The 115,324-nt window shown below is 35.5% G+C and overlaps 2 long non-coding RNA genes across 2 annotated transcripts; one reads left to right on the forward strand and one right to left on the reverse strand.

Annotated features, from left to right (window-relative positions):
• Positions 1–23,746: 23,746 nt before the first annotated feature.
• On the reverse strand, positions 23,747–36,082 carry LOC143684903 (uncharacterized). Its single transcript, XR_013176261.1, has 3 exons — positions 36,006–36,082; positions 35,805–35,915; positions 23,747–24,502 (listed from the first exon to the last, which is right to left on the reverse strand). It is a non-coding gene; the product is annotated as an uncharacterized LOC143684903 (long non-coding RNA).
• Positions 36,083–36,171: 89 nt separating this feature from the next.
• Positions 36,172–90,508, forward strand: LOC143684909 (uncharacterized). The gene is made up of 3 exons (XR_013176268.1): positions 36,172–36,276; positions 66,611–66,783; positions 90,261–90,508. It is a non-coding gene; the product is annotated as an uncharacterized LOC143684909 (long non-coding RNA).
• Positions 90,509–115,324: the final 24,816 nt, after the last annotated feature.

Consider the following 115,324-nt stretch of genomic DNA (forward strand, 5'->3'; position numbering starts at 1 on the left):
TTCTCTAGAGAATCCTAACTAATATATCAACTCTCAAAAGTTTCTAAAATATCTCTTGAGTGTCACCTTTCAGAAGATGTACAATATCCTTTGTTTGAGAATTTTGCTACTAATGTCTATCATGGTCTCTTTATCTTAAGCTCTGGAGAAGGTACCTCAACTCATGTCCCTGGACTCATTGTGTAGTATGTGGACTTGGAGCAGGTAGATCTGAGTGAGCATGGTGTCTTCTAGGTGTGCTTAAATAGCTTATTTGCCAAAAATTTTCTTTCTATTTCGTTCCTATAGATATTCTACCAGTTAGCTTGGGTCTTCAGGTTAGATATTGTGATCCTATATTATTGAGAGGACATAATGATCCAGAAAGTCGATCCAGAAAGAGAAAACCATCATAATCCAGATGGCCTGTTAAACACATGCATACTTTAATCCTGGTGCCCATGAATACTGCCTTATACAGCAAGAGGGACTTTGCAGATGTGATTAATTTAAGGGTTGTGAGATGGGGAGTTTATCCTGGATTGTTGGGTGACTCCTAATTCAATCATGTGTCCTCACAAGAGAGAGCCAGGGAGAAATTTGAACAACAAAGTAGGAGATATTGGGGAGAAATCGAGAGATTGGTGTAATACTAAATAGGCTCAAGGCCAGAGAAAGGCAGATGACTCCCAGAAACTAGAAATGACAAGGAAACAATCTTCTTTCTTCTTATCTTCTTCCTCTTCACTTTGTCCTTCATTTTCCTCTCCTTTTCTTCCTCTTTCTGTCTGGAGTTCAGAAAGTGTGTGAATGTAAATATGTTCAACACCTTTCTCTTATATGAATTATTAGAAGAAACCAATAAAGCTGGAGTGATGGTCAACAATAATTCTGGATTCAAAATGCCATTATATTTTCTTCTGTACTTCAATAATAACAATAAAACAAAATTTCAAAAAGGCATATTAAGCAACTTTACTCCACCCAAAAGTTCAGAGACCTTATACAATCTTCAGCCAGGGGTTCCAAAAAAGTGGTTTCCTGACGAGCAGTAGGTTCACCTGGTAACTTAGTAGCAATACAAATGATTACATTCTATTTGTACCTCCTAGGTCAGTAACTCTGTATTTGGAATCTAGCAAGACATGTTAACCCTCTGGGTTATTCTGACGCATGCTGAAGCTTGAGAACCACTGTTTTAAAATATATTGCTGGACTCTAGAGGGTAGTCAGGCAATTTCTCATAAAACTGTCCTTATCACACTGAGATGTCACAATTTATTACCTCAAGGAAAAGAATGAAATTGAATCACATTTATACAGACAAATCTCAGTGGGAAGAATAGAAATATACTTCCAAATGAACCTTCTCTTTGTTTGTTTAATCTCTTTTCGTCATTAGAATGAGAAGGGGGTCACACAGCTGATTTTCATTGTATACTCTTCTTTTCCTCTAACCTAGGAAAATGACTCTTCAAAGTCACATCGCAAAAGGAGATCTATATTTTGTAGTGAATAAAAAATCAGATATTAATAAGACACATGCTCCTTATCTGTTATCAGGAGATATCCTACTGGTCACCCTGCTTCCAGGCTCACCTCTTATTATCTACTTTATATCAAGCCTGAATATGATAATATCCTTTGACAAACCTTTCAAATTTTTCCACTGCCCCTAAGACCCTTCATGATCCTGTTCTTTGAGTTTCAGCACCAAACACTCTTCTATTAGATAGGGAACTCCAGCCTCCAGCCTCTGTGGGGAGGATATGATTAAAGCATTTGCAAACTTGCTCTGTCTTTTCATGTCCTCAAGCAGTAGAAAACCATGCTTGTTTCTCGTTTGTGTGTTTGAAGTTTAAGATGTTTGCATGCTTTGTTGTATCATTTGCATATGTGTCTGCATTGCTCATCTGTGGCATTTGCTTATCTGAAATTTATACTCCTACTCATGAGGAAATTCCTGCTTTGTTTTTAAAATTAAACATACCTCCTCCAGGCAATTGGGAACCTCCCCTGGTGTTCAATGGATAGCTTAACTCCAAATGGTCCCTTTACCTGATAAATAGCTAGCAGAAAACAAAGTTGAGGCTCTGGCTCTCTCTTGGGACAGAGATTTCCTTGCTTTCTGACTTTGTGTCAAAGTCTTTTTTTTTTTTTTCCTCACGCCGATTCTTTGACAGACAAAAAACAACTGCCATAGGTGGTGTCGCCCACAAGCCTCCTTTCTTTTTATTGGATAAACCCAAGCTGTTTCCCATCTTGGAAGCTTTGCATTAATGTATTCTCTGCCATGGTGTTTTTGGAGCTTTATAATTAAGGGTGCCATTCCGAGGATATACTGTAAGAAATATTTCCGCCATTTATATGAATTGCCAGTGGTAAAAGCAGTACCTGTCACGTGGGATGCATCAGATGAATACCTGTTAAAATGTATGAAACAGTGAATGGTTAGATGAATCAAATTTGTGAATTTGGGATAATGACAAGAGTTTATTATAGAATTTGAGGACACTACACACTAGCCAAATAGTATACTCATCACTGGCTTATACATCACCTCAAGAACATGCGGGACAATGAATTAGTTGTGGAAGATCTCTTAAATGCATCTGCATGCTTATGCAAAGTTGAATACATCCAATCTATGATGAGGTTCTAGTTCTAAAACATGAATTGATCAGCACATCAGGAATCTACATGCAAGAGTACCCATAATTTTAGTGTCATCCTTAATAAATAAATGTCTCACTCCTTTCTTTATTTTATTTTATTATTTAAAAATATTTTAATTTATAAATCTTCACACATATATGGTCTTACATGGAGTACAATCAATGGTTCACAATATCGTCACATAGTTGTGTATTCATCATTTGTATGAGCATTTTTAGAACATTTGCAACACTACAGAAAAAGAATAAAACTCATACATCCCATAACCCTTACCCTTCCCTCTCATCGACCACTAGCATTTCAGTCTACCTCTTATCCCCCATTATTTATCTATTTTTATCTGCATTTTTTTACTCTTCTAGTCAATACCCTGGATAAAAGGAGCATCAGACACAAGGTTTTCACAATCACGTAATCACATTGTAAAAGTTATATTATTATATAATTGTCTTCAATAGCAAGGCTATTGGAACACAGCTCAAGAGTCTCAGGTTCTTCCCTCCTGCCACTCTAATATATCATAAACTAAAAAGGGATAGCTATATAATGCATAAGAATAACCTCCAGGATAAACTCTTGACTCTGTTTAAAATCTCTTAGCCACTAGAACTTTATTTTTTTCTCATTTCTCTCTTCCCCTCTTTTTTAAAGAAGATTTTCTCAATCCCTTGATGCCAGATCCTGGCTCATCCCAGGAGTTCTGTCCCATCTTGCCAAGAAGATTTACACCCTTGGGAGTCTTGTCCCACACAGGAGGGAGGGCAGTGAGTTTACCTGCTGAATTGGCTTTGACAGAGAGACCACATCTGAGCAAAAAAAGAGATTCTCTGGGGTGACTCTTAGGCCTAATTTTAAGTAGGCTTAGCCTATCTTTGCAGGGATAAATTATTCCTGACTTTAGGGGGCAAGCATTCAGTCTTTCTCCATAGAGGATTATGTTAACTGTGGGTTTTTTTCATATATTCCCTTTATCATGTTGAGGAGGGTCTCTTCTATTCTTATCCTTTGAAGTGTTTTCATCAAGAAAGGATGTTGAATTTTGTCAAATGCCTTTTCTTCATCAATCGAGATGATCATGTGGATTTTCTGCTTCGATATGTTGATATGGTGTATTACATTTAATTGATTTTCTTATATTGAATCAGCCTTGCATACCTGGAATAAAGATCACTTGGTCATGGTGTATAATTATTTTAATGTACTGTTGAATTCGATTTGCAATTATTTTGTAGAGGATTTTTGCATCCATATCCATTAAAGAGATTGGTCTTTATTTTTCTTTTCTTGTAGTATCTTTGCTTTGGTATTAGGGTGATGCTGGCTTCATAGAATGCATTAGGTAGCCTTCCCTCTTAAATTTTTTTGAAGTTTGAGCAGGATCAGTACTAATTTTTTCTTGAATGCTTGGTGGAATTTTTTGGGAGCTTCTTCATAACTGATTCAATATCTTTACTTGTGATTGGTTTGTTGAGGTCATTTATTTCTTCTTGAGTTGATGTTGGTTGTTCATTAGGAAGCTGTCCATTTAATCTATGTTCTTCAGTTTATTAGGATATAGTTGTTCATTGTACCCTCTCATTGTCACCTTTATTTCTGCAGAAATCAGTGGTTATGTCTCCTCCTCCATTTCTGATTTTATTTATTTGCATCTTCTCTTTTTTTGTCAACCTAGCTGAGAATTCATTGGTTTTATTGATTTTTTCAAAGAATCAACTTGTCTGCATTTGTTGTTTTTCTTGATTGGTTTTAGGTTCTAAATTTCATTTATTTCTGTTATTATCTTCATTATTTATTTCTCTTTGTTTGCTTTGGGGTTAGTTTGCTGTTCATTCTCTGATTCTTCCAAATGAACAGTTATTTCCTTGATTTTTGCTCTTTTTTTTTTAAATATAGGCACTTAAGCAATAAATTTCCCCCTTAACACTGCCTTTGCTGCTTCCCATACATTTGGATATGTTGTGTTTTCATTTTTTACTCATAAATTCTCTCACTAATTGCTCGTCTGAAAATATTTTGATCTATTCTTCATTTTTGAAGGATAATTTTTCTGGGTATAAAACTGGTTGGCAGTTTTTCTCTTTTAGAATATTAACTATATCATACCACTACTTTTTGCCTTCATGTTTTCCACTGAGAATTCCACACGGTCTTATTGAGCATCCCTTGTATGTGATGGATTGCTTTTCTCTTGCTGCTTTCAAAAATTATCTCTTTGTCTTTGACATTTGACAATCTGATTAGTAACTGTCTTGGAGTATATGTATTTGAATCTATTCTGTTTGGGGTATGCTGCACTTCTTGGATCTTTAATTTTCTATCTTTCATAAGAAATGGGAAATTTTCAATGGATATTTCCTCCACCAGTCTTTCTCCTCCTTTTCCTTTTTCTCTTTCTGGGACACCCAAGCATGTATATTCATGTGCTTCATGTTGTCATTCAATTCATTGAGACCCTGCTCATATTTTTTCATTCTTTTCCCTCTATTTTCTTTTTTTTTGTCAGTCCTCTAGTTCACTAATCCTTTCTTTTGCCTCTTCCAATATATTGCAGGTTTCCATTGCTTTTTCATCTCTTTTATTGTATCTTTCATTCCCATAAGTTCTGTGATTTGTTTTCTCAAATTTTTAAGTACTTCTTTTTGTTTTCTTTATATCCTCCCTCAACTTGTTAATTTGATTTTAATGATATTTTCCATGTCTGTTTGGACATCTTGAATTAGTTGTTTCAACTCCTATATCTTATTTGCAGTATTGGTTTATTCCTTTGACTGGGCCATATCTTCAATTTTCCTAGTATGACTCATTATTTTTTGCTGGTGTCTAGGCATTTGATTTTCTTAATTAGTTTAGTCTGGAGGTTGTTTTCACTCTTTTACCTAGGGTTTTCTTACTGGGTTGCTTTATTCTCTATCTGTTCTTTGACATTCAGTTCAATTTATTCTAGACCTCTAGCTTAGGTTATGTTTAACTGATCAGAATTTTTCAGTTCTTGTTTTTCTATGTCTTGTACTGCCTATATGGAGCTTTTTTTTTTAATCTGTTTTTTTTTTTTTTTTTCTGAGGAGTGTCTCCCCAACTATTATAGACCTCAGTCAGTTTTTCCCAGAACAGACAAGCCTACATCTCAGGAGGAAAGAGTAGCCAACATCAGTTTTCCTTTAGGGTGAGACCCAATAGGTTGTCAGACATTCCTATGTATCTTATAGACCCTGTGCATCTCCTATCCTGCCCATTAAATATGTTTGTCTGCCCATGGCTTCCCACCAGCTTAAAGTTTTGGGGTGCCTTTAATTTCAGTAGATTCTCTCTGACAGAGCTGTCATTGAGACAGAGGTGAAGTAGTAAAATGGCTTTAATTGCTTCTGTTTTCCAGTCCCTGAGGCTGAATTCCTTGAAGAAAGGATTCCACTTGTACTGGACCCCACCTCCTTTTTCATTGGGAAGACACACCCTTTAAGGAATTATCTCTTTTCACCTGACTGGTTACTTTGTCTCTCAGACAAGCTTAATTCCACCCTTGTCGAGGGCAGTGTTGGAGCCTAAGAGTGCTTCCAGTTCTGTCTAATGAGCTGTTTAAGGAGAAAAAAGGCAAAACAGCCTTTTCAGAGCTGGACCCCTGCCCCTTGGGTTTGTCAATTCAGAGCCTGAATTGGTACATGGCTCTATGTATCTCCAGGCACTAAGTGCTCCTTTCTCTTGGAGTCCAGCCCTTTCACATATTTTGTGCTAAGTCAGAAAGCCTGTTTCTTTTTGTTTCTTTAATTGTTTTTTCCATCAGCCCTGCCCCCTGTCTGCTGGGGCAAAAACTCCTAGTTCCTTTAGTACTTATTCAAGGTTTATCTGTACTGGGGGCCTGTTTTCAGTAGTCAGAATTTGTTAATTAATTCTACAATTAGACCTTGGTTGAGCTAGGCACTTGCTGCTAATAAAGTCTGTTTCCTTTCCCCTTGGGGAACCAGCTTACTATGCTCATGGGGGAGGGGCGCCAATCTCTGCTGTTGGGGGACTTAAAGCTCTGTGTATGATCTCAGTCCTTCTGCCTGGTCCAGATTGGTGTACGCTGTGTGTACAGTCACTGATGCTCCTCCAGCAGTTGTTCTGTACCATTTCTGCTGCTCTCAAGGGTGGACTAAATTCCACACCTTACTGTGCTGCCATTTTGCCCTCATTCTTTTCTTGAGAGAACATGAAAGTTAAAAGCCTAATCTTAATCTATGAACTACCCCAAATAGCATTATATTTACTTAGTAACATATCTACCTTGTTTTTCTTATTGTTTTCCTATTTGGTTGTTGTATGTGGCTTATTGAGGACATTTTAAATCATCAGGCTTTCTCTTAAACTTAAAATTTTATTCTCAAAACATATTTTAAAGAGCCATAATATTTTTTCAGAAATTTCTATGTCTAGTGAACAAACAGAATCCATGAGAAAATTTACCTAAGAAGTCCAGAGACTATCAGCCTAAGCAGTTGTTTGAACTAGATCTGCCTTGTATCAAAAGCTGTATCTCATTATAAACTTCATTCTTATAAGTAAAAGACCTGAACCATCCAATGATTATTTTGAAAAAAACATAACTATTTTCCTGGAGAGATTAGAAGGCTAAGCTGATTGATTAAGGAGCCTTGTACACAAGGAACATAGTTGAGCATAGGATTGAATGAAATGGCTAAGTCTGGGAGTAGAGAGGGAAGAAACGAAGGGGTAGACTGGAATGATGGCAAAACCCACTTTTAAGGGACAGACTAACTTCACTTCTGAAAACAACCTACAGAGATTTAAAGCAAAAGTTTATGCAGAAGGTTGGAAGTGAATTTGTGTCCCCCACCCCAAAATTTTAATGTTAAGTTTGTAGACAAGACAAATGAGGGCCACATTCAGAAATATAACAACAGGACTTTATTCCTTGCTTCAGGTGTTTACAAACAGAGAGCTTAGCATACAGCTATAAATTCCCATATACCAAAGATATGCAGATAAGTGGGGAAGAGATTTGAAAATACACCCCACATTGTAGGACTGATTTGGAGGATAATTTAACCTCAAAATGCCATGAAATACCTTTCTTGTCCACTTATCAGTAAGCTTGCCCAGTAAGTTGCTTGAATAAGAATTCTCACAGCTTTGGCTTTTTTCTTTAAATTTAAGGGTACCGAGCATCAACAAAAAGACTGTACATTTCCACATGCCCCTTCATTTTTCTTGCTAGGCCAACAGAATTAAAAAGGAGAAAGAACAACCAGAATTTTGAATAAGTGAAAAATCTTTAGTTTTGGAATGGTTCATCCTTGTGTAGGCTTTGGACAAAATTCCATGCCACAAAGAAAAATCAACATGGCTTAACTAGTGTTTTAAATTTCAAATCAAAGGCAGCCTTCCAAAACACAATCTACTTCTTCAAGTGCTGTTAAGCTTTTAGGTAATAAGTGTGCTGTTAAAGGGCTGTTGGATGTGGTGACTGGAAGATATTAATAGAAACAGCTATGGGAGTATGGGAAGTGTGAAAAACAGATGCAGAGGTAATTGAATGGGTAGTGAGTCTGGGAAAATAATGAATATAAGCTACCACTTCCAAATGAAGAGGATTGCATGGAGTCATAAAGAGAAATTTTGGCATGATATTTCAAGAAAGCACCTATTTACAGAGTAAGGGAAGTAGGAAGGAATAAAAATTGGAAATGGATTGTCAGCTTATGAAGCTGACTCCCCAAGAATGTGAAAGTGTGAGAGATTGGGATTGAAATTGTGCATTGGAGGTCCCTTGTCTAGCTAGATTATTTACAGAGAAGAGGAGAACTGAAAACATCTGGAAGGGACAGAATTAAACATCGATCCACTTAATTTGTTCTCCATGATTGTCTCTCATTGTGGCATATTGAGTTATATAAATACATACTTCCCATAGACCATGGTTTTATCAGAATGTATTAACTAGAAGCGGTGGCATAATACCCAGAAAGGTTACCTAATCACACATTGGCTGGACGGCAATATAAGACAACTGTACTAATCATTATAGACCAGGCTCTGTTCATGGAACATGTAAAGCACTGAAACCTCAAGTATTTATAATAAGGGCCTATTTCTTGGCTTCTTTCTGTGTCATATAAAACTTGGATATCCCTCCTCTGTCTCATAGCTCACAGTTAAGAATAGGGGCCCTCTAAGAGTGCTACATTAGGGAAGAAGGAGGAGGGAGGAGACACAGTCTCTCAACAGCCTTGACCTAACAATAGTAATATCTGCTCACAGTCTTGCAAGGGACACTGAGAAGCATAGAAAGGCAAATGGGTACTTGGGGAGCACTAAAAGTTCCTGCAGCAGCACCATGCAAAAAAAAGTCCAAGAAACTGCACACACACTCACACACAAACAGATACCCATATATAAAATGAAAATATAAAATATATATTTAATACTTATATATGCATTATATTTATAAAAATATTCATGTATGTATATGTATATATGTGCATATGTACTAATTGGACTTAGCAGATATTAAGAGTGTTAGTGATTTGGAGAAGGAAAATTCTACTGAAATTTTTCTTCCTTGCCTAATATAACATCTACTGGAGCAAAATTAGTTGAGTCTCTTCTATGCGACAGGAACCCGGTAATACAGCAGTTAATAAAATGAAAGAAAAAATTCCATTCTTTAATGGAGCTTACTTTCCAGTAAATGAGCTGTTGTTTATTACAGAAGGCCTTTAAGAGAGGGTGAGATTTGCATAACAATAGGCATTTCTATCTAAAATTGACCAACAATGAATGTGGTTTCAGAATAACGATGATTGAAATTTTTGGTAAAGTGTGAATAGGTTGATGATTATTATCTATTCTCCCTTCTATTTTTCCACTACTTCTATTTGTTTGGGGCCCTATAAGAACAATTTATGAATTATTTTATTTTTCTCATTTATTTCTTTTGTTAAATGTGGCTTTCAATTATTTTTCTAGTAAAGTATAATGAAATTTTAATTGAGCTATTAAAATCAATGCATGGGAAATAGATTCTATTTTATACATTTTGTTGAGAAGATAAAATGTTTATTCTCTCACTCTGGTCATAATACTATTAAACAAAAAAAAGATCCTTTTGCATTCAACATACCTCTAAATGTCTATCTACCATATTGTACAACCCTTAATAATACAGTCCTGTAACTGATTCAGCATTGTATCCTTATTGTATATTTTTCTCAAAATTGCTAGCCATGGGCAGATACAAAATCTTAAATTCTGAGTACCTTGCACAGCTCAAAATTAGATGTTGCTAAAGAAAGGAAATGTTTCACGGCCAAATAATCAGTCAAGATAAACATACAGTGAGAATGTTGAGGAAAGAATAAACACGTGTGGAATCTTTATAACTGGAAGGCATCCTAAGAATGCAATTTTGCTAAGCAACCTGATTTCTTAATAGTATACATGATGTTTTTCTTCATCACTTCCACTTCTTCATTCTTCTTTGTTTTTATGCAGTCATTTTTTCTAGGATTTTATTTTCTGATTTTATAAACTAATTATTGCTTGATAGCTATTATAAAAATAAACCTGCTTGAATACCAAGGAAATATTCTCACTAGTAATGTAATTAAATCAATGAACTCCTTAGGGGAAAATACCAGAGAAACTTCGACATTTCTTTCGAGTGAACCTCAAAAACGTCTAGTAAGATGTACCAAACTATCATTTTCACAGTGTAGTGAAGTGAGAAAACAAAAACTGCTGCAACTACAAATGTCTGAGAATGAATACTACATTTCACGGAGAAATGTGTCGTTCTTTAGTAGAAATAATCTACCGTGATATTTGAAGGACACTTACTTCCTTTGTATGAACCAAGCATTCAATCACTTATTGCATTCAAATTATGCTCTATTTTCAAAATGCAGTATGAAAATTTGTTAATTTGTATTGGATATACCCAGAAGGGAAAGGTTTGCAGACCCACATTATATGTTTATAAATAATGAAGGTGATTTCAGTAAGTATATGTGTGTGTTTGTGTTTGTGTGCATATGTGTGTGAGAGAGAATTCCCTACCATTTCCTCCAAAATGTTTAAATGGTATTTTTTATGTATTTAAATGTGTTTCCCCAGAACACGTCTTCAAGATCTAACCTGCAGCCCCTTGAATGTGGCTTTATTTGGAAATACGATCATGTCAATTGGAATTATTTAAGTGAAAATGTAGTCCTACTAGAGCAAGGTGGACCTCTAACTCAATATGACTGGTGCCCTTACAAAGAAGAGAAGAGTACACTGACAGACACAGAACAGAAAAACAACATATGACATATGACCAGATGTGAGAGAGGATTGCTATGTGAGAATGGGTCTGGCATTTTCAGCCGCAAGACAAAGAATGTCTGGAGCCACCAGAATCCAGGAGATAGATTTCAGGGGAGCACGGTCTTGCCAACACCTTGATTTCTAGCTTCCAGAAGTGTTAGAAAATAGATTTTTCTTTTATAATCCACCCAGCTTTGGGTACATGGTTACAATGGTCCTGGGAATCTAATACAGTATTACAAAGGAAAAGAGACAGATTTAAGTTCCGAGCAGTCCATATATGAACAGTCTAAACTAAAATAAGAATGTGAAGGACTAGTTCTCTATATATGCCATCCATCAACTACTAAGTTTTGTTCTTGGTCCTAGGACAATCATTCCGTTCTAGTGGTTCTCAACTCTGGTGACACATGAGAAGGAAGGGCATAAAGATTTGCTGCAAATAGGTCAAATCTGCCCTTGAACTACTTTCTATATTGTTTACGAGCTTAGAAATTTTTTTTGCATTTTAAAAAGGTTTATAAATTAAAAAAAGAATATGCAATAGTTAATTTTGTGGCTTGAAAAGGCTAAAATATTTATGATCTGATTGTTTACATAAAAAACTTTTTGACACTTGCTTCAAATGAAGACAATGCTTTCCTATTACCCAGATAAAAAGTTTATTTTAAGACATTCAGGGAAATTATTAATGAGTACAAAATGTAATTCAATACATTTAATTCAAGAGCTTATCAATTACCTACTATTCGCAGGGCACCTAGATACCTACTATAGTAAATAGGATGAGTAGGCTCTGAATTTGTAGAGCTAACCATTTAGATGGAAGAAATAAGGAAAATTGACAAATACTACTACTAATAATAATAGAGACACAGTATGTGTTAAAAATAGGTATTTCTAAATAACCACTGATAAAACATGATTAAAGAAAAGATCCATTTTTATCTAGAGATATTATGAAAGGCATTGGGGATTGTGATATTACTTGATGGACCTTGTAAAATATATAATTTTAAGTATATAACAGAGGAGGAAGAAAGAGGACATATCTTCAAAGGAAATTGTGGGTGAAAAGTCAAAATATGGGGAAGCACAAATCAAGGCATTTATGTATAATGGAGTTCTGAAATAATGGATTAGGACTGTAGTGTAAACTAGAGATCTGAAAACATTTTTCTCTAAAGGGACAGATGGTAGACATTTTTGGTTTTGCAGACCATTTGGACTCCATTTCAATTACTCAACTCTGCCATTGTGGTATAAAATTTCCCATGGACAACACATGCATAATTGGGTGTGGTTTGGTACCAATAATACTTTATTTTCAAAAATAAGCAGTAAACTGGATTTGGCCCGTGGATTATAGTTTGCTGAAAGCAGTATATGGAACAAAAAAAGGCATTTGACTTTTATTCGGTAATAGGGAGTTTGAAGGTTTCTGACCTGGGGCAAAATATATGTTAGGGATTCATGCAGAGATTGATACTTATAATTAGGGAGTACAAATACATATGGTCTGTGCTATCTCATCTTGGGTTCCTGCAGGAATTCATTCATAAAGTAGTTTAATTATACAAGAGATAATGTATTATGTTCAATAATAATTCAATGAGGTATTGAAAACAAGAAAAATCATCGTGAGTTGAAACGGAATTGGAGTTGGAATGGAACTTAGGTAAGGAGCGGAGTTCAAAGTGAAATGTCAATGGATTCCATTTTTAGATTCTTTCAAAGGTGTTCTTGCATCAAAATAGCCAAGGGGAGTGTCTTATTTTCTAGTTTGTACAGATTAATCTAGTTATGCTTGCACAATTCCTACTTTACCCAAAGGAAATCAAGGTTTACCTGGCTTTTTCAAACTTGGTGGAAATCTACACTATTTGTTCTTGCTTTTGGTGTTAAGCAATGCAGACAACCAGATGAAACAAATGAAAACAAAGGTCTTTTCACAAGAATAAACACTGTAAATTTATATAAAACAGTGAACATTTTGCACTAACACAAACATCTAAACTAAGGAAATAGTGGATAAAATTATGGCATATTTTATGATAGTAAATATAAAGATGTTTAATTTTTTAAAATTATATTTAAAGGTAAAATTAGTTAACATAATAATATTAACTAAAATATTATTCACCTAAAATTTAATACATTTATTTGTATGTATACATTAAAACAAAATGGAAATATATACACAAATATTCACTGTGGTCACATTATTATTGTAGGATAATCTATTTTCATTTTTTCTTCAGACATGTCTATAATTTCCAATTTTCCATAATGCAAAAGCATCCATATTTGTTAAAAAAAAGTGGGGGAGGGGAACAATTATCAAATGTTGCTTAATTAAGGTTTGGGGAAAAATTGTCGTTGGGTTGGTATTTTTCTTCTCATTATTGTTGAAAATTAATATTAGCAATGGCAATGCAACAAATAAGGCTTTGAAATAAAAAGTTCTGTGTATGAATTCCTGATTTTGAAATTACTAGCTATGTGGGCTTGATAATTTTTGTCATAGGCACAACAGCCTCTCCAAAGAACCTACACCCCAATTCCCAGAAACTGAATGTGTTACCTTACATAGCAAATGAGATTTACAGATAGATTCAAGTAAAGTCATGGATTTGAAAATAGAGAGATTACCAGCTATGTTTGATCTAATTCATCAGTCTTGAAATAGACTTTCTCTCCTGGAGCTGGAAGACCTGTGGCAGAACTGGAAGTAAGAGATTCAAAATACAAGAAGGATTTGTTGCAGCATTTATGGCTTGAGGATAGAAGGGGACAAGGACCTCTAACTCAGAATGAGAAGAAACGGAATTCTGCCAACAGCCTGAATGAGCTTAGAAAAGGGTTTCCTCAGAGCATCCAAAAGGGGTACAGCCCTGTAAGCACCTTGATTTTGGCCTTGGAAGACCTGCAGCAGAGAAGTCACCTGAGCACACTCAGAATTCAGACTATAAGAACTACAACAAAATAAATGTTTGCCATTTTAAGGTACTAACTTTGTGGAATTTGTCACACCAGAATAAGAAACTAATAAAATATGAGCTGACCTCAGTCTTTTCTTAAGTTGATATCGTAACCCCTCCCATGCAATTGAGGGCATATGCATATTACATCTCATCATTTAAAAAGAATCTAAGTGTACATTATTGATATAGTTCCATTGTTAAAATGCTTATTATTATTAACCATTATTATTTGAGAATAATATTGATAAAAAATCTCAGAACTCTGGAATATGTAATTAAAAGTCAAAAACTAAAAACTACAAATTCTATGTAATAAAATGTAATATTTTGAAATGGTATCGAAAATCATGCAAAAGTATATACATGGACAAATGATAGCCTTAATGAAATAATGAAAATAACAGATTTCTATAGGATTTTTAAAAAACCTACAAAACCCGACTCAAAATGAAAGAAAAGCCTTTGATTAAGGGCAGGTGTCCATGGTAGAGAGAGGCTTGCAAGTCCTCCACCCATAAAGAAATATAAAACTGTTCCAATTTGATGGAAGCAGTCCATTTAACACTCTGGAAATCAAAAAATTGTGGCTAATGAATGTACGAAGCCTGTGACTCCACTACTCTGAGGTTTCTTTCAGAGAGCAAAGAAGGCCTAAGCTAATCGTACACACTCACACTCAGGAAACCCTGAGAATGCACATATATGAAAGGGTATGTGAAGGGACACTACAAGGCTTGAAAGACCAGAACTTGCCACTTGCCACTCTCTCACAGATCCACTGGCAGAAGATAGAGGCCTCACTGGCTCTGAGGTATTTGAGGAAACCTTTGTCCAATCACTGGATGACCACTAAGCCAGGCTGACACTCCCGTAACCCCTAGGACACCAGAAGCAAGAAAAAATATATTACTGAGAAGATATATCAATGACTTCACATCAGGAGGGGCATAATCCTATGAACTTTAACTTATTAAGCTAAAACAAACACAAAATCACAAAACTTCTCATGTAAATGGCCTAAAATACCCAGTTTTCAGCAACAAAAATTATTAGATATGTAGAGAGAATTTGACCCTTATTTAGCAAAACAATTAGTAGCAGTCAATAGAAACTATTTCTAAGTGTCCCTAGATGTTGGATTTAATAATCAAAGACTTCAACGTTGCCTTTATAAATTAATTCAAGTAACTAATGGGAACTGTGTTTACAGAATTAAACTTTGATAAAACGAATCAACAAATAGAGATTCTCTGAAACAATATGGAAAATGTACTTGTCATGAAAATAACCAAAAGTAAATTCTAGAGTTACAGAGTGTAGTACCTGAAATGAAAAACTCACTATGGGGTCTAAGGAGCAGATTTAAGTTGGCAGAATGGAGAATCAGCAAAATTTAAGACATATTAAGAAAATCATCTCATCTACAGAACAGAGAGAAGAAAGATTGAAAAATAAATAAATAACAGAGCCTCAGACACCTGCAGAGAGATATCAAAGTAACCAAAATATATGTAGTGGGAGTCAGAGAAGGAAATGAGAGTAAAGGCCAGAAAATATTTGAAGAGTTAAATTCCCAAACCTTTTCAAATTTTATGAAAAACATTAATCTACAGATCAAAAACCTCACCGATCGCCAAGTAGTATATATAAAAAAAAATATGCACACCTAGAAACTTCATAGTCAAACTGTTGATACCCAAGAATCCTGAAAGCACTAAGAGATGACAAAACATTTCCTCTTATGGAAAGTGAGAAAACTAAAGGGTGACTTCTCATAGGAAACATTGAGGCAAGAGAAGAATGAATTGCATATTCAAGGTGCCGAAAGAAAAAAACATCCTGTCATTTTATACTAGGAAAAAAATTTCCTTCAAAACAAAGGCAAGAGTGATGTAAAAAAACATGGCAATGTAAGACATCCCCTGCAAAGCCTCCACTCAGAAATAACTAATAAAGGGGAAAATCTCACTTGCTTGGCATTATGAAGGATGATAGAGACTAGAGAAGAATTCACAAAGAATCAAAGCAAAGGAGCAAGAAACATCCCAAAAGGGTGAATCTTTGACTTGGACCTGCCAAACTGGGACCAACTCCTCGCAGGGTCCCCCACAATTTAAGAGTCACACAGTAGCAGCACAGCCCCAGGACATGCTGCCATAGATGCAGAGCCACTCACCAGAGCAAGTTAGAACTTCTCACATATCCAGACACAGAGAACCAAGGTCACAGAGACCTGGGGCAGAACCCAAGAAGTGGTTGAGCATTTGCATACAAGAGAGTCTCTAGGAAACAAAAGAGACCTGTAACAGAACAACTGTTTGCAGAAGATGCAGACCCCCAAGTGTGAGGCAAAGAGGCAGAGAAACTATAGTAAGAGGTATCTAGTAACCCCTCACCCCTGTGTCCTAGCAACATTGTCCCACTCTGGGGGTAGAAGGCATTGGGCTATGGGGTCTCTGGTGGGCAGGCAGCAGCAGAGTGAAAGGGCAACAGAGCTACATTCTCCCAAGAACAAGGTGGGACATTGTCTAGCACTGTTTCAGCTTTTGGTCAGTGAATTTGGACTGCTGGGACCTGCATTTTGAATTTAGCCTAGAGCTGCTAGGCCAAGCCTCCCTGTTGACAGCAGAAGGCTGCTGTCTGCTGGCAGGAGAAGAAAGTGCACCTCCGGGAAGGGGTCTAAAAGGCTTTTCAGAGATGAGAGCCATATGCAGGAAGACTAGGAAAGCACACCGTTGGGGGAATGGAATTACAGGCTTTTTTGTGTCTTTTTTTGAGCCCCTTCCTGGAGCCCTGTGGAACTAGTACGTGCTCTCTTCATGGGGATCTGGCCCATTCCTGATTGGGTAATACTGACCGTGTCAAGGGTCAAAGAAAAGTATTAACAATCAACAACAAAAGCTTTTCTCCTTTGACTGGGGCGTATCTTCCTTGTTTATATGGGCTTTTTATTTTTGCTGATATCTGGAAGTTTACTCTGAGGGTCGAGTCTCTTTCTTGTTGAAGGAGCAAATCAAAAAGTCAGATGAGATATAGAACTTGGAACAACTAATCAAAGTTATTAAAAATCATCTCTGAAACCAATTCAAGGAGATAGCTAAAGAGATAAAGGATATTAAGAAGATACTGGGTGAGCATAAAGAAGAATTTGGAAGCAAACAAAGAAAAATAACAGATCTTACGTGATTGAATGGCACAATAGAGTAAGTTAAAAATACCCTAGAGATAGACAAAAGCAAATCTGAAGAGACACAGGAAGTGATCAGCAAGCTAGAAGAAAGCATCTGAATTTGAACATACAAGAGCACAAAGAGAGAAACGAAAGATGAAAATTGATCAGTCTCAGAGAACTGTTTGACAACGTGGAGCACACAAACACTCATCACTGGTGTCCCAGTGGAGAAGAGAAGGGAAAATGGGAAAAAGAATATCTGAGGACATAATAGTTGATAATTTTGCAGCTCTTGTGGAAGGAATGGGATTATAAAAAAAATCACAAAGAAATCCATGTTCAAACAGTACAATGTACTCCAAACTGAATTAATCCAAATAGACCATCTCCAAGACACATATTAAACAAAATGTCAAATGACAAAGGTAAAGAGAGAATTCTGCAAGCAGCAAGAAAGAAGCAATTCAGTACATACAATGGGGACACTGGTTAGGTACATACGTATTTATGGTTGGTATTTTTTCTGGGTGGAATGCCTCGTTTGTTAATATATAATATCCTCATTTGACTCTTACAGGAGCTTTGCTCTATTTGTCTATTTTGTCTGATATTATTATAACTACTCCAGCTTTTTTGGGGGGGGGAGGCAGGTACAGTTTGCATATAATATTTTTTTCCAGACTTTCACTTTCAAACTATTTTTATCCTTGGGTTTGAGGAGAACTTCTTGCAGACATCATGTAGATGGCTCATTAAAAAAAAAAAAAAACTCAATCTATCAGTGTGTGTTTTTCAAATGGGAAATTTAATCCAGTAACATTCAGTGTTAGTACTGTAATGACAGTACCTACTTAAACATTTATCTTGGCTATAATATGTCATATCTCATTTTTGTCTCTCTTTTTACTCTTTTAGTTACCTCTGCTGATATTTTTCATTTCTATACTTTCCTCCAAGCATTTCTCCCCATCTTCTCCTTTCAGTCTGCAGAACTCCCTTTAGTATTTACCATAGGGTGGATGTCTTGTTAATGAAATCTCTCAGCTTCTGTTTATTTGTGAATACCTTCTTTCTTGATGATTTCTGATGAGAAATCAATGCTTAGTCTTATCCAGCATCCCTCGTATATAATATATATATATATATAAGGCAAACACTAGCAAAATTAATGAAAGGAGAAATAGGCATATATACATTAATAGTAAATGACTTCAATGCACTAGTAACATAAATAGATAGACCATCTAGACAGAGGATCAATAAGGAAAGAGAGAACTTGAATAATTTGATAAATGAACTAGACCTAACAGACGTGTGTGTGTGTGTATATATATATATATATATATATATATATACAGAACAGAACACCCCAAGGCAGCAAAATACGCATTCTTCTCAAGTGCTCATGGATCATTCTAGACCGCATGTTGGGTCACAAAACAGATCTTGATAAATTATAAAAGATTGAAATTATACAAAGCACTTTCTCTGATTATAACGGTATGAAGAGGGAAATCTAAATCAAGCAGAGGACTGGAAAATGCACAACTTTATGAAAGTTAAATAGCATATTATTGAACAATCAGTGATTCAGAAAAGAAATTATAAAAGAAATCAATAAATATCTCAAGACAAATTAAAATGAGAACACACCATATCAAAACTTATGAGATGCATTGAAAGTAGTGCTAGAAGAAAAATGTATAGCCCTAAACTCCTACACTGAAAAGAATGAAAGAGCTAAAATCAAATACCTAACTACCCACCTGGAAGAACCAGAAAAAGAATAGCAAACATCTCAAATCAAGCAGAAAGAAATAAATAACAAAGATAAGAGAAGAAATAAATGAAATTGAGAAAAAAACAAGCAATAGATTCAATAAAACCAAAAGCCAGCTTTTTGAGATCAATGAAACTGACAAACCCATAGTGAGACTGACAAGGAAAATAAGAAGATGCAAATGGATAAAATCAGTAATGAGAAGGTGAATATTACTACCGATACTACAGAAATAAAGAAGATCATAAGAGGTGTGTTTGTTTGCAGGCTGCCAGAATGCTTTATATCAGAACTGGAACAGCTTTAGAAAAGGGGAATTTAATAAGTTACAAGTTTACAGTTCTAAGGAAGTGAAAGTATCCAATTTAAGGTACCAACAAGAAGTTACCCTCACTCAAGAAAGGCGGATTTCTGAAACCTCTGTCATCTGGGAAGTCACGTGGCTGGTATCTGCTGGTCCTTTGCTCTTGGGTTCTATTGTTTTCAGCCTCTGTTCCTGTGGGGGTTCCCCACTTTGCTTTTCCAGGGCTGGCTTCCATCTCTTGGCTCCCCTTTGCTCTTTCCAGTTTTTGGCTTGCTTAATATCTCATGGTGACATCTGCTGGGCTCCAAGCATCTCCAAACATCCACGTCTCAGTTCTCCAAGTGCTGGCATCTGTGCCAGCTCTGCCCTGAAGTTTCTATCAGCTCTCTTTCTGTTGACTCTGTTGGTCCTGACTCTCTCCAAAATACTCCCTCTTTTAAATGATGCTGGTAAACTAATCAAGACCCACCTAAATGGGTGGAGTCATATCTCCATCTAATTAAAAGATCATGCCTACAATTGGGTGTGCCACATCTCCATAGAGTATAAAGTTTCCTACCTACAGTATTGAATCAGGGTTAAAAAAAATTGGTTCTCCCCAAAGGATTGGATCAGGATTAAAACATGGCTCTTCTGGGGTACATAAAACTCTCAAACCTGCACAAGCGGATACTATGAACAACTCTATTCCAAGATAATGGACAACTTAGATGAGATGGACAATTTTCTAGAAATATGCAAACAACCTACACTGACTCCATAAGAAACTGAAGACCTCAATTAAATAATTACAAGAGATTGAAATTGTCATAAAAACCCCTGAACAAGGAAAATCCCAGGACCAGATGTCTCCACAGGTGAATTATACTAATTATTCCAAGAAGAATTAATTGTCAATCCTGTTCAAACACTTCCAAAAAATTGAAGAGGAGGGAACACTCTACCTTACTCTCTGAAGTCAACACCACCCTAATACCAAAAACAGATAAAGATATTACAAAAAATAGGAAAACTGCAGACCAATTTCTCTAATGAACATAGATGAAAATATCCTCACAAATTACTTGCAAAATAATCCAATTAAACATTAAAATAAGTATACATTGTTTCAGTTTTCTAAAGCTGCTGGAATGCAATATACCAGTAATGAATTGGCTTTTGCAAAGGGGATTTATTAGGTTACAAACTTACAGTTCTATGATTATGAGAATGTCCAAATTAAGGCACCCAGAAAACAATACCTTGACTTTGAAGAAAGGCCACTGGCATCTTGAACATTTCTGTCAGCTAGGGAATCACATGACTGGTGTCTGCTGATCCTTGCTTCCAAGTTGTGCTGCTTCCAGCTTTTGATTCTAGTTGCTTTCTCTCTAAGCTTCTATGGGTCCTCACTTAGGTCCTCTGGAGAAAACTCTGGATTTCATCTCTTAGCTTAACATCTCCAAATGTCTGTGTCTGAGCTTTCTCTAAAAATGTTTCCCTCTTCAAGGATTCCAGTAGGCTGATTAAGACCCATCTTGAATGGATGGGCATATCTCCATGGAAACAACCTAATAAAAGTCCCCACCCAAAAATAGGTCTTCCCCCACAAGACTGGTTTAGAAGAACATGGCTTTTCTGGGGTTTCAAACCAGCACAAATACGATGATCAAGTGGGTTTAATCCCAGGTATGCAAGGGCTGGTCAACACAAGATAATCAATTAATGTAACATACCACATTAACAATTTGAAGGAGAAGAACCATGTGATCATCTTAATTTATGCAGAAAAGTCATTTTTTACAAAATCCAGCACTCTTTCTTGATAAAAGCACTTCAAAACATAGGAATAGAAGTAAACTTTATTAGCATGATAAAAAGCATATAAGAAAAACCCATAGCTAACATTGTATTCAATGGTGAAAGACTGAAAGCTTTCCCTTTAAGATTGGGAACAACATAGGGAGATGCACTGCCATGAACCATTATTCAATATTCTGCTAGAAATTCTAGCTAGAGCAATTAAGCAAGAAAAAGAAATAAACGTCATCCAAATCAGAAAGAAAGAATTGAAACTTCCACTGCTTTCAAATTATGTTTCTATACCTAGAAAGTCTCAAAGAATCTATTACAAAGCTACTAGACCTTATAAATGAGTACAGCAATGTGGCAGGATACAGGATTAGCATGCAAGAAATCAGTGCTATTTCTGCACACTAGTAATAAGCAAACGCAGGAGGAAATTGAGAAAAAGAAATCCATTTACAATAGCAACTAAAAAAATTAAATACCTAGAAATAAACTTAACCAAGGATAAAGGACCTGAATTCAGACAACTACAAAGCATTCAAAAGAAATCAAATAAAACCTAAATAGATGGAACAACATTCCATGTTCATGAATTGGAAGATTAAATATTGTTAAGCTGTCAATTCTACCCAAATTGATTTACAGAATTCACGCAATCCCAGTCAACATTTGAACAGCCTACTTTGCAGAATTGGAAAAGCTGATTGTCAAATTTATTTTGAAGCCCCAAATAGTCAAAAACATCTTGAAAAAGAAAAATGAAGTTGGCGGATTTTCACTTTCTGAATTTAGAGCATATTACAAATTTACAGAGGTTATAAATAGCAGGGCATTGGCGTAAAGTTAGAAATTTTGGCCAGTGGAATTGAATTGAGGGTTTACAAATAGGTCTTTACATCCACGGTCAACTGATATTTGACAAGACTGCCACGTCAACCCAATTGGGGCAGAGCAGTCTCTTCGACAAATGATGCTGGGAGAATTGGATATCTATACAAAAAATAATGAAAGAACACCTCTATCTCACACCTTATGCAAAAATGAATTCAAATTGGATCAAAGACTTAAATATAAAAGTCATGACCATAAAACTTTTAGAAGAAAATGTAGAGAAGCACCTTCAAGATCTGTAATAGGAGGTAGTTTCTTAGACCTTACACCCAAAACACAAGCACCTAAAGAAAAAATAAAGATGAATGGAACCTCCTCAAAATTAAATTGTTTGTTCTTCAAAGGACTTTGCCAAGAGGATGAAAGGCAGCCTACTCAATGAGAGAAAATATTTAGAAGACTCTTATCCAATATGAGTTTAATATCCTGTATATAGAGAGATATCTTACAACTCAATGATAAAAAGACAAACAACCCAATTTGTCAGTATATGAGATACATTGGGTTAATTTTCACTACTTAATCAAGAGCCTTAGATTCTGTTATAAGTTGACTTGCATCCCCAAAAAGATGTATTGAAGTCCTAATACCTGGTACCTATAAATGTGAAGTGGAAATAAGGTCTTTGCCGATGTAATTAGTTAAATTAGGATGGGGTTCCAACTGTGGTAGGAAAAGCCCTTAACCCAGCTGACTGGTGTCCTCAAAAGAACAGAGGGGACACAGAGAAAGAAACACACTGAGGAGAAGCCCATGTGAAATTGGAGTCAGAGAGTGGATTTATATAGCTACAATCATGGAACTCCAAAGATTGCCAGTCAACACTTGACTCCATGAATAGGAAAATAAGGATTCCACCTATAGAGCTTTGAGGGAGAGTGTAGCCCTCCCGACACCTTAATTGTGGTCTTCTAGCCTCCAGAATTAAGAAAGAATACTATTCTGTTGTCTTAAGTCATTAAGGTTTATGTTACTTTGTTATGGCAGCCTTAGGAAACTAACATAGATTCTTACACCCCATATGTCCTATAAAAATACCTAACTTTGCTCTAAAAGACAATGAGTTCCATATTGGCTCAAGACACTGATGTTGGGAAATAATGAACTGTTCTAACATTGTGTTGAGTGTTTTTCAATCAATTTTAATTGAACCACCTACACTTAGTATTAGTGCCCCTGAAAGGGCTATGACCTACAAGGTTACAGAAATCTTAATTAATAGTACTGCTCTATTGGTCTAATAAAATGATGCTCGTGGAGGTGTCATCTGCAATCAAACAGGAGTAATGAGCTCTCTAAATGTCTAGGTCATGCAAATTTGGAACTACCTGACACGGACATTTGTTCTCTGGCTCTCTAGGGTATATTAATCCAGGAAGAAGAGACCATAGAGTCAGATATTTAGTGAACCTATCAAAAATATAAATAGTAATTAGTGACAAATTTAAAATTTGAAAACAAAAACAGAAAACAAAAAACAACCAGTGAATGACAGCCTCTAAGATTTAAGCAGAAAACTACCCATTCCTAAAATCTTAGCCCTTTCAGAATCAATGTTGATTTCTTACTGCAGAATTTTGGTTGCTGACCCTGAAGGAAACATCTCCTGTCTTCATTTTATGTTTTATAATGGAAAGACAGAAGGAATTCTGTGTATTGCATCCGTGTTTTCCCAATTGGTGGGAAAAAAATTGAAGGGAGAAATTTTGCAACTGATAACAACTCTGCATACAAGATCATGTAAGAAAGTGAACATATAAACATAGTAAACTCAATGGTAATGCATAGCACATAGACATTAAATAAAATAATAATTAAATAGAATAATTTATTTAAATTTTGGCAAAGGGAGGAAATTAAAACTGAGATCTTGTCTGTTACTGTCTCATTATGTCTTGAGGAATTTTACATACTTGCCATGTTCTGCTATCTTCCTTGGGCCAGCCTCACCATGCACCAAGTAAGAAAGAAAAAGTTATTGAATATTATCCTGTTAAGGGGCCTTTCATTTATCCATTGCTACATAAAAAACAAAACTTAGTGGGGGTAAATCAACAATGATTGATCATTTCTTGCAACCCAGTGGGGTTAGTTGTGATTAGGCCAGATATTTTTCTGCTCCATGTGGAATTTCTGATGTCATACATAGAGCTGCAATTAGCTGAGAGCTCAGTGGAAGCTAGGGCTTCCAGGAAGACATTGCAAACTGCAAGATTTTTCTCTATGTGGTCTGTGGTTGTTCAGTAGTTTAACTCAAATTTCTTTACATGGCAGTCAGTTTACATGGCGACTGCCATTGAAGAGAGAACAATGAAAGAGGGCAAACTTCAACTCACAGACAGCTATCAGTATTCTGCTTGCATTATTCTTGCGAATGCTTAATTGGCCAAAGTAAGTTTCATGGCCAAGCCGAAGGTCAAGATGAGTATGAACCATCCAAGGGCATCAATATGGGGAAGTATGGTTCTTTGAAAGTCACCAGTATAATAGACTACCCCAAAGAGAGAAAAATGGCCTGATTGTATGTATCATTTGACAAGGACAAACTTCTTTTCCTCAATTCCTCTTCTTTTGGGAGAGGTGCCTCTGCTTGAATTTTGGAAATGGTTCAGAAAGACAGATCTCACCTGCAAGGAGAAAGAAAATAATGTGGGCATATCTAATTAGATAGTGTTGATATTTTAAACATAAAACAATTGGAGTATGTAAAAAATGCAAATTACTTTCTACTGATATGTGCCTTGTAGCATTTGATCTTTCCCTTACAGATTTATAGGAATAAATAAAAGGGAGTATTAATTATCTTGTGATTTTGCAAGGAAATAGGATTTCCCCTGATATTTGGCTAATAATCTCTGCAGTAGATAGAATAATGCCCCCCACTCCTTCCTGAGGAAGGTCCACATCCTAATCTCAGGAACCTGATATGTTATTTTACATTGCAGATGAGGTTAAATTAAGAATCTTGACTTGGAAATATTATCCTGGATTATCATGGTGAACCCAGTGTAATCATATGGGTCCTTTTAAGGGCAATGAGGAGACAGGAGAATCTGATAAAGGAGAAGGAGATGCAACAATGAAAACAGAGGTCAAAAAGGAAATTGCTGGCTTTGAAGATAGAGAAATGAACCAAAAAAAAAAAAAATGCTGGCAGTCTCTAGAGGCTAGAAGGGTAAGGATGCTGATCTTCCTCTATACCTAGAAGGAACTACCGTAGCCTAGTGAAACTAATTTTGGACTTCTGACCTTCATAATTATAAGTAAATAAATTCTGTAGTTTTAAGCTACTAAATTTGCTATAATTTGTTACAGCAGCAATAGAAACCTAATACAATCCCCTTGAAGCAGTAATTTTAATGATAATCTGGATCTAGGCATAGATAGTTACTGAGTTGGAAACAGTATTGAAGAAATTATCCAGTGTGTAGCTCAAAAAAAAATAAAAGAAATGATGGAAAATAGGAAACACAACGAAGGGATGTGGAGGAGAAGTCGACATCTTCATCACAAGTCTCATGAGAAATCCAGCAGTAGGGACTTGAGAGGATGGCAGAAAAGCAATATGTGAAATGATAATATGTGAGAAATTGAAAGTACCCAAGAATCAAAGATACCTGGTTATAACATCACAAAAGTATAGAAAAATAAGGATGAGAAAAGCATCTTACGAGACCAGGAAAAATAGCAACTATGAATGAGGTATAATTAGGCCAATGGTAGATTTCTAAACAGCAAAAAGAAGGGCTCCTGGAAAATTTTAAAAATATGTTCAAATTAATGAAAGAAGATTGCAATCAACCTAATACTTCATATTCAACCAAACTATGACTTAAATAAAACTTAAAAGGTAGTTACATATATATACATATAAAGTTATATAACTTTATATGTATATATATAAAGGTGTATATTATTGATAAAAAATTATTAAAGGAAATAATTTGGTAAGAAGTAAATTCAAAAGAAGCAATAGAATTTAAAATTAATGTAGATTTTGATAAAATATGTTAATAAAAGTAATTGTTGAATAAATGAAAAGAAAACTTAAAGTACCTGAATTCCTTATATTAAAATATATGTAAACTAACATTAACTCTATATAAAAGATGGTAGAGTTAGGAGAAGGACAAATCATGTTGACCTTGTTGTCTTATTTGAGAGATGTATGGTTTTATGCATATCTTTAGCCCTTACTAAAATATAAAATATGTATCTCATGCTAGCTTGATAAGTAGCATTTGAAACCATTTTAGGACATGATTATTAACCAGTGGTCTGTGGCAACAGTTTATCTCTCTATGAAAAAAAGGAAAAATCTAGACTCTTGCCATATGCTTTATACAAAGAAAAAAAAAGATCCAGATGGGTCAAACCTGTTCATCCAGTAAATATTTGCTGAATATCACCTGTATGCCAGACACTTTATTGTAATTGGAGATGCATGATTTGCTATCATGTGTTATAGAGTTTGAAAGTGAAATACATATACTAATATAATATAATACAATGCATTATAATAGGATGATATTATACTATAATTATACCATGATAATAGATCATGGCAATGCTGTGAAGAAAAATAAAGCAAGTTTAAATGCTAAGAAGTGTGGGAATATATTATTTTAGACAGGGTGTTTCAAGAATATACTTTCTGGGCGGTGACATTTGCCACCAGAATGAAGTAATGGAAAGAATCATGAAGTGACTGAGAGAAAGGTATTCCAGGAGGAAGTAGAATTTCAGAATTCCTGAAGTGGGAATAAACTTGAAATGTTCAGTAGAAGCCAGGGAGTCAATATGGCAGAGTGAGGTGGGTAAGGAGAACTGTGAAAGGGATGAGGTTGGACTCAGGAGAGTACTGGGCCACACGGGCTCCCATTGAAGAAGGTGGCATTATGCAAGTGTAACCAGATGCCTGTAGGGTTTTGAGCACGGGAGTGATGTGCTAGGGTGGGATTTTGCTTTGCTCACCCAGTGAGCATATCACTTTGCTTGTCTTGCCTCGATCCTGGCTTTATGCGGGAGTCTCTAATCAGACCCACTCCTTCTGCAAGACTTAGATTCTTCTTCAGCCACACTCCAGACCAGTTCAATTCCAAACTCCAGAATTTGGGTAAAGGGAAGAGAGCTTCTAATAAACAATGACTTTGTCAAAACTTCCCTCTAGGTATATACGCTCAGTATGTTTTTCTTATTTCCCCAAGTTTTCTTATTTTATTATCATCTAAGTCATATCTTTAAAAACATCGGTGCAGTTATTTTTCATCAATGGAATGCTGGACAGGCTGAGAAAAACCTCAAAATCAACTTTTAGATTTTTTTTCATTCAATGAGCAAATGAGTTCTGTCATAAGTATTGACTATTCTCTCATTATTACTTTCATTTCACTGTGGATTAGAACTTACCTTTAGAAAGATTTTCTCATATTTGCTTAATTCTTTCCGGTCTTGTTGTGAATTATTCAATTTTCTTTTGTAACATAAAACATCTACATCTTGGAAAATTTCTTGTTTTCAAAATTGATTAAGTAATAGGTTACCAGGGGACAGGGTATGGCTAGGGGATAGGAAGTGAAGGCTTAGACTGTACACAATTTCTATTTAGAATGGTGGAATAGGAGTGATGTTTTGGTCATGGATGGTGTTGATTGTAGCACAACATTGTAAAAGCAATTAGCAACACTGATGAGTGTGTACGTGTGTACGCACATATACATATATATGAATTTGAGTATGGTTAAAAAGGGAAATGTTAGGTCATATATACAGTAATAGAAAATATATTTTTAAAAAATCCATAGAACTTTACCACACAGTGAACCCCAATTTAAACCACAAACAATAGTTAATACTGCAATTATTAAAATGTACTTTCAACAAATGTAACGAATGTACCACACTAATGCAAGGTGATAAAGTATATAGTATATGGAGTCTGGTATTTTATGATTTTATTTATGATTTCTAATAAAGAAGTCTAACTATAAGTCATTGGATTAGAAAAGTGAGAACCAGTGGTAAATGGGATAGACTGCAGCCCTTTTCCTTACTGTCTAAGAGCCCAAATGTGCATTGACTGTTAAAGAGAGTAATTGTAGTGGATCTTGGCAAGGGGTTCGAGGAATCTGCCTTGAACTGGCGGTTGAAGAAGGGCTTACGTGAGGATGTGAGTGATGGGATGCCAAATTGTAAAGAAAAACTAAAGAACACCAAGTAAAATTAGGGCTGAATACCTGAATACCAGTGTGTTAGTTAGGGTTCTCTAGAGAAACAGAATCAACAGGGAACACTTGCAAATATAAAATTTATAAAAGTGTCTCACATGACCGCAGGAACGCAGAGTCCAAATCCACAGGGCAGGCTGTGAAGCCGACGACTCCGATGGAGGGTCTGGATGAACTCCGCAGGAGAGGCTCACTAGCCGAAGTAAGAATGGGGCCTGTCTCGTCTGAGTTCTCCTTAAAAGGCTTCCCGTGATTAGATTTAACATCACTTATTGTAGAAGACACTCCCCTTTGACTGTGGATGCAGCTGACATGATCATGACCTAATCCTATGAAATGTCCTCATTGCAAAGGACAGGCCAGTACTTGCCCAATCAGATAAACAGCTACCACAACTTGGCCAAGTTGACACATGTACCTAACCATGACAACCAGGGATATGTAAGGAACTGCAACACAGCTAGTTGACTGTATCAAAGAGAACTGTGGATGTGAGGTGCAGTGTTCAGGACTGGGCAGTTCTACCAATAATGCAAGAGATGTAAAAATAGGGTTGTGATGTTAATCACAAAAGTAATACAGTTTTGATAGCTGTGGAAATATTTGTATCTGAATATTGAAATAAATAAAATCTAAATTTCTAATCTGTTTTAAAACAAATGGAATAAATAATTCAAGTGTAAACTTGTGTTTTTTTATTTTTTAAATAACTTCAAAAACAATGTTTTTTTTCAAAAAACAATATTTTTTTTCAAAAACAATGATTGACACCACTGAAGATGGATATTTACTTCTAAATTTTAACATATTTCATAACAAGGTATGTTATAGAAAAATGAATGTCCTGATTTGGTCTTTTATTTAGTCTTTGTATCTTTGTTAGCTATCATTCCAGGTAAGATAGCCATTGGAGAAAAATTACCAAATTGAAATAATCAGCCTAGTTTATATCACTAAATGTTAAACTATTATTTTTCACCTTAAAAATGGGTCATGGTTGATCACATTATTGCCAATAAAATAATATTGAATAAAATTCCATTAAATAATATTTTAGTGTCACAAGAGTGTTTATACCATTATCAAATTGTAAAAAATAAATTGAAATATACTATTGTTGTTGTAGTTTGCATATTTTTATCATTTACATAATGCATTGTGGAAGTGGTGCATGTATAATATGTATGCATATCTTGTATGTATACACATACACACATTTCTATCTCTCCATATTTATGCATGTACATGATGCATGGAGAAATAAGTTTGATGGAGTTTAATTATAATGCATAAAAACATACTATAATAAACAGAACCCACTAAACTAGGGCAGTAATATTCTCTGTGGGAGTAACTGAAGATGAGTCTCCTTCGCCTTTCACAGTTCCAGGGACTTTGGGAAGCGTCCCTCTCCTCTGGATTGTAACTCTCATGGCCATGGCAGAGCTTTTAATGTGTTTCACTTCACCTGGCTCTCTGCAGGAGCAATGCCAAGGACTCAATTTTGCCCCCCAGCCATATGTTTCAGTATGTCTCTATTGCTGCTGAAGCCAAACTCTGATGTGCTTCATAAATTTTTGGATGAACTTGCAGAATGTGAATTCAAAAATTAATGAGCATGGATTAACACTCTCCCTGGGCAGTCTTTGTTTATATGCTTAATACATTAGACCTATGACCCATTCAAATCATTTTCATTGCATTATTGCAAACCTATGATCCAGACAGGTGCAGTGCAATTGGATAATGTACCATAATAAATAACACCATAGTCCTAACAGCTTCATTTCACTGGTTTAAAATATAGGAAACTCTTGGGCTATGTATAAATAGAAGCTGACCAAATTTTACTCAGGAAAATGATATGAGACAGTAGAAAACATTTCACTCTGATAAATAATATTAGAAATTATATTGAAAGTGATTAAGTCATGCAGGAATTATGTAAAGTAAGGCAAATTAAAATTTGACAGCTTTACTATTTTAAATTAATAATGAAACAAAATGTAAAGAAAGAGAGTAAGCAAACTTTGTAAATGGGGATTCCATATGACAAATCTTTTTCTTTGTTTCTGTGGCTTGTTTGTGTGTGTGTGTGTGTGTGTTTGTGTGTGTGTATAGGGCTGGGTGGAGGAGCAAAAAATATGCACACACTTGCTGTGGTAGTTAGATTCAGTTGTCAACTTAGCCAGGTGAAGGCACCTAATTCTGTTGCTGTGGACATGAACCAATGGTATGTGAACCTCATCTGTTGCTGATTACATCTGCAGTTGCAGCATTCATGCCTGCTGCAATGAATGACATTTGACTTAATTGGCTGGTGCTTAAATGAGAGAGCACAATGTAGCACAGCAAAAAAGCAACTCAGCATACCTCATCTCAGCACTCACAGCTCAGCCCAGGCCTTTGGAGATGCAGAAAGAAGTCACCCCAGGGAAAGTTGTTGGAACCTAGAGGCCTGGAGAGAAAGCCAGCAGAGACCATCCTGTGCCTTCCCACATAAGAAAGAACCTCAGATGAAAGTTAGCTGCCTTTCCTCTGAAGAACTAACAAAATAAATCCCCTTTTATTAAAAGTCAATCCATCTCTGGTGTGTTGCATTCCAGCAGCTAGCAAACTAGAACACTTGCAGAGTGAGAAAATTTGGAAAAGGCCTGCCTTAGTTTCTCAGCTACTAAAGCAAACACTGGTTTGGCTTAAATGCACTGGTTTGGCTTAAATAATAACAATGCATTGGCTCACAGATTTTGAGGCTAGGAAAAGTTCCCAATGGAGGCATTAACAAGGTAATGTTTTGTCTCCAAATACTGTATTCTTCAGGGTTCCACTGCAAGGGAAATAGAACTGAAAGAGCAGTTCCCTTCTTTCAGTTCTGGCTGCTGCCTATGGCTTCTCTCTTTCATGTACAATTTCCTTTATGTATAAGGACTTCAGCTATACTGGATTAAGGCCCACCTTCATTCAGTTTGGGCATACCTTAACTAACAATATCTTCAAAGCTCCTGTTTATGAATAGGTTCCTACTCACAGGACGAGGGTTTGGGAACTGAAGATGCGTTTTGTGTAGAACATGATCCTTTCCCCAGCAGGGAACATACCTGGACCCAACAATTAAAGTGAGTACTGAATAATTGTCTAATACATGCCAGGGGAATTGGTCTACTGTATAGGCCATATCTAAGTCTAGCAAAAAAACAATGAGCCCTCAACTGTCTATTTGGTTTCTTACATCTCTATTTACAGGAAATCTGCATAAGTCTTCAATTTCTTCCAGAATCTGTTGTAATTTATAGTTTATTTGAATTTAACAGGATCATTTTTCAAGGTCCCTAAGAATTTATTCATAAACAAAGAGTTGAGCAGTCAGAGTCAAAGAGTGATGAGTAATAAAATAACGCTCACTTGTATGAGATATAACGCTAACATCCTTGACCTTGTCCTGTACAATATTTTTACATGGGCAGGCACTGGGAATTGAACCCGGTTCCTCGGGCATGGCAGGCAAGCACTCTTACCTGCTGAGCCACCAAGGCCCGCCTGTACAATATTTTTGTCAACTCATAAATGGCATATGATGCTTTCTTATCCAACTTATAGGAGGATCAATTGGAATACAGAGGTAATGTGTCCAATCAAAATATCCAAAACAGTGTGGAATAATGGCCACAGTGAGTGAGTTTTGATTTTAAACTGAATACAACTCTGCCACCCCCAAAATAACCCACTACACAACTGTAAATACTGTCCAAATTGCATAAGCAGAAAATAGGGAAATAAGAGAAAAGAACTAAGAGTGCAACAGAAATCATTTAAGCTATTATTTTCTCAGAGAACTTCCTGATCTTACATTGCATTAATTTTCTCAAAAATTTAATAAAAAGTGATCATTATCCACTTACCACAAGGCTTCTAAGAAAAGGTTGAAAAAAGGCAATACAGATAAATAATATATTCAATACAGGATTTCAACCATTATTAGAAATGTCTAAATAGTTATTATAATTAGACCTGTATTATTTAAATTCCTCTTTATTTTTAGGAAATTTTGCTATCATATGTGCATTTGTCTGATGTTATTGATATCACTCATCCTCTAGTTTGGTGTCCAGGGAGCATGATCTTTAAATAACTCATTTATGTGTTTTTGATAACAACTGGTGGTTTTGTAAATAAGACATTTATAATTGGAAACATTAGAAACTTGAAAGAAAAGCTTCTATGTAAGACTGAGTATTCCTATTTATTTCTCACATGTATGACACTCTAAAATGAGGAAACAATTCTGAGTTATCTATTTTAAGATGCCACCATGCAGGGGCCAGTGGCCAAGAGGGCCAAGAGGAAGGAGGGACCCTGAAGGTCAAGGGCCTGTAGGGGCGATGCCTGCAACCCTCCATTACCAAGGGCAGCACCTGCAGAAATGAAGACTGCGTGGGCAGACACATCTGGTCCCACTGGGCTAGTCCTTCCAGGCCCATGTCCAATAGAACAGGTGACAGAGAACATTACCTTTCTTGTTTCTGACCATGAGTGGGTGAGAGGGGGCCATCCAGAGTTTGACCATGAAGTATGGAGTTGACTGTGCTCCCTTCACAGATGCTCTTTGCCAGGTTAAGGAATTTCCCTTATATTCCTATAACCTTGACCAATTTTATCCCAAAAGGGTGTAGGATTTTCTTAAGTATTATTTATTCACCTGTTGAGAATTTGGTTTACAACAACTTTTAAAGAAAGAAAACAAAATAAAAAACAAAAAAGGTCTCTTCTCTCCTCTGTCATTAGTGTCTACTTCAATGCTTTGTCTCTCTACTGCAAAGGTGTTCAACAATGTCTCTTAAAAGATGGAAGACCTAACTGGGACCATGGCCGTGAATATCCTTCCTCAACAGCCAGGTGGTTCCAGTCCCAGAAGGATAGATATGGTGAGATGTATTAGAGGTGGGTCTGGATTAATGTGGAATTCCACAGGGTTCAGGGATTTGGGTCCAAAGTTGTGCTTGTTTTTAGCATCTGCTCCTGCCTCCCCCTCTGTCAGATCAGCTTCCTCCATGGTCACCACCTCTTGGTGCTCAGTGGCTTGAGCTGCTGTAGGAATCAGGTGGAGGAAAGTACCCCCTTTCCAAAGAAGGGGGAAACTCTCTTTATTGTCTGCCAATACAATCACGACCACTTGAGCAGAGGTCACTTCGGCTCCTTGAGTAACTGTCTCGACTTCCACCATATCCACAAGGATAATATCGACAGGACGGTAGCCATCTCTATCACTCTAGCTTCTTGATGGATAGTCATCATGTGAACTGGAATGACCATAACCATACGGGGAAAATTAAGGGGAAAAAATAAGAGAGCAAGGGAAGAAGTCTAGCAAATGAAGAAAACTGAAGGAAGAAGTCTGGAGGAACACTGAAGAGGAATGTGGGATGGTGCTCTGTACCATGGCCTTTGAGAGGCAGTTAAAATGCTGAAAGAGGGGTGTACAAGGACCCCTGAGCCTTTCTCAAAAGCATCCTCTGCATCCACCTTAATTCTTAAATTACCTTGTGCAGGGGAGAAAGCCTGAGCCCTTTGACAAACTGGCTGAAAGAGGAGACTGCTGAGGACACCTACAAGATCTACCTGCCATCTCTCTCATTCCTTTGATTCCTGAAAGCCCCTTGGAGGAGCTAGAGGAGTGAAAGGAATTCTGGTCTCCTTGTGAAGTGTCCCACTCACGTTCTGTTGTTTTGCATCAAGGCCACTTTTGGTTCTGTCGCTCATCGCTCTCCTTCCTCTGCACTATCTTGCCCATGAATCTTGGACTTGAGCATCACCCTCAGTGACTTCACATATAGTTTTCATTACTTCACCAGAGAACCACCCTGACAGACAGTCGCTCATGGAACCCAGGCAGCTGGAACACACTGCCTCAGAGAAAAGGGGCAGCAAAGAAAAAGGCTCTCTTTCATCCCAGCTCAGGCACCAAAAAGAAATTCCTGAGTCAGGAAACCTGTGATATTTTCAAAGTTGCCTGGACACATTTTTAAAACATTTTTTATTGTGAAATATATATACAAAAAATCAATAAATTTCAAAGTACATTTTAATGAGTAGTTTTAGAACAAATTTCAAAGTTTGGTATGGGTTACAATTCCACCATTTCAGAAGTTTCCTTCTAGTTGCTCTAAGACACTGGAAACTAAAAAAAAAAGAAATATCAATATAATGATTCATGCTCATTTGTTAAATCCTATCTGTTCTGATACAACTCCTCCTTCTCCTTTGCCTGGATGTACTTTAAAAGCTCAACCTCTCCTTCCAGAAAGAAAATGACAATGGGTTTGCATCACAGGTACATTTACCCATTAGCAAAACAACACACAGAACCTATCTTAAAAAAAAAAAAGAGAACACGAATAAAAACAAGAAAGGCTTGCCTTTCGGAAGAGAGAACTACAAATTGGAGCTGGGGGAAAAAGGGTGGTGGGGCTGGGTTAGGTATGAAAGAACACAGATAAAATCAAAGCTTGCCTTTCTGAAGAGAGAACTCCAGACTGGAGCTGGAGGAAAAAAAGGTGGTGGGGTATTAAAAATATCTTAAGAGGGTGCATGTTGGAAGTCCCTCAAATTCCATTTTGTGAAATCAAGTGTCCATTTGTGGTATTGGAGAGGCCATGTTAAATGAGATGTAGTCTTTGATCCTTAGTCAAATGATTCCTTATCTCATGGAAAGGGGAGAGAGTCACTGGAAGGCTCAGAAACTCCCCCAAGTAGGGAATTGCTTGTTCTTTGCATTCACTTGTTTATTTTTGTGTTCCTTGAACTTTAGTGTGTACTGAACAAAATAGGTGTTCATTAAAGATGTTACCTCAATAAGTAACTAAAGCAATAAGGGGCTTTGTTTGCTTGTTTGTTCATTTTGTTTGTTTGTTTTGCATGAGCAGGCACTGGGAAACAAAAATGGGTCTCTGGCATGGCAGTGAGAATTCTGCCTGCTGAGCCACTGTCGCCTGCCCAGCAATACTGTTTTAAGATAACAACAAAAGACTTCCTTATGGTTGGGTCTGTGGCACAATGGACAGTGCATTGGACTTCTAAGCTTCTCAAAAGAGATTCAAAGGTTGCAGTTCAAGTTCTGCTGGATGTGCAGGTGTTCTTTGTCATTGAGTGAGGAAATGTCTCCATTCCTAAGAATAATGTCTCTGTCCTACCAATAATTTCTCCATTTCCTAGGAGATCGGCCTTTCCTTCACAATCCAATAATACCCTGACAATGATTCTTCATTCTGGGGAATCTGGTATTTTCTCCATTCTCCAGGAATTTACTGTCCCTACAGGTCTCAGTGAGCTTTTGAAGCACTTCTTCAGACATATGCCCCCTTGTTGAGTTGACTGATGATGATATAAAATGCAAGAGAGAGAACAGACACAATAAAAGTTGAATATCAAAATGAAAAGAAAAAAAAGATGACACAGAGAAAATGTTTTCATCTTGATTTTCTGAAGAAGATATCAATCTTTTCTAATGTTTGGCTGAATATCAAACCATATGGAATTTCCTTTAATCAGCAACATAAAATAATTGCTTTTGAAGTTTTATTATAAAAGAAAACATCAACATTGCTTACACTTTTTTTTTGTATGATGGCAGGAGAAGTATATTTTCTATTATTGTGTAAATTAAACCACAAACTCATTGGGCCAAAGCACTTACTTATTATCTCACCATTTCTGTAGTTCAGAAGTTCTGACATAGTGTGGCTGGACCTTCTGCTCAAAGTTTCACAGGTTAAGTCAAGGTGTCTTCACATTTGTGTTCTCATCTGGGTCTCTAGGACTCATTTTTGGAAAAAAAGAAAAACAACAACATATGTGAAGTTTCCATATAAATAAAGCATGAATGAAAGAAGAAATGAAACACCAATACCTATTAAAATACATCCTGAAGCCAGAGTGGATGGAGGTAGCCTTTTGTAAGAAGGCAAAAAATCATGGATAATAGCATAAGGCATTTAAAGAATTAAGAATTAAAATTTTCATTAATAGGAATCTCATAACCATTCAAGATTCTGAAATGTCTTCTAGCTTCAAAAAGGAAAGTGGAGTGGAGATGGTCAAGACTGGAGGTGTCTGTCATTCCTGGTGAGAAATAATATGTACTGTGCTGTCAACAGTTCTATCAGCATGAATGAAAGAAGGTGAATATATCAAGAAGGTACACAATAAATAAATAAATAAGCAGCTGACTGTTGAGTAAAATTAAAATTGGTAAAGGAAAGAAAAGAAACAAGTATGATTCTTCAATTCTGGTCCAGGTACTAAGAGGTGAAGGACCCCTGCAGAAAAAAAAATCAGGAAGACAGAATAAGAATTCAGGTTGGGAATGTTGAGTTTGGGAAAACTGCTGGATATCTATGTAACAATATCAGTAAACAGCTGAGTATATCTTATTAAATCTCAAGAGATAAGTGCACAATTGAGAAATTTATTTAGGAGAACTGTCCATATATAATGACAATGAAAGTCTCTGGAGTTGAAGAACTCATCGAAAAAATGTGTCAAATGAAAGAATAGTGAATCTAGAACATAGTCTCTAAAAACGCCAAAATTGTAGGGAAAAAAAATAGAAGAAGCAAAGTCCTCAAAGTTTCCTGAAAGATATTATCCAAAGATGCAAGTGGAAAAATCAGGACAGTGTGATGTCACAAAAGTCAAGGGCATTTAACCCAAGCATTTAGTAGAGGCTAACTGAACCTCTGAGTTTGACTAGGTTGATTTGGTGACTTCTGCATTGAGGCATTCAGTGAATACAATTACTTTTCCTTCCCTGTGGAGAAAAATTGACAGCTTGAAACAAGTATAAAGATCAGATATCCGTTGTCAACAAGTGAAAGAAAAAACTATTGATAAAATAATCTTTCACAGATGAAGACTGGGGATGCAATAGAAAGGATTTTAACCCCAGAAATTTATGCCTAACCAGCTTGCTATATGATGTCTACAGTACTTCATTCAATTAGAGAGATAGATATTTCTCTATCCCTTTTCTATCTTTGACAGCTTGGAGAGGGAAACAATATATACATCTTTAAATAACAACAACAACAAAATCTATTCATAACTATTTTTAGAACAAAAGATGACTCGAAGAAATTTATAGATTTATAGATATGCTAATATCTGAGGCAGAGCAAAAAGAAAAAGATTTTCTCAGAAAGAGTTCATAGGAGGGAACTGAATTAAAGCTTAAGTAAACCTTGTCTAATTTTGAGTGGGAAGAACATAATTTCATCTCTAATTATTTATGTGTTCCTTCTCTTAGTCTCAAGCTCTGTTTGCAGTCATGTTTTAGTACAAAATATAAATGGGCCTTATTGCAGATAGTAAATAGCCAGGAACAGTAGAGAACAGCTGCTGGGGCCACATCAGTGACTGGACACACTCAGGTGGAATCCTTCCCTCAAGGAATTCAGACCCCAGGGTTTGGAAAACTGAAGTGATTAAAGCCAGACTACAACTTCTCTTCTGTTTCCACCACACTCCCAGCAGGGATAGTCTGCTGAAGTTAAAGGTACTTCATCACTGTATGCTGGTGGGACCCACAGGCAGACAAGCACCACATACTGAGCAAGATAGGAAAAAGCTTTCATAGGAAAGCCTTTCAACTTGCTGGGTCTGACTCTCAGGGAAAACTGAAGCAGGTGACTCTTTCCTCCTGAGAAGAGGCCAGTGTGGTCTAGGAAAATTTGGCTGGGGTCTATAATACCTAAGTAGATCATCTTAAGGAAAAAAAAAAAGGCACCATGCAGGCAGGGCAAGAAATAAGAAAACAAGAACTGAAAAATTCTGATCTGTTAAACAAAGCCTAAGCTAGAGGTGTAGAATAAGTTGAACTTAATGTCAAAGAACAGATAGACTACAAAGTCATACAGCAAGAAAATCTTAGGTACAAAGAGGGAAAACAATCTCCAGAGTAAACTAATTAAGGAAATTAAATGTCTGCACACCAGCAAAAAATAACAAATCAGGTAGGAAAATTGAAGATATGGTCCAGTCAAAGGAACAAACCATCAATTCAAATGAGCTTCAGGAGTCGAAACAGTTAATTCAGGATGTTTGAACAGAAATGAAAAATCTCATCAAAAATCAAATCAGTGAATTGCTGGAGAATATAAATAAGGCAAGGGATGAACAAAAAGAAGAAATCGCAAATCTGAAAGAACAAATCACTCAACTTATGGGAATGAAAGGCACAGTAGAAGAGATGGAAAAAACAATGGAAACCTACAATGTGAGAATTCAAGAGGCAGAAGATAGGATTAGTGAACTGGAAGACAGGGCATATGAAGTCCAGCAAGCAAAAAAATATATAGGGAAAAAAATGAAGAAAATATGAGCAGGGACTCGGGGAATTGAATGACAACATCAAGCGCACGAATATACGTGTTGTAGGTGTCCCAGAAGGAGAAAAGAAGGGGAAAGGAGGAGAAAAACTAATGGAGGAAATTATCATTGAAAATTTCCCAACTCTTGGGTGGGCCACGGTGGCTCAGCAGGCAGGAATGCTTGCCTGTGATGCCAGAGGACCCAGGTTCGATTCCCAGTGCCTGCCCACGTAAAAAAGAAAAAAAAAATCCCAACTCTTATGAAAGACTTAGAATTATAGATCCAAGAAGTGCAGCATACTCCAAACAGAATAGATCCAAATAGACATACTCCAAGATATTTACTAGTCAGAATGTCAGAGAGAAAGATAATTTGAAAGCAGCAAGAGATAAGCAATCCATCACATGCAAGGGAAACCAAATAAGACTATGTGTAGCTTTCTCAGCAGAAACCATGGAGACAAGAAGACAGTGGTATGGTATATTTAAGATACTAAAAGAGAAAAAGTGCCAACCAAAAATTCTATATGCAGCAAAATTGTCCTTCAAAAATGAGGGGGAAATTAAAACATTTTCAGGCAAAATATAAATGGGCTTTTGTAAGCAATGGCACAACATTTCTATCCTAATCATGTGTGTGGTAGAAAAACAGGGAAAGGGATTCAAGAGAAAGAATAGAAGGGGTAAGAATCTAAGTTTCCCAAAAGGTAAATCATCACTTGTTCTACAGGAGCCCCAGGGAGAGAGGCATATATATCACAGACAGAAATACCAAGGAGTGTGCATCAGAATCCAATGGTCCCAAATGTATGGCTTCTTTCAAACAGAGTGAGCTGCCTCTGAGGAAGAATTTAAGTGCATAATTGCACTATAGAAAACGTCATTAGGCTTTCCTATGGACTTTCCATCACTACTTCTAGCTTTTACTAGAGAAGCTTGTGGAATTTTCTTAGATATTTGCCTTTAGCCTCTCTATACATACTTGTGCTGGTCTGAAAGGATTATGTACCCTAGGAAAAACATGGTTTAATCCTGATCCAATCTTGTGGGAGCATCCATTTCTTTTAATTCCTACTGAGTACTATAGGTTGGAAACTTGGCTAGATTATCTCCACGGAGAAGTGACTCACCCAATTGTGGGTGGGAACTTTTGATTAGATGGCTTCCATGGAGTTGTGATTCCCCCTATTTCAGGTGGGTCTTGATTAGTTTACTGGGATCCTTTAAAAGTGTAAGCATTTTGGAAAGAGTCATTTTTACAGAATGACGAGAGAGCCGTGAGAACCACAGAGCCCATGCAGCCAGGCACCTTTGTAGCTACAGAAGGAAAACATTCCCAGGGAGCTTCATGAATTAAGAAGCTTGGGGAAAAAGCTAGCAGACATAACCATGTTCACCATGTGGCTTTTTGGTTGAGAGAAAAACCCTGAATTTCATTGGCCTTTCTTGAGTGAAGTTAACCTCTTGTTAATGCCTTAATTTGGACATTTTCATAGACTTGGTTTAATTTAGGCATTTTCACTGCCTTAGAACTGTAAATTTGCAACTTAATAAGTTCCCTTTTTTAAAGTATTCTGTTTCTGGTATGTCACATCCATCAGCTTGCAGACTAGAACAATATTGGTCCCAGTCTTCATGCCAGGTAGACCACAGTCCATGGCACACCATGGTTCCCATTCGTCCTTCATCGTTATGTGGGACTTCTATCTGTGTTGGCCATGACTAGACTTTAATCTTGCCAATCAAAGCCTACGATCTGAATTACCCATTTTTCACCAAAGTCATGGCATGGCCCATAGTTTCCTAGACCGCAGTTGAATTTTATCAATTCAGGGTAATATCTTCCCAGCTTCAGTCTCGGGCCCTCCTAGTTGGAAGTTGGGCTACAGGAAATTTCTAGGGAAGATGTAAAGTTGTTTGTTATCTGCCTTGTAAAATACAAAAGAAGAGCTGAGAAAAATTATCTTAATGTTAATCATGTGTTCTCACTTAAAATAAATATCATTTTCTGAAACAATTTTGGCATGTATTAGAGTAAAATACCACTAGTTATCATAGAGTGTCTGCTCTGTCTGTGCCAGGCATTACACATTTGTCATTTCAAATCTCACAGCAGCTAAAAATAATAACAGGTATTATTATTCTCTTTATACAGAAAAAGGAATAGAATTAACAGGAGTTTAGTAAATTCTCAAACTCAAAAGTACTTGTATTTGAATTCCTGTCTTAAATGTTTAAATGTCAGTGTACCCCTACTAACTGGTCCCCTGAAATTTTTAAATAATTAGTGCACATTACTGGGACTCCATAATAACTGGATTAACTAACAGTGTTTCAACAAACATAAAGGTAGCTGGACATGATATATTAATTCAAAATGGTAGCATAGTTTATATCCTGTAAACTCCTATCATGCTACTTTGTCTGAAGGAGAAAGTGGACTGCCTATATTGGCTAATTTGATGAATCAACTTGGCTAGGTTATGGTGTACAGTTGTTTGATGAAATTGGCTTAGTTGTTACTTTGGAGGTATTTTATTGATGGGATTAGTATCTGTTATAAGTCGGCTTTAAATAAAAAAGATTACCCCCATAATGTAGGTGAACCACATTTGATCAGTTAATTCAGCTGAAGATATCAGAGGTCAGAAGAATTTCTGCCTCAAGACTTCAATATCAACTGTTAGTGGAATTTCCAGCCTGTGGCCCACCCTCTGCAACCAGATTTGTGACCCTTCACAATTGCCTGAGTCATTTCATTATAATATCTCTCTGGATGGATAGATAGATAGATAGAGAGATAGATAGAAATAGAGAGATAGAGTACTAGATATAGAGACAAACAGATGGATATAGAGATAGATATATACATAAACACATATGTTCTTTCATTTTTTTCCCTCTGGACCACCTTGACTGGTATGGTTAGTGAATCCTGCAGGCTGCAGTACCCCTCTTATTCCACAAAGAACACCAATAGATGAGAATACATAAACCTGTACTGAATGCCATATATCTATAGCTTTTTTATTTGCCATGTTTTATTTATTAAAAAATTTGCAAAAAAAAGTCCCACTCATTCTGTTCTCATATTATAAATATGCCATGTGAAAGTGATTTGACTACATGAACTTTCTTTGGGATATATATTAGCCTCAATCATAAACGGCACCAGAGTCATATAGTATGGCAGGAAACTCATTCTTATTGCTTTCCATCTATTTTAATGAAAAGGAGAAACTGACAAATGATAACAGACCAGGAATTGAATTTAAATGTGCTAAAAATTGTCAACAATTGGAGAATAGCCTCATAAATTTAGCCAAAAACAATAAACCAGCAGATACTATATGTATGAAGGTATTATTTTTGCTAAATTGTTTGCTTTAAAATGCATCCATTTAAAAAACAAAACTCTACAAACACATATATATTATTCTTCAAAAAAAAAGGCCATTGAGCTAATATGTCTACATCCTCCTTATAATTGTTTCAACATAGGGTCGGTAATCTTGAAGCAAGAGAGATGAGGACATTCTCTTATGTCCATGGGATAGATAATGATTTATAGCTCTGATGTCCTGACAGTGTCAGAGTGGTCGGACGGACATAAAGAATAAGGGAGTGCAATCCAAACACAGGGAGCCCAGAATAAGAATGAGGCCTTTTAATCCTGTAGAGCTTAATATAATGCCTGAATACTTCCTAGGGTATATTAAACAGATAATCAAAAAGTAGTCACAAAGTCCCTTGAGTGATGGGAGAAAAATTATGGAACTATTAAACTTTACCACTGGGGAAACCCCGGATACTGTGGCAAACATTAGGGACACACAAGTCAATAAGCCAATCCCTTAATCTTGAGGCTTGCTCTTGTGAAGCTTATGTATGTAGTGGAAAAGTTAAGCCTACTTAGGATCTTAGGGATGCCTAAGAGTCACCTCTAGAGGACCTCTTTGGTTGCTCAGACGTGGCTCTGCAAGTGAAACTATTGCCCTCCCACCTACATGGGAGGGCAATGACCCCCAGAGATGAACCTGGCCCTGGCACTGTGGGATCAACAATGCCATCCTGACAAGAAGGGGGAGAAGTGTTACAAATACCGTACCAGTGACTGAGAGTGTTCAAATAGAGTTGAGAGGCTACTCTTATGCATGCTTCAGTTAGACATTGCTACCTATCACAGCTTGTCAAACCAAAACCAAAACCAATACCATTTCTGCCAATCCTAAAGAATACCCAAGGCATTATATAAGATTCTACAAAGGTTCCATGCACTAGGATAACTCTCCAAAACCTATAAGCTTCAAATGCATCCCTGGACCAGATAAGTCCTGAAATGCAGGGGGCCAGCCCTTCCAGAACATCAGTTATTTCCACCCCCCATCCCATATTATTAACAGCCCTTCTGACATGAAAAATTTAGAGTGGACATAGCCCAAATACTCCTAAAGAGTGGGAGAAAGATCAAAGGTGATGGTGGAGTTATATAGAGAAGGTCAGGTTTGACAAATGAGTATGAATGCCGAATCATTATACTGATACTTCTTTTACCCTCCATTACCTCCAGAGCAGCTAGAAATAAAAACCTAAAATTGTGGAATTGTAACCCATACCAAACTCTGAAATCTGTTCTATAACTAAATTGTTGTGATGTACTTTGAAATTTGTTTTTATTTATATGTATTATTAAAAAAGAAGGAGGAATATAACAGAGAAAATAGGATTTAACAAATAAGTATGACTACTGAATAATTATATTGATATTTCTGTTGGTCTCCAGTGTCTTGGAGCAGCTGGAACAAAAAACAAAAAATCGTGGAACTGTAACCCAAACCAAATTTTAAAATCTGTTCTGTAACTACTAGTTAAAATGCACTTGGAAATTCATTGCTCTTTGGTATATATGCTATATTTCACAATTTAAAAAAGTTAAAAAAGAATAAGGTATGTCATTGGCATTTTCTATATAATGGGTATACAAATTATAAATGTATACTATTCAAGATGAAAATTTTAGGCGAGATAAAGAAATTGAGAGTCTAAGGAAAGTGCTGTAGAGATAAGCATTTACTCTAGACATTTTCTGTTCCTCTTACTTATGTCAGTGACCTGTTCAGTGTTGCTAAATCATTGACTATTCATGTAAGTTCCCTGTTTACATATCAAACATCTTGGTAATTCTTCTGGCTGCGCTAAGTAAAAGCATTTACTTGGACACTGTTTTGGCCATCTGTTCATAAGGCTGTAATTATATTATTTTACTTTCCTGAACTTTGAAGTTGCTTAACTGCTTATTGTTAAGGTTTAAAAAGCATGAACATTTACTTCAGGCAATTTGAGGCATTGATAGAGTACGAAATAAAATACTTTTGAATACATTTCAAATAATGTAGACAAGGAATGACCTTAGTTTGGCTAGAATTAGTTTTAGTTTAAAAGAAAGCCATGTAGGAATTATCAATGCCTAATAATAGAATGCCTTGTGAACTCTCTACCTCCAAAAGTATTTGTGCATCAGCAGAATGGTTATGCAAACCGTAAGAGATATTGCAGAAGCCTCTGTCTCTTGGTATTTTAATAACTAATCTAGCATTAGTTCCAGTTAGACCTTACAATGATTGTGATTTTAAAATATGATGAAACAAATAGGAATGATTAGTTTATTATTCAAATCATGATACAAGGGTATCTAGTGCTTTTTGTAATTAGCAATATTAGAGAGAGAAGATGGATGGATTTTCCACCTTATTTTTAGGAAAACAGAATCAACAAATAAGACTGGTAATTTTTTTTTAAAAAGTCTTATAATGGAAGTTTTGAGGTTGACAATTTTTTTAAACTTTTTTTATTGTATAATATAACATATATACAAAGCAAAGAAATAAAAGAGCAATAGTTTCAAAGCTCTCTTCAACAAGAAGTTACAGGACGGATCCCAGAGTTTGTCATGGGCTACCACACAATTCTCTTATATTTTTCCTTTTATCTTCTCCAGAATATAGGAGGCTAATGGGCTTAAATATTTTTTTTTTTTTTTATTAACGGAAAGAAAAAAAAGAAATTAACACAACATTTAGAAATCATACCATTCTACATATGCACTCAGTAATTCTTAACATCATCACATAGATGCATGATCATTGTTTCTTAGTACATTTGCATCAGTTTAGAGGAACTAGCAACACAACAGAAAAAGCTATAAAATGTTAATATAAAGAAAAGAAATAAAAGTAGTAGTAATAGTAAAAAACAACAACAACAAACAAACCAACAAGCAAACAAAAACAAAAAAAAACCCTATAGCTCAGATGCAGCTTCATTCAGTATTTTAACATGATTACTTTACAATTAGGTATTATTGTGCTGTCCATTTTTGAGTTTTTGTATCTAGTCCTGTTGCACAATCTGTATCCCTTCAGCTTCAATTACCCATTGTCTTACCCTGTTTCTAACTCCTGCTGAACTCTGTTACCAATGACATATTTCAAGTTTATTCTCGAATGTCCGTTCACAACAGTGGGACCATACAGTATTTGTCCTTTAGTTTTTGGCTGGATTCACTCAGCATAATATTCTCTAGGTCCATCCATGTTATTACATGGTTCACAAGTTTATCTTGTCTTAAAGCTGCATAATATTCCATCGTATGTATATACCACAGTTTGTTTAGCCACTCTTCTGTTGATGGAGATTTTGGCTGTTTCCATCTCTTTGCAATTGTAAATAACGCTGCTATAAACATTGGTGTGCAAATGTCCGTTTGTGTCTTTGCCCTTAAGTCCTTTGAGTAGATACCTAGCAATGGTATTGCTGGGTCGTATGGCAATTCTATATTCAGCTTTTTGAGGAACCGCCAAACTGCCTTCCACAGTGGTTGCACCCTTTGACATTCCCACCAACAGTGAATAAGTGTGCCTCTTTCTCCGCATCCTCTCCAGCACTTGTCATTTTCTGTTTTGTTGATAATGGCCATTCTGGTGGGTGTGAGATGATATCTCATTGTGGTTTTGATTTGCATTTCTCTAATGGCCAGGGACATTGAGCATCTCTTCATGTGCCTCTTGGCCATCCGTATTTCTTCTTCTGGTAGGTGTCTGTTTAAGTCTTTTTCCCATTTTGTAATTGGGTTGGCTGTCTTTTTGTTGTTGAGTTGAATAATCTCTTTATAAATACTGGATACTAGACCCTTATCTGATATGTCATTTCCAAATATTGTCTCCCATTGTGTAGGCTGTCTTTCTACTTTCTTGATGAAGTTCTCTGATGCACAAAAGTGTTTAATTTTGAGAAGCTCCCATTTATTTATTTCCTTCTTCAGTGTTCTTGCTTTAGGTTTAAGGTCCATAAAACCACCTCCAGTTGTAAGATCCATAAGATATCTCCCAACATTTTCCTCTAACTGTTTTATGGTCTTAGACCTAATGTTTAGATCTTTGATCCATTTTGAGTTAACTTTTGTATAGGGTGTGAGAGATGGGTCTTCTTTCATTCTTTTGCATATGGATATCCAGTTCTCTAGGCACCATTTATTGAAGAGACTGTTCTGTCCCAGGTGAGTTGGCTTGACTGCCTTATCAAAGATCAAATGTCCATAGATGAGAGGGTCTATATCTGAGCACTCTATTAGATTCCATTGGTTGATATATCTATCTTTATGCCAATACCATGCTGTTTTGACCACTGTGGCTTCATAATATGCCTTAAAGTCAGGCAGCGCGAGACCTCCAGCTTCGTTTTTTTTCCTCAAGATGTTTTTAGCAATTCGGGGTACCCTGCCCTTCCAGATAAATTTGCTTATTGGTTTTTCAATTTCTGAAAAATATGTTGTTGGGATTTTGATTGGTATTGCATTGAATCTGTAAATCAATTTAGGTAGGATTGACATCTTAACTATATTTAGTCTTCCAATCCATGAACACGGTACGCCCTTCCATCTATTTAGGTCTTCTGTGATTTCTTTTAACAGTTTTTTGTAGTTTTCTTTATATAGGTTTTTTGTCTCTTTGGTTAAATTTATTCCTAGGTATTTTATTCTTTTAGTTGCGATTGTAAATGGGATTCGTTTCTTGATTTCTACCTCAGCTTGTTCATTACTAGTGTATAGAAAAGCTACAGATTTTTGAATGTTGATCTTGTAGCCTGCTACTTTGCTGTACTCATTTATTAGCTCTAGTAATTTTGTTGTGGATTTTTCTGGGTTTTCTACATATAGTATCATATCGTCTGCAAACAGTGATAGTTTTACTTCTTCCTTTCCAATTTTGATGCCTTGTATTTCTTTTTCTTGCCTAATTGCTCTGGCTAGAACTTCCAACACAATGTTGAATAATAGTGGTGATAGTGGACATCCTTGTCTTGTTCCTGATCTTAGGGGGAAAGTTTTCAATTTTTCCCCATTGAGGATGATATTAGCTGTGGGTTTTTCATATATTCCCTCTATCATTTTAAGGAAGTTCCCTTGTATTCCTATCTTTTGAAGTGTTTTCAGCAGGAAAGGATGTTGAATCTTGTCAAATGCCTTCTCTGCATCAATTGAGATGATCATGTGATTTTTCTGCTTTGATTTGTTGATATGGTGTATTACTTTAATTGATTTTCTTATGTTGAACCATCCTTGCATACCTGGGATGAATCCTACTTGGTCATGATGTATAATTCTTTTAATGTGTTGTTGGATACAATTTGCTAGAATTTTATTGAGGATTTTTGCATCTGTATTCATTAGAGAGATTGGTCTGTAGTTTTCTTTTTTTGTAATATCTTTGCCTGGTTTTGGTATGAGGGTGATGTTGGCTTCATAGAATGAATTAGGTAGTTTTCCCTCCACTTCGATTATGTTGAAGAGTTTGAGGAGAGTAGGTACTAATTCTTTCTGGAATGTTTGATAGAATTCACATGTGAAGCCGTCTGGTCCTGGACTTTTCTTTTTAGGGAGGTTTTGAATAACTAATTCAATCTCTTTACTTGTGATTGGTTTGTTGAGGTCGTCTATTTCTTCTTGAGTCAAAGTTGGTTGTTCCTGTCTTTCCAGGAACCTGTCCATTTCTTCTAAATTGTTGTATTTATTAGCGTAAAGTTGTTCATAGTATCCTGTTATTACCTCCTTTATTTCTGTGAGGTCAGTAGTTATGTCTCCTCTTTCATTTCTAATCTTATTTATTTGCATCCTCTCTCTTCTTCTTTTTGTCAATCTTGCTAAGGGCCCATCAATCTTGTTGATTTTCTCATAGAACCAACTTCTGGTCTTATTGATTTTCTCTATTGTTTTCATGTTTTCAATTTCATTTATTTCTGCTCTAATCTTTGTTATTTCTTTCCTTTTGCTTGCTTTGGGATTAGTTTGCTGTTCTTTCTCCAGTTCTTCCAAGTGGACAGTTAATTCCTGCATTTTTGCCTTTTCTTCTTTTCTGATAAAGGCATTTAGGGCAATAAATTTCCCTCTTAGCACTGCCTTTGCTGCGTCCCATAAGTTTTGATATGTTGTGTCTTCATTTTCATTTGCCTCTAGGTATTTACTAATTTCTCTTGCAATTTCTTCTTTGACCCACTTGTTGTTTAAGAGTGTGTTGTTGAGCCTCCATGTATTTATGAATTTTCTGGCACTCCGCCTATTATTGATTTCCAACTTCATTCCTTTATGATCCGAGAAAGTGTTGTGTATGATTTCAATCTTTTTAAATTTGTTAAGACTTGCTTTGTGACCCAGCATATGGTCTATCTTTGAGAATGATCCATGAGCACTTGAAAAAAAGGTGTATCCTGCTGTTGTGGGATGTAATGTCCTATAAATGTCTGTTAAGTCAAGTTCATTTATAGTAATATTCAGGTTCTCTATTTCTTTATTGATCCTCTGTGTAGATGTTCTGTCCATTGATGAGAGTGGTGAATTGAAGTCTCCAACTATTATGGTATATGTGTCTATTTCCCTTTTCAGTGTTTGCAGTGTATTCCTCACGTATTTTGGGGCATTCTGGTTCGGTGCGTAAATATTTATGATTGTTATGTCTTCTTGTTTAATTGTTCCTTTTATTAGTATATAGTGTCCTTCTTTGTCTCTTTTAACTGTTTTACATTTGAAGTCTAATTTGTTGGATATTAGTATAGCCACTCCTGCTCTTTTCTGGTTGTTGTTTGCATGAAATATCTTTTCCCAACCTTTCACTTTCAACCTATATTTATCTTTGGGTCTAAGATGTGTTTCCTGTAGACAGCATATAGAAGGATCCTGTTTTTTAATCCATTCTGCCAGTCTATGTCTTTTAATTGGGGAATTCAGTCCATTGACATTTAGAGTTATTACTGTTTGGATAATATTTTCCTCTACCATTTTGCCTTTTGTATTATATATATCATATCTGTCTTTCCTTCTTTCTACACTTTTCTCCATGTCTCTCTCTTCTGTCTTTTTGTATCTGACTCTAGTGCTTCCTTTAGTATTTCTTGCAAAGCTGGTCTCTTGGTCACAAATTCTCTTAGTGATTTTTGTCTGAGAATGTTTTAAATTCTCCCTCATTTTTGAAGGACAATTTTGCTGGATATAGGAGTCTTGGCTGGCAGTTTTTCTCTTTTAGTAACTTAAATATATCATCCCACTGTCTTCTAGCTTCCATGGTTTCTGCTGAGAAATCTACACATAGTCTTATTGGGTTTCCCTTGTATGTGACGGATTGTTTTTCTCTCGCTGCCTTCAAGATCCTCTCTTTCTCTTTGACCTCTGACATTCTAACTAGTAAGTGTCTTGGGGAATGCCTATTTGTGTCTAATCTCTTTGGGGTGCGCTGCACTTCTTGGATCTGTAATTTTAGGTCTTTCATAAGAGTTGGGAAATTTTCAGTGATAATTTCTTCCATTAGTTTTTCTCCTCCTTTTCCCTTCTCTTCTCCTTCTGGGATACCCACTACACGTATATTTGTACGGTTCACATTGTCCTTGAGTTCCCTGATACCTTGTTCAAATTTTTCCATTCTTTTCCGGATAGTTTCTGTTTCTTTTTGGAGTTCAGATGTTTCATCCTCCAAATCACTAATTCTATCTTCTGTTTCTTTAAATCTGTCATTGTAGGTATCCATTGTTTTTTCCATCTTTTCTACTTTATCTTTCACTTCCATAAGTTCTGTGATTTGTTTTTTCAGTTTTTCTATTTCTTCTTTATGTTCAGCCCATGTCTTCTTCATGTCCTCCCTCAATTTATCGATTTCGTTTTTGAAGAGGTTTTCCATTTCTGTTCGTATATTCAGCATTAGTTGTTTCAGCTCCTGTATCTCATTTGAACTATTGGTTTCTTCGTTTGACTGGGCCATATGTTCAATTTTCTGAGCGTGATCCGTTATCTTCTGCTGGCGTCTGGGCTTTTAGTCAGATTTCCCCGGGTGTTCGACCCCACAGGTTGAAAGATTTTTCTGCGCAGTCTCTGGGTTCTGTTCTTCCTATCCTGCCCAGTAGGTGGCGCACGTGGCACACGCCTGTCTGTGGGTTCCACCAGCGAAAGTTGCTGTGGGTCCCTCAACTCTGGAAAACTCTCGCCGTAGGGGAGGTTCGGCAACCGAAGCGTCTTGGAAGAATGCCAGCCGGCCCGGGGTTCCAAACGCGGGGAGGGTCGCCGGCTGTCGCAGCACAGGAGAGCGTCCGGCCAAATTAGCTAGTCGGCCCGGGGCACCAAGCGTGGCGGGAGGGCGCCAGCTGTCGCAGCCCGGGAGAGTGCACTGCTCCCAGCCGACGGGGGAGTCACGTGTTTGGAAGGGATCCCCCGGTCACTGTTCTCCGCAGTCTGGGGATTTCCGACCCAACTATCTCAGTTGTTCCGGGGGGCCTCGTGTGGTGGGGGCACCAGCCGCCGCGGCCTAAGGGGACCGCCTGTCCAATTCTACCAGCTGGCCTGGGAAGGTGGAAGGGAGGGACTCCGGTCGCTTGCTGTCCCACCCAGGAAAGCCCGTGCCCCTTGGTGATCTCACCGGAGCTGGTTCTCCCAGATAGTCAGCCGTTCCAGGATGGGGTACGCTGTCCCTTTGATCTCCCTCGTGGCTCCGGGAGCTGCTCTGTATTATCTCCACTTCCCCAGTAGTTGTTCTGGAGGAGGAAAGGTGAGGGCGGCAAGGCTGTCGAGGCTGGTAGCGGAGGAGCACGGTGAAGGCGGGGGAAGAGGGCACCGTGTTGGTTGGAGAGCAGCCGGAGCAGGAGGGGGAGGAGGGGGGTAGGGAGGTCGGGCGGCTCGGCTGCTGCGGGGCGCGTGCGCCGCGCGGCGGTCCGGGGGAGAAAGAGAGGGGGTAGGGAGGTCGGGCGGCTCAGCTGCTGCGGGGCGCGTGCGCCGCGCGGCGGTCCGGGGGAGAAAGAGCTAAATATTTTTTTATTATCACAATAAATCTTTTTTCCTTCTTTTTTGTGAAAAATAACATATGTACACATAAGCTATAAATTTCAAAGCACAGTACCACAATTAGTCGTAAAACACATTTCAGAGTTTAACATGGGTTATGATTCCACAATTTTAGGTTTTTACTTCTAGCTGTTCTAAAATACTGGGGACTAAAAGAGATATCAATTTAATGATTCAGCATTCATGTTCATTTGTTAAATCCTAACTTCTCTGTATCATTCCATCATCACCTTTGATCTTTCCATCTCTCTCTTTAGGGGTGTTTGGGCTGTGGTGATTTTAAATTTTTCATATTGGAAGGGTCTGTTACTAATATGGGGTATGGAGATGGAACTATCTGATGGTCTGGAGAGGCTGGGCTATGTTTCAGGACTCATCTGGACCAGAGACCCATCTGGAGGTTGTAGGGTTCTGGAAAGTTATTCTAGTGCTTGGAATCCTTGTGGAATCTTATATATTGCCCTAGGTGTTCTTTAGGATTGGCTGGAATGATTCTTGGTGGGGGTTGGTAGGTTATGATAGGTAGCAAGGTCTAACTGTAGATTGCGTAAGAGCAACCTGCAGAGTAGTCTCTCGACTCTATTTGAACTCTCTCTGCCACTGATACTTCATTATAGTTACACCTCTTTTCCCCTTTTTGGTCAGGATAGAATTGTTGATCCCATGGTGCCAGGTCTGGATTCATCCCTGGGAGTCCTCTCCCACATCGTCAGGGAGGCTTTCATCCCTGGATGAGGAGGACACATTTTTACACTTATGAAAAAAGTCATATTCTTATACTATAATGAGCTCAAACACTGATTTGATCATTTTAGCGTTACAATGATTACAAAAAAAAAATACCTAACCCAACATTTGTTCGTGGTTTCTACAGAGATAATGGTTATATGATATTTACTATACAGAAAAATCTGTCCCATGAGATAACCAACTCTTATTCAGAAGTTGCTTCCTTTAGGTTACTTCTACATCCTTTCATCATACAGATGATGTACTAGTTTTTTTAGGTTAAAATCCATGCTCTTGCCTTATAATGCAATCTCCACCAGTTTTGGGTCTCCCAATAGTACACTTTGACACCAGGATTCAAGTGCAAGTTGATTATTCAGGAAGTACAAATTACATTATTTGGGAATGAAATGGGGAACAATAGAGGGAAAGGAAGAAAACAAGTAAGAGTATTAAAGCTGCCACCACAGTGAGCAACCAGATTTTAACCTCTCAGGGAAATGTTATAGAATGTAATACACATGTCTGACTCATACTTCTTGAACAGTGAGAGAGCTGGGATCGAAACACACGAACTCACAGCAGAGTTAAACTCTTGGCTGAGCCGAAGAACATGGGCAGGGCCAATTTCTACTGTAATATATATGAACAAAGACTTGAAGGAAACATAAATAGAGTTTGGGTTTGTTTGCTGAGATTTAGTAAATTTTATTTTGTTTTTATTTTGCCATCACTTTTTAAAAGTTGGTGTCCTATTGAATATATACAATAACAGAATACAGTATTATATATTATTGATAAAATTGATAAAATTACTTTCTTAAATATATATGTATGTATATATGCATACATACACACACATGTATATATATATTTATATATATACCTAGCAGTTTTCTGGTTCAGTTATCTTAGTTACTGAGTTTTTCTTTAGTTCTTTTTTATTTTTCTGAATTGTTTTATTTGTTTGAGTACTTGTTTGTTTATTTATTTCTCTTTTTTTGGTATGTTTCCATTCCAAATCTCAGTAAAAGTATCACCAACTCAGTCCATTTGTAAACAAACAATAAAATACTTGAAGACAAAGGTAAAATATCTGCCACCTGACCTTAAGGTTTAGCTTAATTATCATGGAAATGAAAGCAAAATTATGTATTGAAGAGATTCACAATGTTAGGGATAGAAAAAAAAGAAAAACAATGAAAAGTACCTGAGCTGCCTCTATTAGTTTTCTCTTGCTGCAAATATATATATATATATATATTTTTCAAACTTAGTGGTTCACAGCATCACAGATTTATTCTGTTATAGTTCCACATGAAGGACATGGGTCTCGCCGGGCTAAGATCAAGGTATCTGCAGAACTGCATTCTTTTCTCAAGTCTGTAGGGTAGAATCTGTTTCTTTGTCTTTTCAAACTTCTAGAGGCTGACTGTTTTCCATGGTTTGTGGCTCTATTCCTCCATCATCAAAGCCAATCATGAGTCAACTTCTTTTTACACGACCATGTCTCTAGTTCTTTAATCATTATTCTATAGCCACATCACTCTCACTCTGAATTCAGCTGGGAAAGGTCCATCTTTTAAGGATTCATGTGATTAGTTTAGTCCCTTCCAGATAATATAGGATGACTGCTCATTTAGTTTGCCAGAAGCAAACTGGGTTTGTATTAACAACAGCAATTTATTGGCTCAAAGATTTGAGGTTAGAAGAAATTAAAAATGAATATAACAGCAGAGCTTGCTTTCTTAACATGCTGGTGCTGTCTAATAACAATCCTTAGGATTCCTTGGCTTGTTTCTCTGCTTCTCACCACATGGCTATAGCCTCTCCTTTCTGGCTGCTTTGACTTCTGGGTTCTCTTTATAAGAAATCCATTAATAGAGATTAAGGTCCACTCTGATTCAATTGGCTACACCCCCACTAAAAAGATCATCTTCAAAGGTCCTATTTGCAATGGGTTCACACTCATAGAAATGCAGACTAAAATTGAGACCATGTGTTTGCCAAAATATATAACTCAGTCCTCCAATCTGATGGTTCTTAACCATTATCACATCTGCAAAGTCTTTTTTTCAATGTAAAGCAACATATTCACAGGTTCTAGGGCTTAACACATGGGCATCCTTGACAGGTCATTATTCTGTCTACCACAGTATTCCACATAAAGCACAGCAGGATCTTGGACAAATGTAAACACACTTTGTCTACATTTTCTCCACTTTGCTATATAAACCAAGACAATGATGCATAATATCTTCTATGGGGAGAGAGAAAGTTAATTATTCCTAGCTAACAGTTTTATTAATTTAAATTGACATTAGGTGACTTTTTCTTATATTTACTTCTCACTTAACCTATAGTTTATAATTTAGGTCACCTTTAATTATTTTAATTATTTTATACTTTCCTTTCAATGAAAATGGTTATAGATTTCCTGAAATGACAAGTGCTTCAATAATTTTGCTCAACATAGAATAGAATAAAATGAATGAGAAAAGTTTTTATGATTTTTGAAATAGTTTTGTACTTTAAATTTTGTGTTGATAAAGTAAATGTCCAGATATGTTGAAAAAAGATCAATTTTCCAGAAACTCACTGATGTTCTGGAGCTAAATAATCTAGAATCTTTCCATCTTTAGAAAGAAATGTTGGCTGACAAATGAGTCTCCTTGAAAATAACTTAACTGTTAAAACCACATAGTATCATAATTATATTTTTAAAATTATTTGTCCCCCACTGTATTTTTAACTAGAACATATGGAATATATTTATCTTTACATAAAGTACTTTACGTAAATCAGAACACTAGAAATGTGTGTGAAATGATTATTAATTAGAGAACTCACATGCATAGTTTGGGTTAATCCTAATTATTAGTCCAAGAGAATCTGTCATCTATAATCTATCTATGCTCTTCTCTCACTTATTTATTTTTTAAATTTTCCAAGATTTATTCTGTTTTCTATATTTATCCAATTATCTTTAATAATGAATCCTTGTATATTCATCACTTAACTGATAAAATAGCACATTTCGAAAATATTTATATCAATGTATATACTTCACCCATATCTTATTATACTTTGCTGTGGTGGAAAAGAGAACCAAGATCAGAATTATTACATATAATTATGCACACATACATGCCATCCATAAATAGGCACATGTATACATAGTTGCAAACTGCATTGTATAAATTGGTGCAGGCAAGAGTGCTAATCAGGCAGAGACTGGGGATCATCACACACCATTTCCTCAATACATAAGAATGACAAGTCTTGTTTTATGCCTGGATCAGGTGAACTTCTGCAGTTTGTCTTAGGGTCAATGGAATAGAGGCTTTGTGATGCAAGGGGACGATTCTCCTTGTGACTTAATAAGTGAGGGGGAAGTTAGCACTGTTTAGAAATCTTAAAAAGATCGTTGGGAGGGATAATGATGATATATAATTAAAAGAAGTTCCTGTGTTTGTCTTGTTAAACATTTAGGATCTCTAAAAGGGTTACAGTATTTCTCAGGAATCTGAAATATTGACTATTTGTAAAGGGAACACAGTGACTATACAGGGAAATAAAATACTGAGAATTTCTTATATCATTAAGCCATTTCAACTGTTTGGTTATGTGACATGCAATTTTATAGATTATTGAGAGGCTAATTTCCTCATCTGCTTCCACCTAGTCACTTATATCCCCAAATTTGTATTTTTAACTTCTTTGAGACATATGTACATATATTCATATACACAGTAACATATATAGATACATTTGCCTGATAATATGTAATTCAGCTTTAATTGTATTTAAAATTTTATCAAAAGGGTACTGTGCTATATGTATGATTTTCTGGACCTTTTAATTCAACTTCATATTGCAAAGTTGTTTATCAGTATTGTTGCATGAAGATGTAGTTCATGATTTTGAATGGAACATGTTATTCTGTTGTATAAGTGCCATAAATAACAATTTAATAACATACTGTGCAGTTGATGGGCATTTGGGTTGTTTCCCATATTTTTATCTATTTTAAATAGTTCCACTATAAGCATTGCCATAATTGGGACAAATATGCAGGAATTTTTCTTTGATATTCACCTAGGAGTGGCATTGCTGTTTTACAGGGTGTGTGAAATTTAATTTTATTAGGTGATGCTAAATAGTTTCAAAAGGCTATCATAAGTGATTCTATCAGTCCACATGTTGGGAGTTGAATCATGTTCCCCCAAAAAGTTCAGGTCCCAACTTATGCTCCTGTGTGTGTAAATCCATTTGTAGATAGGACCTTCAAAGATAATATCAATTAAGGTGTGGTCACACTGAATGAGGGTGGGTCTTAATCCAAGGTGGCTGAAGTTCTTATAAACAAAAGAAATTGGGCATTGGAAATGTCAGTTGCATTTTGAGCAGCAGCCAAAGTTGGAAGTCAATTGAACCCAGCAGAGAAAGGAGTGCCATGTGACAGAAAAACTGAGAACCCTCCAGAAGATACTGCCCCAGGAGGAAGCAAGCTCTCTAGCCTCTGAAACAGTAAACCAATGAATTCCTGTTGTTAAACCAACCCATTGGATGATATTTGCTTTAGCACCTGGGAAACTAAAACACTATGTAATCTTTAACAACATGGATTTAAGGTATATCTTTGCTTTGTGAGTGCAAAATAGTATTATACTGTGGGTTTTGTTTCCATTGCCCTGACTAAAACTAAGCTTTTAAAAGAGGTCTCTTTGTATGTGTGTTGACCATAAATGTTTATATTACAGGGACAACTGGGAAGATTTGCACTTAGAAATTAAATAAGGAAGAAAATATAATATCTGGTATCTAGCAGTAAAGACAAAGAACAGATTTATATTCATCAAGATTCAAGCACAGGAATAGTGAATGTGTCATAAGTGGAAGCAAGAAAGCTTAAGTTTACAGTCATTTGAACTTAGTGATTTTGAAATATTTATAAAACTAAGATATTTTCCTTACTTATATCATTACATATTTTATATAAGACTTAAAATGGTACCAGTAAAATACTAGTTTATATATTTTTTATGTTTTAGAGAGCAAAGATCATTTTTTCTATGCCTGTTCTCCTGATAAATATGAAAATATCATAGAATAAATATTGTTTAGCATGTATTTGGTATACTTTCTTAAAGGCAGAGGTCATTTTTCTCTGCCTTTTCTCCTGATGAGAATAGAATTATATGTTAAATAACGTATATCATTTTAAAATTTATTCAGCTGAATTTGAGTTCACTTTCTGGTTGACACATGATGAAAGACTTATCAAGACCTATATCCTGTGCAGAGAACATGCTGATAGCATCATGGTAAAACAGATAGGAACAGTTCACCCAGCCTTACAGGGTGGCAACCCTGAAGACAAAGAAAGAGGCTGCCATCTATTCATTACCTTAGCAACTAGAACAGAAGATTCTATAAAATTCCTAAATGCCATGTAGGGGAAGGGCTAAATACATTACTATACATTATAGGTGAGATCTTATCGTGTTTTTGAGTTGATTATACAATAAAGAACTGAAGAATGTGGAAGATATATGTTAATACTAAATGAAAAAGAAAATTTGTAAAAATAATATAATAAACTCCACAAAAATAGGTTAATATAAAAGCATGAGTAGAAAGAAATGCATCTTCATGCTTGCTATGCTTATATTAGGATTGTGGATCTATGGTGAATTTTTTTCCTTTTTGATTAAAAAGAATAAGTGATTATAAACTTTGCCAGAGTAGATGAAATTTGGGTATATTTGCAAAATGTTATATTTGCATTTACACCTCCTAGGCCACAGCTTGTGCAATTTACCTAAACCTCCATTTATATGCACACACCTAAATTAGGAATTAGTACAACATTGAGATTCTTGACCCAAATTGAGACTTAAGATAGCCTGTCCCAGATGGAATAAACTGATTTGGAGAGAACCACAGACTGGTGGTTGGTTGGTAAGGAGTAGAGAGTGGAGGTCAAGTAGTTTTAGACTATGTCAAATGTATAACATATGAATGATGTCTTGGAATACATTCTACAAATGCCATAGCACAGGTCAGGTCTGCCTACAGGTGGGGTATAGTTTGTCACACTATTTATATGACATAAGCTATCAAAGTACACATTTTGATAGTTTCTGATAGACATTTTTGATAGTTGGATTTACTGATGACATGACTGTGCTGGTTTGAAAGGGTGTATGTACCCTAGAAAAGCCATGTTTTAATCCTAATCTTAGTTTGTAAAGGTAGCTGTTTCTTTTAATTCCTATTCACTACTGTATGTTTGAAAGGACAATTAGATCATCTCCCTGGAGATGTGACTCAATCAAGAGTGGTGTTAAACTGGATTAGGTGGAGAAATGTCTCCACCCATTCTAGGTGGGTCTGATTACTTTCCTGGGAGTCTATAAAAGAAGAAGCACTTTGGAAAAAGCTAGAGAACTACAAAAGAGAAAGCCATGAGAGATTCTGAGAGAGCAGAGAATGACATAGCCACGAGAAGCAAAGAGTCTACCAGCCAGCGACCTTTGGAGATAAAGAAGGAAAACGCCACCTGGGGAGCTTCATGAAATAGAAAGCCAGAGAGAAAGCTAACAGATGACCCTGTGTTTGCCACATGCATTTCCAGATGAGAGAAAAACCCTGACTGTGCTCGCCATGTGCCTTTCCACTTGAGAGAGTAACCCTGAACTTCATTGGCCTTCTTGAACCAAGGTATCTTTCCCTGGATGCCTTAGATTGGACATTTCTATAGATTTGTTTTGATTGGGACATTTTCTCAGCCTTAGAACTGTACACTTGCAACTTATTAAATTCCCCCTTTTAAAAGCCATTTCATTTCTGGTATATTGCATTCTGGCAGCTAAGAAACTAGATCAATGATACATTCATGAGTCTTTCAAATCTAAACTGATGCATATATTTAGAGATATGGCTTAAGTGCAGTGGCTCAAATGAAGGTTTATCTTTTCAACTCTTGAAAATTATTCCAGAACAAAAGAGAAAGGGAAACATAGTCCTATTTATAGCAGATGAGAGGAATCAGGACGTCTTTAGACAATAAGTAAAGGCACATGTGGGCATGGGTGAGAGAGACACTGTGTACAAAGAACCTGGAAGGAGACATATGCCACCTGGAGAGAGAGAGAGGTGATGACAGTCCCAAGAGAAGATGGAGCCAGCAGAAATGCATTTCTTAAAGGTAGAAGCCCCAACTAGAGTCAAGAACCCTGTATCTGCTGTTTTCAGTAAGAAACTTGAAAGTGCGGGACCTAAAATTTGAACAAATAAACAGAATGAAATAATAAAAGCATATGTTCTGGTGGTCGAGGTACACTAACACCCATATTTTGTCCCTGTGTACAACCAAGTCACATTTGCAGAAAAAAAAATAAAGAATAAGACAGACGTTACATTGTGAAAACTGGGCAACCTGCAATGCTAGCCTTGTGCTTATGCCCTTTGTCCTCTAAGAATCTCTTCCAAAGACCTGGAACAGGAAAAATATACTTATTTTAAATATATATATATATATATATATATATGGCATAAATTAAAAAGAGCTAAAAAAGCTTCTATATAAACAATACTAGAAAATGGGAAAATATAGGCAGATGACAGTAAGAACACATTCAAAACATAGATGAAAATTTAAACCAAACTTAGTATCTCAAATTTATTAATGATGAAACCATTGCATACATGAGGTACAATATAAAAGAAATCAAGGGAAAAATGCAAAGAAAATATTCAGGAGAAGTTGGTAAAATACGGAGAAATAGGAAAAAAATTAAACACCTAAATGGAAGCAAAGGGGAAAGAAAATCAAAAGGAGAATAGACACTATGAAAGACTTAATAAAGACAGTAAGGATTAGCTGTGAAAAAAATATTAAAAGGAAATAGACATTTAAAATCATTGTGGACAAAATTAAATACAAGTAAGTCGGAGCCAACATAGGAATTCTGGAATGTGTGAAGCATAAACCCAGATTTTAAAAAGTTGAACAAATGTTTAAACATATATAGCCACGATTTTTTTTTCAAATTGAAGACAAATCTACATATTGGAAGGTATGCATAGGTTTAGGAAAATGTTCCCTCAGTAGTCAAGATTGAGACAATTTCTTTAAAACTGAAATATAACTGAGAGGTTAAAAAAGATTATTTCCCTAAAATTGAAACATAAATGCAGTTTCATAAAACATGGACTTAAAGCTCAATGAATTATCACATATTGAACACTTGTGCAATCACCACTTAGACTGAGAAATATAACAATATAGCCAGTACCCCCAAATTCGTGCTTGTAACCAGTTCCAAACACTGACTCCTTTTCGGTCTCCAAATAAACTATTATTTGAACTGTAATACTAGAGCTTAGTTTGCCTATTTAAAAAAAATCTATAAAAATTAGATATACGTATGTCTGTATTCTTTTGTGCCTGGCATATTTGTCTGACCTGTATGTTTGCAGGATTCAAACTACTGTTATAAGCAGCACAACTTCTCTCCTTGTTATTGCTGCACATTTTTCTTATCAATAAATGGCAATTGTCCATTTTAATGTTGATGGCTATTCATATAGTTTCCTCCTACTAGTTATAATAAATATCAAGGCATGAACCTTCTAATCCATGCCTCTTATTGCATAACTATATGAATTTCTTTTAGTGTAATATTAGGAAAAGTAGGTGAAATTGCTGAGTCACATGATATGCATGTGTTCAATTTCTATAGATATTTTGTTTTCCAAGTTTGTTGTTTTTACCTGTATATATTTTTTCTAGCACAAGATGAGTTTCCATTTATGACACAATATGCCACTGCCTAATATTGTCAGTCTTTTAAATTTCAGCCATTCTCAGGAATGTATAATCATATACTATGCTTTTAATTTGTATTTTCCTGATGACTAAGAGGTTAGGCACCTTTTCATATTTATTGGTCATTTGAGTATGATCTTTGCTGAAATGCCTGCTCAAGTTTCTAGCTCACTTCTTATATTCAGTTGTCTGTTTCTCACTAATTTGTTAAAGTTTATTACAATATTCTGAACAGGAGTCTGTATTAATTTCTTAGGGCTGGCGTAACAAAACAAGAAAAACTGGGTGCCTTAAAACAACAGAAATTTTCTTTCTCAAAGTTCTGGAGGTTAAAAGTCTGAAATCAAGGTATCAATAGTGCCAGGATCCCTCCAAAGACTCTAGTGTAAAAAATTCCCTTGCCTCTTCTAGCTTTTGGTAGCTCCTGGTAATCCTTTCTCTGACTTGTAGCTGCATCAGCCCAGTCTATGCTTCTGTCTCCACATGACCTTATTGTCTCTGTATGTCTCGATCCCTCTGCTTTCTCTCTTCTTCTTAAAAGGACACCAGTCCCTGGATTTAGGACCACCCAAATCTAGTATGACCTCACCTTAACTTAACTCTTACATCTGCAAAGACCCTATTTCTTCCCTTTTATCTTCTACTCTGTGACTTGTGACTTGCCTTTTTGCACTGTAAATAGTCTTTTAAGTGAACGGATAATCTTAATTTTGACTTAATCTAATTTGCTTCTTTTTTCTTCTACTGTTCATTGAATTTGTAGTTAAGAAAATTTTCCATATTTGATACGGATTTTTCCATATTTGATATGATAAGAAACATATCAAAATGTAATCTTATGTTACCTTAATATGATAGAATCCAATAATCAGCCAATAACCCACCATCAAGCTTAATGGGGGTTGCAGTTGGAGCTTCTGTACTAAAGTCTAGAACACTAAAATAATTTCTCTTACCATCTGTGTTAGTTTGCAAGCTACCAGAATTGGAGTGGCTTTTAAAAAGGGGGATTTATTAAGTTACAGGTTTACTTTTCCAAGGAAGTGAAAGTGTTCAAATTTAGGCACCAACAAAAGGTTATCTTGACTCAAGAAAGGCTGATGGGTCTGGAACACCTCCGTTAGCTGGGCATCCTCTTGGCTGGCATCTGATGGTTTCTTGCTCCTGGGCTTCATTGCTTTCAGTCTCTGTCCATGTGGGGTTCCTCACTTTGCTTCTCAGGGGTTGGCTTTCATCTCTTGGCTCTCTCTATGTTTTTGCTTGTTTAACATCTCATGGTGATGTCTGCTGGGCTCCAAGCATATCGAAATACCCTGTCTCTCTTTTGTGAAGCAACTGTTCTCCAAGCGTTTACATCTGCTCTCTCCGTTGGCTCTAAAGCTTCTGTCATTTCTTGTTTCTGGCTCTCTCCAAAATGTTTCCTCTTTTAAAGTATTCCAGTAAACTAATCAAGACTCACGTGGAATAGATTTACTCACATCTCCATCTAATAAAAAAATCACACCCACAATTGGGGCTACATCTCCATGGAGATAATCTAATCGATGTTCCAATCTACAGCACTGAATCAGGATTAAAAGAAATAACTGCTCGCACAAGAGTGGATGGCTTTTCTAGGATACATAATACTTTCAAACTGGCACACCATTCCTATCATCAAACACTGTTCTGGAGGTATTAGTCAAGCAATCAGAAGAAAATGTAGACTATATAAATTGGAAAGGAAAGATAAATTTATCACTACTTGCAGATAACATGTTACAAATCTAAGAATTAAAAACTAAAAAACTATCAAACAGGGAATGATTTAAATTAGATTGTGATGTGCACAGTAGACAGAAATAAGTAACCTTTTTATCATTAACAAATGTATAGTTGACATATTTAGTAGAAGAAAGACCATTTATACAATAACAACAAAAATTAAAAATGACAAAATATAAAATTAATGAAGCTTGTGAGCTTTAAAACTCCCAGAAACTAAAGAAGGCTAGTATAGTGCATGTACATGGTACCAATCAATGGGGGAAAATAACAGATTATAACCAGACACAAATAATTGTAAGCTCTTAGAGTACAATAAAAGTGGCATTTGAATCAGTGAACAAAATATAATTTACTGATAATAGCGTTGGGTCAAATGAGAAGTCATTTGGAAGAAAAGTTTCCCAACTTGATTGATGAAAAATTTCAAATGCAATTATTTAAATTGTGAAAGTTAACCATTAAAATGAGAGAAGTCATGGAAACATTTTACAACTTCAGGTTGAGGAGGAGCTTTCTAATTATGACCCAAGTTAATAATCTGTAATTAAATATTGATTAATTTCCATTGTCTGACTAAATCTACATGGAAAAAATATCATAAACAAGCTGAGAGTCAAAAGACTAATTCAGAAAAATTACTGTTAATGTCTAACACAAAGGGCTAACTTCTTTATTTTATATCTATTAATTTATTTGAAAAATAATTAGTAGAAAAATCAAAAAAATGTGAACAAGAAAGGAAGTTTTCCTGGTATACCATTTGTCTCCAATCAGACAGCAGGTACCTTAATGTTGGAATATGCAGGGAAAAGAGTGTGGGTTATACAGTGAATGGAGGCAGTGAGACTATACATGGTGGATTTCTGTGGATGGCTATTTGTTAAAATGTACAAAACATAAAACCCAACAATTACATTTCTAAAATTTATTTTTAAGATACATGTACACATGTGCAGCAATGCATAAACTAAAACTTATTGTATCATTGCTTCTGAGTCAAAAACACAATCACAATTTAAATGCCCATGAAAAAGGGAATCCGTTAGTCAATGGAATTGTATGCATGTCAGAATAAGGAAACTCGTTACATAAAGATGTGAAAATACAGTCAAGATATTAATCATTTTGGGGGGAAGCAAAATACAGAATTTTGTTTATATTATGTTATCATTTCTGTTGGAAGAGGAAAAAAAGACTATTTCTTTGAATTTGCTTCTAAATGGTCAGTATGTCTGGAAGCATAAATAAGAAGTCAAAAGAGTTGCTTGTGCAGAAGGAACTGTTGGCTGACAGGTATTTACATCTTTACATATTTTATAATTTTGAATCCTGTAATAGTCAAAGGTTAAATAACAATGTTTAAGGAAAGAATTTATGTCACATTAGAATTGTTTTCTTAAATTGTGCTAACCTGATAAGTGACACTTCTTGAGATCACCAGTTAAATGTGAGGTTGTATAGGGCTATCCACTGAGCTTCAAATGTTTAAGGTTTTAGGATATGATTCTGTGAAAAGACCCTGTTTTAAAAATGCACTTTTGCAGAGTTGCTTCATTCTTAATAATAATGATAAAAATGGATATCTGACATCAGTCAGGAATACCCTAATGCAGAAGGAAAGGAGACATAGAACAAAATCAATTTAACTTCATAGGGAGCACTCTGAGAGTTGAGAACTGAAAAGATAATTCTCCTAAAATTATTTCAGCCCTTCATTTTACAGACTGCTTCCACATACCTTCTCCCATCATGTCATTTCATCATGTATAAAAGTGAACAAAGAAATAGCAAATACAAAAGGAATTGAGAAGTGTGGATGAGGGATCAGCAAAGCACAAAGAAAGTTAAATTATGGACTGAGTTTAAAACTCAGTGAAAAAAAATGCATTTTTCCAATCATAAAAATTGCATGTATTAATTATAGGCAACAGAAGAAAAATAGAAAGATCTAGAAGAAAGATTCCTTAAATCTACTCCTCATGGACAAATAATGAGTAAATGTAATATATATTCATTATAGATTATATCTCAACCATAACTGTGAAAATATATTAAACACTATCATTTTTACTTAAAATTTTATTGCAAACATTTCCTAATATGACTGAATATGTTTATATTCTAAAATTAATATTATTTCACCGTGTATATGTACTTTAATTAAAATAGCCAATCTCCTATTTTTGGCATTTAGGTAGTTTTTTATTTTCCCTATCATAAATAAAACTCTGATGGTAAATCTTAAAAATGCATCTATGGTAAGGCAATTATTGTAATCAAATGGTATATATGTTACTAAAGATTCTTCATTAGATATAAATAAGGTGTGAAAGATTTTTAATTTTAGCAAAAGTCTTGCTAACATTTAACATTAATGTTTAAAGACACCCTTAATTAGATACAGGAACATCTTATTATTAAGGAATTTAAACAGATTCATATATTTATATTTACATTTTGGAGCTCACATTTTTGTGAATTTCTGTTCATATCATCTGGCCATATTTTTAACTGAAGTTATTGGCTTTTTTTTTTGTGAGAGGTTATTGGCTTTTTAATGGGCTAAGAAATAATTTTGAGAGCAATATATGCCTGTTTGGATAACTTTAGTAAATACAAACATTATAAGGATAAGATAAATGGAAATGCTACTTCTCAGAGCAACCACTTATTTTAATATGTTGGTATAAACATCTGTGTGTGTACATGTGTGTGCACTTTAAAAATATTTATATGTCATCATACATAGTCTATAGAACCTAATTTTACATAGAAAATGTCACAACTGGACAACCTTACATATCCATGTAATCAAAGAAACTCTAGCAATTACTAAATTGTAATTATTATGACTGATCTTGCTGTAATAACACAGGGTATTTTAATATTTAAAATTACTTTAATGTAATCAATTACATAACTAAGTGAGAGGTGACAATCACTCTAATTATCAATCAACTTAACTGAAGGCCCAAAACAATAGTGAACTTCTATCTCCAATACAAAATCCATGATAGACATGAAATAGAAGGACACTTCAATTCAATGAGTAATTTTCTTTTCAATTTCAGAAAAAAAAATATTGCTGCCTGACACAATGCCTAGGAGATATTCCATAAATATTTACTAGATAAGCAATGAAAATTAATTTCTGAAAATTGGTACATTCTCATTTAAAAATCAAATCATGACCTCCTTCCAGCACCACTATCACCACTTTGATATTTTGTTTTATATTTTACCAATGCAACATGCTATGAAAAATTAGACATAAAAGTCAAGTAAAATTTTCAGGAATTAGCATTGTCATTATTTGATCATGTTAAAATTGTTATTTGGAAAGTAGAAAAGAACAGACCAACAAACTTCTATAATTAATTAGAACTTACCATATATTGGGAATTTATAAAAATGCATCAATAAATAATCAATAAATTAAATAGAAATGATGAAAATTTAAACATCAAACAATTATTTATAAAAATGTAAAAAACTTAACAAGGAAGAGCTAAGACCAGTATAAGAATTCTTAAATGATGGCATATAATGATATAGACTTGCATAAGTTCCTGTCTAAAAATTTAGAGAAAACTATTATTGCCAATTTGCTAGTTTTTCATACAATGTATAGTTATTATACAATATAAATAAAAATTAGAAAATAGGTTATTAATGGGGTGACTATGACACGTATCCAAGGTTAGAGATAAAAAATTTAAAAGCGAATCAGATTGCATGGAGCACAGAATTCAGTGATGTTTCAGAGCTCATGCAAGCAGCATCCTTGGCCATATCTCATTCTTCACTCATCCATGCCCACATTATAGAAACCATGAAAGCAAAGGGGCTACATAATATGTATCTTAAAAGCTTTATATTAAAGATATAAACTAAATATAAAGGAAAACAATTTGCAACATATAATGCAGCCATATATTTAATAGCCCCACTCTATAAAGATATTAAACATTAAAATATATTTTGTAGTCCCTTTGCTTTCATGATTTTTGTAACATGGACCTGGATGATGAACACCGACATATGGCCAAGGATGCTGCTTGCATGAGCTCTGAATCATCAACGAATTCTGTGCTATGGCTTCCCACATCTTTCTTAAGATACTTAAGGACAGAAGACAACATTAACTGCAATCAGATAGTCTTTACTAGTTTGAGGCTTTAACTAGGAAACAAAGTGGTCTTCTATTGAACTGTGAGCTTAACCCTCTTTGCCTAGGTTAGATGTGGACATACTTTTATTCTACTAAACAAAGTTAGGACAAGATTTTTTTCTTTTGTCAACAAACTCGTATCCTGAACCAAAAGAACGTTTCAGGTTTCATTTCATATATTGCTTAATTAAAATTCTATTTTGTCCTTTTTATTTCCCTAATTATAATGTTGAAAGTATACAGGTCTGTACTTTTTTTTCCATGCTAGCTACTAGAATTCCAGTTGGAATTATACCAGAAAAGGCTACAACCAAATTGAAATCACCAAAGGAAAGGGAAGAAATAATATCACCATCCCATTGCAGCCTCAGAAGAAAGACATCATTTTTTTAGCCTGCCAGAAAACTAGAGCAAGACATATTATCTCAAATGTAAAACCAGGTAGGTACATAGTAGGCAATCAGTGAGAATGTGTATTTACATAGATATCATATTGGGAACCTGCACAAGTCACTATTGTTTCTTCTCTAGTGTAGACACATGTGAAAATATAAAACACTTTAACATGCCATCAGGAACCTGATAGGACCCGCTTTACTGTTTAATAATGATTAAAACAATTATTGTCATCATGTCCTTCTCTGTCAAGAGACCACAGAACACCCTTAGTCCCTGTAAGGGAGGAGCAATGATGAAAAGGGAGAAGGGACATTCAGCTGTCAGTGTGAAAAAGAAGGAGAAAGAGGATGCAAATGAAATAAGACAAAAACCTTTAAACTTTTTGCTTGAATAAAAAAGCCAACAAAAGAAGGACTTCTATACCTTCATGTATGCAGGAATCTCAGAGAAGAAATTAAAAAGCCATTGTACGATTATATTTTAGAGATAAGGAGATGTCAAGTAATCTAGTATTAGCAGAATATCATTATCAAGCAAAACAATCAATTAAAATTAAAGACTCTTTAGTGGTTCAAGATAATTCTACAGGTTATAGCAACAAAAGCTGTCTTATGGGATCTTCTGTATAGTAAAATTCCCCAGTATAAATTTATAGACATGCACACACACTCCCCAGATTAAGACTGGTGGGAAAACTTGTTTGAGTGAGGATCCAATCATGGCTTGTCTTTCTCTCTCATTCTATCTTGTTCTCTCACTTTACCTTGTATACCTCTTTCTCTATCCACTCTCTCTCTCTCTCTCTCTCTCTCTCTCTCTCAACTTCTCTCTCTCTTCAACAATTTCATTGCTCTCCTAAATTAATTTGTGGAAGAAAGAATTTGTAATCATTATTTAGAATTCTAAAAAAAAGTCTTTTTGGGGATTTGCATATTATATTGATAACTTATTTTAGAAAAATTAAATTATTTTAATTATTAATGCTGCTTATGCCCCTAAAAAAAGATTTAACTTTAAAGGCCTTTCATACTTCTAGTTGAAATTCCGTTTTCATTGTATGATAGTGAGATATTTTTTCACCTTAACTCTCTATCTAATCTTTTTGTTTATAGCAAAGCTATTGCCTTTAAATTTTAACTTTTCATTTATCCCTAAGTCATGGAAATCTCTTCTACGCTTCATTGTATTTAAAAAGCAATTTACTTTAGATATATAAGATATGAGAAAAGAATCTTCAAATAATTGCTCATTATCTGATAGTCTTTTGATAGGAACCTTGATTCAGTTAAAGTTTTGTTATGTTTGGATTTGTATTAATTAATAGATTTTATTTATTTATTTATTTGCGTGGGCAAGCACTGGGAATCGAACCCAGATCTCCTGCATGTCAGGCGAGAATTCTGCCACTGAGCCACCATGGCCAAAGAGACTTTTTTTTTTCCCTGACAGATCTTATTTTAAAAGTAGTTTTAGGTTTACAAAAAATTGCCACCAAAAAGTACCTAGAGGGCGGACCACAGTGGCTCAGCAGGCAAGAATACTTGCCTGCCATGCCAGAGGACCGGGTTCCATTGTCGGTGCCTGCCCATGTAAAAAAAAAAAAAAAAACTAGAGTTTCCGTATGTCCCTCCTTCCACTTTCAGCTTCCTCTCTCATTATCATCTTGCAATTTTGTAGTACATTTATTAGAATTGATGAGCCAATATTGATATATTCTTAGTAACCAAAGTCTATAGTTTACATTAGTGCCCACTTTTTGTCTTGTATGGGCCCATAGGTTTTGAAAAATTCATATTATCACGTTTCCATATTACAGTATCATACAAAATAGTTTCACTGCCCTAAAACTGTCCTGTGGGCCACCTATTTATCCCTCCCTCCTTCCCCTTGAATCCTTGGCAACCATTGATCTCTTATTGTCTCTGTAGTTTTGGCTTTTCTAGACTCGCATACAGTTGAAATCATATTGTAAGTAGCTTTTCACACTTACTCTATGGTGAATGCTTCTTCTAATTACTTCATAATAGTGAAATCATACAATATTTTTCCTTTTATGCCTGGCTTATTTCACTCAATGCGGTGCCTTCAAGGTTCAGCAATGTTGCTGCATAGATCAGAACCTCATTCCCTTTTTATACAACTGAATAATATTCTGTTACACGCCTATACCACATTTTGTTTATCCATTCATCAGTTGATTGACACTTGGGATGTCCATCCTTTGACCATTGTGAATAATGCTGCTATGAACATCGGTGTGCAAATACATGAGCATGCAAATATCTGTTCAAGCACTTATTTTGATGTTTGAGGGCTATATCCCTAGAATTAGGATTGCCAGGTCATATAATAATTGTGGATTTAACTTTCTGAACAACTGCCAAACTGTATTCCAGAGCATCTGCACCATTTTATGTTCCTATCAGCAGTGAATTATTTTTTTCTGTATCCTCTCCAGCACTAGTTATTTTCTGTTTTGTTTTTTTTTAGTGTAGCCATTCCAGTGGGTGTGAAATGGTATCTCATTGTACTTTTAATTTGCATACCCCTAATTGAAGGTGATGATGAGCATGTTTTCATGTGCTTTTTGGCCATTTGCATATCTTCTTTGGAGAAATGACTATTCAGTTATTTTGCTCATTTTTTAATTGAACTACTTGTCTTCTTGTTGTTGAGTTGAAGGATTTCTTATAAATTCTGGAAATTATGCACTTATCAGATACATGGTTTCCAAATATTTTCTTCAGGCTGTGTAGGTTGTTGTTTTATTTTCAGGATAAAATCCTTTGAAGCACAAAAAGTTTTAGTTTTGATGAAGTCCTATGTATCTATTTTTTCATTTGTTTCTTGTGCTTTGGGTATAATGTCTAAGAAACCATTGCCTAACACTAGGTCCTGAAGATGCTTCCCTACATTTTTTTTCCTGAATGTTTGATATTCTGGCTCTTATATTTAAATCCTTGATCTATTTTGAGCTGATTTTTGTGTATGGTATGAGGTAGGATCCACCTTCATTCTTTTGCATATAGAGATTCAGTTTTCCTGGCACCATTTGCTGAAAAGACTGTTCCTTGCAAATTGAATGGCGTTTGCCCCTTTGTCGAAAATCAGTTGGCCAAAAATGCGAGGGTCGATTTCTTAGCTCTCAATTCAATTCCATTGATCTGGATTAATAGGTGTTCAGGTGGAGGGACTGGTTCCTGTAAGTTCCCCACTTTACCATTTTCCCACAGTTCCCCAGCTTAGTTCATTGTTTTTTTTATTCTTTAGTAATATTCCATTGTTTGAATTTACCACAGTTGATCAGTTCACCTATTAAAGAACATCTTGTCTGTTTCTAATTTTTGGCCATTATAAATGAAACTACTATGGATATTCAGGTGCAGGTTTTAGTGTGGGCAGTTTACAACTCATTTAGTTAAGTAGCTAAGAGCATGGTTGCTGGATTATATGGTAAGGTTATGTTTAGCTTTGTAAAAAATTCTCAAACTGTCTTGCATAGTGATACTTATAAAATGCCATTCTTTATTTCCGCCAGCAATTATTAAGAGTTCCTATGCTCTACATCCTCATCAGCATTTATTGTTTCAGTGATATGTCTGTTTATTTTTTTAATTTAGCTATTGTAAGAAATGGGTAGTAGTATCATATTGTTCTTGACATTTGCAATTATTTAACTTCAGATGATTTTGAGCAACTTTTCATATGTTTATTTGCCATCCATATATCTTCATTGAGGCATTTATTTGATCTTTTTCCAACAGATTGTTGTCTGTTTTCTTATTGTTGAGCTTTAAGAGTTGTTTGTATATTTCAGAAACAAGTTCTTTGTCAGATATGTATTTTCTCCAGTTCTATTGTTTCTGTTTTAATTCCTTTAACAGTGTGTTTCGCAGAATACAAGTTTTCAAGTTTTATGAAGTACAACATACCTTTTCTTTAAAATTTCATTGCTTGTGCTTTGGTGTTGTATCTAAGAAGTCATTGTCAAACCCGAAGTCAGTTAGATTTTCTCCAATATTGTTTCTAGAAATTGTATAATTTTGTATTTTACATTAGGTCTATGACCCATTTTATTTTTACATTTAATTTTATGTGGAAGAAGTAAAGTTTGTGTAGATTTTTTTTTAATGTGGATGTTTAGTTCTTCTAGCTTGAATCTGTTTAAAACACTAATCTTTCTTCATTGCATTGTCTTCATGCATTGTCAAAAATCAGTTGGCTATACTTCTATGAATCTATTTCTGGGATCTCTATTGTGTTTCATTGCACTATTAGTCTTCTGCCAATACCACACTGTCTTAATCATTGTTGCTTTACAGTAAGTAGTGAAGTCATTTAGTGTCAGTCCCCTGACTTTGTTCTTTAGAATTGTGCTGGATGTTCTGGGTCTTTTGTCAGTATGTATAAACTTTGGAATCAGTTTGTTGTTATTCACCAAGTGGCTTGTCTGCATTTTGATTGTGATTGCACTGAATCTATAGATCAAGTTGGAAAGAATTTACACTTTGAAATATGTAAGCTTCCCGTCCATGGATATGGGATATCCCTCCATTTATATAGATCTTTGATTTCTTTCATTAGAATTTTGGACTTGGGCTCATTTAGATCTTTTGCATATTTGTTAGATTTATACCTAAGTTATATCTTTTTTGGCGCCAAGGTAAATAGTGTCTTTGTTTTTATTTCAGATTCCAAATCTTCCTTATTTTTATAAATGAAGGCAATTTTTTTTGTATATGAACGTGTTTCCTGTCACCTTGTTATAATCACTTATTAGTTTCAAGAGATGTTTTGGCGATTCTTTGTGACTTTTTATATAGAAAAATCCTATAATCAGTGAAAAAGGATAATTTGTTTTTGATTTTGAGTAATTTTGACAAAAAGGTGGACTGAGTCTTTAGTTTTGTTTTAATAAATTCTTTTCTGGTTTGAAAGTCCGAGTAAAATTTGCCTTATTAAATTAATCTCAATATGTACTTTCATTTTCTATCCTCTGAGTTATTTTGCTTAACATAAAAATGACTCAGGTATACCAATTCTAATGAAATCATAATAAGAAGATTATTTAGAAACTTTAAAAGTTTTTCTCATGATTATAGGTCATTCATGTTTTCCTAAAATACCATCATTTTTCTTGTGCTGCCTTAATATGGTCTCTTAAACAATGTATCATATTTTCTCTTCAATGTTAATTCACTTCTTCATTGTTAATCCCACATTCTCATGCATTTCTAATAGTCAGCAAGCTGATTGTGATGACTTCATGATAATCACAATCACAGTTGGGAATCAACCTTATGTTCATATTTTTCAGTGATGACCCTGGGAAGGTATATTCTATGGATATTCTGGTTGTCTTGCACTGGGGTTCAGGAAGCCTCTGCTTCCAAGGTTGGAATCTGTCTACTGAGCAACTTCAAAGTCTCTCACCATGGTGGGCTCCAGATGCTAAAGATTTAGAAAGTGAATCAAAAGTCCACTTGATTGTCCTTCTTACTTATCTCACCTCTTAATTTATATTTACATCCAATTCTTTACAATTCAGGTTATGGCTGTCAGTGGGGGACTTCTAGAATTTTTTTCCATTATCTCATGGGTTAAACTCTATTTTATAAACAAGGCAGACATCCATTTACGATAACATTCCATTGAAGTGCATTTTTTGATTCTTTAAGTGTAACATGTCAGTTTTCTGTCATGTAGTTGATATTTATTCTTGGTTTTAATTACTGATGATTTTTTCTATTGGCATATTTGTTTTTCACCTTTAAATGTCAAATAAGCAAAGAAGCTAGAAGCCAAGCTTAAGTTATAATATATAAGAATGTAAGATAATTCTTTTGGAACTTGTTTCCCTAAAAATAGTCTCCAAGGGTCCTTAATCCTTATAAGAATAGTGATTGCATGCCTGACTTTATTTAAAGGCATGTACCTAAATTTTTATTTTTATTTCATAGATCATGATTTTTTTTTTTACTCTTGTCAGAATTTAATACAAACTGTGCTACATGGGCCAAATACAAATGGCTCAGCAGTAATTTGTTAAATTTAGGTCACTAAGATCCTTAGAGTATTGAACTACTTCTTTTTAACAAGATAATTGCTTTACCATAACTAGTTGGATACAGGTAATCTTGGTTTTATTCAGTGTGCTGTTTGAAAGGATGTGTGGACCCTAGAAAAGCCATGTTTTAATCAAAATCCCATTTTGTAAAAGCAGAATAATCCCTATTCAATACTGTATGTTTGAAACTGTAATCAGATCATCTCCCTGGAGATGTTGTTTAGTCAAGAGTGGTTGTTAAGCTGGATTAGGTGACGACATGTCTCCACCCATTGGAATGGGTCTTCATAAGTCTCTGGAGTCCTATAAAGAGGAAACATTTTGGAGAATAAGCAATTCAGAGAGAGCAGAGCAGAATGACATAGCAAAAGAAGCAGAGTCCACCAGCCAGTGACCTTTGGAGATGAAGAAAGAAAATGCCTCCTGGGGAGCTTCATGAAACAGGAAGCCAGGAGAAGAAGGTAGCAGATGATACCATGTTCACCATGTGCCCTTTCAAATGAGAGAGAAACTCTGACCATGTTCACCATGTGCTCTTCCACTTGAGACAGAAACCCTGAACTTCATCAGCCTTCTTGAACCAAAATATCTTTCCCTGGATGCCTTTGATTGGACATTTCTATAGACTTGTTTTAACTGGCACATTTTCTCGGCCTTAGAACTGTAAACTAGCAACTTATTAAATTCCCCTTTTTAAATGCCATTCTGTTTCAGGTATTTTGCATTCTGACAGCTAGCAGACTAGAACACTCAGCTAGTGTTTTTTTTTTTTAATTTTAAGGAAATATAATTTAATAACTTTTACTTATTAAAAAATTAATGTATGCTTATATAGAAGACTTGGAAAAAATACTGAAAGATACTAAGAAGTAAGAGCATTCGTAATCACATAAATAAAAGAGCTCTTTGTAACAAGTCCAGGTATTTCTCTCAGTCTTCTTGGTGTTTGCAAATTACAGCTATATAGATTTTCATTTGTCCCCCTTTAAAGGAGACCAATAAGGGTGCGCCATGGTGGCTCAGCAGGCAAGAATGCTTGCCTGCCATGCCAGAGGACCTGGGTTCGATTCCCAGTGCCTGCCCATGTTGAAAAAAAAACTACAAAGGAGACCAATAAGTGAAGCTGCCTGGAGGTTAGGGTAGTTCACGGTGGCATGGCTGAGAAGAGGTGAGGGCAGGATTAGCTGAAGGAATAGGAGCTGCCACTTAGTGGAACCAGAAGCTGAAGGGGGTGAGAATGCAGGGGTGCCTCATACCTGGGTTGTGAGCTGATCGCTCTTCTGGCCCTGACTTCTTACCGTCCCTCACTCCCCTTCTCTAGACCGCAGAGAGTCTGGGCCTGTAAGGCTTGTGGAAATTCTGGCTTCTGCAGGAAGCCAAATCTTCCCAGTGTTTCTTTACCACTTCAGGATTGTGATTTTGTAAAACTGAAAATCATTCTATTTTTGCTGTTTCATTTGTGGTATCATCTGGTATATTTGTAATATTATTTATTTTGGATTTCCTACACCTCTGTTTCAAAATAAACCTACTACACTTTTATTTCCATATAAATTATAATTTAGTAATCAAGTTTCATACCTTGAGTGATAGAATGGCTTTCCTATAGCTATTACCACAACCAGCTCCGTAGGGCTAATGAGGAAGTTTCCCAACATCAAAGTTCCTCAAATCACAGGGTGATATAGACTCAGTTATTCCTACAATTCTCTGTTGGGGATTATAAAGTTTAGTTTATAATGCCACAGCTTCCTTACACACGAGACAGACTCCATCACGAATGTACAAGCATCTTTCCTAGTTGTCCCTTGATATCTTCCCTGTTATCAAATCCAAATCCTGCCTATTCTAAGGAGCAACATTAACTGAACTATTATGGTATGTATTAACTAATAGCAATATTAAATGTAAAATGATAGTTTATATAAGTTTTATGGATCAGTATATATGTATCTCATACTTTTGCAAAATAACTTTAAATGATGTGTGTATATTATATATGTGTGTAAGAATAAGAATGGTATGTAATGAAGACATATAATCAGGTTCCAATACAATGTTTGATAGTATTTTGTATATATTAGTCTCTGTGTTTTAGTTTCTTGTCTTTGAGATGGGCATAATTGCATCTGTTTTATATTTTATTGTATGTGTTTGATATGATTGTTTAAAATGTGCTTGGAAACTATAAATTATTTTTCAAAATCAAGAATTGTAGTAAAGTATCATAATATATAATTTCAATCCTTGGATATTTCTAACGATGTTGAAAGGCATGCTGTTGGTTACATAGCTAACAGAGCTTAACCGGGTTTCTTCTTTCCCTTGGCAGTAGATGTTCTAAGGAACCAAGTCTGCATAACTTTTATGTTTGTGATTCTACCCATATATGTTGTAAAAGTTTAGAATAGATTAGAACAAACATTTTAAAGGCCAAATAGAGGAAACAAAGTAAAACCTATACTTTAAACGTAATGCCAAAATGGTAAATTAAAAACAAAAAATATTTTACTGATTTGAAGTGTAGTGATACATATTTATATCTGCATTGAGTGAAACTTCCTAAATGCTATAATTACTGAATTCATCTTATCTAGAGAGAGAAAGAAATAAAAATAGATGAATATAAATGCCTCTGGGATTTGTCAGGCACCAACTGAGTTAAGAAATTTTAAAAATGTTTCATGTGGAGTCTAACACCTAATTAGCCAGTAATGTTATGGCAGTTTACCCAAAATTAATCAGCAAATCCCCATTAATGCCTGCTGATTTCCTTATGAATTCCACTTAGTATATGGCTTTTTGGATAAAAAGAAAAGGAAAAATTCACCTGTAAACTTCTTGATAACATGATAATTCCAGATAATTTGAACAAGGGAATGTATTGACTTTCACTGTTGTATATAAAAGAAGAAATTATTTTTTATAAGATGAGTAAATTGCTTTTTTCAGTTATTTATTCCATTATATACAAATTCAGTCTTATGATTGGTCTTATGATTAGTTGGCCTGAGAATGGATTAGAAGTTTCCTTAATTCTCTTCATACCTTTTTATACTGTGCATTTTACTCCTTAAGTATGGATTTAAGTAAACTAAATAAAAAGAGCAAAAATCAATAGTTTTTCTTGCTAAATACCTTTCTCTTTGGAAAACACAAGGCATTAATCATTGAAGGGGAAGGAAAGGATACTTATTCAAAACATGGATTTTGAAGTCAGAAAACATCAAAAGTAAATCTTAACTTCCCCACTTACTCTCTATGCAAAATTATACAAATTTATGATCTCTGTCAGTGAGTATTTTCTTATTTTGTATGTAATATACCTTATCTCTAATTAATGTCTTAAGGATTAAAGTATGTAAGTAAATGTCTTAACATAATGTCTGGTGTATATAGTAAAGGCTCAGTAATGTCCAGCTAGCTACTATGACTACTATTGTTTTTCAAAATATATTAAACTACTAATAGAAAACCTATTAATAAAATTTGCCATTTACCTATCAGTCAGCTGAGTTCATAAAAGTAAATTAAATTGTCTGTCAATAGCTGTATAATCATCAAGGTGGCTTTTTATATGAATGTGTACAATACAGTCTTAGATATATATATATATATCTAGAACCAAAAATAGTAGGCGGTTAGTGGATTTTAGGAGAAAAAAGTAAAATCCATTAACATGAAATTGGACATTCAATAGATACTATTTCATTCTTAGAACTGAGTATTGAAAATGAAGGTCAACGATTCAACTGTGCATACTTCAACTAAAATAACTTCTTCAAAAGGTCATCATCCCTCTCTCTGGACCCCCAGAGACAAAATATCTTCAATTTTTCACTAAATCTCAAAAGCCTTAAGTAATTTCAGCAACAATGCTAAGTACAAAGTCTAATCAAAATCAATTATAAGTGTATTCCATTCTGGGGTAAAATTCCTCTCTGTCTTTGGATTTCTGAAACCCAGAAAACAAGTTTACAGCTTCCAAACTCTTAATAAGGGAAAGGCATAAGATAGGTATTACTGTTCCAAAAAGGAGAACGTTTAAGGAAACAGGGGTCATGGGTCTCATATTTCTTCCAAGAGTCTCTTCAAAACCATCTAGGATGGCATCTCACAGTTCTTTTAACCTCTACCAATTACCCAATTCCCAACTATTTTCACATTTTTAAGTATTTGTAATAGCAGCACCAAGTTCCATACCAAGAAGTGCCTTAGTTTCCAGGCTACTATGACAAATACTAGATACATCCTAATTCAGTTGGCCACACCTTAACTAAAACAGCATCTTCAAAAGATCCTATTTGCAAATGGGTTCACACACACAGAGATATGGGTTAAAATTGAGGATGTACTTTTCTTTGTTCCTGGATATATAATTCAATCTGTCACATATCTTATGCCAAGGAAGCAAAAAGTACATTTAACTTAAAGTAACATAATGAAACAAAGCATGGTGTACTAATTATTGACATCAGAGAAATGATCTTTTAATATATTTAAATAAAAGGAAGTGCTGTTAACTTGAGAAAGGAAACAAGACTACAAAAAGTAACCTAGCAGGAGCCATTCCAAAATACTATTGTAATAATCTTTAAAAAATACATTGCTCTATTAAAAAAAAAAACACAAAACTAAAAACTCAAACAAATATTGTTAATATCAACTTTTCAAAGTTATTGAAATTAACCAAAGGCTTCCACCACCTGAGAAATGTTTTTCAAGAAAAATGGCTGAATCTCAGCCAGAAAAATAAGTTCTGTGGCATTTTAACTTGCTTTATTCTCTTCCACATTTCCCCAGTTCCATGGTAGCCATGAAAACCAATAGCCATACAGTCCCAGTAACCAAAGAAGGCAACAGCCTAGCAAACATTGGAGAGTACAGAATGGGTTAGGTGATTCTTAAAAGTCCTAGTCCCAAAGAATCGTCACTAGTTCTTCTGTCAGGCATAATCACCCATTCTCAGGAATAGTATTCATTTGAATAGACTCTGAGTGTAATCATTGTGAACAGCTTTTACCTCAAGGTATTTGTTAAAATAAATTCATACATACAGTACACACACACACACACGCACAACCTCTTTTAAAAAGGGTGGTAGACTGTTTAGTTCATGGCATTTAAGGATATGTATGTCTCTTCTCTGGCTGACTGATAAACTAATCAAGGGAGACTGTAATGTGCATATAAAACAAAAAAAATACAAACTTCACATAATTAGTTCAGTAAATTCACTAAGCAAAGAGCAGAACAATAGCAACAACAATGCAACTAACCAATAATGAATGTTAGCCATTGCAATAACACAAGAAAAGGAAATAAAAGGTATATAGATTTGGGAAGAAAGAAATAACTCCGTCTTTGTTTTCAGAAGACATGATTACCTATGCAGAAAAACTGAAGGAATCAATGACAACAGCAACAATCAAAACTCCTATAATTAATAAATGTATTTAACAAGGGTGTAGTATGTAAGATTAGCATAGAAAAGTCAATTGCTTTTCTATATACCAGTAATGAAAAATTTGGGTTTGAAATTAGAAAGCAAAACCATTAACAGTAGCATGCAGTTAAAAATATTAATAAATAATACACATTTATTGCATGATATTTAGATTCAATGATAAATTAGATGCAGAGAAACAGTTAGTAAATGGGTCCTTGAGAGTCTAATGATGTGTTTCATGGCTGGGAATAAAATAGGAAGAGTATTAAAGATACTGGCTGCTCTGTCCAGATCACCCTTAAAGGGAGAATTTTCATCCAGCTTCTAGAAGTGCTGTCATCCCTTCAGAGGTTAGCTCAGCAAAAAGAGACCCTGCTGAAAGTCATGCCCTTTTTCAGAATGATCCATATGCTATGACTGACCTAGGTAGGGTTACATAAAGGTATGATCACCTTGACCCAATGCCAGTTATCACAGTCTAGATAAGATGAATCATCAACAGTATACTCCAGAGGCTATTAAGCAAAGGAAAGCTAGTGAACCACAAGAACTGAGGAACTTATAGGAGAATTAGTCATTTTTTTTTGAAAATACATTTTGCTTGAATTTGAAATAGGAAAATTCTAAATTCCATTGATTATGAACAATGGTCGTGGAAGGAGCTATAGGTGGAAACTACTCATATACAAACATATTGAGGTGGGGAAGAGTGAATGGGAAGCAGAGGGGGGTCTATCCTTGCAGAGGGAAGGGTTTAAAGTTGGAATGTGATTAATACCTAAGTCAGTGAAAGTAAAAAGCTGGCTAAGGTAGAAACATTCCCCACCATTCCAATTGCTGGAGTTATAGTTGCTTACTTCACTAAACCTCAGGTTACTCATTCAGCACGCATATACTTGCCTCCACAAAACTGCTTAGGGAAATCACCTAGCACTTCAAGAAAGTGGAAGTCAAAATTAAGGCATAAAGAATCAAGCTTGACTGACCACAATGCTTATTTGAATGCTTAAATTTATGATATTTTCATGTAATGACAATAGTTTTCTAGTAAAATGACAGCAACTTGTATTTTCCCAGAATCACTGGTTATATTTTATAAAAGAAGATGTTGCTTGCTCATCCTTTTAGAATATCTCAATAATTTTCATCAACGTTAGGAGGTATGAAGTATAAATTTTGATTAATAGCTAATAATGAATGCAAAGTGCATTTATTTTCTAGTGCCTTACTAATTTTAGTACCACTCAGCTATTTTGTTCCACAAGAATAGAAATACATTTTATGGTCTCCCCATAGTGTTCTAAAAGTATATGTTGTGAGTAGAAATATAAAACATTTCCCGAAAGAGAATCTCTTGATGGTGTTTTTAACCTTCTCTTTGTACATTGTGCCATGATGAATATAATATGTCTTTCTACATTAATGATTGATAGCTATAATTCTATTTAAAATGTCATTTATTCCAAACATAAATTAACATTAAAAGAAAGTACCTATTAATTCATTTTATTTTCATGGGTAGTTCTTAAGTTAAAATTCATTGAGAAATGGAATGAAAGGTTTGGAAAATAAATTAAACTGTATATAACTGAGTGTTCAAAACTCTTTCTCAATATCCCTCAAAAGTGGTTAATCAGATTGCGCTTAAACATTATTGAATTAATGAAAACTCACAACAGCTTGATTCTTATAAACAATATGCTTTTAAAGCTTTTTGGATAATGACATTATGGCTGTTATATTGTAAGGAAATTGCATTGCTTAAATATCTTTCTGCTATTTTTACATGCTAATGGATTTGGACAGAAATGGAATTTTGGGGCCACATTATTTCCTGCTGATTATTCCTGTATTTAATGATATTAGCTCTTTCAACTATCTGAAGTTGATTTCCTGTTCACTGCTCCACAGTAATCTTTTCATTTTGATGGGTACATTCTATGTTTCTTTTTCTTTTCTTTTTGATCTTTTAAAAGGAATTTATTGGTAGTGATTTATGAATAAGATATCTGCTTAAAGCATATGGATTCCTCCTGTTGTAAAATATCAGATTTTTAAAAATATTTTCCACTTGATTACTGAAATTGTTTCATCATATCATTTGCAATAAAGGTACAAGTTTAAACCAAAACTGTATTGACTGGAATTATTAAGATGTGTAGATATGGAAAAGTCAGAAACATAGGTTGAGATGTTTGCCTCTTTCTCCTTTTATGAGTGACCACAGAGACTCATGGGAAGGAGCTAACACCCAGCAAGAGATACAGTTTACATGAACCTATTTATCTGAAGGTCAAATGGAAGAGGGGGAGGATTTTTCTGAGCACAGTATCAAGTGTTAATTGAGATTTTCTTGTGACGTAGTCACAGAATTCATGCCTGAGGCACTGTAAGGTATCTGAAATAAAATTCAGGTAAAAATGAAAAGAATGTCTGACCCTAATTTTCATAGTCCTTTCCCATTATATGAATAGACCTTATCTGCTTAGTTCACTGCTTTTGAATAGAATCTAAAACAGAGCTGGTGAATGCTTAATAAACATATAAAAAAATTAATAAATTATTCCTTTAATTCATTATTTGGGAGATTTCTTAACATATTTGGAAAGAAGAAACAAAAACACTTAGCAAAGCCAGTCAATATTAAATGTCATCATAACATGCAGCCATCATGGGCAGTAGAGCTGGCTGGCACCTTAGCAGCATCAGAAGCAGAGGTATTGTGCTTGGCAATGGCCACAAGCATTGTCTACCCTGGACTTCACCATTTTGGAGTCTACAGTAAGGAGAAATAGCACTACAATTAATTGAATCTAGAAGAAGCAAAGTGGTTGATTCTAAGGAGCAGGCCTAGAGAAAGGGTTCAAGAAACTTCCCAGAACTTCTAGAATTATTGAGGAATGGGTGGTGGCATATAGAGGTCTCTCAGGATAAATTCCCATTTTCTGGTTTATTTCTCTGTTTTTCTTTCCAAAATAAAGTTGTAGCAGAGGAAACATATGGATAGTCCCACTGGTTATCTTCCTTATGTTCTAATAGTTGGTTGCTCCAAACGCTTACCAGCTGAATATTTACGATCTCTCTGTAAAGTTTCCTAGTCTCTTCCTTTCTCTCTGTTCATGTTTTAGTCATTTTTTTCCTGCTTATTCAATATGTTTCACAAGTTTATATTTTACTGCAAATTTTCTTTGTTTATCCTTTGTAATATGGATTTGACCTTATTATTTTGCTGCATTCAATTTGTATAAACTAATCTTATAGGGCTCTATGGCTATTTCAATTTTGTTGAAGTATGGGAAATAATAAACAGTTGAAATTTTAGATATGGACTTTTCAAAATTGTTGCTATATTGTTTATTATAATTTTTACTTTGATTCAGACCATTCAGTGTGAATGAATATTAAACAATGGTTCTTTTTTATTTCTTACTTGTATAGTCTATGGTAGTTTGTCCATTTCTTAAAAAAAAGCAGAATTAATCTGCTCAAAGTAATTTTCGTGTTTTAGTTAGCATCACATAATTATTCATTGATATAGTAAAAAAAAAAAGTTTACAAATTCCAGACTGTATATTTCCCTCTTAATCTCTTGCATTGCAGTTATCTCACTATGTAATTTTTAACTTTTTCTGACATTTTTTCTTTGTTAACTGCAGATGACTTTCTTGCATTTTTCACTATATGTGATTTTTTTTTGGTTCAAGAATTTCATATACATGAAATCATAAAGTGTGTAGTCTTGTATGGCTAGCTCCTTTCTCTCAATATAAGACTTTTTGAGATTCATCCAAAGCTCTTTATTCATAGCACTAATACAAATTATTTTTTAATATTAATTTGTCTGATCTTTTGAATAACATTTGCCTCCTCAATAAGACGGTAAACTTCATGAGCCATGAAGGATTGAACAAATACACTATGTAACTTTTTGTATCAATCTTTTTTCATGCAACAAAGTTTTGAAGATACATTGTATCACTTTCTTGCTTTAGACTCTACAGACTTAATTTGCTCTCTCTTTCCTAGTGAAGGTATCAAGTCGTCAATGTTAAGCCTTTCTATTTTTCTAAGGCGAGCTTTCAAAAGTATACATTTTCCCTCTTAGATATCATCACGTTCAAAGTTTCATAATTTTCACTGTAATTTTTGCTGACTCAAGGGTTGCTTATCAATGTGTAGCTTAATTTCAAAAGATTTTGGGATTTTATGGTTATTTGAAATGATTTCACCTATAATTCCATTTGTGCAGAGTGACCACATTATAATATTTCAAACCTTTGATATTTATGAAGACTTTGTTTTATGATGCAGGCTATTTTTATCTTAGTGAGTGTTTCTTATGCACTTGATAAATTTGTGTGTTCTGCAGTCATCGAGGATATTGTTCTTTAACTGTTAATATGGTTTGATTAGTAAATTATGTTGTCCACCTATTCTATATCCTTACTGAGTTTTTTCTCTGTCTTATCAACTATTAAGAGGGGGGGTATTAAAATCTTCAGTTACGTTTGAAGATTTTTCTATTTATCTATTTATTTGTCAGATTTTGCTTCCTTTTGAAACTCTTTTATTAGGCATTGTTGTAGTTGCTAGCTGCCAGGATGTAAGATCCGAGAAACAGAATGTGTTTTCAAAAGGGGAATTTAATAAGTTGCAAGTTAACAGTTTTTAGGCTGTGGAAATGTCCCAATTAAAGTAAGTCAATAGAAATGTCCAATCTAAGGCATCCAGGACAAGACACCTTGCTTCAAGAAGGCCGATGAAGTTCAGGGTTTTTCTGCCATCTGGAAAAGCACATGTTGAGCACAGCATCATCTGCTATCTTTCTCTCCAGCTCCCCAGGAGACGTTTTCCTTCTTCAGCTCCAAAAGTCACAGGCTGGTAGACCCTCTGCTTTATGATTCTGCGGTGTTCTGAAGCTTTCTCCAAAACACTTTTTCTTTTATAGGATTCTATAAACTAATCAAGACCCACATAGAATGGGTGAAGACATGTCTCCATCTAATCAAATTTAATATCCACAATTGATCGAGTCACATCTCCAAGGAGATAACCTAATCAAGCTTCCAACCTATAGTATTGAATAGGGATTAGAAGAAGCCATTGCTCTCATATGATTGACTAAGATTAAAACACGGCTTTTCTAGGGTACATAAATCCTTTCAAAGAGGCATAGGCACATATATTTTTCTTCTTGAGTTTACCTATTAGTGTATCTCTTTACTTCTGTAAATGTTTGCCTTAAAGTCTACTTTGCTCATAGTGATATAGTCATATCAGCTTCAATATTCCTACAATTTGCATGGAGTTTTATATTCTATCCTTTCACTTTCAATCATATCTATGTCTTTACATTTACATTTAATTAATTAATTTATTTATTCTGTGTGTGTGTGTGCCTTTACATTTAAAGTGCAACATATAGTCAGGTTATGCATTCTTATCACTTTTGACAATCTCTGGATTGTAATTGGTGTGTTTACTTCATTTATCTTTAATAGTTGGTTTTAAGTATGCTACCATTTTACTGTTTGCGTTCTATTTATCCTAATTTTTACTTCCATTTCTACATTTTTGCTGTGATAAGATGTATAATGCCTTCCCCCACCCCCTGCCAAAAAAAAAAAATGTTTATGTGTATAGGTCCCAATCCCTGGAACCTGTTAATGTTAGCTGATATGGGAATAGAGATTTTGCATTTGAGATTAATGTTAAGGATCTTGATATGTGGAGATAGTATGGATTACTCAGTGAGCTCAGTGTAATCACAAGAATTCTTATAAATGGGACACAGAAAGATTAGTATCAGAGGGAAAAGATTCCAGGATGACAAAAGCAGAGATTGGAGTGATGAAGCCTGAGAATGAGGCATGCAGTGTCTAGAAGCTGGGAGAGGCAAGGAAGGAATGCTCCCTTAGAACCTGCAGAAGGAACCAGCTTTGTTAACACCTTGATTTTATCCATTCAAGATTTATTTTGGACTAATAACCTCCAGAACTTTAAGAGAATACATTTGTTTTGTATTAAGCTACTGAGTTTGTGGTAATGTTACAGCTGCAACAAAGACGAATACACATGCCTTCATTTTTGGTTTACTTAATCAGAACATTTTCTATTCCAATTTAATTAATTCTCAATTTTGTATTTATAACTTCTCTTTATTTTCATAGTGTTGTTCTAGTGATTAAGTTATCACTAGATAACTCTTCTTAACGTTATTATTTTACACTTCATATAAAATAAAAAAGCTTACAATAGTATTTTTGTGCTATTGTTTTCATGCTTTATATTTACATCTATTATGCATCCCATAGTGATATAATTGTTGCTATAAACCGTCGATTGTATTTAAAAAAAAAAAGAAGCTAAAACAAGTCTGTTTTGCTTACCAACATAGTTCTCATTTTAAGTGTCTTTATTTCTTTAGATCCAAGTCCTTCCTGGCAGCGTGTTCATCCATCTGAAAAACTTCCTTTGGTGTTGATTATAATACACTTAATGAAATTTCTCAGCATTGGTTTATCTATAATGTCTATTTCATTCTCATTTTTTAAAAAATTTTGCCCTCAATTTTTAAACATATTTTCACTGGGTAAAGAATTATAAATTAGTAACTATTTTTCTTTCAGAAATTTAGAGATATCACTACATTGTATTTTGGCCTCCACTGTTTCTGAGTAGAATACTCTTCACGCCATATACCTTTAAATGTAATGTATATGTGCTTCATTGTTCTACTGTAATGTATAGTGCTTTCAAGATTTTTCTTTCTTCGTAGATGGTTTGCAGAAGTTCCATAGTGATGTGTCTCTTTTTCCTATTTAGAGCTCACAGTATTCTTGTACTTGTTTTGTTTTTGCATGGGAATCAAACCTGGGTTTCTGGCATGACAGGCGAGAACTCTGCCTGCTGATCTACGCTGGCCTGCCCGATTTTTTTCACCAAGGTTGGAAAATATTCAGCAATTATTTCTGCAAATATATTTCCTTGCCCCATTCTCTCACTTCTGCAATATGGGGCTCCAATGATATCCACGGGAAGCTTTTTTTACCCCCTTACACTTTTCTTTGATAAATTGTGAATGTAGAAAATTCTAAGGAAATAGTTATATGGACAGGGTGGGTTCTATTGCCTGTGAATAGATACAGATTTTTAGAGTAGTCATTTTCAACAAAGATAAGCAGTGTTCAATAATTCAGAATAACTTTGAAATTTTACATGTATTTTTTATTTTGATTAACCTTGTGGCTGTAACATTTGTAAAATGAAGTTATTTTTACCTTTTTCCATTGACCTTATTCATCTTTAGTGAGGGATTAGATTAAAAGTGCAATGAACATTTGTGCTGATATAATAATAATCATGTTAGGTCATATATGTAAAAGACGCTTTCCAGTTAGCAATGACATAGAGATCACAAACTATTACAAGGAATGGAAAGCATAGAGCCCTTGGGAGTATTGGGAGTATATCTGCCATGCTAAGTGCTGCCTAACTACTTCATACTTTAAAAATAACTGTTAAAATATTTTAATATTTATTTTGACTAATCCTATAGCATACAGTTCCAATTGTTTATTGTTGATCTTTATGATATTGTCCTCATGACACCCAATAAGCTGAAATCAAACCCACCCTAACCTAACCATCAAATAATTCCATTTATTCATCATTTCCACACACATATTCATATGGAGACAGGGTGAAGAAAATACATGCTTTTCTTGTTTTTATAGTTTATAATAAATCAATCAATGAATCAAAATCTACCTTTAAGGTATAAGTTACATTATTTTAATCCCACCTTTGCTGTCACTCAGTGGTTTCTCTGGCTTCTCGTTGCTCAAATAATGAGACTATTTCCTCACTGTGATATGCATTCCATAAACCATAGCTATCTCCAGTAGCCATATGAGTACTGGGAGTTTCCAAATATATTGAAATCTCTCCTCAATTTTGGAAGTTTCCACAAGGTGCCAAAAACTTTTTATTTCCCTCCATTCTTTACTTGACCAACTAATTAATCCTATCATGTTGTGGTAGATGCTGATATGTGCCCACCAGATATCTTTTCAGGAATGAAAGACCTACTACCTCAGCTAATTGGGGTGCTTCCAGCAGAAAGTCCAGCTGCTAGCCCCACACAGGGATTGCCTCAATTGAAGGAATTCCTCACCAAATTCATATCTTCTTTTCAGGGTGCCCAGCATCTAATGACTCAATAATGTGCAAACACAAAGACCTGGCTACTGCAAATGCATCACAGATCAGTTTCATTCTTACTTCCCTTCCATAAGTGTTAATGCTAAGAATACTCCCTAATAAACTTCCTGATACTAATCTCCATCACAGAGTCTGCTTCTGAGGGAACCCAAATAGAAGACATTCCATCATTAAACAGCACTGTAATTTGCTCTCTATTTTCTTCAACTCTTTACTGTAGAGTCTATGGGTTTTTGAACCTCATAGCATTTGAAGTATCTAGCATCTATTCAATCATTCTCATTACTTTGCCATTTCTAGCATGTAAAGACTAGTAATATATGAGAAGAGATGGGCTAGAGGGATATGATAAAGACTTCTAAGTAAAATGAAACATTTTGAACCCACCCCTTCCCACTTTAAAAGACATTGTGGAAGTGTACCTAAGAAAAAAGGCCTCCCCACCATACTCCAAATGAGGTGTAATATGAATATTTGGTTAAGTGAGATATACAGAAAGGTGGGTTTGGTAATTTTCATTTATCACAATTATCTATCCTAAATTATTCTTGAATAACAATAATAATAAGAATAATAATTCTTATTATTCAAGAATAATAATTATTCTTGAATAATAAGGATGTATTAACTTGAATACATCCTTCTTTGATTATACCAGCATATGCCAGTTTGAAACTATTATATACCCCTGAAAAGCCATGCTTTAATTCTGATCCAATCCTGTGGGACCAGTCCTATTGTTAGGGTGGGAAAATTTGATTGGATTGTTTCCATGGAGATGTGACACACCCAATGGCAGGTTTGACCTTTGATTATTTGGAGATGTGACTCCACCCATTAAAGACGGGTCTTGAGTAGTTTACTGGAGTCCTTTAAAAAGAGAAACATTTTGGAAAACTCCAGGTGTAGACGCTTGGAAAACAGTTTATTCAGAACCAATAAAACCAATACAAGAACCAGACATTTGGAGATGTAGAAGTAAAATGCCTCCAGGGAAGCTGTTTGAGACCAGAAGTCAAAGGACCAGTAAAATCCCAGCCACATGCTTCCCAGCTGACAGAGGTGTTCTGGACTCATTGGCCTTTCTTGACTCAGAGCATCTTTTCCTGGATGCCTTAGTTTGGACATTGTTATAGACTTAGAACTATAAACTTGTAACTTAATAAATTCCATTTTGAAAAGCCATTCCATTTCTGGTAAATTGCATTCTGGCAACATTTAGCAAACTAATACACAGCCCAAAGCAACAGTTCTTTTCTCTCCTTTCCTAATATGTACAAAATTGAAACCATTTCTTTTGTACCTTCTTGTTCATTCATGATCTCATGTCTGCTTAACTTTAGGTGGTTAAATAAGGTATATTAAACTTGCTTCCTCCAAGTGATTAGAGATAAGTTTGTTGCTTTTCTCGGGCAATGAACATAATTATGGGATCAGCAAAGTAGTTTAATAGCTATGTTTAGCTTTATTACTTGATCCTAAGTAATTAGCTCAAGAGCAATAGCTGGAAATGTAGAAGATTTAGTTCAATTAGACATTAAATTAAAATGTTTTATGTATTCTATCAGTGGTAATTGCTAAAGAATTATTAGTACTTTAGAATTATATTATATTTTGACCAAACATTTTCTACTGAATGGAAAATTTGAAGAATTTCTGCTTTCTCTAAATTTCTTATCAATTCTGTTTCTAATTGAGACATATAATGCTGCTTCATTTGGCTGGTAATTTTGATAACAATTTACATTGTTTAAATCAAGGTATCTAATTACAATATCTTGGACTTGGTCAGTATTTTCAGCAAGCTGAACTTGATTCTGTTTCTCTAGAGAACCCTAACTAATCCAGCCCCAAAACTGAAAATGTAAAAAATCACGTTGCCTGGCAATGTCCATTATATTGTAGTAAGGATGGTTACTTATGATAATTAGTGCTAATGAAACCTCCCACAATCATCTTTGTAAATCTTAATTTTTTTAGTTAGGTTTGCCTTCTGTTCACAGTCCTTGCTACTGCAGTTGGTCCTACGGCTCTAACTGGTACCTCTTTCCTTGAAACCCATTCATCTTTGCAATTCATTCAGGTTGTTTTCCTAGTGGGAAGCAACACAGACCTTTACCTATGCATGGTCAGAATCTTTGGCTACTTTGCTCTCATCAAACCATCATTGATCAATTTTATTTTCACCAGGAAATGCCCAAATGAAGTCCTTGAATTCCAAACATATACTTCTCAGAGCGATTATATAGTTGCAATGATGGCTACTTATAATAATCCGGGCTAATGAAACCCTCTCACCCCCACCACTATCTTTGTAAATCTTTAATTACTTATTTTTTTTTACTTAGTTAATTAAATTTACCTTCTGTTCTACCATCTCAGGCTACATGGTAGTTTCAGCTTCAGAGTCAATGGAAACACTTCTATTTGCCCTTATGTGAACATTCCCTCCACTAGGGAATGATCCAGTAGAATTTAGAGTTGTAGGAGGAAAGGGAAGCAAAAACAAAAATCTTCAAGTCAATCACTTGGATGATGTTAAGAGTTTATCCTCTGACCTCAAGTACTTGGTCCCACAAACTGTCCATGCATTTTAATTTTTGAAACTCACAGAAATAAATAGAGTATATTGGCTCAATGCATAAACCACATCCTAGAAGATAGTATCTCATGCCTGACCTGAATTTTGCATAGTTCTTTTCAATGCTTTGGCAGGTTATTGCTTCCAGTAGATGTAGTAAATATTAGGGCCAGTGAGTATCATGGTCATATATAAAACACCACATCACCTTTGGCATAAAATTATCTTTCCTGAATTGAAGTAATATTATATAAGATACTATATCAATATATCAATCATTATTGAGGCTCTCAGATAGAGAAAGAAACAGAAAAAAATCAACTGGAAAAAAGCCAGCCCATCTCTGGAATATATATAAATTCCACTGTGTATATATGCATAATTGAAGGGTTCCAAAGTGATAAATCTGCCACTAAGTGACCGTGCCTCCACTCTTTGCAGACATGCGATAGTGGAAAGCTCAGATTTGCAAAGTGTGAGTCTTTGCTACATTGTCCTCTGTCATGATGGCTACTCCATTTATAGGTCCATTTGCAAGCACCAGGGTGGCCAAGTGCAGAGACAGACATTAGTTGATCACGATGAGCACTATAATGGTTGAGTTTCCTACTCTGTGGCAGATGTTCTTTGATGGGTTTTGAATTGAGACACAATAACTACATACTCTCTGTCTACTTTGCAGGTGCCTTCATACGTCTTTTCTCTTTACCTCAGATCTCTTAACTTTGTTTATTCCAGGCCCTGGACAAATCAGTCAAATTATTTGCCCCTTCCCAGAAGTATATATATATATATATATATATATATATAGGTATCTCAATGTACATTTTGTTCCACACAAAGTAAACAGTGACTTCACACTGCCTCCCATTTTGCCATCTCAGAGTATTTCCCCTCACCAGTGACCTATAAACTACTCCTCATCCCAATTGGGGGCTATACAACATCAGTCCATTATGAGCTGATCTTTCTATGAACTCGGCATTAGTTTGTTTCTCCATTGTCTGATGGACATAAGAAATCACAGAAGCTATGGGTGTGAACTTAGAAGAATCTTTGTTGTAACAGAGAATGGTGATAGGGAGATATGGTTCCCTTGTTTACATAAGCCCTCTCAGAGTTATCCATCTGAAAGACTGGAAACTGAGGCTTGTCTAAAAATAATCATATTCAAGGGTTTTACCTCCTCTCATTTTCAGGCTATGTTTGTACACTGGCTGAATATGCTTCAAGAAGAGTGAAGATAATTCCTAGACAGAAAAGACCATCTGGCATGCCCATGAAGTGGGCGGCAATCAGCTTGGAACTGAGTTCCCAGGAACTGTTTGGCAGCTGCAGCTGAGCTCCGAGCTGGGCTGAGCAGATTTGATACAGAAAATCAAAAGTTAAGTGATATACTGACCATCCTTTCTTTATGATAACTCTATTAAAATTATAATAAATTAATAAATCCACATAAATGAGTGAAGTGTGGAGTGTGAGGCATCAGAAAATTTAAAAATTGTGATAAATTTCAGGAAAATCTCATCTTTAGAAAGCAATGCAGCAGTAAAATTATAGGATAAGAAATATCTGCATGAATTAAATTTTCCCAATCCTAGTTACCCGACCCTAATTTGCTCAAATTATTTGTGATTTGCTGTTTTCTTGGAAATTTACAGTTTATAACAGGCAGCCCTCATAGTTGTAACTAATATTTTCTGGGGGAAATTTAGCAGATTTCTCTCTGTCCAAGAAAATCCATTACCTTGGAGGATAAATTCTTATGCTATGTAGATCTCAGAAGTTGGTTTCAGACTGCTAGAGTATAAGAGGAGAGGGTGATTTAAAGCCCAAAGCACATTTGAGCAAAAATTCTTGCTTGGGGAGCACATTGGACTTTGACCCATAAGATAATGTGTCAATTAATTCCATGAATTAGTCCCAAAAGGTAATGGACCAAAAAAGTGGTTAGGCACTTGAAATTTAAATAGACAGTATTGCAAATGAAGTTACTGGGATGCGTCCCCTGCCTACAAATTCTGGCTTATTTACATTCATACAATAAATCCAAGGCTTTCTCATAGATGAGGGTGGGATCAGTGGAGAGGAAATATTATTGGGTCCCTCCTAAACAAAGCAAATCTATAGCAATGTGAATTAGAGGTTGAACTTTTTAAAAATTAATTTTGTAAAACAGACTCAAGAAGCTTGTGCTTTCCAGATTAGTTCTGCCATCTGGGACACAGTGACTGATTATTTACTTTGGGCCCATTAATATCCTTCTGGAGACTTGAGACAGATAAAGGTATAGGTGCAATTAACCATGCATTGTGCTACTATGGGGTAAGATAGTTGATAAACAATAAAGTACAATAACAAATAGCCTGGATCACAGTATAAAAGCACCATGGATTTGATAAGGGAGTTTTGCTAAAAGACATTACATATCTATCTATATCAGTATCTGTTCTAGTTTGCTAGCCGCCGGACTGCAACACACCAGAGATGGATTGGCTTTTAATAAAAGGGGATTTATTTCATTAGTTCTTCAGAGGAAAGGCAGCTAACTTTCATCTGAGGTTCTTTCTTATGTTGGAAGGCTCAGGATAATCTCCACTGGCCTTCTCTCCAGGCTTCTGGGTTCCAACAACTTTCCCCAGGGTGATCCCTTTCTGCATCTCCAAAGGCCTGGGCTGAGCTGCGAGTGCTGAGATGAGGTATGCCAAGTTGCTTGGGCTGTACTATGTTGAGCTCTCTCATTTAAGCACCAGCCAATTAAGTCAAACATCATTCATTGCAGCAGGCACGCGTCCTAGCCGACTGCAGATGTAATCAGCAACAGATGAGGTTCATGTACCATCGGCTCATCAATCAGCAACAGAACTAGGTGCCTTCACCTGGTCAAGTTGACAACTGAATCTAACTACCACAATATTCATATATATATATTTATTTATTTGTTTATTTATTGTTAAATAAAACTTAAGCGTGAAATTCCCCAAATTTCTTAAAGACACTAGTGATTAACTATCTCCACCTTCATGGAAACTTTTACCATTTTAACATACTCAAACCCCTCATGTGTCTTTCCAAATGCATTCATATGAAAATATGTTTCATTAAACCCAAACACACAGATATACATGGCATATATGCACACACATGCATTCACTTACCATTAACTGCTCCCATTGACTTTGTAGGTTGTTTTCTTAATGAATATGCATTTGGCTTCTAGGCAGTGCTAGCCACATGATTTCCACAGGCCAGTACAAATGAAAATGCAGGACCTCAGCTAAAGGCAATGAAATTAACCACCCCTTTCCCATAAGACTGCCATCACAGTCCAGTAGACAGGTGAGCCCCAATGGATTGCTGCCTCCTTGTCATTGTGCTCAGTCCCTGGGCTGGGGGTGGGCGAGTGGCCATTGTCAAGTTGCCCACCAAATGTACTATGGCACTGTCAACCTGAGATGGGGATGGCCACTGCCTTGACCTGCCCTGAGATGCTATAGGATGCACAACTGACTTCAACCACCCTACATCTCAATGCCCACCAAGCATCACAGGGTGAAAGCAGAATGTGAGCTTCCTCCACTCTAGAACTTCCCGGTCACAGCCCCAAGTAAAAAGCAACAGTGGGCATAGAGCAAGGGCAGAGAGAGGGAAGCCAAGTGGACCTTGAACATCATGGAACCAAGAAGCCAAGACTGCATATGAGCTGAGACTTCAAGCCTTCCATGCTTGCTCCGTTGTCCCATCTGATTTCACTTACAAAACACAAAATTCAAGGATGAATTATTAAGAATTAATATAAGCCTAAGCACATGATTGCTCTGTTCAAATGTTTTTATAGTCTGGGGCTTGGGAGAAATAATATTAACCTAGGCCAATAATGGGACTGACATCATTTCTTCATACACGCAGATTAAAAGAACATGATCACTTTGGGCATAATTGAATGCAGATTTAAAATAATGTTGATAAGTGAATCTTAACCTTTTTATGACCTCCAAACCATTCAAGTATACGGCACAATTTTGTGAAATCGTGGTGAAACTTACTACATAATGGAATTTCCACTGCAATGTTTCCCTCATGTCATTGTCCAGCTCTCAATTTTGGGAGCTCACTCTCCCCTGAGATATGACAATCTATGTCTAGACATTTTTGACTATTAGAAAATACTTTAGTGTATTCAAATGAATTCTTTTCTCTAGAACTTTCTCTCTCTAGTCCTGATTCTGTACTGCAAAATCTTGAAATAAATCTAATTTATCTTTCTTGTGAAATTACTTAAATATTTAAGGAGAGCTAAACCATCTTCTTTAGATTAGCATTTTGTTTCATTTGCTACCCTGAGAAAAATAAGATAATCCATTTTACTAATAATTATTGATTGCCTCCTCTTTGTCAGTTCGTAGAAATAAAAATTACAAACAAAACATTGTTTCTACTCTCAGGGATGTTGCAGAGTTCTTGGTCAAATAAGCAATTCTTAAAACCAAAGAGGAAAGATAAATGAAGAATATACAGTGCGCTAAGGAGGTAAAAACATGAGCTCTAATCCACATATATATGAATATGCATCTAAGTATTTTACCAAATTAAAAATGCCTGACTCTAAACAGGGGTGTCAAAGAAAGAATTGGTATGTGGGTGAGGCTATTCTAAGTGGACATAACTATATGTAGTAAATTCTAAAAGCAAATGTAAACATATTATGCTTGAGTATGAAACGGAAAGGTTTCTTTTGCAGGGGACTAGTGTGCATAGGTTTAAGTGGTAAGATAAAAACAAAAAGCAGCAAGACCGCATAGACCACTGAAAACCATGTTATCAAGTTTTAATTTGACTCTAAGTTCAAAGAAAATAATTACAGTGTTTCAAAAGTGATACGCTCATATTCTGATTAAAGACAGATTTTTTTTTTTTTTTACATGGACAGGCATCAGGAATCGAACCCGGGTCCTCTGGCATGACAGGCAAGCATCCTTGCCTGTTGAGCCAACGTGGCCTGCCCAAAGACAGATCATTTTGGATGCATTGTGAACTGTGACTAGAATAAGCAAAAGACCCGTGCACTGCACTGAAGGAATTTAGGTAATAATGATAGTGCCTGTTTTAAGAATGGCTAAGTGTGGAGCGCAAAAGTGGATGGATTCGAACATTACAAGTATGTGGAAATTGAAGGATTTGTAGTTTAGATATGAAAATGAAAAGGTAAGAGTTGAGGTTAATACTCTCGTTTCTAATTTCATCAAACCTGCAGATGGTTATGCCTTTCATTACAAGAGGCAATTTCAGATAGGCAGATTATAGAGAGAAGGTGAATACACTCTTGGAAAGGTTAAGGTGAATATGAATTATCCAAGTGTGAAAGTGTAAAAGGAAGTATAATATGTTGATCAGGGATCCACTGAGAGAAAGGGCTAGGGATATACTTGGGGGCGGTGTGTGAAGGGGGACAGTGGAGTGGGGGATGTCATGTCATTATTTGTAGATGGTAATTGCAGAAAGGCAGTATGAAACTGCCCAAGAGAAAGTTCCAGGGGGAAAAGAAGAGAGCATATGGCAGAGAAAGGAGTAACCTGTGAAATTTAAGGGAACAACTGAGGAACTGGTGGTGAAAGGAGATGGACGTGGAGCAGCAAAATAAACCGAAACCTGGCACCAAAAATGTGCGACCCCAAAATCCTAGTTTCCTTTAAGACCAGGAAGGAATTATGGCTGAAGAAAAATAGAAAGAATTAGCTTTGCATGAAAGGAGAAATACTTCTATCTGTAACAGGGGAGAAGGAGATATTTCAAATACACAGGCCTATCATAGCATAGTTCTGAAAGGTTTTTATTTAATGAGTCTGCTTTCTTTGCAAGGGGAAATGTTGTAATGTGAGGAATAATGAAGGTATGTATATGAGACAGCTGCTGTGAAGAATGGGAGACTGGACTTACTTGCAAGATAAAGATTACTGAGAAAAGATTACAGCAAAATGGTAGGGTAGAGAGGTCCAAGAGCCAGCTTCCCCACAGAAACATTGAAAAAAAGAAAATCAAAGAAAAATCTCAGAATCAACTTTTTTTTCAGACGTCTGGAAAACAGGTATTTGATAAAGATATTTCAAATACACAGGTAAAGGTTTACAGCAACCAACCAAATGTTTAATCAAGAAATAAAGCAGGGCGGGCTATGGTGGCACAGCAGGCAAAGACGCTTGCCTGCCATGCCAGAGGACCCGGGTTTAATTCCCGGTGCCTGCCCATGTTAAAAAAAAATAAGGTGAGACTTCCTGGAAGATGGCGGCTTAGTAAGACGCGCGGATCTTAGTTTCTTCTCCAGGACACCTACTAGGGGAGTAGAAACGATACAGAAAGCGCCCAAAGCCACAACAGAGATAAAAAAGACAGCGTACCCCATCCTGGAACGGCTGGCTGGCTGAGAGAAGCAGCTCGGGTGAGATCGCCGAGGCGCGCGGGCCTTACGGGGCGGGGTGGCAAGCGGCCGGAGTTACTCCCTTCCCCCTTCCCGGGCCGGCTGGGAGAATTGGAGAGGCGGTCCCCTGAAACAAAGACGGCTGGCGCCCACACCACGCGCAGCCCCCGGACCAACTGAGAGAATTGGATCGGAAACCCCCAGGCCGCGGAGAACGGTGACGGGTGGGGGAGGCCCCTTCCAAACCCGTGACTCCCGGGGAACGTGCACTCTCTCGGGCGGGCCGCTGCCGCTGGCGCCCTCCCGCCACGCTTGTTGCCCAGGGCCGACTAGGAAATTCGGACGGGCTCTTTCCCTGGCTGCGGCGACCAGCAACCCTCCCTGCGTTCGGACCCCGGGCCGGCTCAAGCCGCTTCGGCTAGCGAACCCCCAGGACGGCGAGAGTTTTCCAAAGTTTAAGGTCCCACAGCACCTTTTACTGGTGGGACCCGCAGACAAACGTGTGCCACGAGCGCCACCTACTGGGCAGGATAAGAAAAACAGAACCCAGAGATTTCACAGAAAAATATTACAACCTCGCTGGGTCCAACACCAAGAGAAATCTGAATAAATGCCCAGACGCCAGCAGCAGAAGATAACTGTCCACGCTCAAAAGATTGAGAATATGGCTCAGTCAAAGGAACAAACCAATAGCTCAAATGAGACACAAGAGCTGAGACAACTAATGCTGAATATACGAACAGAAATGGAAAACCTCTTCAAAAATGAAATCGATAAATTGAGGGAGGACATGAAGAGGACATGGGCTGAACATAAAGAAGAAATAGAAAAACTGAAAAAACAAATCGCAGAACTTATGGAAGTGAAGGATAAAGTAGCAAACATAGAAAAAATAATGGATAGCTACAATGATAGATTTAAAGAGACAGAAGATAGAATTAGTGATTTGGAGGATGGAACATCTGAATTCCAAAAAGAAACAGAAACTATAGGGAAAAGAATGGAAAAATTTGAACAGGGTATCAGGGAACTCAAGGACAATATGAACCGCACAAATATACGTGTTGTGGGTGTCCCAGAAGGAGAAGAGAAGGGAAAAGGAGGAGAAAAACTAATGGAAGAAATTATCACTGAAAATTTCCCAACTCTTATGAAAGACCTAAAATTACAGATCCAAGAAGTGCAGCGCACCCCAAAGAGATTAGACCCAAATAGGCGTTCTCCAAGACACTTACTAGTTAGAATGTCAGAGGTCAAAGAGAAAGAGAAGATCTTGAAAGCAGCAAGAGAAAAACAATCCATTACATACAAGGGAAACCCAATAAGACTTTGTGTAGATTTCTCAGCAGAAACCATGGAAGCTAGAAGACAGTGGGATGATATATTTAAAATACTAAAAGAGAAAAACTGCCAACCAAGACTCCTATATCCAGCAAAATTATCCTTCAAAAATGAGGGAGAAATTAAAACATTCTCAGACAAAAAGTCACTGAAAGAATTTGTGACCAAGAGACCAGCTCTGCAAGAAATACTAAAGGGAGCACTAGAGTCAGATACAAAAAGACAGAAGAGAGAGATATGGAAAAGAGTGTAGAAAGAAGGAAAATCCGATATGATATATATAATACAAAAGGCAAAATGTTAGAGGAAAATATTATCCAAACAGTAATAACACTAAATGTCAATGGACTGAATTCCCCAATCAAAAGACATAGATTGGCAGAATGGATTAAAAAACAGGATCCTTCTATATGCTGTCTACAGGAAACACATCTTAGACCCAAAGATAAACATAGGTTGAAAGTGAAAGGTTGGGAAAAGATATTTCATGCAAATAACAACCAGAAAAGAGCAGGAGTGGCTATACTAATATCCAACAAATTAGACTTCAAATGTAAAACAGTTAAAAGAGACAAAGAAGGAAACTATATACTAATAAAAGGAACAGTTAAACAAGAAGACATAACAATCATAAATATTTACGCACCGAATCAGAATGCCCCAAAATACGTGAGGAATATACTGCAAACACTGAAAAGGGAAATAGACTCATATACCATAATAGTTGGAGACTTCAACTCACCACTCTCATCAAGGGACAGAACATCTAGACAGAGGATCAACAAAGAAATAGAGAATCTGAATATAACTATAAATGAACTAGACTTAATAGACATTTATAGGACATTACATCCCACAACAGCAGGATACACCTTTTTCTCAAGTGCTCATGGATCATTCTCAAAGATAGACCATATGCTGGGTCACAAAGCAAGTCTTAACAAATTTAAAAAGATTGAAATCTTACACAACACTTTCTCGGACCATAAAGGAATGATGTTGGAAATCAATAATAGGCAGAGTGCCAGAAAATTCACAAATACGTGGAGGCTCAACAACACACTCCTAAACAACGACTGGGTCAAAGAAGAAATTGCAAGAGAAATTAGCAAATACCTCGAGGCGAATGAAAATGAAAACACAACATATCAAAACTTATGGGACGCAGCAAAGGCAGTGCTAAGAGGGAAATTTATTGCTCTAAATGCCTATATCAGAAAAGAAGAAAAGGCAAAAATTCAGGAATTAACTATCCATTTGGAAGAACTGGAGAAAGAACAGCAAGCTAACCCCAAAGCAAGCAAAAGGAAAGAAATAACAAAGATTAGAGCACAAATAAATGAAATTGAAAACATGAAAACAATAGAGAATATCAATAAGGCCAGAAGTTGGTTCTATGAGAAAATCAATAAGATTGATGGGCCCTTAGCAAGATTGACAAAAAGAAGAAGAGAGAGGATGCAAATAAATAAGATCAGAAATGGAAGAGGAGACATAACTACTGACCTCACAGAAATAAAGGAGGTAATAACAGGATACTATGAACAACTTTACGCTAATAAATACAACAATTTAGAGGAAATGGACGGGTTCCTGGAAAGACATGAACAACCAACCTTGACTCAAGAAGACATAGATGACCTCAACAAACCAATCACAAGTAAAGAAATTGAATTAGTCATTCAAAAGCTTCCTAAAAAGAAAAGTCCAGGACCAGATGGCTTCACATGTGAATTCTACCAAACGTTCCAGAAAGAATTAGTACCAATTCTCTTCAAACTCTTCAAAAAAATCGAAGTGGAGGGAAAAATACCCAATTCATTCTATGAAGCCAACATCACCCTCATACCAAAACCAGGCAAAGATATTACAAAAAAAGAAAACTACAGACCAATCTCTCTAATGAATACAGATGCAAAAATCCTCAATAAAATTCTAGCAAATCGTATCCAACAGCACATTAAAAGAATTATACATCATGACCAAGTAGGATTCATCCCAGGTATGCAAGGATGGTTCAACATAAGAAAATCAATTAATGTAATACACCATATCAACAAATCAAAGCAGAAAAATCACATGATCATCTCAATTGATGCAGAGAAGGCATTCGACAAGATTCAACATCCTTTCCTGTTGAAAACACTTCAAAAGATAGGAATACAAGGGAACTTCCTTAAAATGATAGAGGGAATATATGAAAAACCCACAGCTAATATCATCCTCAATGGGGAAAAATTGAAAACTTTCCCCCTAAGATCAGGAACAAGACAAGGATGTCCACTATCACCACTATTATTCAACATTGTGTTGGAGGTTCTAGCCAGAGCAATTAGACAAGAAAAAGAAATACAAGGCATCAAAATTGGAAAGGAAGAAGTAAAACTATCACTGTTTGCAGACGATATGATACTATACGTCGAAAACCCGGAAAAATCCACAACAAAACTACTAGAGCTAATAAATGAGTACAGCAAAGTAGCAGGTTACAAGATCAACATTCAAAAATCTGTAGCATTTCTATACACTAGTAATGAACAAGCTGAGGGGGAAATCAAGAAACGAATCCCATTTACAATTGCAACTAAAAGAATAAAATACCTAGGAATAAATTTAACTAAAGAGACAAAAAACCTATATAAAGAAAACTACAAAAAACTGCTAAAAGAAATCACAGAAGACCTAAATAGATGGAAGGGCATACCGTGTTCATGGATTGGAAGACTAAATATAGTTAAGATGTCAATCCTACCTAAATTGATTTACAGATTCAATGCAATACCAATCAAAATCCCAACAACTTATTTTTCAGAAATAGAAAAACCAATAAGCAAATTTATCTGGAAGGGCAGGGTGCCCCGAATTGCTAAAAACATCTTGAGGAAAAAAAACGAAGCTGGAGGTCTCGCGCTGCCTGACTTTAAGGCATATTATGAAGCCACAGTGGTCAAAACAGCATGGTATTGGCATAAAGATAGATATATCGACCAATGGAATCGAATAGAGTGCTCAGATATAGACCCTCTCATCTATGGACATTTGATCTTTGATAAGGCAGTCAAGCCAACTCACCTGGGACAGAGCAGTCTCTTCAATAAATGGTGCCTAGAGAACTGGATATCCATATGCAAAAGAATGAAAGAAGACCCATCTCTCACACCCTATACAAAAGTTAACTCAAAATGGATCAAAGATCTAAACATTAGGTCTAAGACCATAAAACAGTTAGAGGAAAATGTTGGGAGATATCTTATGGATCTTACAGCTCGAGGCGGTTTTATGGACCTTAAACCTAAAGCAAGAGCACTGAAGAAGGAAATAAATAAATGGGAACTCCTCAAAATTAAACACTTTTGTGCATCAAAGAACTTCATCAAGAAAGTAGAAAGACAGCCTTCACAATGGGAGACAATATTTGGAAATGATATATCAGATAAAGGTCTAGTATCCAGAATTTATAAAGAGATTGTTCATCTCAACAACAAAAAGACAGCCAACCCAATTACAAAATGGGAAAAAGACTTGAACAGACACCTCTCAGAAGAGGAAATACGGATGGCCAAGAGGCACATGAAGAGATGCTCAATGTCCCTGGCCATTAGAGAAATGCAAATCAAAACCACAATGAGATATCATCTCACACCCACCAGAATGGCCATTATCAACAAAACAGAAAATGACAAGTGCTGGAGAGGATGCGGAGAAAGAGGCACACTTATCCACTGTTGGTGGGAATGTCAAAGGGTGCAACCACTGTGGAAGGCAGTTTGGCGGTTCCTCAAAAAGCTGAATATAGAACTGCCATATGACCCAGCAATACCATTGCTAGGTATCTACTCAAAGGACTTAAGGGCAAAGACACAAACGGACATTTGCACACCAATGTTTATAGCAGCATTATTTACAATTGCAAAGAGATGGAAACAGCCAAAATCTCCATCAACAGAAGAGTGGCTAAACAAACTGTGGTATATACATACGATGGAATATTATGCAGCTTTAAGACAAGATAAACTTATGAACCATGTAATACATGGATGGACCTAGAGAATATTATGCTGAGTGAATCCAGCCAAAAACTAAAGGACAAATACTGTATGGTCCCACTGATGTGAACGGACATTCGAGAATAAACTTGAAATATGTCATTGGTAACAGAGTTCAGCAGGAGTTAGAAACAGGGTAAGACAATGGGTAATTGAAGCTGAAGGGATACAGACTGTGCAACAGGACTAGATACAAAAACTCAAAAATGGACAGCACAATAATACCTAATTGTAAAGTAATCATGTTAAAACACTGAATGAAGCTGCATCTGAGCTATAGGTTTTTGTTTTGTTTTGTGTTGTTTTGTTTTGATTTTACTATTATTACTTTTATTTCTTTCTCTATATTAACATTCTATATCTTTTTCGGTTATGTTGCTAGTTCTTCTAAACCAATGCAAATGTACTAAGAAATGATGATCATGCATCTATGTGATGATGTTAAGAATTAATGATTGCATGTGTAGAATGGTATGATCTCTAAATGTTGGGTTAATTTCTTTTTTTCCGTTAAGTTAAAAAAAAAAAAAAAAGAGAAGGGATAATTGGAGATGAAGGGATACAGACTGTACAACGGGACTGGATATAAAAACTCAGAAATGGACAGCACAATACTACCCAATTGTAATGCAATTATGTTAAAACACTGAATGAAGCTGCATGTGAGGTATAGGTTTTTTGTTTTTGTTTTTTTTGTTTTTTTTCTTTCTATTATTGTTTTAATTCTTATTCTGTTGTCTTTTTATTTCTTTTTCTAAATCGATGCAAATGTACTAAGAAATGATGAATATGCAACTATGTGATGTTATTAAGAATTACTGATTGTACATGTAGATTGGAATGATTTCTAATTGTTTTGTTAATTCTTTTTTTAATTAATTAAAAAAAAAAAGTAAAAGAGAACAAAAAAAAATAAGGTAACTAAAAAAAAGAAATAGGTAACTTTCTAAAATTGGTAGGAAAATTTTATAGGATCTTATACTTGTCTTTGCCCTGCCCCCTCTTGGACATGACATGGTTATTATGATCACATCCCATTTTCCCAGTGTGGAACCCTGGACCCTAGTTCTGGAGGACACGGATCGGAATACTTGTTATTGCTAAACAAGCTACAGATACAATGCAATCCTTATCAAAATTTCAATGGTCTTTTTTTTCCAAAATGGAAAAGTTGGTCCTCAAATTCATTTAGAGTTATAAGGGGTCTTGAATAGCCAAAACAATATTAAAAAACAGAGCAAAGATGAAAGAATTCTAGATTTTTAAATTCAATCCAAATTACAGTTATCAAAAGTATGTGACAACGGCATGAGGATAAACTTATCAATCAAAGAACAGAATAGAGGGTCCAGAGACAAACCTACACATCTATGACCAACAGATATTAGAAAAAGGTGTGAGGACCATTCAATATGGGAAGGATAGTTTCTTCAACAAATGGTGCAGGGACAATTGTATAGCATTATGCCAATGAATGAATTTATATGTCTACCTTACACCATAAACAAAAATTAATGTAAAATGTATCAGCAATCTAAAGATGAGTTAAATCTTTAATACTTTTAGAATAAAACTTATTCTATTCATCAACTTTGATTTGGCAGTGAATTCTTATATATGACAGCAAAAGTACAAGCAATAAAATAATAGATACGCAAATCCAGCTTTAGTAAAATTAAAAAAAACTTTTGTAGGTCAAAGAAATTATGAAAAACGTGAAAAACCTACTTCAGAATGGGATAAGACATTTGAAAATAATAAACCTGGTAAGATCCTAGTATTTAGAGTACAATAAAAGCCAACACTCACAACAAAATAAAAATAACACAATAAAAATACGGATAGTGGTGATTTTTTTCACCAGAAATCATGGAACCAAGAAAGAAGCAGGGCCAAATTTTTAATGTGATGAAAGAAAACAATTGCCTACCATGGTCTTTTATATTTGGTGAGATGACTACACAAATTGAGAAACAGATTAATATATTCCCAGGTAAACAAAATCTGAGGATGTTCATAATTACTAATCCAGTCCTACAAGTAATGCTAAAGGAAATTCTTCAGACTGTAAAGTAAGGATGCCAGACAGTGTAAACAGTGTCATAAAGAAATAAAGACCTTTGGAAAAGGTAACTGTATGGGTAATTGTGCCAGCCCTATTCTATTGTATTTTTTGACATGTAACTCCACATTTTACTTCACATAGGGAATAAAATTCCGATAAATAAAACGTAATGGTAAATCTACAGCTATGAATATACATTGAATAAAGATTTAATTTGTAAGAAGTACAATCAAAAAATGGGGCGAAAGAAGTGTATAAGTACAGTATTTGTATATATATTGAAATTAAATTGGTATCAAACTCAACATGATTGTTTTAGATTTAGGGTATTAAATTTAAGTCCCATTGTAACCACATAAAAAATATCTGAAAAATATATGCAGAATGAATGAGAAGGAACTCAAAATGCAATACTACAATAAAACAATATAAATATGAAAGTAAGCAGCAACTGAAGAATTGAGGTACAAAAAGTGTAAGACTTACAAAAACTAATGGTAAAGCAGTGGAAGAAATTAGTGTGCTATCGAAAGTTATTTTCAGGGTAAAATGATTAAATTATCTGGACCAAAAGCAGAGATTAGCAGAATGTGTAAAAAAGCACAACACAATTATATGTTGTTTATAGGAGACTCACTTTAAATTCAAAGACACAAGGAGGTTGAAAGGATGGAAAAATATATATGCCATACAAAAAGTAACCAAAAGAGAGCTAAGATAATTATGTTATTATTAGATGAAAGATATTTTAAGTAAAAAACTTTTATGAAAGACAAAGAAGGGCACTATATGATGATAAAGAGGCTAATTCAACAAGAAGACATAACAAATACAAATATATTTGCATCTGATAGCAAAGTCCCAAAATGTATGAAACAAATATTGACAGATTTGAAGTAAGAAATAGATGGCTCTATATTAACAATAAGAAGCTTCAACATGCCACTTTTAGTGATGGATAAAACATTTAGACAGAAGATCATTAAGGAAATAGATGTGGTGAACAATAATCTAAATTAACCAGAACTAGCAAGCATATATAGAAAGCACTTCATACAACAACAACAAAATGCACATGCTTCTCTAGTGCACATGAGTGATACACCAGGATAGATAGTATGTTGGGTCACAAAATAAGTCTCTGTACAATAAAAATGTTAAAACCCAACACAATGTATCTGCTATTGCCACAATAGAATTAAGCTAGAAATGATTAACAGGGAAAACCAGAAAATTCACAAATGTGTGGAAAGTAAACAACAATTCTTAAAGAACCGAAGGATCAAAGGAGAAATCACAAGGAAAATCAGGAAATACTTAAAGAGAATTAAAATTAAAATGCAACACACCAAAAATTATGGGATGCATTGAAGGCAGTGCTGAGACAGAAATTTATAGTTCTAAATACTTATATTAAAAAATTAAAAAAAAACCCTCAAATCAGAAAGCTGACTTCACATCTTGAGAATCTAGAAAAAGAAGAGAAAACTAAACCTAAAATGAGCAGGAGGAAAGCTAAAGCAAAGATTAAAGCTGAGAGAAATGAAATGGAGACTCATAAAAAATAATCAATGAAACCGAAAGTTGGTTATTTGAAATATCAATAAAATTGAAAAACCTTTATCTAGACTGACAAAAGAAAATAGAGAGGATGCCAAAAATCTTAAACCATGAGGGAGACTGGGGATGAAACTGCATTAGTTTATTAAAACAACCAAAATGCAATATACCAGAAATGGAATGGCTTTTAAAGGGGAATTTATTGAGTTACTAGTTTTCAGACTAATGTCATAAAAAATGTTCAAACTAAAGCATCCAGAGAAAGATACCTTGACTCAAGAAATGACAGTGTCTATCACATGGGAAGGCATGTGACAGGCATCTGCTGGTCCTTGTTCCTAGTTCCATTGCTTCCAGCTTCTGACGCCAGTGGTTTCCTATCTAAGCTTCACTTAGCTTCTCCGGGACACAAGGGTTCTAGTTTGCTTAGCATCTCAAGGGAAAACACATGACAATGTCTGCTGGACTCTGCATCTCAAAATGTCTGTGTCTGCACCTGAAGCTTCTCCAAAATGTTTCCCTTTTTAAAGGGCTCTGGTAAACTCATCAACAACCACAGGGAATGGGCAGAATCACATCTCTATTTAATCAAAAGTTCACACACAATTGTCGGTGTGACACAATTGTGAGTCATATCTTTAGGGAAGCAAGCCAGTCAAAAGTCTTACCCAGAAAGGGAGAAATTGAAAGGAAAACAGGGGTCACTGGAACAAAACAGGTCCCAAACTAATCAAGGTTCAAAAAGAATGCACGTAATCACACTTCCATCTAATCAAAAGCTCACAACCACAATTGGGTGTATCACATCTCTATGTAAACAATCCAGTCAATATTGAAAGGAAATTTCCACCTTTCAATATTGAATCAGGATTAAAAGACATGATTTTTCTGGGGTTCATAATTTCAAGCCAGCATAATTAATAAAGACTAAAGAGCACACTGAAATAAAAAGGAGTATAAGAGGATACTATGAACAACTGTATGCCAACAAATTAGATAGCCTAGATGAAATGGATAAAGTCTTAGAAACACACAAACTACTTGTACTGACTCTAGAAGAGATAGAAAATCTCAACAGGCCAATAAGAAAAGAGAAAATAGATTTATAGGGCAAATGAATACTCCTTATGAATATAGAGGCAAAAATCCTTGTAAAAATACTAGCAAACCTAATCCTACAGCATATTAAAAGGATTATGCAGGTGATCACATAGGATTTACTCCAAGCATGAAAGGGTGGTACAATTAAGAAAATCAATTATTGTATCACAACACATTAACAGAATGAATGAAAAATAAGAACAACACTTGCTCATCTCCACTGGCTTAGAAAAGGAATTTGATAAAACCAACACCAAGAAAAGTAGGAATAGATGGAAATTTCCCAAACATGATAAAGTACATACATGAAAAACAACTGGCACTCAATAGTGAAAGACTGGAAACTTTGCCTGTAATATCAGGAATAATACAAGGATGGCCATGCCCATTATTATTATTATTCAACATTGTACTGGAAGATATAGCCAGATAAATTAGGCAAAAAAATAAATAAAAGATATCCAAATTGCAAAGGGAGAAAACTCCCTATTTGCAGATAACATGACATATTTATAGAAAATCCTGAAACAATCCTCAACAAAGCTACAACCCAAGCTAATAAACAAATTCAACAATAGGAGGGTAATAAGTTAAACTTGAAAATAAGTAATATTTCTATACAAGTAATGAACAATTTAAAGAGGAAATCAAGAAAAAGTATGTTTATTATACTGACTAAAATAATCATATGGTTGGGAATAAATTTGACAAAGAATGTTAAAGAACATGTACTCAGAAAAATATGAAGCACTTTTCAAAGAAATCAAAGACCTAAATAAATGGAAGGAAATTGTATCTTCATGGATTAAAATTAAATATTGTTAAGATGTTAACTTTACCCAAAACAATTGTTTCACATAGATGATATTCAGGAGTGAAGGCATGGTTAGATTAAAATTTGAACAGTTTATTGATTATTTAAAAAGCCTATTCTGGGCCACAACAGTGGCTCAGTGGCAGAGTTCTCACCTGCCATGCCAGCTAGCAGTGATTTCTTTCATGCAGATCCCACAACACTCCTGTTGGTGTTCCATGCAGTATATAGGGATCCAATCATCAGTCAATAGGACTTTCTACAAATCCTTTCTGGACAAATGTGGCTTCAATCCTGGCTTTTTCTATAATGCTTAACTGTTTCCATCCTTGCTTAAGTCATCACATAGGACACTATTATCTGGGGTCTCACTTTCTTTACAGACCATCCATTTCCGGTTTCCTGGTCTCAAGAGTTCAGTTCTCAGCTTATCCCGTTCCTTCTGCACTTTACTATAAGCTTCAAAGTGAAACTAGCTGGATTTTTCACATTTAGTTTGGAAATTTCCTCAGCTAGATGCCCTAGCTCATTGCCTTGAAATTCTACCTTCCATCCAACATCAGGGCTCAATTTTCCAAATTCTCTGCCACTATATAACAAAGATTGGCTTTTTCCAGTTGGAATGACACACTCATCATTTCTGTCTAAGGCCCTGTTGGAAGAACTTTTACTGTCCATGTTGAGTGAAATAAGTCAGACACAAAAGGACAAATATTGTATGATATTAGAATAAGAAAAGTTATAAAGTTAGAAACTAAAATACAGATTACCAAGGTCTAGGGTGGATGCAGGAAATGGGGAATTAATGCTAAATTGGTACAAAATTTTTATTTAGGTTATGGGAAATGTTTTGGTAATGCATGGTAGTGATGGCAGCATAACATTTTGAATGCAATTAAGAGAATTAACAGTACTGAATTATATATTTGAATGTGGTCCAAAGGAGAAATTTTAGATGTGTATATGCTACTAGAATAAATAAAACCACAAGACTGTACAACACAAACAGCATACCCTAAATAAACCATGAACTACAGTTAACAGGATAATTATAAAAATAGTGTTTCACCAATTGTAACAAAAGTAACATATTAATGCAAAGTATAAATAATAGAAAAATCTGTATTGTGTGAAAGGGGGTGCTTAGGTTTGCTAATGCTACCAGAATGCAATATACCAGAATTGGATTGGCTTTTACAAGGGGTATTTATTAGTTTACAAATTGACAGTTCTATAGCCATGAAAATGTCCAAATGAACACATCAGCAAGAGGATAACTTTACTCAAAAAAGGCTAATCAGGTTTGGGGTTTCTTTATCCCATTGCAAGGCATGTGGTGACATTTGCTGGCCCTTCTCTCCTGGGTTGTTTTCCAAAATGGTCTCTCAGCTCTTGTGAGTCCTTTTCTTCCAGGTTGTTTTCTTTTCTTAAGTGTCTGTTGGTCCTTTCTTAGCTTCTCCCTGGATTTCATCTCCTACGTTGGTATCTCCCAGAACATTTTTTTTGGTCTCAAAGTGTTTCTCTCCGTCTGTGTCCTTCACTTGGTTTCATCTCTCTACACTCTATATAAGCTCCGAACTCTCTGTTTCCTGTCTTTTATTCTCTTTATAGAAGACTCCAGTAAGCAGATTAAGGTTCACTCCAAATGGGCAGGGTCTTTATGGAAACAACCTAATCAAAGGATGTCACCCAACAATAAGTCTTCCCCCACAAGATTGTATTAAAAGAATGGCTTTTCTGGGGTACATAACAGTTTCAAACCAGCTCAGGGGTTATATGGGAACTCTTTATTTTCTGCACAATAATTTGCTAATGGTCAACCTCTTGAATTAAAAAAAAAAATAGGCAAAGTTTGTGAATAAACATCTCTCAAAATAAGATAAACCTATGGCTCTCAAAAAATTCTATGAAAAATGCTCATCATTATTAGTTTGTAGGGAAATGCAAATCAAGGCCAAAGCAGATATAACTTCACCTCCTCTAAAAAGGCTATAGTAAAATTAAATTTAAGGAGAAATGGAAAAGAATGAGTTTGGCAAGGATGTGCAGAATTTGGAATGCTCATATATTGCTGGTGGAAATATAAATAAGTTCAATGGCTTTGGTAAACGAAGTGGCAGTTCTTACAAAAAGTAACCATTTAATTACAATATGACCTAGCAATGTTACTTCCAGCTGCATACACAAAGGAATTGAAAACTGTGAAAGAAGCCTAATACAAAATGATGTATAATTCAATTCATGTAAAATATTCAGAATAGTTAAATCAATATGGAAAAAACTCAATTTGGGGTATCTATCTTGTACAAAGAATGTATAATTTTGAGGCATGGAGGAAAATGATATTGCAAATTATGGGCTATGTTTAACAGGAAAACTTTGACGGTACGGCAGCAATACCAAGGGTGTATAATGGGGGGAGGGACAAGAGTTAGGGGCAGGGTTGGGTTTTGTATTTGGTGAGGGTGTATTTATTGGCTATCTTTCTCTTGGGAAGAATGAAATTATCTAAAATTGAGAGTGTTGATGGACTGTTAACTTTGGACATTATCCAATCTGTCTATCACCCAGTAGATAAAGGTAGCTGAAAGATGCACTGACTGAGAAGTAGCTTGGCGAACAATGGTGTAAACATATGCTTGAACACAGTGCTGATCCCAAAAGGAATGAAATGGGGATGCAAGGGTAGTTCAGTAGTAAAATTCTTGCCTGCCATGTGGGAGACCCAGGTTTGATTCCCAGTCCATGTACTGCCTAAAATGCAAACAAACAAGTAAAGACAAACAAACAAACAGACAATTCAACAAATGGTGCTGCAATAACATTGGAAAAATAGTGAAATGTGAGCCCATCATACAGCATTAAAAAAAAAAGGATGAATGAAGTTGTGAGGCATGCAACAAAGTGAGTGAACAAGTGTGACATTTGGTGAGGCAAAATAAGCCAGAAACAAAAGAAGACATATTGTATGATCTCAGTTAGAAAACACTTACAAGAAAGGGGGCCTAGATTGTAAACTCAATAGCAGTCATATTTAGTCTGGAACAGTAATTGCTATTTCTCGATTTTGAGGGGCTGTTTCATATATATGCATAACCTGGTATTTAGAGATAAGAATGAAGCTGATTGGTTCAGGATTAAGGTAACTCAAAATACAGGGATAAGGAAGACATTGCTTGTAATTTAGAACTTCACCTACTCTTTGAGATCAAAGGAAGTTTCATTATGTCCAGAACTAGGTTTTTTGTAACACATAAACTAACACAACCTGTCTGAATAGATCATGTAAGCAATCCAAACACATGGAGCCCAGAATAAGAATGAGAGATTTAAAAAAAAATTTATTATAATTATTATTTTTTTACATGGGCAGGCACCAGGAAATGAACCTGGGTTTCCTGCATGGCAGGTGAGAACTCTGCCTGCTGATCCAACATGGCCTGGCCAGAATGAAAGCTTTTAATCCTTTAGAGCTTAATGTAATGCCTGGACACATCCCGGAGTATATTCAGCAAATAATCAAAAACTATTGGCAAAGTCCCTTGAGGGATGGGAGAAAAATTATGGAACTATTAAACTTTATCACTGGGGAAACCCCAGATACTGTGGGGGAACATTAGGGAAACCCAAATCAATAGGCCAAGCCCTTGATCTTGAGACTCTTGTGAAGCTTATGTTTGTAGTGGAGAAGCTTATCCTACCTATAGGTACACCTGAGAGTCACATGTGGCCTTTTTCTCTCTAAGTCCAACTCTGCAAGTGAAACCATTGCCCTCTTCACTACATGAGACATGACATCCAGGGATGAAAGTCTCCCTGGTAGTATTGGAGATGACCCCCAGGGATGAGCCTGGCCCTGGCACTGTGGGATCAACAATGCCATCCTGACAAAAAAGGTGGAAAAGTGAAACAAAGAATCAGTGGCTATGAGAGTTCAAATAGAGTCTAGAAGCTACACTGGAGGTCACCCTTACACATACTTCGGTCAGACATTGTTGCCTATCATAACTTCCCAATCCCTAACCAAAATCATTCTTGGCAATCCTAAAGAATAAAAAAGGCATTATATAAGATCCTGCAAAAGTTCCATGCACTAGGGTGACTCTCCAAAATCTACAACTTCCAGATGGGTCCCAGGACCAGATAAATCCCAAAATGCAGAGGGGCCAACCCATCCAGAACAACAACTAGATCCATTCCCCTATCCCATATTATCAACAGCCCCTTTCAACATGAAAAAGTTAGAAGAGGCATAGCCTAAATACCTGTAAAGAATAGGAGAAACAGCAAAGGTGATGGTGGACTTATACAGAGAAGGCCAGGTTTAACAAACGAGTATGAGTGCTGGATCAACATACTGATAATTTCTTTCAGCCTCCAGTATCTTAGAGCAGCTAGAAATAAAACCCTAAAATCATGGAATTGTAACCCATTTCAAACTCAGAAATCTGTTCTACATCTAATTGTTGTGATATACTTTGAAATTTTCTATTCTACAATTAATTGTTGTGATGTACTTTGAAATTCCCTTTTATGTATATATGTTATTTAAAGGAAAGGAGGAGTATAACAGAGAAAATAGGATTTAACAAATGCGTATGACTGCTGAATCATTACATTGATATTTCTGTTGGTCTCCAGTGTCTTGGAGAAACTAGAAGAAAAAAAAATTGTAGAACTATACCAAATGTTAAAATCTTTTCTTTAACTAAAAACAAACAAACAAAACTCAATTTGGAATTTGTTCAAGGCTGTGGGGAGGAGAGAATATGGAATTACTGCTCAATAAGTATCAGTTCCTTTTGAAGTGATGAAAACATTTTGGAAGTAATTAATGGTAGCAATTGCACAATACTGTGAAGGCACTAAATGTCACTAAATTTTTCACTTTAAAATGGTTATTTTTATGTTACATAAATTCACTTCAAGAAAATTTTCAGAAGTACTAAGCATCAATGCAGTCAAGATGAAATTGTCATCATGAATTTACAGTAGCATAAGTTTGGGTTATTGAGTGAAATTCTCCAAGAAAACTCAGTAGCCTAGTATGAGGAATAATGTCAGTCAGCTGCAGCAGATCAGAACTGTGCAGGAAAGTAATTAAACACCTTAGGCTGTGGAAAAGATTGAGTCAGAAGTTCTATATACATAGAACTAAAAAGACGTAAACAAGTTTACTATATGAGAAGTAAAGAAAATTGTGGCAAGATTAGAGTGTCTAACTTTTCTTCTTATTTTTTATTTCAGAAGTAGAAAAGTGCTGGAGGATAAGGTGCTATATGTATTAAAGGTGTTGGGCAGTTAAAATGCACTGTATAGTCACTGGAAATTAGACTAGATTTTAAGGTAAAGTGGTTTATTGTGGAATAAACTAGAATCTCTTCTATAGTCAATCACCAGTAATGTGATATAGCAACTTGATCTGATTACCCTGTTAACAAGATACCTCTGGGTACTGTGTTGAGAATAGATTGAAAAAAGCCAAAGAGATAAGAAAAATAATCCAGTTTAAGTTTAGACGTTAACTGAAACGAGAAGCATTCAAGCACAATAATGAAAGAAACTTGTGCATATGGGCATATATGCAGGGAGATAGCAGGGACATACAGTTTCTTAATGAAGTATATAATAGGGTTATCAACTAGATTATGGCTGGTTGAAGCAGTACTGTAAATTAGAGAAAAATAAGAAAAATATGAAGGGTTGGAGAAGGAATGGACTAACAATTAATCAGAACGAATTAATGACTCAGTGCTGCATAGTGATTGTGAATTTTAAAGGATACCCTTCTTCACTGTTACACATTTTTTCTCCAATTACCATGGCTGTAAGGGTACAGGAAAAGTATTTGTCAATGAATGGAATCAGAGGTTTTACTGGCCTATCAAGGTAGTCCAGGGAGTGTGCAAGGAAAGGAAAGGGATCGAGCATGGAATTTAAAATGGATAAATAGGGAAGTGTAGAATGAAGGGAAACAGAGCTAACGAATGGTGGCAGAATGAATGCACTGACAGCTCTGTGAAGCTGAATTTTATTGGACTGATGGTATTTAAGGAAGACATATGGTAAGATAGGTATGTGGGAGGATGTGAAAATTTGTAAACGGTATTTGGGGGGAGTTGAAGTTATGGATAATAGCAAAGTCCCAGGATATAACCATTTGAATGCTTGATGAAGGCAGGGTCAAGGCATGTTCACTGGAGAAAGCAAGTTCAAGCAACTAAACACTAGACTACTAGGAAGTCCATCTATATGAATACTAAAATTATGATTTAAGAACTACAGCTGCCATGGTGGTAGAGAGAGTGAGAATGAACTGTAAAGGAGAGCCATTCTCCATATTTATTTGAAAGTCCTGAAAAATCTGCACATTATAAATTCAGTATTTGTTGATTTAAAAAGAATTGTGTTCAAAACTAAATACTTTTGTTAATCCAGGCTCAAATCACATATTTTCCAACTCTAAATACTATTCTTATTTACTAAGGATGCTGAGATTGAGACAGCAGTGTACTTCTAAAACCAGGACACAATCAGATGTGACTACCTATTGAGTGTAAGTTACTGTAGCACAATAAGAGTGCATAATTGTGCAACGTGGCTGGGTTCTTGCATCATTCTGCATCACAGACTGTAAATTTTTGTGTCAAATAACTGGGCATTTTACAAAATGAATTATTATCAACTGAAAGTCTCTCTAAAGGTCAACTTTGAATTAAGATCAAATGCTGCAAACTTTTTCAACAATTAAACACAAACACTGTGGATGGAAAGAATTCCTAGCACTAACTTAAGGAATAAGTCAACATTTTACAATAGTTCTACTCACTGAAAGATGTATTTCAGGACTCCTAACTTTGGTTAAAATAACCAACAAATCAAGTTAAATATAGTTATTTCTGTGTATTATAGATCACAAAAAGGTCAAAATTTGAGATTCTGAAGAAATAATTTTTGAAGTTGTTTGCTTACACAGATTTGCAGCTACCATATTCTCAATATAGAAAAGATGAAAAACTAAAAATGCTTTAAAACTTTTTGTATAATCATACGAAGATAACTATAATTTAAATATTAATACATTTTTCTCTCAATTTTTGTTGTTATGGTTGAGATCAAAGTTCATATGTAATCTTCTATTCTGCCATGAGCACTTAACAGAATAAAGCAAATAAAACTCACATCATTAAATTACTTCATCAAGAAGAGTAAATCTTCTAAATAATTAAACAATTATGGGGCTATATTAATGAAACTTTGTCAAGAACACAGGCATAGGTCAGTGGAACAAAATGAGTAAAAAACTGAGTGAAAGGTATATGAAAACTCTCTACCCGTTTTAACAGGTTTTTTTTTTTGTAAACAAAAACTAGTTTAAAATCTAGTCTATTCAAAATGTGCATTTCATTTTATTTAATAATAAAATGACCATTACTGAATCATTGTCATAAAAAAATGCATTCAAGTACTTTACCATTTATTTTAAATAAGCAGCAATTCGAAACAATCAATTTTGAGAAGCTGTGTACGATTTTTTTTTAAATCCCTGATTACATTTCTGTGTATTTATGGTGGTAGCTTGAACATTATTTTCTTTGGTTTTGACACATCATGCATCAGGCTTTTCTTTTGCATTGTCTGTTATGTTACCCATGTGACTTCTCAAGAATGCAACTACTCCATGTCTACAGTCTAGAGGCCTAAGTCTTAAACTTTAGAGTTACTCATAGCTTGATTTTCAAACTATTCTTTCTTACTGCTGCTATCCAACAGAGCCCATGAGATAGTTAGATGGATTAATTTCAGCCTTTGTCACATTTGAAACTCATTTTTCCTCTAGGTTGTCGCTTACATGTACGTTTTCTACTTGGAGTACTTTTCCACTTCTTTTTAAATTAATATGAAAACTATTGTTCTATCAAGCTATGCCTCAACTGCAGTTCTACTTGACAAAAAAAAAGTGCATCCATCTCTATAAGTCGAAAAATAACACAGAGAAAATAAAATAATATGTAGGAGGAAAACCTTGATTTTAAACAAATATAAAAAGGAAAGTTCAATACAAAGAAAGTTAGATCGGCACATTCAACTTTTGTATATATTCTGAAAATCATAAAAGTGCAATGAACTACTTAAATCAATAAATGTAGAATACCAGACACAAAGAAAAAAAATAGATAAAAATCAGCAACGGCTAAGAATTTTCCCCAAATGGTTAAAGACATCAACCCCAAATAGACAATTCCATGTAGTCTAGTAGCCCAAGAACTTAGGCAAAGCCAATTAGGGCAAAGGTGAAAGAGAGCTTATTAACAGCAGTTACTCAAGCTTAAAAATCCAAGACAAAGAGAAAAAGTCAGAAGGAAGCAATAGCCATTGTTCATATTACCTTAAATTAAAGATACAATTTTGGAAGCAAGAGTAAAATAAATAATATCTTTAAAACCCAGAAAGGGGGAAATAAAGAAAAAAACTTTTAACCTATTTTCAATGCCTGGTAAAAATATATGCCACATGAACCAACTCAAATACAGGCAAAAGATATAAAAATATTTCACAGACATTGGATATTAGCCAGCTTAGGACTGTGCTCCCTGACAGAGTGGGGAGTAAAATGATCCCTATGATTTTTCCCAGCTAATATTTGGGAGAGAAACTCAAGGTCTTGCAGATCAGTGATGGGACCCTCATATAGAGATAGGCAATTTCTTGAATTGAAGAAATAGAGCTTGGAGTCCAGGAAAGCTGAAATACCTGGAATTTATAGGGCAAGGTAGCAGAGAGAAGTGAGCTGCAAAGTGACAAAGCTTTGAACTTCTTTAGAAGGTCCCACGTGAATCTTAGGTATGGTACAGATCAGTGCATACTTGGCTCCTTGAGGCTATGGAAGAAATGAAAAAGCTGAAAGGGGACATAAATTT

The sequence above is a fragment of the Tamandua tetradactyla genome, chromosome 1, assembly GCF_023851605.1.
Source record: "Tamandua tetradactyla isolate mTamTet1 chromosome 1, mTamTet1.pri, whole genome shotgun sequence".
Taxonomy (NCBI): Eukaryota; Metazoa; Chordata; class Mammalia; order Pilosa; family Myrmecophagidae; genus Tamandua; species Tamandua tetradactyla.